Source organism: Coffea arabica, chromosome 2e (assembly GCF_036785885.1).
Source record: "Coffea arabica cultivar ET-39 chromosome 2e, Coffea Arabica ET-39 HiFi, whole genome shotgun sequence".
NCBI lineage: Eukaryota > Viridiplantae > Streptophyta > Magnoliopsida > Gentianales > Rubiaceae > Coffea > Coffea arabica.
The window spans coordinates 1,198,395-1,332,970 of NC_092313.1; the positions used below are offsets into that span (position 1 = coordinate 1,198,395).

The 134,576-nt window shown below is 37.3% G+C and overlaps 15 protein-coding genes across 39 annotated transcripts; 10 read left to right on the top strand and 5 right to left on the bottom strand.

Annotated features, from left to right (window-relative positions):
• The first annotated feature begins 459 nt into the window (after positions 1–459).
• Positions 460–13,278, top strand: LOC113729931 (uncharacterized). 6 transcript variants are annotated; one of them, XM_027254269.2, is made up of 14 exons: positions 463–806; positions 981–3,621; positions 4,785–4,912; positions 5,175–5,274; positions 5,346–5,478; positions 5,581–5,644; positions 5,936–6,593; positions 7,513–7,842; positions 9,101–9,889; positions 9,966–10,038; positions 10,113–10,198; positions 10,714–10,833; positions 12,257–12,387; positions 12,914–13,278. In XM_027254269.2, the coding sequence occupies exons 2-14, from the start codon at positions 1,027–1,029 to the stop codon at positions 12,957–12,959; spliced, it is 5,253 nt and encodes a 1,750-aa protein (XP_027110070.1). In that variant the 5' UTR covers positions 463–806; positions 981–1,026; the 3' UTR covers positions 12,960–13,278. The 6 variants fall into 6 exon arrangements, 5 of the variants coding, with proteins under 5 accessions (XP_027110073.1, XP_027110070.1, XP_027110065.1 ...); XM_027254264.2 differs by having other exon boundaries at positions 463–3,621; XM_072078007.1 differs by having other exon boundaries at positions 463–3,621; positions 12,257–12,327; positions 12,892–13,278.
• Positions 13,279–14,775: 1,497 nt separating this feature from the next.
• LOC113729932 (CLP protease regulatory subunit CLPX1, mitochondrial-like) lies at positions 14,776–22,795 on the top strand. Its single transcript, XM_072078008.1, has 15 exons — positions 14,776–15,677; positions 15,861–15,922; positions 16,215–16,315; positions 16,877–16,960; positions 17,255–17,301; positions 17,911–17,985; positions 18,073–18,150; positions 19,265–19,321; positions 20,322–20,392; positions 20,489–20,588; positions 20,933–21,037; positions 21,239–21,301; positions 21,487–21,609; positions 22,125–22,280; positions 22,374–22,795. The coding sequence occupies exons 1-15, from the start codon at positions 15,135–15,137 to the stop codon at positions 22,440–22,442; spliced, it is 1,734 nt and encodes a 577-aa protein (XP_071934109.1). The 5' UTR covers positions 14,776–15,134; the 3' UTR covers positions 22,443–22,795.
• A 1,863-nt stretch (positions 22,796–24,658) lies between these two features.
• On the top strand, positions 24,659–28,641 carry LOC113729933 (E3 ubiquitin-protein ligase SINAT5-like). The gene is made up of 3 exons (XM_027254274.2): positions 24,659–25,374; positions 27,095–27,481; positions 28,060–28,641. The coding sequence occupies exons 1-3, from the start codon at positions 25,129–25,131 to the stop codon at positions 28,420–28,422; spliced, it is 996 nt and encodes a 331-aa protein (XP_027110075.1). The 5' UTR covers positions 24,659–25,128; the 3' UTR covers positions 28,423–28,641.
• Positions 28,642–29,597: 956 nt separating this feature from the next.
• LOC113729934 (pentatricopeptide repeat-containing protein At3g49240, mitochondrial-like) lies at positions 29,598–32,023 on the bottom strand. The gene has a single exon (XM_027254276.2). It carries the CDS (start codon positions 31,840–31,842, stop codon positions 29,839–29,841), a length of 2,004 nt encoding a protein of 667 aa, XP_027110077.1. The 5' UTR covers positions 31,843–32,023; the 3' UTR covers positions 29,598–29,838.
• A 3,065-nt stretch (positions 32,024–35,088) lies between these two features.
• LOC140037162 (uncharacterized) lies at positions 35,089–36,576 on the bottom strand. The gene is made up of 2 exons (XM_072081356.1): positions 35,958–36,576; positions 35,089–35,864 (listed from the first exon to the last, which is right to left on the bottom strand). Exons 1-2 carry the CDS (start codon positions 36,201–36,203, stop codon positions 35,439–35,441), a joined length of 672 nt encoding a protein of 223 aa, XP_071937457.1. The 5' UTR covers positions 36,204–36,576; the 3' UTR covers positions 35,089–35,438.
• An 8,373-nt stretch (positions 36,577–44,949) lies between these two features.
• Positions 44,950–51,301, top strand: LOC113729935 (calcineurin B-like protein 7). 9 transcript variants are annotated; one of them, XM_027254281.2, is made up of 10 exons: positions 44,950–45,125; positions 48,086–48,133; positions 48,455–48,589; positions 48,829–48,911; positions 49,064–49,123; positions 49,290–49,452; positions 49,591–49,643; positions 50,031–50,111; positions 50,218–50,314; positions 50,746–51,301. In XM_027254281.2, the coding sequence occupies exons 3-9, from the start codon at positions 48,511–48,513 to the stop codon at positions 50,287–50,289; spliced, it is 591 nt and encodes a 196-aa protein (XP_027110082.1). In that variant the 5' UTR covers positions 44,950–45,125; positions 48,086–48,133; positions 48,455–48,510; the 3' UTR covers positions 50,290–50,314; positions 50,746–51,301. The 9 variants fall into 9 exon arrangements, with proteins under 9 accessions (XP_027110082.1, XP_027110080.1, XP_027110078.1 ...); XM_027254277.2 differs by having other exon boundaries at positions 44,963–45,125; positions 50,202–50,314; XM_072078014.1 differs by having other exon boundaries at positions 44,967–45,125; positions 49,344–49,452.
• A 3,462-nt stretch (positions 51,302–54,763) lies between these two features.
• LOC113729936 (uncharacterized) lies at positions 54,764–59,819 on the top strand. Of its 2 annotated transcripts, none has more exons than XM_027254282.2 (6): positions 54,764–54,967; positions 55,565–56,068; positions 56,797–56,988; positions 57,386–57,415; positions 57,519–58,628; positions 58,939–59,819. In XM_027254282.2, the coding sequence occupies exons 2-6, from the start codon at positions 55,625–55,627 to the stop codon at positions 59,488–59,490; spliced, it is 2,328 nt and encodes a 775-aa protein (XP_027110083.1). In that variant the 5' UTR covers positions 54,764–54,967; positions 55,565–55,624; the 3' UTR covers positions 59,491–59,819. The 2 variants fall into 2 exon arrangements, with proteins under 2 accessions (XP_027110083.1, XP_071934116.1); XM_072078015.1 differs by having other exon boundaries at positions 54,830–54,967; positions 55,530–56,068.
• A 2,907-nt stretch (positions 59,820–62,726) lies between these two features.
• LOC140036489 (phosphatidylinositol 4-kinase gamma 3-like) lies at positions 62,727–66,026 on the top strand. The gene is made up of 3 exons (XM_072078016.1): positions 62,727–63,216; positions 63,339–64,881; positions 65,438–66,026. Exons 2-3 carry the CDS (start codon positions 63,493–63,495, stop codon positions 65,831–65,833), a joined length of 1,785 nt encoding a protein of 594 aa, XP_071934117.1. The 5' UTR covers positions 62,727–63,216; positions 63,339–63,492; the 3' UTR covers positions 65,834–66,026.
• Positions 66,027–69,259: 3,233 nt separating this feature from the next.
• Positions 69,260–73,737, bottom strand: LOC113729938 (probable pectinesterase/pectinesterase inhibitor 34). Its single transcript, XM_027254286.2, has 3 exons — positions 72,419–73,737; positions 71,804–71,940; positions 69,260–70,381 (listed from the first exon to the last, which is right to left on the bottom strand). Exons 1-3 carry the CDS (start codon positions 73,447–73,449, stop codon positions 69,684–69,686), a joined length of 1,866 nt encoding a protein of 621 aa, XP_027110087.1. The 5' UTR covers positions 73,450–73,737; the 3' UTR covers positions 69,260–69,683.
• An 8,053-nt stretch (positions 73,738–81,790) lies between these two features.
• Positions 81,791–84,310, bottom strand: LOC113729939 (GDSL esterase/lipase At4g10955-like). 3 transcript variants are annotated; one of them, XM_027254288.2, is made up of 3 exons: positions 84,082–84,310; positions 83,356–83,469; positions 81,791–82,976 (listed from the first exon to the last, which is right to left on the bottom strand). In XM_027254288.2, exons 2-3 carry the CDS (start codon positions 83,415–83,417, stop codon positions 82,007–82,009), a joined length of 1,032 nt encoding a protein of 343 aa, XP_027110089.1. In that variant the 5' UTR covers positions 83,418–83,469; positions 84,082–84,310; the 3' UTR covers positions 81,791–82,006. The 3 variants fall into 3 exon arrangements, with proteins under 3 accessions (XP_027110089.1, XP_027110088.1, XP_071934118.1); XM_027254287.2 differs by having other exon boundaries at positions 83,356–83,472; XM_072078017.1 differs by having other exon boundaries at positions 83,356–84,310.
• Positions 84,311–87,811: 3,501 nt separating this feature from the next.
• Positions 87,812–91,553, top strand: LOC113724890 (protein BOBBER 1). The gene is made up of 6 exons (XM_027247769.2): positions 87,812–88,365; positions 89,803–89,975; positions 90,097–90,145; positions 90,340–90,506; positions 91,132–91,215; positions 91,301–91,553. Exons 1-6 carry the CDS (start codon positions 87,969–87,971, stop codon positions 91,337–91,339), a joined length of 909 nt encoding a protein of 302 aa, XP_027103570.2. The 5' UTR covers positions 87,812–87,968; the 3' UTR covers positions 91,340–91,553.
• An 8,604-nt stretch (positions 91,554–100,157) lies between these two features.
• Positions 100,158–104,130, top strand: LOC113724891 (uncharacterized). 3 transcript variants are annotated; one of them, XM_027247770.2, is made up of 4 exons: positions 100,158–100,692; positions 102,030–102,527; positions 103,320–103,469; positions 103,745–104,130. In XM_027247770.2, exons 1-4 carry the CDS (start codon positions 100,588–100,590, stop codon positions 103,889–103,891), a joined length of 900 nt encoding a protein of 299 aa, XP_027103571.2. In that variant the 5' UTR covers positions 100,158–100,587; the 3' UTR covers positions 103,892–104,130. The 3 variants fall into 3 exon arrangements, with proteins under 3 accessions (XP_027103571.2, XP_027103572.2, XP_071934119.1); XM_027247771.2 differs by having other exon boundaries at positions 100,164–100,692; positions 103,785–104,130; XM_072078018.1 differs by lacking the exon at positions 100,158–100,692 and adding an exon at positions 101,053–101,954.
• A 4,968-nt stretch (positions 104,131–109,098) lies between these two features.
• LOC113729940 (histone-lysine N-methyltransferase ATX4-like) lies at positions 109,099–118,871 on the top strand. Of its 2 annotated transcripts, none has more exons than XM_027254293.2 (23): positions 109,099–110,467; positions 110,607–110,662; positions 110,746–110,959; positions 111,181–111,306; positions 111,392–111,460; positions 111,614–111,682; positions 111,788–111,879; positions 111,968–112,051; positions 112,760–112,895; positions 113,218–113,323; positions 113,424–113,523; positions 113,762–113,886; positions 114,410–114,555; positions 114,831–114,935; positions 115,177–115,241; positions 115,527–115,734; positions 116,006–116,098; positions 116,177–116,233; positions 116,323–116,412; positions 117,060–117,146; positions 117,267–117,341; positions 117,624–117,724; positions 117,841–118,251. In XM_027254293.2, exons 1-23 carry the CDS (start codon positions 109,514–109,516, stop codon positions 117,929–117,931), a joined length of 3,249 nt encoding a protein of 1,082 aa, XP_027110094.2. In that variant the 5' UTR covers positions 109,099–109,513; the 3' UTR covers positions 117,932–118,251. The 2 variants fall into 2 exon arrangements, 1 of the variants encoding a protein (XP_027110094.2); XR_003458253.2 differs by lacking the exon at positions 117,841–118,251 and adding an exon at positions 118,642–118,871 and having other exon boundaries at positions 109,379–110,467; positions 117,624–117,840.
• On the top strand, positions 118,747–124,478 carry LOC113729941 (probable plastid-lipid-associated protein 14, chloroplastic). 4 transcript variants are annotated; one of them, XM_072078020.1, is made up of 13 exons: positions 118,747–119,822; positions 119,901–119,944; positions 120,079–120,157; positions 120,243–120,359; positions 120,707–120,889; positions 120,995–121,081; positions 121,543–121,643; positions 121,729–121,816; positions 121,908–121,988; positions 122,073–122,149; positions 122,619–122,712; positions 123,601–123,663; positions 123,757–124,478. In XM_072078020.1, the coding sequence occupies exons 1-13, from the start codon at positions 119,352–119,354 to the stop codon at positions 124,390–124,392; spliced, it is 2,121 nt and encodes a 706-aa protein (XP_071934121.1). In that variant the 5' UTR covers positions 118,747–119,351; the 3' UTR covers positions 124,393–124,478. The 4 variants fall into 4 exon arrangements, with proteins under 4 accessions (XP_071934121.1, XP_027110096.2, XP_027110097.2 ...); XM_027254295.2 differs by having other exon boundaries at positions 118,758–119,822; positions 122,577–122,712; positions 123,601–123,672; XM_027254296.2 differs by having other exon boundaries at positions 118,758–119,822; positions 122,577–122,712.
• A 98-nt stretch (positions 124,479–124,576) lies between these two features.
• LOC113729942 (splicing factor SF3a60 homolog) lies at positions 124,577–131,965 on the bottom strand. Of its 3 annotated transcripts, none has more exons than XM_027254297.2 (13): positions 131,520–131,965; positions 131,297–131,410; positions 130,639–130,743; positions 130,096–130,238; positions 129,310–129,406; positions 128,493–128,666; positions 127,997–128,068; positions 127,205–127,363; positions 126,968–127,045; positions 126,273–126,401; positions 125,481–125,627; positions 124,960–125,124; positions 124,577–124,852 (listed from the first exon to the last, which is right to left on the bottom strand). In XM_027254297.2, the coding sequence occupies exons 1-12, from the start codon at positions 131,691–131,693 to the stop codon at positions 124,978–124,980; spliced, it is 1,539 nt and encodes a 512-aa protein (XP_027110098.2). In that variant the 5' UTR covers positions 131,694–131,965; the 3' UTR covers positions 124,577–124,852; positions 124,960–124,977. The 3 variants fall into 3 exon arrangements, with proteins under 3 accessions (XP_027110098.2, XP_027110099.2, XP_071934122.1); XM_027254298.2 differs by having other exon boundaries at positions 124,577–124,816; positions 131,520–131,838; XM_072078021.1 differs by having other exon boundaries at positions 124,577–125,124; positions 131,520–131,916.
• Positions 131,966–134,576: the final 2,611 nt, after the last annotated feature.

A 134,576-nucleotide genomic window follows, 5' to 3' on the forward strand; every position in this document is an offset into this window, starting at 1 on the left:
AATTTTCAAAAACAAGAAAAAATTATTCGTACACATGATCAATAAGGGATTAAAATTTTTATTTTATGAAATGTGAGGGGCGAAAAATTTATTTTGTCAAATGCAAAAAATTTGATAAGGGATTAAATTTATTTTGTGAAATGTGATTTGATAATTTTGCCTATAAAAAATGATAACATGTATTTCAGTCAAAAATTAATCAGAAATTTAGATAGGGATCAAATTTAATCAATATAAATTTATAAAGGAAGTAAAATTATACTTTTAAAAGTAAGAGATGAAAAAAATTGTTTTACAAAATATGAAAAATATTTTCAACAATTTTCCCAAATATGGACGGATAGAGTAAATAAAGTACTTATAAAAGTTACCCGAGTACATCAACAGCCCTTCGTTTTTTTTCGTTTCGTTTGTTGGGGGAATGGGATAATAATTAATAAATTGTAAATGCTTCGAAATCGAAAGTGCGCGGGTTGCTTGCAAACCTTAAAACGAAATCTTTAGGGGCCCTCTGTATCCCCCTCTCATTCCCCGAATCCATAGTGCGTCTTTTTGGGTTTTGGCCAACAAAACCGGGCATACGAGACAACAAAACGACACCGCCGCCGTTTTCCGCTGCCTATACTACCACTACTAGTAAAAGCTTAGTGGTGTTTTTTTATATACTTTGCACTGCTGCTCTCCTCAGTCCTCCGCCTCTGCACAATCTGAATTCTACTGCATTTCGACAAATTTAGAGTTTTTATCATGGAGCAGCGATAGAGAAGTATTTCATGAGCCGTTGATTATCAAATTCGGAGAAGCAGGTAACTGAATTTCCTCATTTTCGTTTCTTCTTTTTTTTTTCGTCTTTCCGGTGGGTTCTTCTGAGGTTAGGGTTTGTCATCGTGGCTCACTTGGAAAAATAAAAACTTGGTGGCACTGATGGCATGGAGACGGCGGTGATGGGAAGTAATGTTGGTGATTGGGATGATGATCAGGTGTAAAAGGAAGAATTCAACTGGCTGGAGCTGTAAATTGAAGGCAATGACCGGGCGAAGTCTTTGTGCGAAGCACTATTCAGCCTATCTCCGGCTCCGCTCAAGGTCAAAGCCTTTGCTACCGCAGCCCCCGATTGTCGCCCCGAAAAATCAAGAAACAGGCACTGCTGCTGCTGAACCTGAAATTTCTGGTGTAATGGTTTTTCGCCCTGGAATTGAGAATGTAGGTGAAAAGAGGAAAATTGTAAGGCCACTGGGTTCCAAGGATAAGAAGAAACGTAAGAAGAAGCATCACAAGACCTCTGGGTTCCAAGGGCAGCAGCTCACAATGGATGCGACTGTTGAAGAAACTGTAGTTGATAATAGTATGACGGGGTCAAAAAAGAGAGGTAGGCCAAAAGGCTCGAAAAATAAGAAGAAACTTGATCTTGAGAAAGTTGGTGGTTTGGATGTTGAAGCCATAGCAACTAAGGGGCCGGTGGACGTGGGTGTTGGAGAGAATGTGAATAAAAGTAGCGGTATGGGGTCTAAGAAGATAGGGAGGCCAAAAGGTTCGAAAAACAAGAAGAAACTTACTTTTCAAAAAAATGGGGTTGTCTCGAATGTTGATAGTGGTGAAGTTGGATTAACCCGGGGAGTGCGGTTATCAACTGATTTTACTTGCAGTACTATAAATGTTGATGACTTTGTTGATGATAATAAGGAGCAGATTGGTGCAAGTGCCAAAATTGATGAGGTTGTAGATCAAGTTGGTGGTTTGGTTGTTGAAGCCATAGCAACTAAGGGGCAGGTGGACGTCGGTGTTGGAGAGAATGTGAATAAAAGTAGTGGTATGGGGTCCAAGAAGGTAGGGAGGCCAAAAGGTTCGAAAAACAAGAAGAAACTTACTTTTCAAAAAAATGGGGTTGTCTCGAATGTTGATAGTGGTGAAGTTGGATTAACCCGGGGAGTGCAGTTATCAACTGATTTTACTTGCAGTACTATAAATGTTGATGACTTTGTTTATGATAATAAGGAGCAGATTGGTGCAAGTGCCAAAATTGATGAGGTTGTAGGTCAAGTTCAGTTGGTTAATGGACGTGGCGAATCTGGAGATGGATTTTTCAAAAAGAAGGATGGTCGAGGGAGGCCAAAAGGATCCAAAAACAAGAAGAAACGCGGAGGGAGGCCAAAAGGATCCAAAAATACGAACGATTGTCCAGGGATGCCAATAGGATCCAAAAGCACCAAGAATCATCGAGGGAGGCCAAAGGGTATGAAAAACAAGGAGGAGGATGTAGCTGCTCAAGAAATTGAGGAGGTACCATTTTCGAGTGACGTTGGCTGCAATGGTGGAAATGAAGGTAGGCTCATTGAGGATAACAAACATGCAAGGTTCAAAAAGGTTCAAAAAACAAGAAGTGGTGAGGGGTCTAAGAAGATAGGGAGGCCAAAAGGTTCGAAAAACAAGAAGAAACTTACTTTTCAAAAGAATGGGGTTGTCTCGAATGTTGATAGTGGTGAAGTTGGATTAACCCAGGGAGTGCAGTTATCAACTGATTTTACTTGCAGCACTATAAATGTTGATAACTTTGTTGATGATAATAAGGAGCAGATTGGTGCAAGTGCCAAAATTGGTGAGGTTGTAGATCAAGTTCAGTTGGTTAATGGATGTGGCGAATCTGGAGATGGATTTTTCAAAAAGAAAGATGGTCGAGGGAGGCCAAAAGGATCCAAAAACAAGAAGAAACGCCAAGGGAGGCCAAAAGGATCCCAAAATACGAAGGATTGTCCAGGGATGCCAATAGGATCCAAAAGCACCAAGAATCGTCGAGGGAGGCCAAAGGGTATGAAAAACAAGGAGGAGGATGTAGCTGCTCAAGAAATTGAGGAGGTACCATTTTCGAGTGACGTTGGCTGCAATGGTGGAAATGAAGGTAGGCTGATTGAGGATAACAAGCACGCAACTGTTGCAATTGCTGAACTTGGAGGAGTGGTTGGTGAAGTTTCTTTAGGCAACGAATGTGCAGATTCTGTTCTAGCGAAGGATGGCCAGGGCCAGGGCGTAGTCAAGGCTTCAAAATTTAAGCAGAAAACTGTGGTGGCTGATGATGATCATGCAAGTCCTGTTGACGTTACTGAAACTAATGATGCTGTAGGAAATGATATTCCTATGTGGAGGGATGGGCGAGATCGGCTAAAGAGTTCCAAAAGTAAGAAAAGATCAGAACTTGGTGTAACAAAGCACATTGGCATGCTAAAAGGTTCAAAACATAAGAAGAAAATGTTACTTGTGACTATTGGAGAAGAGGCAACTGTGTGTCATAAGCTCACAGAGAAAAAAAATATCCTTGAAGCAGTAGAACATCAGAGTGAAAATGTGGGTGTTAGTGGAAAGATGAATGAAGTCAAATGGAAGAATGGGCGACGAAAGCATAAAGGATTTAAGAAAATACCACTTCCGCCTGATGCTGATGGTGTCTTCACTTGTACAGATGGTAAGGACAGAGATTTTGCTGGAAGCAAGGGGTCTGAGGAATTTTTTACATATGTTGGTGGGTTCCATGATAGGCCCAAGGAAAGACCAAGAAAATTCGTGAACAAATCTTTGAGATGTGCAATTATGGGACAAAAAAGTGTAATATCAGCATCCGGAATGGCAGTAAGTTCATTATCTTTTTGCCGATAGGTCTGCATTTAATTGCTTTGACTGTTGTTAACATGTATTTACATGATTTGGGAAGAATTTAGCAGTAAGTTGTCTGAACATGAAATACAATCATGAACTTAAGTAATCAATCCCAATTGTAGACAAAGTTTTGGTTTTAAAAACAAACTTTGAAAATTTTTTCTCCAGGGGGGCAGGGGGAGGGGGCAGGTGAAGGGGGGGAGGAGAGGGTGGCTGGGGAAGGGGGGAAGAGGAGGGTGGGGGGATGAGAGGAGGAAGAGGGAGGAGTAGGGGAAAGAGGGAGGAGGAGAGGAAAATAGGGAAAAAAGAGGGGGAGGGTGAGCCGGCACCAGCGACGTTGGGGGAGGTGGCAGCAGCAGGCTGAGGTGGAAGGGTAGTGGTAGAAGAGGAAGATGGTGTGTGTTTTTCATGTTTCGGGGTGCATATTTTAAAACTTTGGGGTGTTTCTTGAGGTTATTGTAGACAAAGTTATTAAAAAACTTGTGCAATGAAAACCCCATCCAAAAACACACTTCCAAACAGACCCAAAATATTGTCTAGCTATGCCAGTTTGGCTGACCTGAATTAATTAAGTGAAGAAGACAAAATGGGTACAAGACAAAGTACTTTGATCAGCAGGGGCGATTCAACATGGTGAACATGCATTTCTAGTCCACTAATGAAATTCATGTTCACTATGTTGAATCATCATTGCTGATCAAAGTACTAGAAATTCATTATTGGACTACAAGTTACAGACAGTCACTTGAAATTAGATAAAAGTAGAGAGTGAGAATGGACTAGTTACTGCCAATATGGACCTGTGGATTGAGTTCCATACTAGCTGTTGAATTGGGAGCAGCTGCAAACCTTGGTTTAATTAATGTGTTGGTCTGATGAAGAAGCGCCTCTCCTACTGCTCCTTTCATGTGAAAACTGATAGGATTTGGCCGTTACTTATAGATTTTGGGCTGTTAGTTGGTTTCTCGTCCTGTTTGTACTTAACACTCTCGATTTCTGCTAATAGGTAAATTCTGGATTGTTCTGTAAGTCTCATTTAAGATGTTCTGGATTGTTCTAGCTGCCAGACTTGTAGTTGTACTATAGGAACTTCTTTTGCTAATTTGAGTTTAATATATTGATGAACTGTATTGCAGGATGCCACCAGTTGCAAAGGTCAGCGAAGCTTAACGTGTCATCAGTGCAAAAGCAATGATAAAATTGGCATTGTCTTCTGTTCAAAGTGCAAAAAGAAACGCTACTGCTATGATTGCATTGGAAAGTGGTAAAATAACTTCCAAATTCTTCATTATTAAATCTAGGATGAAGCAATCCCTGTTTCTCAGGGTTTGAAATATTTTCTATGTCTAATATTGGAAAAAGAACATCTTATGAACCAACTAGTAGGCTAATTGCCCAAAAATACTCAGACATCTGAGAAACAAATTGGGTAATATTACTGCTAAATTTTTATTTTTTTGTCAATGTGTCAAATGGTGTAGTTAGTATTTTGGCTTAGTTATAATACATATTTTGACAATTAATAGGTATCCTGAGAGAACGAGAAAGGACGTTGAAGATTCATGCCCTTTTTGTTATGGTATTTGCAATTGCATGGCTTGTCTTCAAGCAAATGTTGCCACAAAGGTAATTATTATTATTTTTTTCTGTTTTCATTACCATATTAGGTGTCCTGAGTTGAAGTTTTATGTTACCAGGCTTGCCATAAAGAAACACATGAAAATGCCAGATTGGAAACGACTCTTTATCTTCTTGCCAACATCCTGCCTCTTCTCAGGAATATTCAAAGAGAGCAGAGGTCTGAGCTTGATTTTGAAGCAAGAATACTTGGTACTGGAAATTGATTTTGTGTCCTGAAATTTGTTTACCAACTGACTTCCAAAGACTATTCAGATTCCTAATAAATGTGAGTGTTCATTGATAATTGTATAGGTGCTCGATTGCCAGAAGAAGATATAACCAAATCAGTGCTTGAAGTAGATGACCGAGTCTACTGGTATACATGCTCTACACTTAATGTTGCTTATCTAAGATCTCTTTCTTTACGAGTCTATTTGTGCTCCTAAACCTCCAATAATGTTCGTTGTCAATCCATAGTGAGTGGTCATAGGTTTAATATAGGACGTCATGGCATCTTTCTACTAGAATATCCACTATCAATCTAGTAAGTACGTTAGGCTACCATCTATAGTTTATTTCTGGTAAAAAGCTTTGAGAATTTTTAGACAACATTTCTGTCTTCTTGATGCAATAAGTTTGTAACTATGCATGAAACCCTATTTAACAGTGACAACTGCAATACATCCATCGTCAATTTCCATAGAGGCTGCCCCAATCCTGGTTGTTCTTATGAGATATGTCTCAATTGTTGTCGGGAACTCAGAGATGGTGACAAATGGGCCTACAAAAAGGGCAGTGGACAGGCTGGTTTCCTTCAAGAGTTACCTGAATGGACAGTAAAACCTGATGGTAGCATACTGTGTCCTCCAAAAGAGCGAGGTGGTTGTGGTTCTGGACTTCTTGAATTAAGACAGATTTTTGACGCTAATGTTGTAGATGAACTGATTAGGAGTGCAGAGGAGATTACTTCAAAGTACCAATTACGAGATGTAGATTTTTCACAGGAATGTGCTTTGTGCTGTCCTACTTTTTCTGTATCGGATGGAAATAATCATTTGAAAAAAAGGCAGGCAGCATGCAGGACTAACAGTGATGATAATTTTCTTTACTGCCCTAATGCTGTTGATTTAGGAGACAGTGATTTTGAGCATTTCCAAATGCACTGGAGAAAAGGTGAACCTGTTATTGTTACAAATGTACTAGCAAAAGCCTCTGGCCTTAGTTGGGAGCCTATGGTGATGTGGAGGGCATTTAGAGGTGCAAGGGAAAAATTAAAAGAGAAATCTTTCTGTGTCAAGGCGATTGATTGCTTGGACTGGTGTGAGGTTAGTATCAAATTTATGTACTCTGAAACAAGGGACTTATGTTGGAAAATTCTTAGCAAGGAAATCTTTCATTTGTTCATGCACTTTTTCTTTTCTGCTGCTTCTCTGCAATTTATATTGTCTGTATATTTTACATATATGCCATTGCATGGACAACTTGCTTTTCACATTTTGTTTATCTGGTAGATTAATGGGTGCTTGAAATACTCTGCTAGATCATCTAGTCTTGTCATATCAGTTTTAGACAGACTGACTATTCAACGGGAGAAATTCCATTTTGGCTTTCTTAAGTATCACTCACAATTTTCCAGGCAGCCACCACTGCTTTCGTTTTTTCCTACTTTGTTGCATCTTTCGTGTTGATGGGAGCTTAAATATATCAAGGAATAGAACTGGTTGTGTACCCAAAGTTTTAACAGCAAACCTTGTCAATTATGGACTGTTTTGTCTAGGGGCATGTGTAGGAATCCATGAGAGAGAGAGAGAGAGAGAGAGAGATTATTTTTTCTTATGTTTTGTCTCCAATATCCACACTTTTTACTCTTGATTTCGTTCCAATTTTTTAGAAGGCTGAAGGGATCATTACATGATATCCAATTCCAACTTTTCTTTAATCTTTGGGAAACAATTTTTACTACATTTGTTTTCTTATGTCTCTCTGACTAGTCTTTTGTGGTTTGTGAAAAATCAGATCATATTCACTTTCATTATAAATTGAGCAGATCTCATACTTGTTTATTTGCTGACAAATAAAGTGCATTGCATGGTAATATTTGTTGAAGTTTTCTCTCTTACTTGATGGTTATTGTCATTTTTTGTTTTGTTTAGCATGACATCCTGGCAGTTGGGTCATAATTAGGTGAAAAATAAAGTTGTAAATTTAGTTTTGGTCCATTTGTAACTTTCCTTCATGGTACAGGTTGAGATAAATATCCACCAGTTCTTCAGGGGCTACCTAGAGGGACGCAGGCATTACAATGGGTGGCCAGAAATTCTGAAGTTGAAGGATTGGCCGCCTACAAATTCCTTTGAAGAATGCTTGCCCAGACATGGTGCTGAGTTTGTGGCTATGCTTCCCTTTAGTGAATACACCCATCCTAGATTTGCTTCCTTGAATCTTGCCACAAAGCTTCCGGATGGTGCTTCGAAGCCAGACTTAGGACCTAAAACTTACATTGCTTACGGATATCCTGAGGAGCTTGGTAGAGGCGATTCTGTCTCAAAACTTCATTGTGACATTTCTGATGCGGTATGCTCATTTTAAGATTTCCTGTATTATTAATTTTGAATCAGGTGTAGCTTTTTTTGGCACATTAATGGTTTCCATATCCCGTACTTCTAGAACCAGATTCTTCAGAAATCATAATTTTTCATACTTCACAATTTAATGTTTAGAAAATCAATACGCGGTAATAAGTTTTGCCTAGGAAATTGTTGATCCATCAGTTACAAGTATATATTAACTTTCTATTGTAGTAATAGCCCTAGACACTATTGCAAAAGCAGCTGAGAATTAAATTCCTCCTGAATTGTACTAAGTTGCTTGTACTCTAAATATGTGATAGCTGCAACAGTTTAAAACTGTATCCCATTCCTGTCCTTTTTCCGCGGGCCAGGAGGGGGTTTGATTTGTTTTTTCGGGGGTGGGGTTGTTCCATGGACCTATACGACGAGTCCAATTGATCTTAGGTTTATCCACCACAACAAAGTAATTCTGATTAGAAGTGAGTGATCGATGAAATTCCTAGACTAGTTGAGTTCCTTATCCCAGATATCATAATCTAAGCTCCTTATGCTACTCATCCTTTGCCTTCTTTTTCCTCTCTCCCTTCCTAAAATTCAAATTTCCATGTAGCAGTAAACATTGTAGTTTTTATCTGAATTGCCTAGGTAATCTAGATTATCTAGATTATGTTTTGACTGGGGCATTGGGCAGTGACCTTGCATAAACTGAGAGTAATTTTGTTGGGTTGCTGATGGAACCTTTCATTATTTCAGTATGAAGTTGAGCAATGATAAAACAGGCAACCTTTCAGAACATGATGAATGGTGTCAAAACCATTCCTAATAAATGCCGAAGTCATGAGTTTTCTTCCCTTGACATTTGTTTCATTAACCACTACCTGGAATAAGTTTGTGACTATCTAATAATTGTTGTCAACCTTTTGACTTTGAGAATTTTCAAAATTGCCTACCAACTCACCTAAGTTACCTAGTATATCATTTGCTAGTATTTGGTGTTTCTAGCAGACCTCTATCCGAGTAAGGCATGACTAATTTTCTGTTTCTGACTCTCATCAGCATTTATTGCTTAGTTTCTGTTCACTGCCATTTGCTAGGTTGCATTGGCTTTTTTCCACTAACATTTCTTTGGTTGCAATATCTGTTTCATATTTACCCATTCTTTGAGATTTGACTTTTTTTAATTGCTTGTTCAGCGAAATATCACCACTCTCATCTTTTAAATTATCCTTTTACACCATTTTACTTTCACGACTTTGGTTCAGGTAAATATATTGACACACACAACTGAGGTGAAAATTGCTCCTTGGCAATGTGAAATGATCAATAAGTTGCGGAAGGTATACGATGACGAGGATAAAAATCAGCTACATCAGGATATAGATGAGGGACAGGGCGCACCTGAAACAAAGCTAGTGCAGCAGCTGTTCAAGCCTGAAGTTCGGGACACTAAATGTGGTGATGTACAATGCAAAGGGCCCTCATCTAACTCGATGCTTTTGGGAACTGCAAAATCACATAATCCGCTGTTGATTCCCAAGTGTTCTACTGAAGTTCCAAACATGTTTAGAACTTCTGAGCAGGCTGAGGCATCAAGTAGAGTTCCACCTGTGGTGAATCAGAATAATGGCCTTGACCATCAGATGATAGAGGAAACCAGCTCCACACCAATTAATGGCTGTAATGAAACTAACTCTTTTTCTGGTCTTCTAGTTGGCATGACAAATGATATGGTAGTAAAGGATGTTAGAAGTACAGATTCCGCAAATTGGAAAACTGAAATCGGAGATGTTCCTAATAACAGATGCCTTGATGTTGTAGAGAATAATTCTATGCCCACTGGGCCAAACATGAGCATCAGTAACAAACTACTGACAAATGCAAGCGCACCTGTATCAGAAAACCATCCACTAAGAAACGAAAATGCCTCCATGGCTACACATGGGGGTGCTGTTTGGGATATCTTCCGTAGAGAGGATGTGCCTAAGTTGGCCAAGTACTTACAGAAGCACTGGAAAGAATTCCGACACATCAATAATGCTCCTGTGAACTCTGTGGGTACTGTTATATACTTTCTTTGATGACATTGTTGACCTGATATCTCTTGTGGCTTATTCTAGTTTCCTGTAGGTTGTTCATCCTATTCATGATCAGACATTTTATCTGAATGAGAGGCACAAAGAGCAATTGAAGCAGGAGTTCAGTAAGCATTTGTCTACGCTCTTTATTAATCTATTGAAACTGGTTGTGGTTGTTCACGGTGCTTTCTTTTTGAAGATATTGAACCATGGACATTTGAGCAATATGTTGGGGAGGCTGTTTTCATTCCTGCAGGGTGCCCACATCAAGTGAGAAATAGACAGGTGAAACATTGTTAATTGAAAGATGCTTTTGGTAAAACACACTAATTGTTTGGACACATCTGTTTAAATCCATTTTACAATTTTTTTGGCTTTCAGTTATAAGGTCATCAATATTATGTTACTTCTCTGTTTTGTGAGTGGTATATTCTGGAATGTATTGCACAAGACACTTGCAACAACTATACTTCTGATATTTTACTTTATAGCTGACTTTTGGCACAAATAATTGGGTTATATTCTAAAAATTTACTCCATCTTGATTGTTTTCACTATTTTAAGCTGGATTGGGTATTCATTGGTGCTGTATTAGGTTTGAGTTTTGTTCCTTTACAGGTGTTAGTTAGCAAATGACATCATATCAGTTGTCAGAGGAGATGATATCAAATATATCATTCTGCCTCCATCCAAAGCCACTTAATGTGGCATCATGGGTCTTGAAACGTGTTTAGATTTGTAATCATATTTTATCTAAATTAATCATGTTTGTGATATTTTCCTTCCTTGGTTCTTTTCAGTCTTGCATCAAAGTAGCTGTTGACTTTGTATCTCCTGAAAATGTTCAAGAATGCATGAAATTGGCTGAGGAGTTCCGGCTGCTACCTAAATCCCATAGATCTAAGCAAGATATCTTAGAGGTATATTGGTTATGATGTTTTTCACTGCATATTTATCATATTTTTCCTTCCTTGCATTATAATTGTTAAAAATATATGCATGGTTTTAAGACTGATAGAGTTGTATGTCATTTCAAATCCCATGCATCTATTTTCATGTTATTAGTCTTATTTTTAATCAACTAGGAGCAACCTAAGCTACCCATGGAAACATCGTCCATTGTTAACCTTGATATGCTACATTGATCTTCACCCTATGGTCGAACCTAAGGGTAAGCCAATGCCATAGCGGCAAGTTGACTCCAGTCTTATGTGGGAGCTCACATTTCAAAGTATGAGCTTGCCTTTGCGCTTGTAGGTTTGAAGCTGTGAATATATAACATTCCTAGACCCTGCAAAGCCAGGACTGTGTCCATTATTTACTGTATTAATCTACTGAATTTTTTTTTGTTTTGCTTTTTTATGTATAATCTACTGAATTCTCTGTTCTCTACTATAAAGTCGTAGCATAGGGCCACTAAAATGCTTCAGGTGATTCTAAATCCACAGTCGCTTGTATACATGTACAAGATATTTATTATCCTGTTAACATGTTTTTCCCCCAAACAGTCCAGGAGCCTCTCTGGGAGTTAAATTGTAACAGTGAACTTTGTTAATTTTTTTCTCAACGTAGGTCAAAATTCTTAAAAGTTTCCTTCGCATTAGTTTTTGTTGGCACTTTCCCAAATAAAATTTGGGCTACTTTTAAAGCTATCATAAATTATGAGTAACTTTCATTATTAGTTATACTTGATGAGTAAGAGAGTGCTTGTGCTAAGTTAATTTAGGTTAGAATACTTATTCATTTGCAAAATAAAGTGGATTGTATGCTACCTAAACTCATATTGCATTTTATACTCAAGGTCTATTGATGAAAAGTTGTTATCAACATAAAAATGCTGTCACGTAATTGAAGCTTCAAAATTAAAGAATAAGTTCATTGAACCTTCAGCAACACCTGTGGTATCCTATTTAATAAGTAATGAAGCTTGCATGCTTAAACTAGCTGTACCATCAAATAAGTAAATTTTTGCTTAGAACTATGACATAGAACATGCAGGAAAATTATCAATAAAACTTCATTCCATCTTTTAGTTATTCAGTGACAATGAGTTGTGGCTTTTGTAAGAGTGCAATAAAGAGCCAATATTTTGAAGACAGTGGTAGAAAGTATGAGCTTTTGTTGGTTTCATCTTGGAAACTTTCAAAAAAGTGTAGGAGTGCTAAAGTTGTCATTACTTATTCATGGCTGTTTGGGTCCTTTTGGCTGAGATGATATAGATTGTAAAGCAAATTCTGAAATATCAGAAGAGGAAGTCGGCAATTGGCGCATATGATGAATCATTTGGTTGAAACCTAAGTGAATACGTTCTGTTATTCTAACCTGAATTTTATATATTTACAGGTGAAGAAACTGGCTCTCCATGCTGCAAGGCTTGCTGTTGATGAAGCGAGAAATCTAATGATGAGTCTTCCGTATGATTCAACCCTGGTTTATTTTCCATCTGCTAGTTGCAAGTTGATATCCATTTTAGTGTGAGTAACATGTTTATGTGCATGGCAGAATGGTATTAAGCAATTAATACGTGGATGATATATCTGCTCAAAGAATTTTGTTTATGATGGGGAAACTTTTAGGTTTAAGTGGTATTCATAACATGTGATTAAGTAGAGGAGATGGTGAGCCGCTTGAGCTAGGTCTGCTGAACTTAAATCATAGTCATTAGTTATGCAACAGGTTATAATGGATGAGTGCATATTGGATCAACTTTACAATCAAAGTATTGTCAGTTCAAACTATCTTGCCAGTCAACAGAATACAGAAATTGATCAGATTATTTAGCTTTCCAGTAGAATCATCTAACCTAAAGGATTAGGCAGTGCTATCAGTTTACATGTTCAAATACAGTAATTCAGGTATTGACTGTAAGAGTCAGGAGCATCAATTATAATTTAGAAGATACAAAGAGATTTTTGTTCTCGTAATGCTTTTTATGTGGTTCATGCGGAATTTACCATGGTTGTTCATACTGTTGTTAGTTTTGCATCTTCTCTGTTGCAGCATTCATGAATCACAAGCTCGTCATTCAACTGACGGACCATGGTAAAATTCATAGCAGCCTGGTGTTGTAGATGGCTCAAGTTGACAAAGAGAAATTGGCCAATGCCTTGTAACTGTGAACTATGGAAGACTGCTGCGTGTTTTGGCTTTCTAAGTACTTAAATCTTTGATTGTCTTAGGATTCATGTTGGTAGACTTTCTAACCAATGCCTCTTGTTTTTGTTGCCGTTAGAAGAGATGATGTTGTACATCGTTTAGTTCAGTGACTTCTACATCGATCTAGGGGCGGGCAAAATTACTCACTAACCCGAAAATCTGCCGTATCCGATCCGTTTCGATCCAAAAAATAGCATCCTTGATATGTATTATTTGATCGGGTGGTATTCGCCAAGATGTGGGGCGGATTATGATCACATAATTAAAAATCCGCGGGTATTCGATCCGTCCCGCACAGATATATATATATATTTATTTATTTATTTATTTTTATACACATATTATAAAATAATATTTTTAGAGTTAAATAAGTAATTTCATTGAACAAATTGTATTACAAATATGAGCTATTATAGTTTATTTATAATATTTATTTGTAAAGGTCATGATCTTATGTTTTATAAAAAAGAGTTTAATTAATGTGAAACATATATTTAAAAAGAATGTACTACTTATTTTAAACTTTTATTGATTTTGAGTTCTTTTACATCTAGCTTCTCAGATTGGCTATCCAAGTTGGAAAATTCATGATGCTTGTACTACTTTTCTTTTTTGCCCTTTTGGGTAAAAAAAAATATTCGAAGAGATTTGATTTCGATCCTACTACTTATTAAGACATGCCTCCAAAAAATAAAAAAGATTTTCTTATAAATTATTCCCTAACACAATTCTTACATCTACTATATGTTAGAACATGCCTTCAAAGGATATAGAGATTTTCATATAAATTATTCACCAACACAGTTCTCGCATCGTAACAGACAGCAGATTGATCTGCTTTGGTCCTACCAAAAATCAACCTAAGCTTGTCATATAGTATCACTCCGTTAGTTGGCCCAGGGATTGTACGGTTCCCAAGGGGTACGACGACGTTTGCTTCGTCGGAAAGCAGAACCGACAAACTTCTAGTTGTTGATACTGCAGTTGTAGCCAAACGGTGTTCCCAAAATTTTTAGTTTATGCTGCAGTTGTTGCAAATTCTAATGTACGCGTCTCACATTCCTTCCTTAGTGTGAATTTTTGTAATTGATATTTTATTCCCTCTGCATTGTATTTTGGAGTAGATTAGATATTTTTTTTCATTTTGCCTCATTGTTCACAAGAAACCCCGACTCTTGCCAAATAAATTTTTTTCATCACTCACTTTTAAAATATTGACTTTATATCCCTCATAAAATCAAGTCAATTACATTTAATTTCCTTCCTTAATGTAATTTTAGTTGCAAATTGTAATTAATATTTTATTCCCTCAGCATTTTTGTTTTGGAGTAGATTTGATATTTTTCATTTAACCTATAATCATTTAAAATATAGTTAACGTCTCGTCAAATGAATTTTTTTATTTTTTACTTTTAAAATATTGACTTTATATCCTTCATAAAATCAAGTCAATCACATTTAATCTTAACTTAGATTTTTTATTAGTTTTTTATCATACATGATAATTTTTTGACGCAAAATGATCAAATATTATTTGTAGTTGAATAAACAACTCGACTCACGTGTTTTTTTCTCTCTATAATATATTTGTAGTTAAATGGATTACCTAGCTCACATTCATTTTTGTTTGATTTTATCAGGAATGTAAAATCAATATTTAAAAAAAATGAAAGACGAATTTTTTTGATTTTTCTCGGTTGTTCCTCCCCTGCATCTGCACTCGTCAATCCCTACACGCACGTAAACTCAAAAGTCTACAATCAAGCCACTATAATTTACCCCGGATTCTCTTAAATCTGTGTCTAAATTTTATCTTTCTATCCAGTCCTCCACCCCAACGACCGTTTCTTTATCATACCAATTTTTTTTTTTCAATTTTCTCTGAAAGTCCTAAAATCTTGAAATTTCAATCCCAAGATTCCAGTTCGTATCAGTTTTTCTCAAAAGAAAAAAAAAAAAAAGGCCATTTCTTAAGTTCCTATCTGAGCTCCAGAAGACCCTATTCTTCTCAATCCCGCTGAGCCTTTTAACTTGAATAATCCTTGATATCCGGGGAAATTCCCTCATGGCAGCTGCTCTAAGGTCAAAATCATCGAGAGAAGCAGCTTCCCTTGCGGGTTCTCAATTCAGATACTTTATACTCAGCTATATGCACGAGGGTCGTGTTAGTTCTTACCAATGGAATTCTAGAAGTAAATGGGACAATAATTTCTTCAGAAATCGTCGTTGTAATTTCAATTTTGTCCTCGCCCCATTCAAACCTTTTTCTCTTCGCGGTGATTTTGTGGATAAGGTTAATTCAAATGAGAAGAATCATTTGATTTCCAGTAAGGTTATTAATAATGAAAATAAAGTAGAAATATCGAGCTCTTATGGTGACCCTCCGGAGGTTTGGCAACCTCCGGGAGGAATTGTGGTTCGTCCTGGTGCGAAGTTTGTCCAGGCTGGTGAAGGGGAAGGCCCTGGAACAGTTTCTGGAGGTGGGTCCGGGTCGGGTTCCAAGGATGGTTGCTGGGGAGGTTCCAACTTGGGCCCTAATTTTCCGACCCCCAAGGAGATTTGTAAAGGACTTGATAAGTTTGTGATTGGGCAGGATCAAGCTAAAAAGGTTTCATCTTTCTTTTCCCTATATACCTGTACACTTCTTCTTCTCTTGGCTTTTGAGCTGTATTTCAAAATTTTTGTATTGGTAGCTCGCATTAGCAAATATAGTTGTTTGCTTTGTATTTTTGTGGCTTAATGCTTTGATAATTTGAAGCATAAGTCTAAAAAAATTCATGTTTGATCATAGGTTCTTTCTGTAGCAGTATATAACCACTACAAGAGAATCTACAATGATTCTTCCGAGAAGTGGTTAGTTCTCACCCTTCATTGTTGAATTGAATCTATTTCCTGCTCTTTACCACGTGACACACTATGTATATTAATGTTGTGTTGTAGAGTTCTGAGTCTAGTTTGTTTGTATGAAGCTGTAGTCTGTTACTGGATAAAGATCGAAGTGTTAATGAGCTACCTTTAGACTGGTGGTAGAGTAGTGTATGACTATTTGGGCTCTTGGAAAGTGTTTTATTCATCCTTTTTGTTAAGCTTGATATTGTTAATCTAGCTATAACTGGTTCTAACAACTAGTAACTTGGAAAGTTAGGCCGGCAGGTGATTCGGGTAGTAATAAAGTTGATACTGCAGATATTGAGTCAGTGGAACTTGAGAAAAGCAACATTCTCTTGATGGGGCCAACAGGTTCAGGTAATTTATGAACTGTTGATTCTCATCTATACTCTTTATTTTCTGCTGTAGACACCGGAAAAGGACTCTGTCTTAATGTTGTGAAGATTAAATAGAGTTTAAAAATGTAGGATAGGGATTTCAAGCTTTCTTCCAAATTACAACTTTTCAAGTATCTTCTTGAGATGTATATCCGAATCTGGTTTTATGCTGTAGTAAAGAGATATGAAACTTTTGCCTCTGTTTCAATGATAACATGTCTGAAATCTTGTAGACTGTTCATTGTAATAGTTGCAGATGACATTAATACAAATATGATCGTCAATAGTGAGAGTGCTTTAGTCATGCAATTTTCAATTGATATTTTATGTATCTTGAACATTATACATTATAAGCTTAGGATATTTTCTAATGTGCCTGACTAAAATTATCACATTGGAGACGTTCAACATTGTCGGTTGCTTGCTTCAATGTGTTCAAAATTAGGACCCAATGGAGCTTAATGAAAACTAAAACAAAACTTCATTTTTATCATTATTACTGTTTCACTTCTGTATCCTTTGGATGTCATTTCAAGGACAGGGAAGACATTACTTGCCAAGACCTTGGCACGTCTAGTGAATGTTCCCTTTGTAATTGCAGATGCTACCACGCTTACTCAGGCAAGTCTTATTATACGTTGTCGCTGTGAGGCGGTCAAGTTTCTTGTTTTGTTCTCACATATCAGGACATTGCACACTAGAGTGACATGTTGTGCTTTTGGATTCTCATCATTCTGCCACTAGTATCAATTTTTTCCCTTATTTTGGGAAATTTAAAGAACCATTATGTAGTAAAATTGATTCATTTACTGATTTTGGATCCTGAAAGGTTTATATCTATCATGGTAGAAAATGTTGACTTAAATTGGGCTTATACAATAAGATCCTCATCCGTCTATCATGCAATTATTGCAGGCAGGGTATGTAGGGGAAGATGTGGAGTCCATTTTATACAAGCTCCTCACGGTGCGCTTTGTGAAAACTATTTAACATGAATTGACTGAATTGCAATTACTGCTTTTTTCCTTAACTATTTTACATCTTTGTTCTTTACTTTTTAACTGTGGTTTGCCATCCTTGAACAAGTCCTTTGACGTCGTGTGCAGTATTATCTGGACATATGCAACATTACTTTTTATGCCTGTAGCTGTTGTGGTCTAAGAAATGATCTTCTTTATCAATTAAGTCATTTGGATTCATTATCATAATTGTATTTCGGTATTGTCTTGCTTTACAGCAAGCTGAGTTCCATGATCTGGAGTAGGTGCATTATAATTTGATGTCTGACTTTTATTTTTAGTGAAAAGCGTCTAAAACCTTGTATTTCAGGCTTCCCTCTTTAAGTATTCATTTCTTCTTCTTCTTCATCTTCTTTTTTCTTTTGGCAAAAAAAATTTTTGATTTCTAAAAGATCAAATTGATTGTGAAGTTTGTTATTATGGTCTATACTAATTTTGCCTCCAGGCTGTTGCATGCTTTAACTAAATACCAAGCTCAGATGATCCAATTTCTTGTAGGAATTGTATTGTTTTCTCTGATTATGGATCTCTGATCATTAGTGTCGCATCATTTCAGGTTGCTGACTATAATGTGGCAGCTGCACAGCAAGGCATAGTGTACATTGATGAAGTCGACAAGATCACTAAAAAGGTTTCCTTGAATGTTTAGTTGGAGCATGTGTATTAGTGTTATTCTTTAAATTGAAGTCTTACATATTCTGGACACTGTTGCTTGCAGGCTGAGAGCCTTAATATTAGTAGAGATGTGTCAGGTGAGGGAGTCCAGCAGGCATTGTTGAAGATGCTTGAAGGGACTGTAAGTGCTTTATTTCCTACTAGTTTGGGAATATAACATACATCAAAATGTTTTAGAATACAACTCCGCTGGCATACTGGAAACCACTTTAAGTGCCCCCCCCACAAAAAAAAAAAAATTCATGTTAGGTACTAATGTCTATGTTTTGTATTGACGACAACAACTATATAAAAAGTGAATTATCAATTCTTGTCTAGCTTAGAACATTAATGCAATGGTAACAATCATTGTTTTGTTGAGAGTGAGCTAGATTGGAGCCTGAGATGATTAAACATGCCTAAATATCAGCAGTTTTTAATCTTGAGGTTAGGGCCTATGGGCCTTATGCCTTGAAATTTATCTCAAATAATGAAATTTTTATGCCCTGCAACGAAAATGTTAACAGAAGATACAAAGTTAAAAAGCAGCCTTTTGCTTCAAAGGATGATTGAAAAACCAATTTGCACTACCTTTTAGATCACCTTTTAGATCACAGGGCTTCCTCATTCTAGCAGGATCCCTTGTAGATGGTAGGTAGCTTTTGGACAAATCATTCTTTCACCTTATTAGTCGGTGTTGTATCAATTGGTTATTGAACTTCATTTACCCCTTATAAAGCTTGGCATGCTATACGATCTTCATATTTACATAAAATGACTATTTGATTTGCATATGCATTACTGGCTGTAAGGATAGCCTTTTGTTTTCACATTTCATTGCTCCCAAATAAACATGAAAATCTATTCTATTTAATTTCTTAATGATACATGTTGAGCTAGTTATCTTTAATGGGCTGATTCAATTGGTAATGTTGCTTAATTACTGTCTGGCTGCTGAAGTATATGTATCTTTAATCCACAGCCATTATTTGAGCTACTGGTCTTTATTTACTAATTTTTATTGGTTTTATGTTTTGTTCAGACAATTTCATGGATTTTTCAAGAAATATCTTGCAAACTGTTTGTTTATATGTTTCTTTTTTCCTTCTCCTCCTCCTCTTCTTCTTCTTCTTCTTCTTTTCTCAAACTGATTGAGCCCTCACCAAAACAGATTTTATCGAATGGACTGTTTCATTTTTGCTGAAGTTTGACAGGTTAGTTTATTTTATTTTGATTATTTGAGGTTTTTGATACAGATTGTCAATGTGCCTGAGAAGGGAGCTCGCAAGCATCCTAGAGGAGATAATATTCAGGTAGAATTCCACTTATGTATTATATGAATACAAGTTTTATTGGATTTTGGGATTTGCTAATGGAAGAGAAGAGCTCAATTCCAGTGGTATAGACTTCAAATAGGAAAAATAATGGGTTTGTTTGGATTGTAAGTTATTTGAGATATTTTTACTGTAGCACTTTTTGTGATGTGATGTATGTGAGTAAGCAAATATATTTGGGGAAATAAAGGCCAATCCAAACAAACCCAATAACTAAATGAGGCAGCTGTTTGACTAGATACCATCATTTTTGGAGCTAACTCTTGGGCCTCCTTTTCTCTGTTGTCGATTCATAATAAAATATGTACTGTTGGTCAATAGTCATTTCTAATATTCTGGTGCCCTTTTCTAATTACTATGAGCTCAAGTTTTTCTGTTTCAGTAAATAATTGGGGGTGGGAGAAAGGAGGCTTTTAGGAACTGGCCTGTAATACTTTAACTCTTTCATGGTGACAGATGTGACTGGAAGAGAAATATTAAGAAAGACATCTGTTTATCTTACGAGAACTTAATGAATCTAACAATGATTTATTAATTCAGAATGGATACTAATACTAACATAGGTAGGTTTAGTGCATACTAAACCATACTAACATACTAATACTAACATAATATAATTGCACGAACCCTTCCATAGGTTGGTTTAGTGCATAAAACATTGTTTATGTATTCCTTTTTAGTCTTGTTTCACTTGGTAATTAGCCATCGTGTCAATATTTATTGTCCAACTAGGATGACAAAAAATGACTGGTCTTATATTATACTGGAGAGATGCTTCAGATGAAGAACAATATGATTTGTGCATGATTATTTAAAGAGAATAAAGTTCATGCTAACCAAGGAAAATACTAGATTATGTTGTCTCTAAAACAGTAGTTGAAGTATTCATACTAAATGCTTCTTTATGTCGACTAATGCTGGATGTGCTATAAAAGTTCTAGCATAATATGCTCAATAATGTCTTTCCTATTTGTTACAGATTGACACAAAGGATATTCTCTTTATATGCGGTGGGGCCTTTGTCGATTTGGACAAAACGATCTCAGAAAGGTATCCTATTTCAATAGCGTGAACACTCTCTCTCTCTGGGGGCAGGTCGTTGTACCTGTTTGTATATTCTTCTGCAGCTTCTCTGTAATGTTTCAGGCGCCAAGATTCTTCCATTGGTTTTGGAGCACCAGTACGGGCAAATATGAGAACTGGTGGTGTCACTACTGCTGCTGTGACTTCATCGCTATTAGAGACTGTAAGCTTAGTTTCCTTAGTAACAATACGACTCAAACTCTTGGGTGTGTACTCTGGCAAACATTTTACACTTGCGTAGATAATGTGCCTTTTGTTTTCCGTGTGTGTCTGATAAAATTGTAAACATTCACATGCATATTGGAAGTTTGTACTCATAGTCTTGTGTGATTTACTATGATAATGGATACTGTATGAATCTTTTGTTCATCAATTTCAGCTGTAAACTTGGATTGATGTTTTATGCTTATATACGTTAGCTGCATCCATCTAGTTGGTTAATAAACAAAGTTTCTTTAAACCTCGAAGACTTTAGTTGCCAATCAAATGGATTGTCATATTGTCCAGGTTGAGAGTAGTGATCTTATTGCGTACGGTTTGATACCCGAGTTTGTTGGACGATTCCCGATCCTTGTTAGCTTGTCAGCGCTTACTGAGAATCAACTTGTGCAGGTAATAGTTTGATTCGATTACTGACAATTCCATCAAGTCTTCTTTATCCCAATGTATCAGGAAAACAACATATATACCGACTTCCTGTAGACTTTTTTGCTAGCGGGGTCTATATTGTTTAAAAGATGAGTAATCTGGAAATTGCACCTTCAGTTGTTCAAAATTATAGTGTGTTGTTTTAACGTTAAAATCATTTTGTAGGTTCTCACAGAGCCAAGAAATGCATTAGGCAAGCAGTACAAAAAGATGTTCCAAATGAATGGGGTAAACTTCCCGTAGACCTTTTTGAACTGGCACATTGCAAAATTACCGCATCAATTGTGTTCTTCTCTTCTTTTCCTTCATCTGCTTGTTTTGAGTTCTTGTTGGTGGCAGACTGAGGTGTGGGGTTCTTCGAGGCATTCCATGTTTGTGTTTCTTGCATATAATCAATATCTGTCATTTTTCAGGTAAAGCTGCATTTCACTGAAGTTGCCTTGAGATTGATAGCTAGGAAAGCTATAACAAAAAATACAGGAGCTCGTGGTTTGCGTTCCTTATTGGAAAGTATTTTGATGGACTCAATGTATGAGGTACGGAGATGCTTGTGTCTTTGATTCATTTTGCAATATAAGAGTTTCCAGAAGCTTTTGCCTATAATTTGCTTTGAAGGTTTAGAAAAGTGCATTAAACATGAAAGTTGTTCCCTTGGGTGCATACAGATTTAAATTGTTGACACTCTTCTTATCTGCAACTATATTGGAGTGTCCTCTTGTCAGTAGTTAAGTGGCTTGTTAATGTAATGTCTTTATTAAAAGGAACTGTCAACTAATGCCAATTAGTTTTGATTTCATTCTTCTCCTCTCCTTTTCTTTGTATTTTTCTTTTTTCTTTTCTCTCTCTCTCTCTTTTGTTTTTTGGTTTTTTTGTTTGTTTTGGTTGGGGGGGGGGGGGGGGGGGGGGGGGGGAGGGGAGGGAGGTGGGTGGTGTTGGGATGCATAGTTTTGCTCTTCAGATTGTTTGCATTGTTTTTTTTTAACTCCTTTTCTGTTCAGGGAAGGAATGAGATGTCTTTCTTTCTTTCTTTCTTTTTTCCCATCTTTTGCAGATTCCTGATGTTAGAACCGGCAATGAAATTATAGATGCTGTAGTTGTCGATGGGGAGTCTGTTGGACACGAGGGGCGGGGATCTGGAGCTAAGATCCTTTACGGCAAAGGTGCATTGGACCGTTATATTTCCCAACTTAAGTTTAAGGATAGAGAGGTATGTGCATCTAGGAAGAACTTATCAACATAGTTGTCACAGATTTTAACTCTTCCCCGACCATTGAGACTCTGAGTTATTTTCTTGTTGCAGACAACAGCTGAGGGATCTGACGGAGAACCTGAAGTGGAACAGGAGCTTCCTTCTATTGCTGCTTTGTGAGCTTGAATTGAGATCCTCTTGAGGCCACAACCCATGTACAGTAAAATAAGTACATTATAAGATAATTTGTTGTGCAATCACGCTGCATTTGTTGTACCCACCTAGTGTTAGATCTACCCAATTCCAGTTCAATGCCTAACGCCTCTTTTAGCCTATGTCTCATCATCTAGTTCTAGTTCTAGTTCTAGTTCTATCATCATGGGGTTACTGATTTCAGGGTTCAGTCATAAAGATTATAGGATGGACGGTGAGGTGGTGAAATAACCGATCAATTTGGAACTCTCTGTATTATTATTATTATTATTATTATTATTATTATTTGGTGGTACGACCGATTTGGTCATCAGTAACAATTATGAGTCTGAATTTGATATAGCTGCAGTCTTGCTTACGAGTGCATATAGAGATTTGGTGATTCGCAATGAGCTGATTCTTATGTTCTCAATTCACTTTGTAAAATTTCTGAAAATGCCTTCTGCCCGTTGCGAGGCGGTGGAAGATAGATAGGCGATCTATGTCGGTTATATTTTCATTTTGCAGAAGAAATTGAGGGAATGGGAATCCAGCGGCCCACCTTTGACCTTACGTTATTTGTGCTACTTGTTGATAACCGTCGCGGCTTAATTATTTACCTTTGCGTGATCCTTTTTGGGCTGAAGTACTCTCCTCTTTTAAATTATTAAGCCTTATAAGCAAAGCATTCTGTCTTAAGGCAGCGGCATTTATTATTACTAGTTGGGTCGGGTGAGGAAAGGATGGAGAAAGGATTTATTAGGCTTGGGATTAAAGGAAAGCTAGAAATTTTGATTGATTATATCTACCTCAAGCACGACATAAGAAGATTGTGTCTATTGATTTATTCAGATTTGTAAACGTGCGAGTTGTAAGACTTGAGAAGCCATGATGTTAGATGCTATGACAGTACCTTCCCCCTTTATTTTTTTTTTTTTGGTGTCTATTGTCACCATTTACACCTACTTCTATTCTAACCTACGCTAAGGAATTTCTCTAACTTATACCAAGAGGGTCATCGTCATCATCTACGCTTATTCTTGCTCTAACATTATACTTAAAGGGTCACTATCAGACCATATCGGTACAAAAGGCATTCATATGAATTTAACGGTGGTCATATTAAATAGTAACTTTTCATATCATACCAGTACAAAAGGCATTCATATGAATTTAAGAGAAGTCATATTAAATAGTAATTTTTAATGAGAGGTCAAAATTTTCATCTCACAAAGACATATGATGGCCAACTATTCTAGAGATAGTTGGTTAGATGCTAAGACAGTCTAAGAGACTATAAAATATTACGGTCCGGTCTGGTTTTCAAAACATTGGTTGCAGGTCTCTACACTCTGGTGTGGTTTTGAGTTGACCGTGAAATTTGTAACCAGGCGTCTACGATTTCCGCATTCAGTCCACCAAAAAGTAATTAAAGCCAACTCATTTCTGGGAAAAAATGAGATTCCCAAAAGCAAAAATCATTTGCAGACCAAAGTCAAGAAACTCCACCAGTCCAAAGTACCAAATAGACGCTCCTCCTGTTTGACAATTGGATATACTCCGTGTATATATCTATATATATATATATAAAAAAGAAAAACACAGATCATGGTTCTACATCGATAAATTGACTCAAACATTTTCTACTTTCAGCCATTTCTACATGACGACGAACAACAATCTTCCTTTCCTACTATCTCCAGGAGAGTTTCTTTTTTTTTTTTTCCAAATCAACATCAAGATTTCCATTTCTTTGACTAGTATCAAATGATTGGATGGTAATAACTTCTAATAAGTAACGTTTTATTTGAACAAAGCGCAATATTCATTGGTCTGATTGAGACAATTCATTGATCCCATTTGAAGACAACGAGTCCTGCATAGCAACGCTGCTGTCTAGATTTTCCTGGCGAAAGAATTCATATTGTTGTTCACATTTGAAGCAAAGCTTCCATCACAACATCCGAGTTAAGAAAACGAATCATTAACATCAGAATATCATTGGCCTTTTCCCTTTTTCTTTCCTCTTTTTTCTTCTTTTTTTTTTTTTTGGGTTCTTTTGTGAATGGCCTACAATTGTAGTAGTATCTATTAAAAGAGGAGTAAAAAAATTTAAAAATAAAATAAAAATAAAAAGCGATGCATACAGCGTCAATGAAGCACAGGTAAGAAAAGAGAAACCACACTCATTTTCCACTGCCAACAACAAATGGATCTAATATTAAAACCAATGAAATAACTGACGTCCGTCGGATGAAAATCCAACTCCAATCGCTTTCGCGACTCAACGGCGATCCTTAACTCTCTCTCCTCACTGGAAACAGAAACTCGAGAGAAAGAGAAAGAAGAAAGGAACCTCTTTTTTCAGGGGAGAAAAAAGAAGCAGGTTCTGTTTGGCTCCTCAAACTCGATCCCAGCTTCTGCATCTCTTCTCTCCCTTCTTTATTTTAATCTAATGTTGTAGTTTTTCTTTTTCTTTCAATTTCTTTTGGGTTCTTCTTCTTATTTTCTAGGGAAGAAACGAAAGAAGTGAAGGAAAATTAAGGGGTAAAGAACCCAACGGAATTTGTCAATTGCCAGAAGTAGGGCAAAAGCATAAGAGAGAAAAAGATTTGATTTTTGAGACGAAGATTGGATTTTCGAAGCCGGGCTATTGGTATTTTTGGGAAAGGAAATGGAGATCGATAATATTGAGTGTGTCTCTTCATCAGATGGGGTTGAAGATGAAGAGATCCAATCTTCAGTTTCTTCGCATAATCCTAGCGTGATGCACCATCACCCCCATGCACCTCATCTCCATCAATACGCTTCCTCAAAGCCTCATTCTAATATAGTCCCGTCAGGAATTGCCCCTACAAGCGTTCATGAATTGCTGGAATGCCCCGTTTGCACCAATTCGATGTACCCTCCAATCCATCAGGTTTCTGCCTCTTTTTGCTTTTCTGGTTCAGTTCCTGTGTTTTTGGCTCTCATCTTTTCTTGGTTTATTTCGTCATGTGGGCTTGGGCTGGAACATGAGCTTTTTCCATTGGATACTTTTGGGATGGTATATGCGAGTGATTGTTGATGAATTAGATTTTGGTTCGATTTTGAAGAGAATGAGCGCTAGTCTGTTAATGCCTTTTTTTTGGGTGGTGGGGTGGTGGAGGTGTTGGGGATGCACTTGTTGGATGTTTGGATGATGACGAGATTGTTATTGGAGTGCCTTTTTCCCCCCTTTCTGACTCTTGGTTTTAAAATTGAATTGCATAAGGCCATATTAGTAATCAAGCTTTATCAACTAAGTTAATGTAAGAATTAATTGAATTTAGTGAAAACTTGTGGATTGTTTGGTTCCATCAGTGAACCTGTGAAACTTAACATATATACGTTATTAGTTAAAAGAGTATTAGATAGTTAAAAGTGGCACGAGATAGTGCTCCCTTGAAAAGAGGTGATAAGAGTTAAAAGCCATATATTTCCTTGGATAAGTTTGCACAGGGACAAAGAGAGGAAATTTTTGAACAATGTTAAGTTGATCATGCAGAATTGTGTATTAATGTGCAAAAACATACTCTTAACTAGTTATTCATTTGATTTAAGATTTCAGCTAGACAATTGTGTTATTGGGCTCGCAATAGATTTGCCTCCTCCAGTTTGTGCAATGATAGGTGCAGGAATGGGGTTTATGAATTAGTTTTGATTATAATAATTGTGAATCAAATGCCACCTGATTGGTCAATAACCATATAAGGCACATTCGCTTGTATCTGCTTTAATATCGATTAGCTCTGCACTATTTGGTGGCTGGCCTGATGCTATATAGTTTTAGAATCTGTCGACTAAGATAAATTGGTGATTGTTGAGGAACATCTCTGAGATTAGCTGTGACGATGTTTTTCGTATGCAGTCAGAAATGTACTGGTATTTATCTCAGAAAAATATATCTTTACTTCCACAAATAACTGTTGTGGGCTCATTGTCTTTAGAAATGGTGTATTTTGACAGATGCATCTACAGTTTCAGATTGTTGATTCTTTGTGTTAAGCGGGCACATAAAAAAGGCAGGACTACAGTTTTCTGTCTCTGTTTGTCAATGAGTAAGAAGTGTGGTAGTGTGGAAAGTTGGTTTTATTGTGGCATTCTTCTGTAAAATCTAATATAGATATGCAATTTAAACACAATAAGAGCAGCAAACATTCATTATTGTTACATTTAGCTATGTTCTTCTGTAAAAGCTAATATAGATATGCAATTTAAACGCAATAAGAGCAGCAAACATTCATTACCCTCCCCCCCCCCCCCAACCCCAACCAAACAAAAATGAAAAACATAAAGGAAATGGAAAAAAAAGAAAAGAAAAATGTGAGAGAAAGGCAGTGGCTTGAACATATAACTTTGGGGAAAAGAATCCTACAAGCGATCGCATTGTATTAGATCTATTCTTAAGAAGATTTAACTTTGACTATGATCGCGCTAAAAAAAAAAAGAGAACTTTGACTATGATCGCTGCATATTAAGGACCGTTTGAGGAGTACATACAGGCTCCAGCCAGCCATATAAATGATACTGAACTTTTGCCTGGTCTGTCAGTTGGGTGTACATTATACTTTCCCGTGATTTGGAATTTGGAAGCTTACTAAAGATTTACCTCTTTGCAGTGTCACAACGGACATACACTCTGTTCTACCTGTAAAACTAGGGTTCATAACAGATGTCCTACATGCAGACAAGAGCTTGGTGATATTCGGTGCTTAGCTTTAGAGAAGGTAGCTGAATCGCTTGAGCTGCCCTGCAAATATTACTCCTTGGGATGCCCAGAAATATTCCCATATTACAGCAAACTTAAACATGAGGCACTTTGTAACTTCAGACCCTACAATTGTCCATATGCTGGATCTGAGTGCTCAGTTACTGGGGATATTCCTTATCTCGTTGCCCATTTGAGAGATGACCACAAAGTGGACATGCACACAGGATGCACATTCAACCATCGTTATGTAAAGTCTAATCCTCGTGAAGTAGAGAATGCCACTTGGATGCTGACTGTAAGTATTCATTTCCTTTTTCCTGTGGAAGTTCCATGAAATTCAAGAGAATAACATGCTCTGCCATATTTTTTCCCCTTAAAAATTAGAACTTCTTAAAATGGGAGTTTTATAAGAGGATAATTGGCCAATTGGCCTTTGATATATTAATGAAGTTAATATAACTTCTTAAAGGGAAGATACTTTTTCATCACAACAGTTTGGGTGGATTTGTTGAAGCGGATATGCTAATTTAGTATAACTGACGGTATAAATATTTTTGGAAAATCCTATATTAAGCAACATACGACTTAAGCGACAGAAACAAACTAATGGATGACCCACCTCCTTGATTTTAGGAATTCTCATCTTTGTGTCTATCACTTAGGAATGTCGTGATTTACCATTGTTTTTTGTAGGTGGACTCAATTTTTTCAAGTGTCTGAAAAGATGATTTAGAATTCCTATATCAGGTTTCAGCTTCTATGATTCTGCTGCAACTTTTAGTTAGGGTAGCGATAAGGAAAGTCAACTATTTTGTTCCTACTGCTCTCCTGGAAAATATTGGATAAAGTGGGGTCTTCTGCTTGTGTTGTCAGGTCTTCCACTGTTTTGGTCAGTATTTCTGCCTTCATTTTGAAGCCTTCCAGCTTGGAATGGCCCCTGTATATATGGCTTTTCTCCGATTTATGGGTGATGAGAATGAAGCCCGCAATTACAGCTACAGCCTAGAAGTTGGCGCTAATGGCAGAAAGCTCATTTGGGAGGGTACGCCGCGGAGCATCCGAGATAGTCACCGCAAGGTCAGGGACAGTCATGATGGTCTTATTATCCAAAGGAACATGGCACTTTTCTTTTCTGGCGGGGACAGGAAGGAGCTGAAGCTTAGAGTTACAGGAAGAATATGGAAAGAACAACAAAACCCAGACGCTGGGGTGTGCATACCAAATCTCTGTAGCTGAATCTTCATTTTATTTCCCCCTATGGAGTGGTTTTTATTTATTTATTTTTTTTTCCTTGTGCATGTGTGTATGTGTGTAAGAAGCACTCCCTGCATGTGTTGTATTTAGTTAACAATTACTAAAAGTTGACGAGTCCTACATCTTCACAACTATTATATACACCTGAGGTTTGACTTCTATCAATTGTTAATAAGAGCCTTTTTTACCCTTGACTACTGATCTCTGTTCTTCCTTGAATTTTCTTCTACCATGAACAGGTTGGAACTGGATAGATAGATATTTTCTTCGTCCTTTTGTTGATAAGTGGATTCATATATGTCAGCGGACTACATGGACGTATCTAAGGTTTTGTCACTTCTAGTCCCCATTAAAAATCTGTGGAGATAACATTTATCACATTTAAGATCTGACTTTTGATGCCGCTTTCTCTAGTCAATTCTTCACATGCTTCCTCCTGGAGAATGATACTGAGCTATTCTTTATCTAGTTAATTCTTTCCCATTTCTACCTGAATAATGATACTGAGCTACTTTCTTGGCCTTTCGCTGCTTCAAATCGCACGTTCTGTAAATAGCGAACAGTTTTTTTGAATAAGCGCGGACTGAGGGGGAAAACGAATAATAGAAGAAAACCAGTTGGAGGGAAATTAGCAGATGTATGGCTTTTCTCTGTCTGAAGTGTTATGAATTTGTGAGGTCGTTAACCACCTTCAATATTTGGTTTCTCAAATTTCTGGAGGAATTGTAGCGTTCTCTTCAAGCCCCTAAAACCCCTTTTTCCTGATTATTACTTGACTATGTAGATTGGCAAGGGTACACCAGTGGATTTCTGTCGAAGTCTGAGATTTGCACGGGTTGGCAGTTTTATTTTATGTGCTTCACTGCATGAGTTTTGTGGAGATCGTCTTTTCTCCAAAGCAAAATATGCAAATAAAACAAACAGCTTCTTTTTCAAAGCCGGCCATTTGATCATACAAGTGAAAAAGGGTATTAAGGGTTGTCCATGTACTAAGCTGCAGAAGCAATACCCATTCAAAACAGTTGTTAAAAGGACTACTACTTACTTTAACATCGCCAAGTTTAGAACAAGTTTCCGGTAGACAAACAGAAATCGACTACAGGAAATGTCAATCATCATGTCAATGTCAAAGATAAGAAACAAATGAATGCTACTAGTAATGAAATTTCGGTTTTTCACCCAAGCAGCTCACATTCCACATGAATATTTTGTAACTGCAAGCAGATCCACCGTGTTATCTAGACAAAATGTAACACGTCCATTCCTCTTGCTACTAATTACAGATAAATTGATTGAAGGAGAAAATAACACTAGTATGTTAATGGTCTGGAGGTAGTATATTAAGGAAAGCCCCAACAATAGAAAATATTTTCCTAATTAAGACATTTAATTCAACATTCAAGCTGCTGCCTGCTCTGCAGCAACACTTTTAGTTTCTGCAGCCTCCAAGTTGGCACCTTCCCGTGATTCCTTTTCCACAGTACCATCGACAGAACTCAACTCTGGAGGAGTTTCTCCAACATTCTGATCTTGCATTGCTTTCAGCTGCCCACTAACACTATCTGGAGCAATCTCAATGCCAGTGGCTGACTCCTCTTTAGCCTGCTTGTTTCCGAACAATTTAGATGGTATTAGAGAAGAAACAGCTGCCCTTGCACTGGCCTTAGCTTTTGCAGCAGCTTCAGCCTCTCTAGCTGCTGCTTCAGCCTTCTCCCTTTCCACATCATCCTTAAGCTTAGTCAACTCCGTTTCTCTCCCTTCCTTTCCCAATGCCTCTCTCACAAACTCTTCCAACTCCGAGCTAAAATCAGTAGGGTCTTCCTTCAACATTTTACCGATTATTTCAAGCACCTCATCGTGCTTGCCAACCTCAAACAAGGCGTTCATGATGAATTTATAACTATCGTCATTCATCCTCAGCTTGCTGACCATCATCTCAAAGAATGACTTTGCATCATCAATCTTCCCAACTTTAACCAACCCATCCACCAACTTGTTATAAACCCCCAAGTTAGGCCTCAATTTCGACTCAACCATCGTCCTGTAGTACGCTGCAGCATCATCTGGCCTATTTTCTTCAAAACAAGTATCCATCAATGTAACAAATGTATACTCATCAGGGTTCACTCCCTTCTCCTTCATACCATTATACAACTCCTCCGCCTCAGCCAACATATTATTCTTACACAACTGGTCAATCAGATTGTTATAGGATAAAGTATCAGGCCAGCACCTCTTCTCACCCATACTATTGAAAACATCAACAGCCTCCTTAAACTTCCCATCTGCACAGTACCCATCCACAATTACGTTAAAGCTCCCCAAATTGACAGTCAACCTTTTGGGAGGATCATGCTCATTCAACATCCTATCAAACAACTTCAAAGCCTCATCAAACTTCCCATTCTTGCTCAAAGCATCCAAAACCGAATTAAAAGCCACCGCACTCATCTTAACATTGGAATCTTTGCCTACTGCCTTCTCATAACACTCCATAGCCTCGTTCTCCTTCCCCCTTAAAAAGTACCCCTTCATCAAGCTCCCATATATCACCCCATCAGAAACCGAACCTCCCAATTTCTCCTTCAATTCTTCATACACATTAAAAACCCCATCAGCATTGGAATCCCTGGCATGGCCAGACATCAAATAGCCGTATACGATGGGGTCCGGGTCCAATCCCTTGGATAGCATCTCATCTTTCAACTCCATAGCCCTTTCGAGCTTGTTGTTGTCGACAAGGCCTTTGACTAGGATTCTGTAGGTGGTAGGGGAGGGGTTAAAGGGGGCGTCATTGATTAGCTGCTTGTAGTGCTCCATGGCCGTGTCGGTCTTGCGGCAGTCCATGTAGACGGAGAAGAGGAGATTGTAGGTAACAATATTGGCTGCCACTCCGGCCTGGGTGATGAAGCGGTGGAGGGAGAGGAGATCAGCGTACCGGGCCTGGCGAAGCTGAGCGGCCATGACAGCATTGCAGGTGTATATGGTGGGTTTACAGTTGGAGTAGATGGAGTGGCGGGTGTAGAGCGCCGCTTCTTCGAGATCATTCTCGCGGATGAGCTTTAAAATGCGATTGTGGAGATTGAGACGGTTGCCGGAGAGTGCGGAGACGGGTTCGGGAAGTTTGGGGGCGTTAGGGTTTTGGTTGGCCGCAGGGGAGGAAGGGCGAGGGGGTTGTGGCGCTGGTGGTTGGTGGCGGAGGGAGGAGAGAGGGGGTTCAATTCGGAGGCGACGCTTGCGTTTGCGGCGGTCGGCGGCTGCTTCCTCCGGCGTAGCGAAGGAGAGGAAACGGAGGGAGAGAAATGAAGGTGGAGGCTTTGGGTAGTTATAATGGTAGTGGAGAGCAGCTCTGGAGGCTAGGGATTTAAGTTGGAGGAGAAATGAGGGCTTCGAGAGAGCCATAATTCTTTTCCTGTTTTTATCTTTTCAAATTTTTGGTCGGGGACGGGGAGAATTGGGTGGGGTGGTAGGGTTTCAACGGGGTTTTAGCAGAGAAGGATTTTAATAGCGGTATCGTATCATTTCAGTCGGAGAAGGAAGGAAGGAAGGAAGAAGCTAAGCTAAGCCCTCTGAAATGAAACGATGAGTAAGGTTTTTGACAATTTCTGGAGGCCTTGGGGCTCGAGTGTTGTGGGCCAAGCGGTCTATTACCAATTTGATGGGCTTTTAGCTGAGTTATTGGATATATATCCTTCGCTTACGGCCTCCATCAAAACATTCATTTAAACGCGTGCCATAACAAATAAGTGTTGCTTTATTTTGAAAGGGGGGTCTAAAATTGTTGAATAATCTCTTGCCTGTAGTTTGGTGATTCTAACATGTTTATTTGACGATTCGAACTCATGATCCCTTGATTATTTACAGGTGTAAACCGTCACAAACTCAATTGAATTGCATTTCATTCTCTAGGATATTTTCCACTTTCGTGTAGTCTAAGTATTGCTTGTCTGTTCGTGATATCATTTTGAACATTGAAATCTTCATTATATTTTGTGTCATTATTAGTACAAAAAGTCATTTTAAGGCAAATAAAGTAAACCCCATATAATGTTTACCCTTTGATTGAATTTTTTTTTTTTTTTTGTTGTTGTTGTTTTCATGTTATCTTCACTAACTCAAAACTCACAACAGTATAATTTTGTATCTCGAAATTTATGAAAGTTGTTTTGCGTCATTTTATTTATTATTATTATTTTTTTGGTGAGGAGGAGGGGAGGGGGGTGGTAAGTAATTTTAAGAGAAGAATTTTTTGCTTTTATATGCTCATGGTATACCTTATGGATGAATAAATATTCAGAAAAGGTAAACAACGTGAAATTTTGATTCACTACTTATGGTCACGTCAATGACGGAGAATCCCTGTTTATAATTTTTTTTTTTTTTTTAAGTAAAGCCGATTCTAACTTTTCTTTGCCGGGCCATAAAAAGAAATTGTAGTTCGACTTTATTGTACGATTAACGAAATAAACATCTATATGTCAACGTTTTTTCGAATAGCGAATAGAAATTACGGAACTTTCCCCTTTTACTACTGCGGCTACAACTGTAACATAAGCTTAGAAGTAAGATTTGGAAAGAAATCTATTTAATTAGACACACATGTGATGTGATTAGGGCTGTTCATAAATCGAGCCGCTCGCGATCGAGTTCGAGCTCTCGCGAGCGGCTCGAATACGAGCTCGACTCAAGTTCGAGCTCAAAAACATTATGCTCGTTGACTCGCGAGGGGCTCGCGAACTCGATTATATATCTATTTATTTATTTATTATTTTAATTGTAAGATTACATATATATCTCTAATATTTTATTTTTTGTTAAAAAATTATTATTTTATTTATTTTCAAAAAATAAAAATAATTATATATTTTTTTATTTTTTAAAGCTCGAACTTGACATTTTGAGCTCGTTGAGTTCGAGTTCGAGTTCGAGTTTTATAAAATTAACTGGAGACTCGGCTCGATTAGGCCAAAAGTCAACTCGACTCAGCTCGTTTGCATCCCTAGTGATGGGTGGTCGAAATTTATTTATCCAAGATGAAAAAGGGTAAGAATGGTTTTTTCTTTTTTCTGTCTCTATTGTCACCATCTAACACCTGCTCCTACTCCTAGTCATACTCTAATCCATACTAGAGGACTGACCCAACGGATCTACAGAGAATTGACAAGCATTGAACTACCATCGAACCATACGAATGTATTAAGTACCCATATGAATCTTAGAATTGACAACTTTTGATGTGAGATAAGGTTTGAACCAACATCACAAAACATGTGGTGATCAACTTCTCTAGAGGAAGTCAGTTAGATAAGAGTGGTAGTAATAGCGAAAAATGATGTTATAAGGTGTAAGAGTAAGATGCCTTGAATTCAAATCTTACATGTTGTTATTGACAAATTGATTACAATAAATTTCATCTTTTCATTTAATAAATACTAGTAAATTTTTTGATTTTTTTTTTAAAAAAAAAAAGAAAAGAAAAGAAAAGACGCTAGAGTAGACATCTGAATTAAGAACGTCTTAATATGCTTCTTTTTTTAAAAATAAAAAAAATCGCACCACGGTTTTAGCAATACTTCAGAGATGTTAGAGGCATCCCCGATCATAATGTACTACTATTACAATTACAATTGCATCATTCATCAACGGCTGCGGCTGAGGCTGAATCGGTGCCGGCCTAGACATCCAGTTCCATTTAGAGCTAGCTAGCAAAAGCATCCACTGTCGGTGCCGCCGCCGGCAGCAGAGCAGCATCCACTGTCTGTCCCTGCCCCCACAATCCATTTATTACCCGGTATCAGTCAAACAACCAGAAGTCTGTGTTGGTGAGCTGATGGTGGATTGATGGCTTCATGTTCATGTATTTGGCCACACTTCATCCATCATCACACCTTAAAATATCGGCTGTCCCGGCAAATACCTTTTACTTTCCTTGGATAAGATGTGATCAATTTATCAACCCCTGCAAAGTCCAAACAGCCTGTCCCACCCAGGCTACGCGAACCTTTCTTCTTTAGCTTTTCATCACGTTTTATTACTTCTGTTGTCACCCTTTTGTTCAGCCACTTTATTACCATGTTTTTTTTTAATAATTTATTTTATTTTCCTGAGGGTATTGTTATATTATACTAGTAGAAAAGAAAACAAAATACTTCTCCTAAACTCTTAAATGTAATAGTTTAGTGTTTGTTTTCTACAAGGTTCTCCTTGCTTGGGATTTTTCAGGTTCTATCTTGTGTAGATAAAGTAAATGCATTTGCCTGCGCAAGGGCACGCACTAGAATTCAATTTCTGAGCCAAATCCCAGTCCAAAGTTAGGACCTAGTTTTTTTTTTTGGTCAAAAAAGATAGGATCTAGTTACGAAGCAAGAAATAACCCTTATTTTTAAGAAGAATAATGACCGGTAATGTAATTAGAGGGATTAACAAAAAAATCACTTCTTGCTACCTCTCTTTCTTTTGAGTTTTTAATGGCTGACATATAATTTTTTATGAATTAATATTTTATACACTAACAGTGTATACACTTTTATCATTGAATGCATGATACATAATATAAAATTGAATATAAAATTTAAATTTTATACATGTATCGTACATCCAACTGTGATAGTGTATATAAGATTTACTCATTTCTTATTCTATATTTGCCTGCAAGATTTTGTACACACAAACACATTGGTTTTATAAACCAGTTGCTTCACCACAAGGGCTAACTGAGAAGCAATTCAAACAAAGATCAGCCGTGTAATATGATAATAGGGAAAATGGCCATTTTCGTCCCTAAACTTTTTTTGTCCGTCAATTTAGTCCCTAACTTTTATTTTTAGCCAATTTAATACATGAATTTAATTTTCGGATCCAATTAAGTCCTTCTACGGCGGCGCCGCCACCTAAAAGTAATTTAGCTCCTAATTTAACAATAAATAAGGGCATTTTGGGAACTTTGAATTATCTCCTCTCCACTGCCAACCTCCACCACCAACCACCCGCCTCCTCCTTCATGATCGGCGATTTTGGATATACCAACAACACCAGTAATCCACCGGCGGAGGGATTACTATGGCTCTGCAGCCTAAAATTTGAAAGATTGGAGAAGAAGCCAATGTTTCCCAGCAAGAACAGAGCAATAACAACCACGCAGTCAAAATTATCCACATCCACTGCTGCATTTTTCTTTTACCTCTGTTCCTAAATGACGGAGGGATAGATTTTGTCTTGCTTTGCTTCACCACAACTGATGGTTTTTGAGATCTTTTGGTAACGGTAGGAAAACAATACTTAACCTCAGATTCCTTTATTGTTCCAGGTACAATTTCAGATTTTGGAGTGTATTCCCCAATATCGTTTCCATCGGGAACTTCTGCTCCACCGGCCTTCTTTCTTTTCTTCTTCCTTTTCTTCTTCCTCAACCTGTTCTCCCTTTCCTAGACAAATCAAACGAACGTCATTGATGGAAAGCCAAGTGAAGAAAAGCACACTTACTCAGGCACATGAATTGGAAATTCAAAATTTCTTACCTTGTCTATGAGCTCGGTTTCTTTCTGTGCTCGTAATTCAGCCCTCATTTGCGCTTTCTCTGCGATCCTCTTTTTCCTCTCCAGTGCCTCCAGAGCCTTAGCTTTCTCCTCTAGTCGCCGTTGCTCCCTCAACTTGGCTGTTGCCTCTGCCTTCGTTAACTCTTCAGCCTTCCTTGAGATGCTCTGATTTTGTCTTATTGTGTCAGTGAGTTTGGAAGAGGGAATTCCTATTTCTACTCTAAACATGCATGCCTAAGGTGGCTAGGCTTCTATTTCAAACATGGGATTCCACTCTTGGAGACTTGAGGCTTTTGTGATTTTTACCGCCATGGAAGAACTTTGGTACTATAGTTGTTATGGTTGACAATTTGCAGAATGGGTGGGGCCCGCATTTTTCATTGTTTGGGCTTTTGAATAATTGGGTTGGTGAAATTATGGGATCGATGCAAATTTCGCAAGTGGAAGGTTGGTTTTCTTGGGGTAGTTGAGGCGGTGGTTGTGGCTGTGGTAGTGGTGAGAGGGGCAGCTGCTAGGGTGGCAGTGGTGGTGGTGGTTCATCTTCGTTGGTGGGGTCTTGAGATTGCAGGGGCCTCGCTGGGGTTGCCAAATTGTTGCCAAAGTGTGGATTACTGGTGTTGCTGACATTTCAAAATCGCCGATCGTGAAGGGGGAGGCGGGTGGTTGGTGGTGGAGGCTGGCAGTGCAGAGGAGATAATTCAAAATTACCAAAATATCCTTGTTTAATATTAAATTAGGAGTTAAATTATTTTTAGGTGGTGGCGCCGCCGTAGAAGGACTTAATTGGATCCGAAAATTAAATTCATGTATTAAATTGGCTAAAAATAAAAGTTAGGGACTAAATTGAAGAACAAAAAAAGTTTAGGGACGAAAATGGCCATTTTCCCTATGATAATATCCATACTCGCAGTATTATTATTATTATTTTTTTGTCTAGAATTGGTCAACGACGCTGTAGATGATGATCACATGTGGGTGCTCATGCGGATCAACTCGTCGGATCTCAGAACAGTATACGAGTATTAAATTCGAGACGTGGAGAAGGAGAATTGAACATGTCCAAATTTTAAATTTTAAATTTTAAATAATTGCTGCTCATTAATTTTACTACTAATAGATTTGTGCAAGTCAACGTAAATGAATACCATTTTTATATTTCTTATCAAGATCGGAGAAATTCAACCTTTCAGATCATAATATAATACAATCTGCATCGCATGAGCTTTGCTCAAACACTCAAAAGCCACGCTGCTAACCCACGGACGCTAGCGTGATGACATTTTGATTTTTACCACTCGTGTTTGGCGCACGTATCCTTTTTATTATTATTATTTTTGAAAAGTACCCCAATTGTTAGATGATGGTAGGACTCAACTGAAATGGATTTTCTACTTTGGAGACCTTAGATGAGATGTTTTTACTATGAGGGAGTTGATTGAGATTTTTTATGTGTTTTGGAGGACAAAAATAACACTCAGCGTTAGCATATTCCAATTTAATATACGAGATCTTCTAGTACAAATGGTTCAAAAATATATAGACTTTTAACTGTTTTTTTTTTTAACATTTATTGCAACAACAATTGGAAATTGTTAATATCCTTGTTTAAAAATAATAGAGTAAAAGTGTTTTGTTTCATTTCTAAAGAAAAAAAAAATGCCAGCATTACCAACCGATGCCTAAGTAGTACTGATTGGTAAATACATATTTGGATACAGACGTAAATTTATTCCACATGCCGATTCAGCAACATGTTACTTCTGGTAACCATTAGGGTTGGCTCAATAGTAAGAGGGAGAGTTCTTAAAGTTTTATCCATTTTTAGGTTCAGGGTTCAAATTCTGACGGAGATGCGAATGAGGTAGGAGGGTTAAAAAAAAATTCTAGCTCTAGAATCTAGATAGTATTACCCACCGATATTGTCTTTATTCCTTTTTTTTTTTGGGTAAAGAAAAAATTTAAGGTTGAGTGAATTTGAATTCAATTACATTTTTTTTATTTAAAAAAATTCAAGTTTGAGTGAACTCAAATTTGAGTATGGTCAAGAGTTAAGATATGTTTTTGAAATCATGCGACTATTTACATATCATCACTTATTATCTTTTGTAAAGAAGTGATTTTTATTGGATGTGGAGCAGACAACTTTTAACGGTCAAAATCGACCCAGCATACCTAAGGCAAATCTCAGCCGCCGACATGAATTTCATTAGATTGGTGCAGCCATTAATTTGGATTTCATTTGAAATTAATAATGAAATTCAAATCAACGATCAGAATCAGTCCGAGGTTTGGCTGGCAGATCTTGTAAAGTTGTGAGCCAGTTGCAAGGATCCACTTTGGTTCTTACAAATTGAGCAAGTTGTGTTGGCCGCCGCGGCTGTCTTGAGATATTTTTATTATAGTACTTTTTCTGATATGATGTATGTAAGATAAAAACGTAATTGGAAAATGTGTTGATGATGCAAGCAAATCAGTATGTGTAAATAAGGTACAAATAAAGTGAAATAATCTTCAATCCAAACACACAAGGATTTTAAAATAAATATGGAGAAAAAATTACAAGGAACTGTAAACAACTACAACGGAATTGTTTCCAATTTATTTGGATAAATTTAATTATTTAATATACCTAAAATTTATATATATTGGTTATACTAAAATTTACTAATTTATAAGTTGATTTGCATTGAAGCCTAATGATTAGTTCAATTATTTGCACTAAATTTGTCGTTTCTTGAATATATATGATCCTTGTATCATCATCTCGGGACATATTTGATAAGAGGGAAAAGTTAGCCAATAGTATTTAGGTTACTTATGTCTAGGCGGATAACATTTGGTTAGATCGTTTTAATCCAAATTTAGATCCATTATATTTAATTAGATATAGAGACCCTTGTGGATCTGAAAAAGTACATCTAAATATGTATTTTCATAAGTTTGGGTATTCTTGATTACTTTTTTGAACATACATTGAAGAACTAAAGTAAAAATATTTTAAAATATATATGGAGTTGAAAAAATAACATAAATACCATCTAATTTTTATTTTCAAATAATAAAATTAACATTTAATAAGTTGAATGCAATATTATAAATTCAAAGAAATAACTATGATCAACTACTTCTATTTATTTTCAAAACTTCATCTACATCTATAGAAGCATACAATAGATGAGCATGTTTTTTTTTGTTTTTGATAAAACATAAGTCAATATTATTAATAATAGAGATGAAAATCATCCAACACTATTTGCTTGACAAAATAATATGTACTAATGGCAGAAAATACATTGAACATGTCACAGATATATTTGATCTCAAAAATCATACAATTTAATATAGTTACAAAATATAAAAAATTATACTGTAAATTACAAATTATCAAATTTGACCAATTGAACGAACCACTACATAGATATCTATACATGTATATTCCCTTATATATTGTTATCTAACTGGTTCAAGTTCAAAACTGTTATTGAGATTTGACGAGAAGACCCAAGAAATTTTAGATTTAGCATATAGATCTGAAAAATTCTTAAATCTGAGAAAATAAATAACAAAAAAATAAAAACTAAACAAAACCCTCATCAGGATGGCTTGGGATAGAAGAAAACTCTCACTATGATACCTTAAGATAAACTTTATTAAATAAAAATAAGAATAAAGAGAAAGGGAGAACAAAGGAAGAGGAAAGGAGATATTGACTTAAAACCAATATTTTCTTCCTATGAAGGAAGAAAAGTTGAGAGCAGAGCGGAATGGAGAATGGCGCAGTTGTTCCTTCCTCTTTAGATTTGTTTTCTCAATGTGTTTAGTTAATAAATGATGGATGGGCAAAATTAGGTGGTGTTTGTTTTATATTAAGAGCATATCTTTCAATTTAATAGTCATAAAATCTTAATTTATTTGATCCAATAATTATAGAATATTAGACTGTATATATGTATGTATATGTGTATTAACGTATGCGTGTGTGTGTATAATTTATACACGAATCTGTGTATGATCTAGTTTACATCTGTATTTAGGTATGGATCGTAAAAACTTAGATTATACCAAACCCATGACTCTCTAATAGGGTATGAATTTGGATAGAATTTGAATTTGAGAAATTAAACCCAAAATTTATCCAAGTATATTGGGTCTAAATTGAATCTAGATAAGATTTGATTCATTGACATACCTACTTATATCCAAAATTAAAATTTTATTCTAACTGCCCCATTATTGCATCATTGATTATTCATTTTTCATACCAAATATAAATGTATTTCTACAACATGTAATGTGAAGCAAACTGAGTGAAACTTCGCACTATGTACTTTTACTAGAATAGTTTCTTTAACTACCCGTGATATTAATTTTTATCTATTATAAAAAAAAGGTTATAGTGGTTTTGCACTTGGTAACATAAAATTTTTAAAAATATGATAGGCATTTTAGGTGTAATTAAGGGTGTAAATAAACTGAACTCGATAGAATTACTCGTGAGCTTAAGTTCCTATTGACCGAGTTTAAATAGATCGAACAACTTGAAAAGCTCGAGTTTAAATCTAATACGTGAGTCCCAAAAATTCATCGAATATAAACAAGCTCAATTGCGCTTCAATATGTTGATCTTGATCCCTATATTTTGATGTTTACAAAACAATGGATAATACTAATATCTTTTCAAGAAATATTTTCAGTTATGAAGCAAATCAGATTCAAAGATCAAGTGCAAATGAAAGGGATAAAAGCTGCTGAAAGCTGTCGAACGCTTGGTTCGGACGTCTGAAGGAAATAAGACATTCCCCCTAACTCACTAATTTCAATCGGACGCAAGTATCGGACTTCCGATAGGATCGTTCAAATTTGACGAAATCTGTCCGACGCTTACAAAGACAATACCGGACGTCCGATAGAATTGAGATATTCCTTCTAACTCATTGTCTGCTTTCGGACGCAAGCACCGGACGTCCGATAGAATTGAAGAAGATTTTTCAAACTCACTGCCTACTGTCAGACGCAAGAAACCAGACTACCGGACGTCCGATACTCCAACGGCTAGTTGACTTTTCAGCTACTTTCTATCCGTTTGAAGCATTAATGAAGCACTTTCTTTGTCTCCTATAAATAGAGCATGATTAGAAATTTCAAATAATTTTTGCACACTGAAAATACAAAAGATTTAGAGTAGTTTTTAATTTTAGTGAGAAAACACTCTCCAAGAAAGATTTGTAGTCTTAGTGGTGTGAAATTCATTGTAAACTTTTCACTTGTGAGTAAATATTTCATGAGTATAATTCTGTGAGATTTGTCCTGAGGGATAGTAAAACTTTCTAATTTGACCGAGTGGAGTTCGGGGCAAGGAGGAGGTGAACCTTCATTTGTACACAAGAGTGATTGTAATTCATCAATTTAAAGAAGCTTGTTTGAATTAATTTACAAGCTCAAGAGGAGTTGGGTAGTTAATTGATTTGCAATTCTTTCCTTTTTATTTACTTATTATTACGTTTGTGATCTTTACATTGCTTATCTCTTCTACTTCTCTCAAGTGATTTTGTTCATTCATTAATTGATTCATTGTGTGATCACTTAGAAAAGATGGTAAATTTCATATTGAACAAAAAGTGCCCATGACTTAATTAGGATTTTAATCAACTTAATTCACCCCCTTTTAAGTTGTTTTCGATTCTTACACAATATATAAAATATTATATTCATTGATATAAAATATCTATCATGTCCTTTGTTTAAAAATATATAAAATATTAGTTTATATTACTTAAACTTGATTGGGGTCGACTAAACTCAATTGATTTGAATTGAGCTTGATGAAACTTGATTGAGTTGATTAAGTTGAATTAATTGAGCTTGATTATGCTCTATCTGATTGAACTCAGGAAAGAAAGGTAAAATAAGTTTGATTCAAATTGCAACTCAACTTTCAACAACTCAACAACCTAGAATTCAAGTTCAAGTTTTTTTAGTAGTGTACTATTTTGAACTTGATTTTATACAATTGCACATTTAAATGTAATAACATACAGTAATATGTTTTTACATTTTGATGCATTATTTTTGGCAACAAGTAACAATTAAGCTTGAGTACAAATTTCCATAAATATTAGTTACAATCTATTATCATAATTTTCTTCACTTGTTTATTAATTTTATAACAAGTGTTCCATAATTAAATATATAATTCGGAGCATTTTTTTGTACTTTCGATATTTAGCTATCCTACTTTTTTAAAAATGATATAGATAATCGAACACTGAATACCATATTGAACTATTTACTTGATGTTTAACAATTTTAATAATGCTTACTTAAATTTTTGTATCTGTATATATAGTTGGTAGTAGAAAAGATTTATGTATGTTTGAGGAGGCAAAATTAGTAAAAAAGTCATGAAGAGGCATCCTCATTTTTATAAAAGATTTCACGTAAAGTCAAATATTCATAAGGAACATTTCAAGAGGATATAAAACGATTCAAAAAATCCTGGTGGCAAGGTTTAATTTTACGAGAATATAAGCACTAATTTTTAATATTTTGAGGAACTATGAAAAATTTTCTGTAACCCTGGATTTATTTATGCTCCTTGGTCCTCCCATTTCACCCCATTGGTGCGTATTTATGCGGAGTATTGTGGACCACAAGACCACCAAGATTTGATAGCACCGCAGGCCGTCCAGCCATTCCCTTTCAGACTGACACAGCCGGTTGCCAATATATAGACTAGTTCATAGGGTCAACTACAAAAGACGCCTTAATTTCAGTGATTGTCTCGTTGTAGCTTCACGTTTTATCTCCCTATAAGGAGTTGATTCTGCACCATAGAATTGACGATGGTATATTGTAAACTGAAGAGCAAAGTCTGCTTGGGAACTGTTTCTGTAAAATGGGGCCAATATTTGACGGAGACGGATGCAAAAGTAAACTCTCCGAGTGCAGGTGCAGCTTTTGAGATTTCTTCCGGATTAGGTTTATAAAAGTCGAATTTCTAGACTTCTGTTTAGAAAAGGTCAAGAGTGCAGGTGCAGCTATATTTTGACAAAAAAAAAAAAAGAAAAAGAAAAAGTGCAAGTGCAGGTGCAGCTTTGGATTATTATCACTTTACCCCCTTAAACTATATCACTACTATCAATTTATCCACTAACGTTATCTTTTAGTCACTTCACCCTCATAAGTAATTCAACTCAACATGTTAAGAAATTTTGGACAAAAATACCCTTTTATTTTATAGCATTACTACATTGTTATTATCACTTTATTCGTTTAGATTATAGTGATACAATCACTTTAGTTTCTAACATTATTTTACAGGCATTTTACCTCATCGTCAATTTAACTAGTATGGTAAAAAAATTTTAAATATATTTACCCTTTTTATATATATAATTAAAAATAAAAAAGTTGGAATGATTATTCTTTCTTTTTTTTCAATTTAAAAGATCAAAAAAATAAAAATAAAAGAATTTTTTTTCAAATTTTTTTTTATACTTATTAATATTAGGAAAAAAAGAGAAAGGAAAGAAGGAGACAAAAAATTAGATTTTGCAAAGAAAGAAAATAAAAAAGTCTAACATTATCTTATTACTTTAAGGTTGTCGGGATTAGAATTGAAATTTGGTAATAAACAGAAAAGTGAAATAATTTTAATATTTAATTATTTCTTATTTGTAATTTTTAAAAAAAGAATTGAGCTCTCTCTCTCTCCCCCTCCCCTCTCTATCTCTCTATTTTTTTCAATATTAATAAGATTGTCAAGAAAAAAGGAATTAATACTTTGACTTTTTTTCTTGATACTAAAAAGGAGAAGAACCACTCTAAATTTTTTATTATTTTTATTATGCAAAGAGGAGGGTTTTTTTTCTAAAATTTTTTTAACTTGCTAAGTTGGTTTAATGGTAGGATAAATTGTCTAAAAAATAATTTTAGGGGGTAAATTGATAATGAGACTATAGTTTATGGGGGTAAAGTGATAATAATTTTAAGGGTTAAACATGTTTTTTCATTTTAATTAACAAACTCCGTTAAATTTGACCGTTAGTTTTGGGGGTAAAGTGACTAAAAAATAACGTTAAAGGGGAAATTGATAGTGGCACCAAATATTAAGGAGGTAAAATAATAATAATCATGCATCTTTTGGTTAATAATTAGGGATAATTGTAGAAACCTCCCTCGAGATTTTTAACAATTTCACTTAATGCCCTTAAGATTTTTAATGATACACTTACCTCCATTAGTCATAGAAAATGATCATAATAGCCTTAACATATTAATAATTTTCATCCAATTAAATAATCTACTCTTAATCTTGTTCATAGGAATGCATCACACAATTAGATATTTAATGAAAATAAAAATAAAGTTCACTCGTTGAATAGTCGATTATGTCCTAAACACAATTATAACATATTACAAATTAATTTTAGCTTTGCTTGGAGCATCTGGCGCTGAATAGAAGAAGATATAAGTTAGGTTTAAAAAGAATAGGACCGGTATTAGTACTCCAATTTTTTAGGGATAGGATGGTGTATTAATGTAGTAATTGAAATTTTTTAAATTTAATAGTGTTTTTTTTTCTAATTTCAATTGAGATTTTAGAATTTATGAATTGAGAGTTCAATTTGAGATGTCATAATATGAAATATTTAAAATAGTAGAGACGAGGGTTAAAAATGAATTTGAGATTTTATGTATGTTCCATAGTTTTTAAATAATTTTATAAGAAAGTAAAATGAACTTTACAATTTTGATAAGGGTATTTTGGGTTATTAATTTGAAATTTTGATCATGAAATAGTCTTTGTTACCAAAATGGTAAACTTATGGGAGGTAAGTGTAATTTTTTAAACCTTAAGAGAAGTAGGTGCAATTGTTTATGAAATGATCCCTAATAATTAATAAATCATCTGTAATGGTAACTTGTGTCCTCCTCCTGGCTCTGTATGCTACTGCTCTTTGTCAAATTGTTGGACGATGCATTTTTTTTTTTTTTAAATTTTTTGGTTGGTTCAGCATATACTGTAAAGTGTAAACAAGCCCCCACACAACTTGCTCCTACTCACAAAACATCAAACTAAGCAGCCTTCCCAAGGTCCTTTCTCTGCTCCCTGGGTTCGGTAGTTCCTGCTCCCTCCTCCAACTTCAGGTACGTTCTAATCTTTCATTTAGATAGTCTTCCTTTCTATACGCATATTGCATAGTTCCTCAATTACTTGTATTTTTTCTGGGTCCCTGATCTCTGGGATCTGAACGATTTTGAACTTCAATCTAAGTTGGGGCTTTTAATTCTTGAATGTCATTCGCCTCATCGGGGTTTCGAAATTTGAGTTCATCTCTACGTTTTCTTTGCATGTTCGGGCCCATTCATATATGTAATTCATGCCCATTAAGTCACTATGCAAGAGAAACAGGAGCAGTGAATTTAAGAGCTGACCGTCATGATGAATTCATGCCTAGGACTTTTTTCAATCTCAAAATTTTCACGCTCTCTCTCTTTCCCTCCCCACCCACCACAAAAAAACAAAAAAAAAACAGGAATCCAGTTCTTCTTTCTCTTACTCTTAGTGGACTTCTAAGACAGCATTTTTTGAGGCGAGAATGCTGCTCCCCTGGGATCAGTTGTTCCGATGGACGAGTTTTTCTTGAGGGGAACTGTTCTGACTAACTGAGAAATACGTAATCATCGGAAAGTGCATCAGTTAACTCGATTTTTTCAAGTCTTCTATTGCGTAGCAACTGGCAAGTTGTGATGCTTTATTTCTCATCGCTGGTTCCTTCCTACTCATTATATTTTACTCCATATCCGTAAGGAACAGATTTGCATACGTTTTTGGTTGATATTTTGGGAAATTCACCATGTTCATCCTTGAACTTTTTCACTAAAACTAATTTCATCCTTGATATTTTTTTTTACCATTGTAGTCCTTTAAGTTTTACTATTTACTATCCAGTCATATCCTTTTCGGTGGCACCATCCATTTCAATTTTTCCGACAAATATCAAGGGCAACATAGGAACCACAAGTCAACTCTCGTATAAAAATAAAAAAGATAAATAAAAATGTTCAACTATATGTTGGGGAGAAAAAACTAAAGCTTCATTATTGGTGACGTGTCTACTTATGTCATTCCCCTTCCGACTGATCTGATCTTTACTTCCGGCAGTAGATTTTCTGGAATTTCCCCACTCAATCACATCCAAGCACGCAGAAACTACGTACTCATACGGGTGCCATTTAAAACCAAAACAGCAAGAAATAAAGGAACATAAATTTTGATGGAAGATGTATATATTTTTCTTGCAAGTTGTTAGTCTTTGCCGGTGCGACGGCGGCAAAAACTAAAATAGAAGACGGCTCCCCATGTCATACAATACTTATTACATACACATAATCGCATTTCGTTATCAATTTTGCATTCTGGCATTTTTCACAAGCAGGTGGAGGGCATTTATTTACATATTCATCTTCTGAGCAATTGGGGTATAATCTACCCTAGGCCAGATGTTTCAATCCAATCAAAAGTTCAATCTTTCTCACATAATAGGATACTTATTTGATGACGGTCAGTGTTGATATGCTTTTCATCCTATTATCTGCATTTTTTTCTTTCAAATTTGTGTTCTGTTGTGTTTCGTTCCTTTTTCTTTCCTTTTTTTATTTTGAAAGGAGAAGCTCGGAGAGAATTTTAGTGAAATTAAAGTGATGGAGTTGGGTTGAAGTCCTTCTGCATTGGAATATCTCCACAACACTCCACAATTTTTAGAATCCAAAAGCAAAATGGCCTCCCTTCCATCTTTCTTGGTGTGTTGCATTTGAGCAGGGCCGTCGCTGCAGAAATGGGCGTAGATGCTCCTTCTACTGTAGCTGCTTCTAGTTTTGTGCGGTGATGGAGTGTCCTGATAGAAGAGTGCTTGATGTGCGGGAGATGGGTTTTGTTTTTTGCCAATTTTTATTTTGTGTCCCACTTTAATGAAAAATTGGTTGTTCTCGGGCAACGGATCTTCAGTAATATTCTCTGTGCTCTCATCTCATCTGTTATACTTTTTATTATATTACTATTTTTTCTTTATAAATATTATGTTTTATTTCTTTTGTTTTCTTAAGATCAAATAGCTATTAACTAAGTAACATACAAAATTTAAACAAACTCAAAAAATCAAAATGCATAAAAAATGACATTTTTTATAAATTTTTTGCTGTATTTTTCAATTTTCTATTATACATTGCTTTTTTGCTGTATTTTTTAATTTTCTGTTATATATTATTTTTTTGAGGTTGTTGCATATATTTTTTTACTCAAATAATAGTTATTGCATCTTAAGGAAACAAAATAGAAATAAAACATGATGTTTATGAATGAGAAATAATAATATAATAAAAAGTGAGATAGAGAATAATATAGAAAGTGGGTTTCTCCCCAGCTTACTTGAATGTTTTTATTTTTCTTTATTTTTTATATAGGATTTCTTATACTGCAGCATCTAACCTTTTCTTGGCCAAAATACCCTTGGCTTGTCGTCCTACAGAGATAAAATGTGATCATTCCACCGTAAAAGTCCTACATTGGCAAATATAATTCGAGGACTACATTGATTAAAAAAAACTATTAAGGACAAAATTGATTTTAATGAAAAAATTTAAGAACCAAATTGGTGAATGAACCCCCCCCCCCCAACCCAACCCCCTTTTTTAATGTACATAACACATCCCCTCCTCCACTTTATACTGTGTTTGATCTGTCAAGATTATGATCTTTTCCCTTGTGCCCTGTTTGCCGGATGTGAAATTACTTCTACCACTTTTTTGGGTCGGACTACTGTGCTCTCGGAATGAATTAAAATTCTATTGAGCTGGACCCCTGGAACTGTAGCATGCTTTAATTCATTCACCAAAAGGTCAACGAGAAGGTGCGGCTTGAATTGGAAAGTATACAAGTAAAATAGTGGCTATCGGCCTATTCCACGGTCGGACTTCAAAGTTTAGGCCTTTTATCATCTTTATTCTTTTTTTTAATATTGCATGTTTGGCTTATAAACCAATCCTCTGTGTGTGTGTGTGTGTGTATTTATTATTATTTTTTTAACCAATTGTTTTCAATTCGGTAGATGGTCAAATGACGGTTTATGACAGCCGAGCAGAAGAAAAGGCCTACTGTAAGAAACTACTACTAATTTGCATTTCCCTGTAGTCATAACTTTGGTTATCAATTTCTTTGATAGAATGTCTTTGAAAACAAGAAGGTGTATCAGTAGATTGTTCATTTGCAGTTGCTAATAAACGTTGAATGATCACCTCATCTAGATGCTTGAGCAATTCTGGAGAGTTTGAACACTCTTAACCTGCCCTCTCCTGCGTGTGCTGACTATGTTTATGTGATGAGATTGAACTCTTAAACTCTCGTTAAAGCTGAACGATTTGTTCATCTACTAATTTTAACAGCAGAGTTGCTTTACTTTTTCAATTCTTGTTTGCAGGATTATCTATAGAATGAAATATTTGTGTGAAGTAGACCTTAGAAGCTAGGATCTTGATGGGGTGCTTATACTCGAAAAACGCCAGGAATGTCCCTGGCTATGAGGAACCTACTGTACTTGCTGCTGAGACGCCTTGTAAGTGTGCATTTTTCTCATAATTTGCCTGGTTTCATACTTAGAAAAGTTGTGTTTTATGTCACTGTATAGCCTACTTTAGGCGTCTGATCACCTTATTTATAGGCTCTATTGAATTGTATTGCAAAATTGTGTAACGCTAATTTCAAGCTCCACTTAGTTGACCTTTTGATTATTTTCCTATCTCCATGAATGTTAATTCCAACACTTTTGATAATTGGCATACTATTCTCTTGCAGTTACAGTAGATGAAGTACAGGCATTATATGAGCTATTTAAGAAAATTAGCAGCTCCATAATTGATGACGGGCTTATCCACAAGGTAATCTCACCAGCTTACCTGTCAATTTACAACATATATCATTTGTTTCCGAATAATTTATCTTTGTCATATAAGATACTGAATTCATGATAGCAGTGAGGCTAGAATGTCTCCTTCTAATGAAATCCTTTTACATGGAATTTGATTATCAGGAAGAGTTTCAGCTTGCTCTGTTCAGGAACAGAAACAGGAGGAATTTATTTGCAGACAGGGTACGTATTTAGACTTCTGTTTTGGTAATTGCTGCTGAAATTGATGACAAATTATTGATGTCTTGGTTTTGTTGCACAATTTTGGCTGCTGCTATTACATTGGATGTGGTTCAACCATGCTGCTGCTTGGTGATGGGTTCTACATGTTGCTATAATATGTGTAAAGATAAATCTGCAATTAGTGGTATCCTTGCTGAATCTTTGGCACATTATCATGCAGGTATTTGATCTGTTTGATCTAAAACGCAATGGAGTAATTGAATTTGGTGAATTTGTCCGATCTCTGGGCGTGTTTCATCCAAATGCACCTATGGCTGACAAAATTGCATGTAATAACTAGTTTTGTCATATGCACAGTTACTCCAAGCAGCCTCAGCCTTCAGTTTTAGTTCATATTATGGTTCTGGCGTAAGATATTCATTGACTTGGCTCATTTATCTTGTGCAAAACTTTTTCTCTTTTGGCAGTTGCATTCAGGTTGTATGATCTAAGGCACACTGGTTATATTGAAAGAGAAGAGGTAACAGTAAACACCATTCATGACGCTGTACTTTCAAATTCCTATTCCCCTCTTCTCAGGGACAGATGTACTTGCTATGCTCAAATATCTCTGTAGATACATCAAAGCTTTACGTGGAAGTAAATCTTTCCACTGAGAATTATGTTCTCATATCTTTGTTTTATAAGCTGTATTACCGCCTTCACTACATCTGCCTAGGATAGTCATACATGCGTCACCCCATATTTCTGTGACAGCTTTCAACCAATTCTGTACACTATCCTTTCCAATCTCATGTCTTAATTAAGGTGACTGTAAGAAATAGCCTAATATAACTTTTGTCCCTCGAATGAAAATATGAAAGCAATTAATTTTTATGAGTCTTGTGCCTGTTGTTTTAACTGACAGTTAAAAGAGATGGTACTGGCTCTTCTGCACGAATCAGATCTCGTGCTTTCAGATGATGTTGTCGAAATGATCGTGGATAAGGTTAAAATTTCTGCTTGCTACATTGTCCACTTCCTATTGGGTCTCTTCATCATCAGATTCAAAAATTTCTTTAAACTTATCCTGCTGTAGACATTCAAAGATGCAGATACCAAAGGTGATGGAAGGATTGATCAAGAAGAGTGGAAGGAGTTTGTGTCGAGGTATCCATCCCTTATGAAGAACATGACACTTCCATATCTGAAGTAAGTGTTATGAGTGAATCAAATGCTTGTATTACATTCAAGCGATTGCTGATCATCTACAGTTTAACCATTCCCGTTCCATTCACAATTTCCTCCTTCAATTTTGCAATTTCTGCTGAAATCAATTTAACTTGGCTATGAAATTGTTCAGTCTGCTTCTGCAGCATGTGCCAGGAACAGTATGCTTGTTGAGACTTCAATGTTTTACATGTTGAGCAAGTAGTCCATATAACTGCTATACATTCGAACGTGCATAATATGATTGAGAATTCAAGGTTTTCAGGTGTTCTCTGTAGATTTTTCGAAAGAAACAAAACACTTTCACAAAAAGTAGCAAGTCCATTAAAATGAAAATAAGTAGAAATTGTCATACACTTTAGATAATTGAGTTTGTTGATTATTATAACTTCTAAGTTATTTGGTTTGATCAGGGATATCACGTTAGCATTTCCAAGCTTTGTTTTAAGCTCTGAAGTTGAAGATTCAGAAATGTTGGTTGAGGTTTAAAGAAAAACTGTTGCAAGGATGCAAGCTTTGCAACTATCGGATGCAAGAAGTTGTTCTAAGCAGCACAATATATAGTTTGTGCATTAGTTTCTAAGGATGGTGGTTTTTACCTCGAGTACAGCTTAATTATATAGAGAGAAGCTTTAGATGCTGCTAAACCATCTTGAAGTAGGCAACATCCCCGTAACAGAACCTTTTTCTTTCCTTTTTTTTCCCTTTAAGCCTAGAGCGAGGGGGAGGGGGGGAAAGAGAGCATGTACAGAAGAAACTCTGCCTTTCCAGGCTTTTGAGTAAAGAACTCCAGTCCATAATGGTCGGAGACACTGTGTTTTGTTCTCTGGTGCAAAATATACTGAGCGGCTTTAGGCGGCTGAAATCTTGCTCGGAGACCGTAAAATGTAAGCTTAGCTTTCTTGATGGTACCAGAATCCATGTTTAAATATTCACACTCCTATATGCATATACCATACTTACTGTGTACGAAGTCAAGGATGGGGAATTGGTGCTTCTAATTTTAGCTTGACATCAAAATGTAAAATAGCACATTTAATTCCAAAATGGGAATAATTCCGGATATTATTCCAGCAATCACACCTTATCTTTACTGAATTTAATATTTTTGTTTATGGCCACCCAAAAAAAAAAAAAAAAGAGAGTAGGAAAAGAAACGATAGTTTTGTGTCTTTGTTAACAAATCATCCAATGTACACTTGATGAAAAGTAATGTCCACAATAGGAAAAGTTTAAGTATTGATCCAACATGAGTATATGAATTTTGACCTTAAAGTTTGCTAGTTTTGATTTCTAGTTCATGCTCTTCTTCTTCTTACTTTGTGTTTTGATGATTATTGAATGCCATTCAACAAGACTCGAAATCGAAATAAATAAATACACCCTAGTACACTAGATAACTATGCTTTTGACTGCCAAGTTCCAATTTGTTTTACTCCATAGTCTATGCGTTTGAAACTTAAAATATACTACTATTCAATAATGGCAAAAGATAGAGAAAAAAATAAAATTAAACCTTTTAACAGCAAGCTCAATAGTAATAACTTCCTCTTAACCTACAATCAGCACAACATGACAAAGTGGGCATTTGGGCCATCGAGTTAACCCATCAAAAGGATAACTCAGACAGGTTTGGACGGGTCATAATTAGATCAACTTATTTATACCCACTTAAATAAATGAGTGTGGTCCGGATATATTCAATTACTCATTAATGAATCATTTAAAATTCTACTTTTTTTTGTATGTTATTTGACAAAAATAACAGTATTTTATTGTTGTTAGATTAGTAAAAAAATTAAATTTATTTGCTTAACACTAATTAAAAGTTGAGTTTAAATGTATAATTATTTTTAAATGACTATAAATTGGTAAATCAAGTCAGCTCACTAATTATTTTTAAATGCATCTAATTGGATATCTATTTAGACCTATTCAAAATTAATGGGCGAGTTATCGGTGGAAAAGTTAGGACGGGTTAACATAATTGGTTATGATCTACACCTCTAAATTATTGAGCAAGGACCCGTAAATCATCATTGGCTTTGGATTCAAGCCATGGGGGCAAACGGTATCACATTGCAATTCTGAGGGATTGAACTGGGGGAGCACTAAAACATTACTTACCGCACGAAACCCTGCTGAAACTGAGGGCTTTCTGTTTAATAGCAGGGGACTGGATGCGCTAAGCTGGGGTCCGGACTCAAGAGGCAAGTTCTCCACAAAATCAGCTTACGAAATGGAGTGTGAAATCGATATGGTGGAGAAGACAAAAGGGATGGAGCAAGATCTAGAAACAAAAAGGTCCCGGAAGATGATAGTGCCTATTGTGGATGGTTCGGCATGGGAAATTAGCAACGAATGGGGAAAAGCGGAGGCGCCATATAGCCAGGGATGAGAAATGTCCAGTTTACCAGAAAGAGTACGAGGATACGCTGCATGCAATCAGAGATTGTCCTTGGGTGGAACAACTATGGAAACACTATGTTAGGGAGAACAAATGGGAAATGTTCAAGAGCCTACCGCTGGTTAAATGGGTGGACTGAAATCTTAAAAAGGAAGAATATTGGAATGCATGGAGGAGTTTGTTTCTCTACCAGCTTAGCTAGTGGTTCATCACGCATGGACAACAAGGAATTGCTTTAATGCGATTGGAGGGGAGCAGAAACTGAGACTGCAACCAACTCGCTTCGAAAGGCAAAATTAGCCCATGATGAACTCACAAAAAGGGAACTGCAGCAGAAGTGTGGACTGGATATACATCAGTTGGGTTGGGAACCGCCACAACAGACTGGGTAAAGGTGAAAGTAAACGGAGCATCCGCCAACAATCCAGGAGTTGCGGGTGCAGGGGGATTAGTCAGAGACGAGACGGGAAATTGGAAAGGTGGTTTCTACTGTAATTTGGGCATTGCAAGCAACTCAGCAGCTGAATTATGGGCCATTATCCCTTGGTTGAAAGTTGAAACTAGCCTGGCAGAAGAGCGTTGTCGCTGAAAAAGACTCTGTAGCGAGCTTATCCCTGATAAATGACAGTGGGAAAGAGAGAGTCCTTATGCAAATCTAATCCACAGAGTAAGACAGAAACAGGGAATGCAAGTTGGATGATGCTTGGAGGGAGGGAAATAACCGTGCAGATGGTTTTCGGCTAAACTCAATCCAAGCAGAGATCCTCCAGGCTCGTCTATCCTTAAGGGACCCGAAACCTGCATGTTTGCAGATGTTGAAATTGGGTTGCATCCCCTCGTTTCGTCCCATTGTAACAAGGTCAATAGGCCTTCCAATGGACCCAAGAAAAAAAAAGAGAAAGGGTTGCTGCATCTACACTGATTCTAACGAACTCTGGTGGTGGAGTCGTCCAATTTGCATATGCATTTTCCCTCCATTCTCGAACAGGTGAAACTGTTGCACTATGGTCAAAATTCTGTAGCGTTTAAAAGTCACCCTCTATCCCCCACAATCAAGCCGATGCTATTATTTTGAAAAACAAAATTGAAGTTTTAAAAGTTTGTAGCTTTTAAAATCAACATAATTCCTGCATGTGTAAATATGTATGTATATATTATACCCTTTTGAGCGTCCTTTTCTCCCAATTCTTAGACATAAAATTTGAACCCCAAATCTATAGATATACCAACTCCCAAAGTAATTCCACTACTTCCTTTGAAAAAATTAACAATTCTACTTGAGTAGCCATCTGAAGGTTTACCGGGCCTTTACATTACATCTTGTAAAAAGTGTGGGTTAAGGGGTAATATTGGACACATAGTGGATCATATTGTAAAATGTTTTTTTGGTCCTTGGCATTTACAAATTGAGTTACTATAGTCAAGTAAAAATTCGACATAACAAATTGGATCATTAACATGTTATCCGATTTGGATCGACAACATATTTCCAATCATTATTTTTGGTCAAGAAAATGACGTAGAGAGTTAATATTTTGAGGAAGAAAAAAAAAAGAATAAACATTTTTTTATTATATTAAAAAAAAAAGATATGTATGCATTAAGATACACCTTCATATCCTTAATATGGAAAATAACGAACATATCAAAACCATACTTTTAACTTTGCTTCGTATTACTTTTTGGGGAGCAGTGTCCGCGGACATGGAATCCATACAGGATTAACTAAATCAATTTTGATCGTTCAAGTGGTGAATATGCACTTTTTCAAGAATGAGTAGATTAGAAATGATAATTTGCAGAAGTGAAGGACTATATGTGAAATATTTTCAAGTTAGTTTGATTTCACTTGTAGCCCCCTCAGGCTTTTTATCCCCCTAGAAGCCCTTGGCATTCGTCCCTTCCGTGACTGGCTGATTGTATGAACAGGGACATAAACTGATACAGAACCAAATATATATATATATATATATATTTGTTTATTTATCCGCTCCTTTCTTCACGTCGATTTCTAATTGCTCCACGTCAAAAAGTCGAACAATCTGAACTTTAGGTCCATTAGATTCTCCGATTTTGTCTTGAGTTCTCTGAGGTTATATTATGTAATAAGGAAGAAGAAGAGGGAAGAACACTGAATCAAACGGCTCACAGAAACGGAGATCTCATAGTTATTACTGTTCTTTTGCTGCTGACGGGGCCGATCAAAATCAAATCTTTCTCTGGTTCAGGTCTGATTCCAATCCCAATTCCACATTTAGGCTTTTTCTTATGGATGATAGATTGAACTAAAAGTTTATAGCCCTTATGGGCTCTTTACCCTTTTTGCTGATTGATTAAATTTACAGGCTAGTCAACAGTCGAAATATTTGCCTGCACTTACTGGATTATATCAGTCGTTATCGAACTTTCTATTTTTTTCCGAAACCTTATTGGCAGATACGGTGCCTTTTTCTCTTTTTTAGTCTGTTGTTTTTTTCCTCAACTAATAATTGCTCAATTGAGATGAGGAATCTTTTACGAGCTTTTCTTTTTTGTCAAAAGAAAATAAAGCCAAAAAATGGAGAATTTGAATTAATTTTAATAGCAAAGGTGTATGCCAAGTGGGAGAAATTGAATCTTGGCTAATGTTTTTAACTTTCACTAAATTACCCACTTGAATTTCTTTTTTTGGGTTTCCTCTTGTTTTATAGTCATGAACCAGATTAATTGTTTGACATTTTTAAATTGATTACTGATTAACTTTCCAATTCCTTTTGAACTAAAGCATGCCATTGACTTTGTTTTCTAAAGCTATAATGAAGCCATTGACTTTGGATGGCTTGCAGATTTGTCAGTTTGCACGGTTTGATGTGTAAACTGTTCAATTTTGGATCACTTAATTGCTAATGCAATCGACTGATGCAAATGAAAAGGAGAAGACTTTGAAACGTCGGAGATCACTTTCTTTCGACATGCCAGTAACTGATCCAGCTACGGTACAACCATTAGATGACTGCTTCGTTTTTCCTGTTGAAGAAATTGTCCAATACCCATTGCCAGGTTTTGGAGCTCCAACATTGGTTAGCTTCAGTCCTGATGATAGCTTGGTGGCATACTTATTTAGTCCTGATCAAAGTTTGAACAGAAATCTCTTTGTGTTTGATCTGAAAAGCCGCAAGCAAGAATTGTTTTTCAGTCCTCCAGATGGTGGACTTGATGAGAATAACTTATCTGCAGAAGAGAAGTTGAGGAGGGAGAGGTCAAGGGAACGTGGATTGGGGGTAACTCGCTATGAATGGGTGAAGACAAGCTCGAAAAAGAAGGCTGTTATGGTGCCATTACCTGTTGGGGTGTGTCTCCTTACCTCCATGTTATTTTCCTTTTGCATATATAAGACCATTCTCATGGGTGAATGCTGAAGCGAAAGCTACTCTTATTTATTTATTTTTGGAATGCTGAAGCAAAAGCTTCTCCTTTTTTATTTTTATTTTTTGGTTTTTCTTTTCTCCAGTGGTAGGATGTATCGTTTTGTCATTGAGGGACATGACGAGATTAACAAAGTTGCTCTGGAGTGCTCTTTCCAAATGCACAAAAATGTGTTCGAAAAGAACCCCTTTTCCAGTCTTTTTGGAACTATGCTGCCTTAAAATTTTCTGTTTTCTTTGCTCTTCTTGACCTGGAATTTTCTGTAGGAATAAGATGCCAAGGAAGTCTAACGATTTTAAGTCTTTTTAATAGCTATTCAGATTATTGACTTGCTAAAACTTGGGAACTATCATTTGCATGGCTGCGCTATATTTCCACTTGGTATAGTAAATAATGGGTTTGCTTGGACGCTGGTTTTTTTTCAAAAGTTTTTTTGCTTACATCATCAATATATTTTTCAATCACCTTTTTATCTTGCATACATCACATCAAAAAGTGCTACAGTATTTTTAAGAAATTATCCCAAAAAAGTGCTACAGTATTTGCTTGCATAAAAAAAATGCTTTCCAATGGTTCATTTATACAAGAATCCATTTCATCTACTGACATGGGCCTGTGCGCATCTAACCTACTTCTGTTTGATCCATCACAGATATATATCCAGGATTTTCATCTGCAGCCAGAGCTTAAGATTCCAAGTGTAGCATCTTCTCCAATTATCGATCCACACATCTCCCCAGATGGAACCATGCTTGCATATGTCAGAGATAGTGAGCTTCATGTGTTAAACCTTTTATACAACGATTCAAAGCAGTTGACATCCGGTGCTGATGGAATCAATCTAGTAAGCATAAAGTCCAATATTGTTGGTATACTTGAGATGGCCCCTATGATGATATATATGAAGTCTATAAATTAGAGAGATCATTTTGACCAATCATAGTGTACAAATAAGTGTATTTTAGCAGTGCAGGTTGCCCACCAATTGTGTTTGCAATTTATGACCTCTTGGAATCGTGTTTTCATCATTTGATCTTTTTGGCCAAATTTGGCTCTCATTTAAACTTGTTGGTCTATTCTAATGACAGTAATCTGCCAAGAACAACAATTAAGTGTTATGCCTTCAACGTTTTGTCTTATTACGCCTGTATTATGGTCCATTTCATGGACCTTTTTTGTTGGACTGAATTATGTTTAAGATGTATGAATATGATGATCATTTCTCGTTTGGGTTGTTTCAGATGCATGGTCTTGCAGAATATATAGCACAGGTGAGATAATTCATTCTCTCTCTTTAGATTTTCTGAGATTTTCAATAGTTTAGTGCCCATTATGGGAGAAGAAATAGGTTAATGCACATCTTTCTGATTCTAGGAGGAGATGGAACGAAAGAATGGTTACTGGTGGTCACTGGACAGCAAGTTCTTGGCATTTACACAGGTTGATTCATCTGAGATACCTCTTTTCAGAATCATGCACCAAGGTAAAAGTTCTGTTGGTTCAGACGCACAGGAGGACCATGCTTACCCTTTTGCTGGGGGGCCCAATGTCAAAGTGCGCCTTGGGGTGGTTTCTGTCATTGGAGGTCCTGTGGTGTGGATGGATCTTCTCTGTGGAGAAAAGGTCGAAGCTGATGGTGATGAGGAATATTTAGCAAGAGTAAACTGGATGCATGGAAATGTTCTTACTGCTCAGGTTTTGAGTAGATCGCATTCTAAGCTCAAAATCCTCAGGTTTGACATCAAAACAGGCTGTAGGAAAGTACTTGTGGAAGAAGAGCATGAGACATGGATCACTCTGCATGATTGCTTCACCCCTTTGGATAAAGGACTCAATAAATACCATGGGGGATTTATTTGGGCGAGTGAGAAAACAGGATTTAGACACCTGTATCTTCATGACTCAAATGGAGTTTGCTTGGGACCTATAACTCAAGGAGATTGGATGGTTGAGCAAGTTGCTGGAGTAAATGAGGCTGCTGGCCTCGTATACTTTACAGGAACTTTAGATGGCCCTTTAGAGTCTCATCTATATTGTGCTAAATTGTTTCCAGATGCAAGCTGTCCATTGGAGGCCCCATTGAGATTAACTCGAGAAAAGGGAAAACATATAGTTGTCCTTGACCATCAACTGCATAGTTTCATAGATATTCATGATTCACTGGATACACCTCCAAGAATATCTCTTTGCTCCCTACATGATGGCAGCTTAGTTATGCCTTTGTACGAGCAACCACTGAGCATTCCCAGGTTCAAAAAGCTCCAGATTGAGCCTCCACAGATAGTTCAGATACCAGCAAAAGATGGGACTGCTTTATATGGGGTGCTATACAAGCCTGATCCTTCAAGATTTGGACCACCACCATATAAAACTATGATTCAAGTCTATGGTGGTCCCAGCATACAGCTAGTCTGTGATTCCTGGGTGAACACTGTAGACATGAGGGCTCAGTACCTTAGAAGCAAAGGCATCCTAGTATGGAAGGTTAGCTGATATTTAGATGAGATCAAACTATTTATCTGATGAAGAATCATTTTCTTTGTTTCTATGCACCCCATTGTACTTTGCAAAAGTGTGCTACACTTGTAATCAGTGCACGATTTGTACCAAGTTTAGATGCCTTCTTAAATTTGTGGAATCTGCCCAAAGGTTGGGATTCCTACACAGAAGATATGTCACAAATAACTTATCTGTTTTCTAGTTTCTTGCCATGACATTGTAACATTCCCAGCTGTTTATTGTAGAAGATACAGGAACAGCTTAATTCTGATCTCGAGTCCTTTCCCTTTTTCAGATGGATAACAGAGGAACTGCTCGACGGGGACTCAAATTTGAAGGTGCACTGAAGTATAATTGTGGCCATATTGATGCTGAAGATCAATTAAGCGGAGCTGAATGGCTAATAAAAAATGGACTAGCTCACCAAGGCCATATCGGATTGTACGGATGGAGCTATGGCGGATACCTCTCAGCTATGTCTTTGGCAAGGTTTCCTGAATTATTTCGGTGTGCTGTTTCTGGTGCCCCAGTAACATCATGGGATCGGTATGATACATTTTACACTGAAAAGTACATGGGTTTGCCCGCTGAAAATCCGTCAGGTTATTTGTATAGCTCTGTGATGCAGCATGTGGAGAAAATCAAGGGGAAGTTGCTGCTCGTGCATGGTATGATTGATGAAAATGTGCATTTTAGGCACACTGCAAGGCTTGTAAATGCGTTGGTGGCTGCTGGTAAGCCTTATGAGTTGTTGATATTTCCTGACGAGCGGCACATGCCCCGCCGGCATAGGGACCGTATATATATGGAAGAGAGGATATGGGATTTCATTGAGAGGAATTTGTGATGAATGAGCCAGTTGTGATTCATTGTTCCAGTTGGTTCTGTCCCTCATCAGGTTGAGAAACTCTTGTAGTCTCAGTTTCATACTTTCATCTCTTCCCGTTCTTTTTCCATCCCCTTTTCGGGATTCTCTGGCAATAAAGGAAAAAAAGGCCTTTTTTTCTTCTTTTGATTCGCTGAACAATTTTAGCTGTGTCCAATACCCAGAACTTGTAATTGAGCTTTGTATTGGCTCCCATGTACCATACGTGCTCGTGTACAAAATTTACGAGTAAACTCTGCATTTGTTGAGAGACACCGGAATAACATTGCAGTTTATTCTTTTCTTTTGTATGATTGTTTTTCTTCTAATGTGTTTTGGCTAATGCCAATACATTGGCCTGGGGCATGTGGCTCACAGAACATTTCAGCAAATCAAATTCAGAGGCATAAATAAAATGTCGAACTAAGCACTGGTATTTGCACTGCTGGTTACAAATAGATTTGTGTACTAGTAGACAAATCACCTAATCAGACTTTGTACTTTGAAATACATGTGGATAGGTCTCCGGAAATTCAATGTCAATTAATATCTCGTCTGGCTAATTACTCTCCCCCATTTCTTTTAAAATAGTGGGAAAGATTGTACCATTCTTCTCGTGGAAAGATTGTACCATTCTTCTTGGCCAAGTTAAAACTCTAAGGGTGCGTTTGATAAAACTAAAAATTGAAATATGAAATCTGAAGTCATTAAATTATTAAATTGTAAGTATTAAATTTAATATATTTGAGTGTATATCACATTTAGTGATAAGTAAATAGTTTATCACTTAATTTTCGGAGCAAGTTTTGTCTAGGAAATTCAATGCTACTTAATTAATTCAGATGTTCAATTTTTGGTTATCAAACGGTCTGAATATGTTAGGATCTGAATCTATTAAATTTAAGTGCTGAATTGGGTTATCAAGTAGGGTTTAAAACTTAATGGGACAAATTTAGAAACCTCAAATTTTTGACAATTTCACTTAGCACCCCTAAAATTTTAAAAATTATGCATATCTTCCTTGTTCATTTAAAATGATAATGCTAACCTTAATATTCTAATAAAGCTCCCTTATTTGCACTTCTTATCCATAAGATGGGTTTCATATTCCCCTTTCCTCCCCCCCCCCCCCAAACCTTCTTATTCAATTTTTTTATATTTTAAATTAAGGGTAGAAATTGAGGCCCCAAAAACTAAAATTGATGCCCCCAATTGATTTTTGGTATTTTAAATTAAGGGTAGAGTTGAAATTTCACAGTTCTCCGTTAATAAAGAAGGTTTTCGTCCACTTCCTATATTAGTCCAAAATACAAAGAAGGCTATTTGGGTGTTTTTAAATAATAAGGGGGTTTCGTGACCTTTGATAAAATCACAAAAGAGTTTTCTGTATTTTATCATTTCTTTTATAATTGTCCCAAATTACTTTATAATGGTTTAGAAGAACAAATTAAACTTTTTAAAATAAGAGCATCTTAAGATATTCATTTAAGTTTTTATCCTATTTTAAGGTTTGATTATTAAAAGTATCAAATTAAGGGAGGTAAGTATAAATTTTAAAAATTTGAGAGAGATAAGTAAAATTGTTATAAACCACAAGGGGGATTTTTGAAATTATCCCAAACTTGATTGAGAAGCCTGGTAAGGGATCTTTGGGAAAAATAATTCTTACCGATGCCGGATGAAAGAGAATAGAAGAAGGACAGGCTTGCCGCCGGCACTAAAGGAAGGGGCGGATGCTGGGATCTACCAAATCTGAATTGCGCTTTGCCATAATAAAACTTTCCTTCTGTTCTTTAGACACATAACTGAGCGGAAACGTGCTTTCTGTTGCCTTTGTTCCCAATCAATGATACAGATGCTACTCCTCTTGGATCGAGGCTACAGTTGTGCAGTCATTCCAATTGCCAACTAAAAATGCAATTTCACTGCACCCAAGGAGTAATTCAAGTATTGCATTTTTCACATCAGGACATGTATTCCAAATGTATTAAGTTCGAGCTCTCCACTACTATTAAGTCCAATATAAATTCTACATCTTTTATTGATTCATCAAAGAAAGTTATGCAAAACAAGATCTAATGATGACGTTTATTTCATCTTCTTTGGTTATTTTTCTTTGTTCAACTTTAGGAAAGAAATTGTTCTTGTCTCATTTAAAATTAAAATAAAATCAAAGAGAGAAGGGTTAAAAAGGGGATAATATCAGAAACCTCCCTTGAAATTTCTCGTATTATCATTTGGCATCATTAAGGTTTTAAATATATCACTTACTTCCCTTATTTTTGTTATTTGTGAAATTCTTTTTTTTAACAATCTAAACTACCCTTCTACTTGTTAAATAAAAATACACTTAAATCATTTTGTTTATTTCAAGAAAACTATCATTTAAAAAAAATAATATCTAATAGTACTACCACATCATAATGCTATAGTCCATAAAAATATGTATTTAAAAAATAAAAAAGGTATTTGCGAAGAAATACACTTGATTAATTTAACTGTATATGTTCAAAATCGATTTCTTATAAACTTTATATTTTTTCCAACTTCTTCTTAATCATTGCCAAAACCTTTTAAATTATACTGATCATTATAAAAGTCAACCTAAAATAAACAAAGAAATGATACTACACTCTATCACAATTACAAAAAAGTTAAAAATAAACAAAATTTAATTTATTATAATTTACAAATAAAAAATCACATAATCATCCAAAAAATGAGTAAGACAAAAAATTGGAGGAAATAGAAAAAGAAAAAAGTGACATTTGTTTCTTTTTTATTTAATTTTGACCTCCATTTATTTGATATGTGAATTATATATTAATTGAGGGTTAGTATAGTCTTTTGCAATTATTAGGGGAGGTAAGTGATTATTTTTAAAATTTCAAGGGCGCAAAGTGATATTAGGATAAAGCTCAAGGGAGGTCTCTGATATTATCCCTTAAAGAAAACAAAAAAATAAAAAGAGGAAGAACTTTTTTTTTAATTATTTTTTAACCTCTTTTCAAATCTATGCAAAGTTCTAGAACATGGTAGTAAGGTCCCCCGATACTTGCGGTGAAAGTGCTTACGTGCCATCATTTCCGTGGGGCCTCCAGCAACACTATGGCTACATCCACCCAGCTGTGCTGGTTAATCCAAATTAGCCCCCAATGCAAATGGTAGTAAAAATTTTCACTCATTACACTCCCTGTCTGTGCCCCCGGTAAAAAAATCTCCTCCTGCAAAGTAAGTGCAGAGCAAGAAACGGGGGGAAAAAAAATCCTCTTGAACCAAAAAAAAAAAAAAATGCAGGAGGTGATCATGGATATTGGAGAAGAAAATATTATGGGTTTTGGATAGATCCTTTGATAATTTCCCTTCAATTTTAATTACAATTTGTTCTGCAATTTGCCACGCTCACCTTTGAACTTTCCTTTTGCCTCTTCCCGATAAGAAGTTCAAATTTTTTCCTGCCCTATTAGACATTGTTGAAGTCAAGATGTACCACGTTTAACTTCGGTTGGTTTTTCTTGTTTAGACCATAATTGGTACCCGGGAATCCTGAAAAGGCAAAAACTTTCTGCCTTCTTAGTGGAAAAAGCTTTTGCTTTTGGTGATGGTGTATCTTGCAGGTTGAGAATGTGTTGAAGGGCGGTGCAATTGAGTTTCAGGTCATAGCACCACAATATTACAAATCCTTGTGCTTTGTTTACTACTATCGATGTAAGGGTTCTGCCTCATTTCCTTGTACTCGGTCCCTTCAGGCTAAATTTTGGGTTCTTGATTTGTGAATATTCTTGGGTTCTTGGTTCTGACGTGATAAATTGTTGTTTGTGGATTGATAGGTTTCTGGAATTTTAGCGTGTTGTATGGTTTTGTCAAGTGGTTGACTAATTAGGCTGTTGAAGAACCAAACTTCGTGATTGTTGTGGTGGGCTCTTAAAAAATTGAGAACTTTACCGCTTGATATACAGGGGAGGATTATCTATTGGAGCTGCAATGTCGATTGCCAGTGTGGCTCTTACTCCTGTTTATGAAGATTATTGGAACTTTCCTGGTCATGTCTTGGGTAGAAATGGGGCTTTTTCAAATGAATCCATCGTAATTTTCCTTGCAATTGGAGGGTCTGTGATACCTATGCAGGTAATGGGGTCTGATTCTATTGCTTCTGTAAAGCTCAGGATACAGAACCGTAAGGGATTTTTTGTGAAGAATCAGAAACTTGTTTTTGATGGGAAAGAATTATCGCGGAATAATTCCCGTGTTCAGGACTATGGGGTCACTGATGGGAATGTGTTGCATTTGGTCCTTAGGCTATCAGATCTCCAGGCGATTACTGTTAGAACTGTTTGTGGGAAAGAGTTTGAGTTCCATGTTGGACGAAAGAGAAATGTGGGCTATGTGAAACAGCAGATTGCTAGAAGCGGGAATGAATTTCTCGATCTCAAGGATCAGGAGTTAGTATGTGATGGTGAGGAACTAGAAGATCAGAGGCTCATTGATGATATTTGTAAGACCAATGAAGCAGTAATACACTTGCTTGTCCGTAAGTCAGCAAAAGTTAGAGCTAAGCCTGTTGGAAAAGATTTTGAAGTCTCGATTGTTGCATCAGAAGTAGATAAGAGTAGGAGGGCTGACTCAGTAGATGAGAGAAGTTCTGAGGTGGAATCATTAGTTGAGAAACTTCCAGTTGCTGCCATAAGGCCTTTGGAGAAAGAATTCTTTTTGGAACCACTAGTAGTCAATCCAAATATTAGGCTATCATCTGTGATTAAGCAACTTGTTGATGCCACTTACCATGGACTGGAGAAGGGTAATCCACCGATTATGTCGTCTGAGGGGTCAGGGGGTGTTTATTTCATGCAAGATTCATCTGGTCAGAAGTATATTTCTGTATTTAAGCCAGTTGATGAGGAACCCATGGCTGTAAACAACCCTAGAGGGGTTCCCTTGTCCGTCAATGGTGAAGGGTTGAAAAAAGGGACACGAGTTGGTGAAGGGGCTGTAAGGGAAGTTGCAGCATACATCTTGGATCATCCAAAGGGTGGACAGTGCTCGTATCTTAAGAATGAGAAAGGCTTTGCTGGCGTTCCCCCAACTGTGATTGTCAAGTGTCAACATGAAGCATTCAATTATTCTGAGGGCTTTCACCCATCCTATAAGAATACTAAGGTTGGATCACTCCAATTGTTCATGGAGAACTGCGGCAGTTGTGAGGACATGGGGCCCCGTAATTATCCTGTGGATGAAGTACACAAGATTTGTGTTCTGGATATTAGGTTAGCAAATGCAGACAGGCATGCTGGCAACATCTTGGTTTGCAAAGATTCCGAAGAAGGTCGGATTAACCTCATTCCAATTGATCATGGCTACTGCTTGCCTGAAAATGTAAGCACATCGAACTTTCTACATGACGACTTGATTGAACTTATTGTAACCATTTGAAATTTTAAGAACACTAAAGGCAGGGGTTACATTGGGTGCCTTGGGAGTTAATTCACCTAGAAAGTGTCATGTTCTGTACTATCATGAGCATTTGAGGTTAATGATGGTGTCCCGATGCCTGTGTAAAACAAGTTAATTTGGAAATTAAATCCGAGGCTACATCCTGTTCCAAAACATATAAGTGTCAGATTTTGATGTTACACTCTGGTAACAAGTAGTTTCCTGAGAAAGGTGCCTAGTTTTTTTGTGCAGAGATACTTAAAGCGGGTAGCTTTAGGACAAAAGTTCATTTGAAAGAAGTCTAGTATATTTTGCATCGTACTTTTATGGGTACGGCAACGACCAATAGTGAGATTTCCATTCGTGAGGATTTTAGATTACCTTGATCATTGCCATTGTTTTGAGGTTTATTTCTTTCCCATCCTGTGTTTCTTCTTTCTGATTTGTTGTATTGTTCTTCCATTGGTTTGCTTTTTTTCTTCTTGTTTCCTTGCTGCAGTTCAAAGACTGCACCTTTGATTGGCTTAATTGGCCTCAAGCACGCCAACCGTTTTCGCCAGAGATAATTGCCTACATAAACTCGCTCGACGCTGAGAAAGATATTGAACTTTTGAGGCTGCATGGATGGGAACTTCCATTTGATTGCGCGCGCATCCTTCGCATCTCCACCATGCTCTTGAAAAAAGGTGCAGGGAGAGGGCTTAATGCATTTCAAATTGGAAACATCATGTGCAGGGAAACACTGAAGAAGAAATCGGTTATTGAGCAAATTGTCCGAGAAGCACAAGAAGCTGTGCTTCCTGGAATGAGCGATGCTGCATTCCTCGAGTCGGTGTCATTGATCATGGATCGTTACCTTGATGCCATGTCTGCAAGTAAATATGTAGGTAGGTAGAATGTACGTAGAATATTGTGACTGGTCGGATGGAGGATGGACGGCCAAGGATGTTGCTTAATCTCTATCCCTCCTGGGTAGTCCTACATCGCGACCCTATGACTTTGTTGCGCTTAACTCCGCTCTTTTGAGCATTATGACTGTTGAAACTGAGAATTGAAAGCATCGCTTTCCTCGTAAAAGTGTTACCTGATACCATGGTCTCGTCAAATCTCTGTTCTTTCTTCGTGTTTATCTCTAGTTTTGTTCTTTTGCGTTTTTCCCCTTGACGAGCTCTCTCTCTTCACACACAGACACCTGCATGTATGCGTCGGTATTGACGGAAAAGAGGAGGAAAGTCTACCGTTAGTTTCTCCTCAGGTGCCTTTGTTTTCTCTGATTCTGTGTCCTGAGAGGATTCTACCAATTTAGCTGGTATTTGTTGGTCACGAAGGAATCTAATTACCATGAAGGATAATCCCATTTGAATTTTCAAAAATTTTTGGGGCCTTTTTGAATGGATGTTCTATGAGTATTTGTTAACATATCTACATTTCAGTCAACCTATTTTATATATATATATATATATATATATATATAAGCATACTAATAATTATTTTTTTTTTATATGGCTCTGTTTGAATTCAAGAGTTTTTTAAATATTACTAAAATTTTAAAATTCGAGAATTTTTCAAAAATTAGTTTTTTAAATATTATTAAAAATTTTTAAAAATACTTTAAAAGGTATTTTAAAAAGTAGTTTAAATTTTTTTTAATATTTAAAAAATATTCTAAAAATTCTTCTACTCTTAAATATTTCAAAATATTTTCTAAAAATATCTTAAAATATACTATAAAAACTCCGTTATAGTAACATTTTTCAAAAACATTCTCAAAAACAGTTAATTCAATCGGATATATTTAATTAAGGAAAATTTGTTAAATTGGTCCCTAACATTTATCAAAAACACTTTTTTAGTCCCCAACATATAAAATCAACCAAAATTGTCTTTCACATTTAAATTGTGATCCAATTTGGTCCTAATGCTCTTTTTTACTCTTTTCTCCGGCTAAAAATAGCACGTCCTTCTCACGTGGTCATATTTTCAAGGGTAAAATTGGAAAACAAAAGCTTTACTCAACTAGCTAGTCCGTTACACTGTGTAGCAATTTGTGCACCGAGAGAGACAAACAGAGAGAGAGATTCATCAGCTAGCAGCAGAATCTTATCATCATCATGTCCCCAATTGTAATCAGCAATTCAATTCCTCTTTCAAAGTTGATAAGATTACTGCTATCATCATTATCATCATCGGCAATACCTACCCAATTTGAAATCTCCCAATCGATCCGTAATATCCCTCACATATGAAAACCTTTTCAGGATCAAAACAGCAATGGAAAAGGGAGATGGGCAGTGGCGTCAAGCAGAAGCAGCTACCCAAGTGGAAAATCCACTTTGAAAAATCCCCAAAGCAAAAAATCCAGCCTCCTCCGGAATTCGTCTGCCCCATCCCGGCTCCCTCATGGTTGACCCCGTTGTTGTCTCCTCCGGCCACTCCTTCGAGCGTAAGTGCATCAATGCCTGCGAGTCCCTCAACTTCAGGCCCACCCTCCCCGACAGCTTTGTACCCGATTTCTCCACCCTCATCCCTAACCTCGCTCTCAAGTCCGCTGTTCTCAGCTGGTACCATTTTACTCTCTTTACCCCTCCTCCCAAACCCTTCGATTTTTGCTCCGCTCATAACCTCATTTCGTACCTTGTTGCTCGCTTCCCGTTCCCAACAAAAGCCTAATCATCAGTTATCAAAGTTCTCTTCCCAAGAAACCGAGCTGACTCGGACGCCTAGTCAAGTTTCCGCCAGCTCCAAGGAATCTGTGACGGCCGCCACTGTCATCAACAGGCCCACCACTCCTCTACCTTTAACCACCCGCCCTTATTGTTGCTGCTCTTCTTCGTCCTCCTCAGATATTGAGTCCTTGTGTCACTCTAGCTCCCTCGAAGAAGACAAGTTCATGACCAAGCTCCGGAGCTCTTAAGTGTTCGAGCAAGAGGAGGCTCTGTTTTCCCTCCGGAAACTAACCCGGACCCAGGAGGAATCCCGAGTGAATCTCTACACTGCGTGTCTACTCTCGACTCTCCGGCCTCTGATCACCTTCAAATATGCTTCTGTTCAGGTGAACTCAGTCACCGTTGTGGTGAACCTGTCCTTAGAGAGTCGAAGCAAGATAAAGATCGTGAGGTCAGGGATCGTCCCCAGTGGATCTGGGATTTGTGTTTTCCAATTTTGCCTTTGAAAATATGACCACGTGAAAGGGGCGTGCTATTTTTAGCCGGAGAAAGGAGCAAAAACGAGCATTATGACCAAATTGGATCACAATTTAAATGTGAAGGACAATTTTGGCTGATTTTATATGTTAGGGACTAAAAAAGTATTTTTGATAAATGTTAGGGACCAATTTGACAAATTTTCCTTTAATTAATCCTCTTATATTTATATGATTTTTTAATTAATTTTATATTTTTAAAAATCTAACACTTGAAATACATTCTAATAGTGTTTATGGGACTCTCGTTAGATGGAATTTTTTTTTTTGGATACCTATTCTTTCTTCTGCGGATCTACGTCACTCTTAACAAAAATGAAAAAAAAAATTATTTCCTCCGTTACAACAAAGCCAAATGAGACTTCGCTTAAGCTCGGAGAGGAAAGAGCCTTTGTGAGAATGGATAATATTTTTAAATGCGCCTTTCATTTTGTAGCCCAAAATCACCATTAGCTTTGTGCAATAGTTCGAGTGGAAATAGCTGTTTCAAATCGGATCAGACAGACACAGACATGCGCAGTGTGAGCGCTTTTACCCATAAACCAAAATTGATTTGTGGTTTTATCACTCATTTTTCAACTGAAGTTGACGTAATTGTCGGATGAACCATGTCAAAAAAAAAAAAAAAAAGGTCGAGTTGGAGAGAGAAAACTTTTAATTTCAACCAGGACTTGCCCACCTGTAATTGGTTTTAAGCATTTACTTTTTGGGATCCAATGCCGCCGACACAGGCATCAGCATCAGCACTACTGTTTCTAAGTCAGCATCACCGTCCCGTCTCTTCTGTCTCTTGGAAGAGAGAACCTAAGGCATATTTATTACTCCCTCCCTTTTTTTATAACTGAAGTTTAAGATTTTGCACACTAATTAAGAAAAGTTTTTCAATGCTTAAATCTGTACACTACTTTCCTTTTGTACCCTCATTAATTGTCCAATTCACCCATATTTTCTCTCACTATAGTACTAAATGGTGCTATTTTACCAGGTCAAAAGCAATGCATGAGAGTGTATTAATACCAGAGAGATAAAAGGGTAAAATTGTGAAAAAGTAATTAATGCTGTATGGAGATAATAAAATGACAGATAAAAGTACACTAGAGCAAATTTCTTAAACGTCAGTTATAAGAAAAGGGCGGGAGTACTATATAGTAATATAATGTAATACAGCGGATTCAGTAGTAGCAGTCATGAAAATTACACAGCTGAATGAATGAATCCCCTTTTTGCTCTTGTAATCTTTTTGCATTTATTTTTTCACACACTTAGTGGGGTTTTGAGAATTACATTCAGTACCAGTATACAATAATAAGTAACATACAAATGATAAATAAATTTTGAACAGTTATTTTAATTAATTTAACCTAAAACCTATCCATCTTGAGCCATACGGAACTCGATTTACTTTATTAGTCATAACGGAAAAAAAAAAAAATAGTAGTAGAGTGGGTAGGGAACCGACCACATAAAATATATAGGAAGACGCCACAATCCTTCGATTCTTCCAATGATTGGAGTAAAAACGTACAGTAACTGGCATCCTCTTTTAAGTTGATAGGCCGGCCATAAAAGCAACACCGGTTGAGGGTAGCCACGACGATCCAAAGATGAACTGTGCAACTGTGAACTTGCTGGCCTCTGCCGGCGTGGTGATCACTCGATAGCCCGGCCACTTTACTCGCTGTCCAAGGGCTGCTCCCGGTCCGTAGTTCATGTACTCGCCATAGTACAGAGTGTCGAGAGCGAACGTTGCGTTCCATTCCAGAAATCCCCTCGGGTGAATATGGTCGCCCATGTAGGATAGCATGAACACCGTTCGCGAGTAGAGTTTCCATGGGCGGCCTAGGTACGTCTGGAAGCTGCCTTTTGATGCCTCAAGATCAGGCGTCGCCAGGATTCTGCATGCATGAACAGAAATCCCGGTGTTTTGATTAGGGTCTTTTCTGTTTTGGGCAGTGACGGTGTTTTTCTGGAGGTTCATCGGCTTGCGAGCATTTAGAGTGCAGTTCTGGAACACAACCGCGGCATTACCAAATATGAAGTCCACTGTCCCATAGACGTCGCATTCTCGGAAAAATTGACGCTGCGAGTGGACGTAGAGGGTGTCTTGGTAGCCGACGATGCTGCACCGGTAGACCACAGCATGATCGGCGCCCACTCGAAGAGCTACAGCCTGATGCTTACTTGGACCAGCCCAGTTCTCAAAGGTCATGTCTCTTGCAATAAAGCCAGCACCAGTAGCCGCTGTGCGCAGCAGCAGACAATATTAAAGATAGATAGAGTAACGAATAAATTTGCATTGCACTATAGAAAGAAAGTTGGAACTTCCTTGGAAGCAGGACAAGGAAGAGAGATGTAGTACTAGTACAGGGTGGAAAATAATTGGAATCTTTTACCAAAACTGAAGTACGTAGGTAGGACAAGAAGGTACTCTCTCACAAGAAGAGAGTACGCATAACTACTTGAATGTCTACACAATTCAATGATGCAAACACGCGTAAGTTGACGATTGATGTCCATAACTATCATACTGTTATAGTAACAGAGTATGGGATATGCCCCACAACTCCAATAATAATAATTATTGAGGCCACCAACTTATTTATGGTCACATCACTATCCTCATATTCTAGTGCCAGACAAGTGTGAAGTAATTCCAAGTAGACAACGTTGAAGATGGAAAAGAAGAGAAGCCAAAAACTCAAAAACTCTCCTCCTCCTCCTCCTCCTCCTCCACTTAACGTCTACTAATAAATAACACGAGACAAATGCACGCACAAGTAAACGAAGCAATACTTGCAACTAGTACGCGCCAATCAAATTTGACAGAAGTAAGATCATGCATATGTGTCCTGTTGTCATTTCTCATCATAGCTTCTTTTTTTTTTTGTGTGAGATTTCTCGTCATAGCTTTAAGAGCAATGGAATTTTAGAATTAAATGAGAGAGAGAGAGATAGAAAGCAGGATTCCTTACCCAATAATTATTACTGTTGTATCCTGTAATTCTATTATGTATATTTATATTACACGGAAATGTCCAAGACAAGGGTCAAGATGTTGACTACAAATCTTTCGTCGGGGGTGATTTTGTCATACAATAATGCATGAGCTAAGCTATAAACAAGCGTAAACGGTATCGGCCCGATTCTACGGGCAAAGAACGTGAGGTTTCCCGTTTGCAGCCACACAAACAAAAGTTAAAAAAGCGACCTTAAATTGAAAAAAAAAAAGAAAAAGAAAAAAGAAAAAGAGAGAGAGAGAGGACACGTGCATCGTTTCCTTCTTCTTCCATTTGGGACATTGGCCATGCCGCTGTGCCCGGGGTATCTGATGCCCCCTTTTTGTTTTCCGCCACCCACAAAAGTTTGATTCTAAGCTACTGCTACTAAATAAGCGCTTCAAATTTGTACCCCCACCACCAACACCAACACCAACACCAACACCAACACCAACACCAACACCCTCAATGTGTGTGTATATATATATATATATATGTGTATGTATATAATAATATAAAGCAAGCCAAAGACGCCTTTTACTACGTACTAATTACTACAGCTTATAAGAGAAAAAAAATATGAAAGAACACAAAACAAAAGGATGTTGGTTTAACGGGGAAGAAAACAAATGAGTTTAAAAAGGGAATAGAGCGGGTTTTTACATACCGAAAGACGCGGTGTGGAATGTGGTGACTTTATCGAAAATGCTCTTTCCGCCTGAAATCACCGTTTTGCCTTTTCCATCCCCTATGAACATCAAATTCGTCTTCTTCCTTCCAACTTTCAGATTATCCTCCTCGTACCTGAAAGATGACAATCCACCACCCCAAAAAAAAAAAAATTTTTCTCACAAACGTATACAATTAATATTAAATCTTGTCGGTGGTGGTGCCACAATTTCCCGCCACTCTTTGCAGCAAATGATGATTGAGCACAAAGTCAAGATGACAATCCACAACTTGGAAGACCAAAAGATGACTATCCACTACTGCCAGCGTGTAAATTGTTTTTTAAATGTTTTTTTACAATTTTTTTTTTTTTAAAAAAAGAGAGTAATAGAGCACTATTCAGCGTGTGACGGTGCCAGCAACAAATAGCCAATTGATGGCAACCATAGTCTTAATCACCAAAGAGAGAAAAAAAAAAGGCAGCAACTATAAAGTGGGTGAAAAGGTTACACTACTTACTGAAAAAAGAAAAAAAAAAAAAGAAAGAAAAGGGCATTTGTGAGAGTAGATCTCATCCCACGTGAAAGTGAAACTTGAAAGTGAACGAACTTACTTTCCTGCCTTGACGTAGATAATGATCCGGCGAGTGCTGTGCTCTGGCGCCTTCTTGATCGCCTCCCCCACTGTTTTCACCGTTCCGTTCCCGTCTTTCGACACTATTATATCCGCTTGAATCGACGTCGCCGGCACCTGCAACAACCTTCGGTCCTTCCTTGATAACCATTTCGGAAACTCCTCCTCCTCCTCCTGCTGTTTATAGTTACCACCATAACCTTCCTCATCATCGCCCATCAACCTCCGACGCTTGTTCCCTATCGGAATCCCTGAGAAATCATCACCGTCTCCCCCCGCCGCCGAGTATATCGCCAGGCAGTTGCTCACCAGTTCCGTCAGGTCCTTCAGCTTCTCCGACATCTGATCCTTCACGCTCCCTCCTCCGACTTCCCCAAAGCCCTCCGTGCACGTGTCCTGGTTGGTCAGAGCTGCGCTCAGCCACGTCAGCACGTCTTGTGTGGACCCCACGTAGGAGGATGAGGATGAGGATGAGGAGCCTGAGCCGTCACCTTCTCCTTCGGTTGAGGCGGGTGACATGGTGGTGAGGGAGCGGGCGAGCAGGTCCACGGAGTCCGCCAAGAGCTCCAGGCAGTCGTCGTAGGCGGAGCGGGAGCCCACGTCCATGGCCACGTAGCCGATGTCGGAGACGTCGTAGAGCGCCTTCCCCAAGCGCTGGAGCGTCATGTTGACGGTAATGTGGACGAGGTCCTTGTCGGAGGCGGTGAGCGCGCCGGGGAAGTCGAGGAGGGAGTCAACGCAGAGAGCCGGGTAGCGGGTTTTGCTGCAGGTGCGAGAGATGGCTCTGGAAGGCTTGCGGTGGAGGGCGGCATGGCTGGAGGCTTTGTTTCGGAGGGCGACAACCACCGCAGCCGAAATGGCTGAGGCCACGATGAGAATGGCGGCCAGTATGATGAGGGGCTTGAGTTTGCTTTTCCGGGGAGTGGAAGTGGTGGGTTGGTCCGACGGGTCGGGGAGCATTTGGCGGCTGGAGGAGCCTGCGGGCTCCGAAACGAGCCTGCCGTAGCCCATGCCTGCTTTTTGCTCGTATTATATTACTACTACAATTTTGGCTGCTGATTATATAAACACAATTATTAAGTCACTCACTCAAAGATGCAGAACTCGTGGACAGCAAAATGCAAATTATGCGATGGATTGGAGGCAAAATGAATGGAATGTATTCAAGTGGAAGGAAGAAAAGCAGCTATATATTAAGACTAGAGACTTGGAGAGGCGTGGGGGGAGATAACTGATAGTAAGAGGGTGGCAGGCTTTATATATTTTCCCGCATCCCAGTTTGGGCAGTTGAATATATTTTGTTAAGTAGCATACTAGTATTAATTATCGTAATCCCTATACATACTTATGCTGTTGGTAATAAACTAATAATAGTAGTTGGTATATGAGAGTTAGTGCGTGTTGTGAGTGTGTGTGTGCGAGAGAGAGAGAGAGTTTGGTGTAAGGTCGATGTCGAGGGGGGCATTAGCTGGCTTCTACTTCCTCCGCCACACTGCTGCCTTGCCCGCTCGCTTATTAGTTATTACACTGGAGAGTGGGCTGTGGATTGAGAAGGAAAGGAGAGGTCTGAGGGGGACGTGTTGTTATTGACTTGCTTGTTCTGTGCTGTTTTCTGCTTTCTTCAAAACTTTTTCATATTATTGACATGAGTTTGTTTGGATAAGAATTTATTTGGATGATTTATTTGATCCAGTTACTGTAGTACTTCTTGTGATGTGATGTATGTGAGATAAAAAGGTGATTGGAAATTGTGTGTATGATGCAAGCAAAACAAAATCTGAAATAAATCTTACAAATTTTCTTTGTCCAAACAAACCTGCTGTCTCTGCTGTTGTTTTCGTTTCCTTTGTTAGCAGGGAGTATGTATTATATTATTATTATTGTTATTATTTTACTGTCGCCCGAATGAAAAAAATACAGAAAGAAAGAGTAGTATGTAATGTCGGAAGGAAGAATGAATTGTTAACTAACGGTGGTTTATTCCTCTACCTTAACCCTTGACTCTCTTGGTCCCTCAACTTTAGGCCTGAGGTTTCATTCCTTTTTCTCACCGTCCCACCGAGAGAATAGAATATATTCTTTGTTACTGTAAAGTAAGCTATTTTAAAATACTCCTCTTCCCGTATTTTAAACTAGCCTTGTCCTTGCTGCCAATCCTAGCACAGGTAGATCGAAATTTCGTAACTTTAGCTCGCGTAGCGTTGTCACAAGGGTCGAAAAGGGCAAAAAAAAAAAAAAAAAAAAAAAATGGAGAAAGTGATGAATTATGGTGTCTACCCTTTTTAGTGCCAAACTAAGGTCTTGTTTGGCGGAGAAGGTGATGAATTATGCCTTTTTAGTGCCAAACTAAGGTGATGAATTATGGTGTCTACCTTTTTAAGTGAGTGCCAATCTAAGGTCTTGTTTGACAAGTAAGTTTTTTGCTATATTTGTCTGCTACAAGTTTTTTAATAAATTTAGCTACAATAACCTCAAAAAAATTTTCAAAGTTTTTAAACTATACACTTTAAAATATCAAAAAATTTACACATTTTTTAAAAAAAATTCTACAACTTCTAAAGTAAGTTATAATAAAATTTTAAACAAACATCCAAAAAACTCACTTGCCAAATAGGGCCTAAATTAGGGTGCATGTGCGGCTTAAATGTTGGAATCTGTAGGCAATCCAGTTCTATAAACTAGAGCTAATTGTTGGAATTTTGGACTAAACAAGAGGTTTGTTGCATTTAACAGAGGCGGGTTAGAGAAAATCAATTTTGGCTAGAATTTGTACACAGCTATCCATCGTTCTCAGACAAAGAGCAAATGAATTTCAAAATCTCGGGCCCAGTTTCACAATAGTCAAATTCTAGGAAATCGCATGCACTTCATCAAGTTATGCATTTGATTTTTCATCAGTTGGGGATGACAGAGAAAGGAAGAAACGGAATTAAGGAAGCAATATATACAAGCAAATCTCGGACTCCTTTATTCCTTTATAGCATGAAATTTGATTGATTTCCAACTGTAGTATATGGTTTACGAATGGGATTTGATTACTCTTATTCCAATTAAATGTACTTCACTTTGATACCAGGGATAATTTCAGAAACCTTTCCTGAAAAATATGATGATTGCGGTCACCTCCTTAAAGTTTAAGAAATTACACTTACCCCTTGGTATTGTCGAAGCATTATAATGGCATTTGCAAACTCTACAAAATGCTAAACGAACAATGAGTTTAAAAGAGCAAAATAGACACCCTTTCTTGCTAAAAGCTTCTTTATCCAAAAGCTCTAATATCATCTCATCTAGTATATTATATCGTATTCGTGCTCAATTCTACAAAGATTCAACCAACCAATAGTGATGGATTTGTAATTTACAAATTACTTAACCGAAAAAATATAGTCGAAACACCAAAATTGGGATGAATTCAAAATATAAATCAAATTTTTCTGACCTATCGCGTAGTGGTGATATTCGACTTCTTTTATTATTCAATAATACTTTTACAAATCAAATAGGAGCAATATAGAATATTTACTAGACATTTTCTACTTATATCACCAATTGTTACCGTAATATAATACTTTTTAGGAGAGGCTTCACAATTTTTCATGCCTCAAGAGAGGTGGCTTCAACGGTAAGGAACTTCATAGCATACTGACTTCTCCGTTTGGATTGTATTTTTCATGGAAAATTATTGTTGCGATTTGATGTATGTGAGGGAAAAAGGTAATAGGGAAATGTAATCACGGAAAACGATATAATTTTTCGGCAGAAAATAACAATCCAAACAGGGATGGTACCAGTTTGTTTGGATAGAGTATTATTTGAAATAATTACTCTAACATTTTTTTGTGATGTGATATATGTGAGATAAAAAATAATTAAAAATATAAAAGGGTGAGATGAAAAATATATTTATAGTACAAACAAAATATTATTCGAAAAAAAATGAGATATCAAAACCCTCTCTTTACTGGTTGACTGACTGACGTGTATTTAGTACTCACATGCAATTTCCATTGTATGCAAATTGGCAGATTGGATGGTTGGTTCGTTATTATTCATGTTACAGGCAGTGGATAACGGATGGATTCGGATTCCAAACAAGATTCCTCTCGTTCCCATGCTTTATTTTATCAACATATCTTTCCATTTCAACAATAAATTGCCTTTAATGATACTTCTGGTTGAGTTCTTATATTAAAGGCGACCTTACTTTATCATGCACTTCCAAACCATACAAATTTGCAATTTTCTCATCTTAGACCACCAAATAGTGAGTGCTGAATCGTGCTAGCGATGATTGTGCGTCATTTCTGCCATCCCACAATCAATTTCTCTAGAAAGTAAAAGAGGGTTTTTTTTTTTTTTTTCCATTTGTGTGTGTGATTCTGGGTTGGGGGGGGGGGGGGGGTTTGGGGGTGTGATCCACCCCTTATGCAGTTGTGACTTGTGAATATTACCATTTGTCCTTATATTATATCCTATCAAATGCTTTCAGAGTACTAATTCCTATCCAAACACACCCAAATGCTATCAAATGATCCAAACACACCCATTGCTATCAAATGCTCTTTACTTCTTTTTTTTAGTAGTAACATCAACATGCATATGAGCTGGGGCGACGTCAATGGGCACCGGAAGCGTAGCAGCCCCGTGAACTTCAAAAAACTTATTATTAATCTTCTACGAATTTTAATAAATCTTATGCATATTCTGATTCTCTGTTTTAATAGTTTTAAGTTCATATTACGAATTTGCCCTTCAATCTTGAGATCACCGTTTGTTGCTTCGTCTTTTAAAATTTTCAAAAATTTTATTTACAAAACAAATTTTCAATATTATTATAAACTATTTTGATATCTAGGGTAAGCTCTTGCCACTAAACTCGACAGTATGACTTGTTTTAAATAGAATATTATTGCGAACATTTGTACGGCGGGATAATTTTTTTTTTCTACTTTTTAGTTACAGTTGTATCTGCTGATTTAAATGAATGAAAGTATTGATGTTTTCCCTCAAAAAAAAAAAAAAAAAGATATGAAAATTTATAACAAAGTAAATTTGACAGCCCAAGTAAATCGCGTAAACTGCTGATGTTTGAAAATTTTTGATTATCATCTAAGATGGTCGCTAATAGCTAGTGATGGCTAGCTTTTGGAGTCTGGGCATTGCTCAAAATGATACGGGTATTAGTTATCCGCCTAATCATAGATCGCATTGAATAATTTGATTTTTATCCGAGAAAAAAAAAAGTTACCGGCCTTAATGCAAGTAGTCAAGTCAAGAATATCACATCCAAGGCGAAGTTTGGATAAATTGTAATCTACAAAACTTACTGTAAAGTTATTAACTGAGCTGGCGAATGCAGACTGAGAGAGAATTGCTGACAAACACAATTGTGATGACATTTAACAGCACATCGACTGTCCCCACTGCCACAAACTGGTCTACGCATGCATTATTAAGGTCCAAGGATGCTGCATTATTATTACTCCATTCAGTAGGTAATTCATATCCAACGCAAAGCTAAGCTTCTTTTCTTTTCTTTCCTATAGTGTAAATAGAAAGAATCGAAATTCCAACCTCTCACTTTCGTTCCCAATTCATCCCTACCACAAATGCAAAGCTTGATTAATGTCTCGTGAGACGGCTTTCAGATTCCTACTATTATTATATTTTGTAGCTGCATTCATGACTAAATCTAATACTCCCTCCGTCCCATTGATAGTGTTATACTTTCCTTTTTGGGCTGTCCCAAAATATTTGTCACTTGCTAAAAATAGTAAAGACTTATCATTCACTTTCACTCTTTTACCCTTTTTGGTCCCCACAATAATCAAGTTATGTGTGCCCTTTGAGCCCACTTGTTCAGTATTCATGTGTTTGAAAAGCCCATATGAATATGTGCGTGGAGTGAAAAACCATGAGAAACTTGGTTGAAACCTCAGCGTGCAAAGCACGCACAAGATATGTGCAAACAAAACAAAAGTTCTGGTCCTACCATCCAGAAGTTGTTTAGGCTTTAATTTGAATTGGCATAACCGATTGCATTTACACGAAGAGCTTGGGCGAGGGACAAAACGGTAAGCAACTCACCTATGCTGGAACTATTCATAAAAGGCACAGTTTTCTAAGTGCGACGAAATTTTTGGGACAGAGGGAGTATAACACTACAAAGAAACCCTTCCAGCATTTTATATTATCACCGGACGCTGGTTCAGCGTCTTACGTTCTCATAGTCACAGACATGCACCTACATTTGATTTAAGCGAAAGGGTCTGCATCTCTTAATCATGAGATGTCGGGTTCGAAATCCATCAGAATGAAAAAGACAATGTTGGGAGAGCTTTCTTCTGTAAGGACCCGATCCGACTCGAACAGGATTAGTCGTACACTGTAAAATGGATGCGAATACTTGTGAGTTATAAAAAAAAAAAAAAAACAATCACAGACATGCTATTGTATGTGTACAGCCCTTTCATGCCCATGATAATTACAGTATTGGCGATTACCTCTTCTGTATCCTAAGTTCTTCCTCGGCCCTCGTTAGAACCCTCAGTTTCATTATTGTACTGAAAATGAAAAAGGCAAAAAAGACTAAACATGAACTAGAAAACAAAATGGAAGAAATTAAGGCCAAGGCTTCTTTTTTTTTTTCCCCTTCCTTTTGTGGTTGTGGTAATTAGAACTGAGGTGGTCTATCGACTCTAAACAAACAAGTATGTGCACATCTCCACAGTTATGGTTATGGGGACACCAAAGAAACATAGCCCCAACCCAATCACATGGGTTGACTTGACCACAGCCTTTTGATTTTATATTCACAATCTATCGTACACATGAATCTCCTCCATTTGATTTGGGCCATTTGGCATTGAAGCGGTAGACAGATGAGCAGATGTAAAACCTATGGGGTCAGCTTAAGGAGGAAAACTTGGGTTCGATTAAAGGGAAAATTCAAAAGCGAAAATCTAACATGCCAACCAGCATGAATAAACTGGTCCTAATTTCACCTTCACTTTCCTTCTCATTCGTATTTGCCACATTTATACTATTGATGACGATACAAGCCCCTGAACTCACTTCCATTTTGGGAACATCATCTACTCTATATTAAGTTGGATTAAGAAGAATCATGTGTATTCCATTCACCACAATCCACAAATCATGTATAATTGACAACATGAAAAGGAAACCTAAAAGGGGGGGAAAAGGTGCTCTTTAGGGGTCCCAAATGAGTCATGATCACGAGTGAAGGAAGGAAGAAATCAACATCTAACGTAATAATAATTATGATTCCGGTGATTAACTGAAGCAATTAATCGCTTTTGACAAGCCAATGGACTTTGCTAAACAAGCCAGGCGTCGTTTTTTGATCAGTGACCCAGAATTTCTGTTGGATGGCGACTTGCCTCTCGTTTCTGTAAAGGGTGGGTAGCATGAAGAAAATGGAGCCTTTTCAGTTTCCACAATACAAAGCAATTATTCATTTATACTACTAGTCGATAGCTGTTACCGCACGCCTGAACGGTAAATCTTATATACATTGACAGTGTATATGTACTATCACGGTTGGATTCATGACACATATGCAAAATTTAAGTTTCAAATGCAAATTTGGATTATGTGTCGTGTATCCAATGATGAAAGTGTATACACTGTCGGTCGGTGTATAGAAAATTAATCCAAACAATATAACACAACACAACCACCATCATCGTTCTAAAGTGCTAATCAAGTTTTAGAGGACTTTGTTGATCTCCCGATCCCAATCCCGTTTATAGTAAAAATTTCCGCGAAATTAACGCGGTGAAAATAAAGAAGAGAAACACAACACAACCATCGTTATAAGTCGAATTGATTGCCCACATGCACAACGTCAAGAAGCTGCTGATAATCATCAGATAATAATAAAGCGAATACCGTCAAACAGGACCCCCTCAGGGCTTAGCCAGATGCCAGATGATGAATTTTTTTCAAAGAGACAAGCTTTGAAAAGTGAATGCCGTCCGCAGGACCCTTAGCCAGATGATGAATTTTGTTTAAAGAGACAATCTTAATGGGCCATAAAGATGCATGGCTAAATTGTAATCGTGATTCGTGATAGCATACGAATCAATTGATCGGACATACCATCCACCACCACCACATGGGATGGGAGGACGATTACGGATACACACACACACACACACTACTCAGTAGAGTAGTGTGTGTAAAGTGTAAACACCCTCAATAATAATAATGATGCAGCCAGCCAGGAAGAGATTTTGTTGGCACGAACGAAACTGGTGGAAAACATGAGAGGTTTGCGCCGGCAGTTGCAGGTGGGTGTTGTGTTAATACTTAATGCAGCGGTGGCTAAAATTTGGGATGGCTCCGCAGGTCGCGTTCGCGTCCCTACCATTCTAATTAATCACTAAAAAATGTGCCAATCTGCCAGACTGCAACGCATATCATAGCACATATGGTTGTTGATTCATCAATTTCGATTGAATTCGCCATCATCAAGGTGGGTGGTCCATGCAAAAATGTGTCTACTTCTATAATATGTATGTATATATATTCTATCCAGATTGAGCAGAGCCGGCAAAAGCAGCGCTGAATTAAAATCATTCTTGCCTCCTTGCTGGCACCTGATGCGGCCGAGTCAATTTTATGAAACTTCCGCATCTCTTTGGAGTACTTTCTAGTCCGGTTTGCTAAACAAAAGTACAGCAGATATACGATTTCGGGAGTCCATTCGGTACAAAAGTCTGGAAATGCCATCACCACTAACACAAATTTTGGTATTTATAACATAGTGAATGCACGTCCCTCGAGGTTGGTTCGAATGGTCTCGGAGCAATCTAGTTAGGTCATGAGATCGAGTGTTTGAATCACCTTTCTACCGCTTGTGTATCCTTAGGGGTAGACGCAGGGAAACTAGTCTGACAAAATTGAAATATTTCCTGTATTGAAAATAATAAATAAAAAAAAAACAGAGTGAGTGCACCCGGAACTCGGACCCTTCCATGCTTTTTTATTATCTTAGAAAAAAAAAAAAGAAGAAAAGGAATGATTCGGCCTGACTTCTTTGGGCTCGCGTAAAGAAATTCTTACGGCCTAAGTGCAACAAGTTGAATTGGTATTTAGATCCATCAAAAAATTAGGCCTGAATGATTTGGACTCACATTAGAAATTGACTCTTAACGATAAACGATTTCCACTGATGTATGATTTGAATGATAAAACCATAAATCAAATAAAATAACCACTCTATCACTCGACAAGCAAATACTCCAATTAAATAAATCTGATTGGCATTCTTCACCGTCCATGTTCCTTATTTGATCTTTCACTGTGCCCATGCTCATGCTGATAGTTCAAGAATGGATGATGTCGTTTGAATCAAGGGGGAAATCTTACAATTAATTCAAGGTACGAGTTTGGCCAGCCTAAGCGGACTGGGAAAACAATGAACAAATGAATTTTGGACAAACAAATCCCAAGATGAACGTGACAAAGCACACGCTAGTCTTTTGACTCGGGTTCCCCAAAAGGAGTTGTCTGTCGTTTCCTTCAAAATCAACAAATTTCATCTGTACTGATGCAGCTTGTACTCGAGATGAAGATCCGGGCTCCACCATTGGTGAATTCCATGAGCTTGCTTAAAATCCTGACAAGTGCAGAGATTAGTCGTTACATATGCAGAAGGAAGGAGATGACATGCTTCGCTCTTATTCCCCCTAGCAGTGGATATGATACTCGCAATGGAGTTCTGTGCTGCAATCCTTCCAATTTTGCCACCGGCAATTGTCATCATCTTCTCCCTGTGTGTAAAATACCCAATATATTCGGAGCAAATAGGATCCGATGGATTGACAAACAAGTACGGTATCCAAGCAGACAAAACACGAAATTCATCGTCCTGATGTGGCATTTGGCTGTTAAGCTTCACTGCAGCTGCAAGCCCAGCAGTGATGACACTCACTGCAATGCGGGCGCCATGCTTCAACTTCTCATTCTTTATCTTTTCGAGTGGAAGAGAAGCGAAAGGTGGATTGAACAGGTATGTTTCAAGATGATAACCCAACTTAACCATATTCCTTCCAACAAGTAACGCTATTGCTGAGCCCAAAGAGTGACCAGCTAACCAGATATTGGCACCTCCAGCTTTAGAAACAATGTTCTGAACAGCTTGCAACCCAAGGTGGAAACGGGAGCTGTGCTGAAGTTTGTTTTTCATGAACTGGAGATCCAACTTGAGATCCTGTGACCTGCTGCCTGGTTTAGTGATTGTGCCTCTGAAAGCAACGACGTATCTGGGAGGAGTTTGAGCCAAATAGTTGCAAGAGGAATGAGGTAGTCTCAGTTCGTAAATGGAGCCAAAGAACGACAGATCATCAGGATCCACAAGCACGTGGACTAGCTGGAAATTAAAGAATTCCCACCAAGGAGAAGCAAGAGCATTTGCGCTTTGCCGGTTCTCCTGCCGATCACGTTCAAGAATGTAGACGCCCTGAACCAAGCTAGCCGCAATGGACCTCCTATGATGGGCATTTGTCCTGCAAGACATCAAATTTTATTCTCAGGGACAATTGACTGCACAAAGAGCGGATAACAGAAGACTCTGAACTGATCCACCGTAGACAGAAAATCATTTCGTGAGTTGTACAACTCACAAAATTTTCTTGCTTCTGATCATGAGATATATAGAAGGCTATTAGTTGGCAGAAAAGCAGATCCTTGAATACTGACAACAACGCATCCTAATGGTTGATATTTGAAAGGTTAATCATCTTCCAAATGATTGCTGGTTCTTAAAGATCCTATTAGAACTATATCCAGTCCAGCCATAGAAAAGTTGCGCGCATCATTTGAGTTTGAACTCATAGGCAAACCTAACGAGTTAAACGAACAAATTATTAACAAGGATGGCCATACCAATCGATCACAGTTAACTTCAGTGGTCCTGAAAGACTAAAAATCTCCCTGTCAGAGGCCATTAGTTGAAACTGCCCCTTCCTTCTTTTCCTCCTGATATTCTGGGATATGACTCTGCTAAAATGTGAAAAAGGGGAAGAAGAAAAGAGAAAGAAAGTGAATATACCAGCTGCATAATTCAGAAAGGTTCGTATTACAGTCTTCTTGTCATGCTTCACAGGCTCTAGACAAATTATAAGTATCACGGGAAATTGAAATATGTTTTAAATACTTCACAGTCTTCACACAAAAATCTACTAAAATGCAATTTTTGAGGAAGTAGGAACTGAACAGAAACATGGAATGTTACATACTACTAGTGGGCAGTCGGAATTTTATTTGAATGAATTTCATTCGTCCACAAAATCCAACTTAAAAAACAGTAGTCTTATCTCCGCTAATATTAGGTCAGCTATAATAATCGCATCTGTTGGCCCTCTAGCACTTCATATGTCCCTTTTCCGTTTTCAAAGCTCCTCATATCATGTGTTCATAACAATCATCATTCCGCAGTTAAATTAAGAAATCAATAAACATCGTAGCAGAAATACAAAAGTAAACAGTAACAAGCACGTACCACGTAACATTAGAATCGATGGCGTAGCATTCGATAAAGTGATAAACGAAACAAAACCCTAATTAGTTTTAAAAACTTGAGAAAAAATATGTGAAGATCAATCCAATTACCACAGGTCAACTGAAAGCCTCTGCTTACAGTTGGTTGATTGACGCTGGCAAAGTCGTTTCCGAGGTGCATATAATACCTACAAACAACCAATGTAGGTAGGTTTTGTGTGGGAAAGAGAGATACTGATGAGCGATAGGTGCTTCAAGATATTTTCATGGAAGCCGGAAGGGAATTAGACACGGGGAAGAGCAGGAAGGAGAAGAAAGGTAGACAACAACACGAATGTCGCAGCGGTGCACAAGTTGGCGTTATATTTTAAGAGGACGATCAAAAGTCAATGCGTCTAACCAGCAACTCTCGAATTCGAATAGTTGGCACCAAAATAGTTTTAAATTTTTACGTAAGTTGACAGGTCAAATTTTCTTAACTCTATTTTAAAATTTAAGCAGATGCGTAGACATCCATTTGGATTACGCACATGTTAGATCGATAATGGTTCAATTTCCTCTGAATTATCCTTAGACATCCGTTTGGATTACGCACATGTTAGATCGATAATGGTTCAATTTCCTCCGAATTATCCTTAGACATCCGTTTGGATTACGCACATGTTAGATCGATAATGGTTCAATTTCCTCCGAATTATCCTTAGAGCTCTTCAGGTCCTCCCTCTCCTTAATATAAAGTAATGTATGTTTATCTTGTTTGACAAAAAAACAAAAAATCAAAGTCCAATGTAATACATCCATTTGATCCGATAATAGTACAGTTTTCTCCGAATTGTTTATGGACATTTCCGGCCCCCTTCCTTTTGCATAGGGGTAGTGTAAGTCTATCAATAAAAAATAAAATAAAATCAAAAGTCAATGCGTCTGCAGTTTGGGAAACTTGCAGAGGCGCAGCGGAAAGCGACCTTTCTGAGATCCATCCATCGGCCAAGTTGTACATTCTTTTATATTTCTACTCCTCCTCCGTCCATGATGGATCTATCCTCTTCTTTTCTTATTTCTTTTCTTTACTGCTGGATCCTATAATCGAAGTTTGGATTCTAGGCTGCAATTAATGGTAAGAATTAATTTAATTTAAAATTGGATGAATGAAATTGATCATAGGACATGGTTTTTAAAAAAATATCAAAATTTATTGAAATTTAGAGTGTTATTATCATTGTGTGTACAGTTATTGTATTGGTGTATACATTGTAGTATCATAAAATTGGGACGGACAATTGGAAAAAAGAAACTTGTTTTAAAAATATACGCAATTATCTACACATATTGAGATGTGAGGATTCGAAGTTAGTACCTGGAAGCTAAATGGCGGCCCTCAAAACCTCTACAATTTATTTTCTGATTTTAAGAATAAAGATGTGATTATTAATAAGAATATACGATTATATTTTTTTATAATAAAACATATTTCATTAACGGATTACTGGAAATCGTCCAGAACAATTGATATACATTGCTGTTCTAATGACCGATAACACATGCACTAAAACTGTAGATCTGTAATTTAACAAATACATAAGACCTGGGAAATTAAGAACAGATCTAAAAAGTACCATAAATTTTAAAATCATTCCATCGTAGAATAAATAGCTGCAGCCTACTCTGTGCATGTTGCAATCGTCAGATCTACTAATCAACAGTTGTAAGGTCCAATAAAGATGATGAGATCTGCCGAAATAGACCCAAATATGAAATAAATTCAGATAGGTCTATAGATATTTGTGTATGTTTGTTCCCTCATATCTACTATCAAACTGGTTCAATTTCAAAACTGATGCTGAGATCTGTTATGATATGTAATGCAACCAATAATGGTGTCCTGCTACAAAACATTACGAGATTACGGTGACTTTATTATCAAAGACCAAGTTTGGGAGCCGAATGAATTACCTATTATTCCTCGATAGCCACAATAAGGTTTGGTAGGAAAGAATGGGTCGAATATTATAAGGGTTAAAGTATAACTAAGAGTTTCAAGATTCGAATCCTTCCATTTGTGTTAAAAAAGAAACTAAAAAGTTCAGTGAATTGTTTCGATAGACATGATTCCAGCACTCCAAAATAAGTTTCACAGAATTTGGTATTTATTTTGTGAACTGGATTAAATGGCTAATATATCCACGTAATAATTTAAAGTTACAATACTGCCTTCTATATTGAAAACTTTAGATTGGTTTTTTATTTTATAATACCTTTAAATATATTATAAATTGATGCATGCATTATTAAGACCTATGAAGGAACATTCTTTTGGACTTTCCAAAAAGTAACGTATTCCAAAAATATATATATATATTTCCTATCTTACAAGTATTTTTTTTAAATTATAAATGTAAATAATCAAAAACTTCTCTTTCATAAATTTTATTTGTTAATTAGTGTACACTGAACATTCATTTTGTCTATTTCTTTTAATTTTTTGAACAATAGGAATCCAAAGAGGTTAATTAAAGTTAAATTATTCGTAAACGTGACTATGCATTTAAGTTGTAAAAAAGGAATCTAAACTATGGGTAATTGTATTAGTTTGAACAATATAAGAGAAAGAGATGAGTTTTTAAAATAAATTGTTAGCCGGTCAATATCAGCTAAGGCTCATATTGACAACGTAGCAAGTTTCTTTTAGTTTATCAAATAAATTGGAAAAGTAAACTATATAGGTCTAGAAGAAATAGGCAAACATTTTACCTATACTTAAAATAAAAAGCAGTTACTATTTAAAATTAATTTAATTTTCTTGATGTCGGGATGAAATAGGTTAGGTGATACGGGAAAGGGAAAAAATGTTGCTTGATACCAACTCATTTGATATGGATAAAGTTTTTTTTTTGGTATTAAAAAGCTAAGTGCAGTAAAAATATTTCGTCTAAAGATACAAAGAAGGTATGAAATGCTGCATTAATTGGCACCACGTAGTATTAATATAAATAAAAAATAAGGTAAATGAATTATTCAGAAATGATTTATAATAATATTTTAATTTTTGAATGATTTGATTTCTCTGATGTAAAAAAGTGAATAGAAAATATATCTATAATATAAAATCTTTTTTTTTTTCAGATAATCACTCATCCAAACAACCCCGTTTGCCATTAGAATTGAAAAATTTATTTAGAAGTCAACGTAATAAGACAATTGCTTTTTCTTTTCTTGTTTTTGGTTCGAAAAGGGGAAGGTTCAAATTAGGGCCGCAAAGGAAATCAAGCCGCGCGAGCGGCTGCTTGAGTCAAGTTCGAGTCGAGCTCGAGTCAAACTCGAACTCAGAATATTAAGCTCATTAGCTTGAGTATATATATATATATTATTTTTATTTAATAATAAAATTACGTACATCATATATATATTTTTTTATTTTTTATTTTCATAGTAAAATTACGTATATATCCTTAATATTTTATTATTTATAAAGAAAAATTATTATTTTATTTATTTTTTTAAAAAATAATTATTTTTTATTTTTTTCGAACTCGAGCTCGGCTCGACTTGATTCGAGTCGAGCTCGAGCTTGAAAATTGCCGGCTCGTCGAGCTCGAACTTGGTAAAATTCAGTCGAGACTCGGCTCGATTACCTCAAAACCCAACTCGACTCGGCTCGTTTGCAACCCTAGTTCAAATGTTATAACTGCATAAAGCAGATCCAATTAATACCGCTGGTGTTGGGTACTATTTACAGTCAGTTTTTTTTTTGTTTTTTTATATACAACAAAAGTCATATAGGAAAGCCGCAAATGTAGTGGAGGGCACGTCTTTAAATCTGAAACTTCTCGAGGACGTTTTTACAAATAAAGGTGTTCTGGAATTCTCGAATGGGTGGACTGTAGAGAGCGTTTTCTTTAACTCTTCAGCTGAGCCAAGTCATTCTCCGCTTAAAATCCAAAACCCACCGAAATCTCATAAACCCTAACATCAGCTTCAACAAATATTCAATCGATCAAATGGCGATACTCTCCGATTACGAAGAAGAAGATCAACAGAAGCCGATATCTTCTTCATCATCGGTAAAGCCTTTTAACGCCGTTCTTGATCCGTCAAATCCGTTGGGGTTTCTGGAGGCGGCGTTGGAGTTCTTGGCGAAGGAGTCCGATCTTTTCAAGAGCGATTCTTTGGTGAAAGATGTGAACGCGGTGGTGCGTCAGGTGAAGGATAAGGTGGAGGCCGAGGAGAGGAAGAGGAAAGAAAAGGCGGCTCCAGTTAATGGTAATGCTGAAAAGAAAATCAAGGAAGACATGCCTCAGGCGGTGGTTAAGGAAGAAGTCAAGGACGTGGAAGTGGAGAGTCAGATGATTAGCGAGGCCAAGGAGGACGCAAAAGATGATGACAAGGGAGCTCGAGGTATTTCTTTTTCTTTTTTTTTTTTTGGGGGTCATCATCTCTCCAGTTGAGATCTCTCGATAAACTGATTGGTCTAAAGTGCTATTCCTTCTGTGTAATTTTGGTTGCTTGTTAATATTGTATATAAAGTTTGATGCAGCCTTTGCTTGGTTTTCTTAACGTTTCCCTGTCGTGCATTTAGGTGTTTGTGGGGGTAGTGGAGCTTGAATGTGGAAACGAAAACTGATTACTGTTAATGTTTGCTGTTTTGGTGTAAAATTCAGCATTTTAGTGTTACAACTAGTTGCGCTGTTTGTGTTAGGGACTATTGTTTGAATTTGGATGAGAAAATGAATGCTGTGAGTGTTGTCCTTCTCGTGTAAAATTTTAGCACTATTTAAGTGTAACACCTAGTTGCACCTTTTTTTTTTTTTTACTTTTTAGAACTGCTTTGTCGTTTGTCTTTGTATTAGCCATAGAGAAAAATAAGTCATAATTTACAACAACTGCATGGTTTTTTTGCTTGTTGATTTTCATTCACTGAAACTTGTGAAATACTATTTTGGCAAGTTAACTGCTTCTTTTTTCTTTTTTTTTCTTTTTCAAAAGCAAAAGTCATATTTTCATTGATCAGGAAAAGAAAGTATGTACCCAGCATACGTTAGACAGTTGCCTAACCTACTTAAGCTGTATAAACTTTCTTAAGAGAAGTTTACTGATTGATTATGTTCAGATCAAGTCCTTATTTAGAAACGAACCAAACCAAGTTGTATTGTGACTAGGCCTGAATTTGAGTTTGATGCGATATAAGTTTTTGCCTGTTAACTCATTTCACCTATTATCTTTTGCCTGTAATTTATAGTTTTATGACTTGTAATTTACCAAATTCCTTTTGCCTCAAGAATATGTCAAATGGGAAATTGTTCAACCCTGAGTCACGAGTTTTCGGTTTGAATAAAACTGCATGCAGTTCCAATCTTAAATTTAGCTCAACCTACATTTACATTGATTTGAGCTTGTACTTGAGCTTGCTAATATCATACATGAATCAATCGTTAATGCTAAAATGTTCTCATTGGAGTCATAATTCACAGGGTTAAGTAAACTATCTTATTAGGTTCTGGCCTGTTCTATTGTTGTGTGTTATATTATTTTATCCTGTCTGTGGAATCGAACAGTTCTTTCTCTTTTTAGTAGTGAGGTTTAGGACTCGCGTAATCCTAGACTTCTTACCCATCTGTTCAGCCTTTTATTGGGAAATGTGTGCATTTTCTGGTTTTCCAGTCAAGTTCCGCTGTATGTTTGGTGAAGGGCTACTAGTTGTCTTTAGACTGTTCACACTGTTATGGGCCTGTAGTTGTTGGCTTGTGATTGTAACATACTTATTATCAGGATCATCCACAGTTATTATGCGTTATTGTTGACCACTTTTTTTCCCCCCACCCCAAAAAAAAGCAGCTCCCAACAAAGGCAATGGCCTTGATCTGGATAATTATTCTTGGACCCAGACACTCCAGGAGGTCAATGTAAATATTCCTGTCCCTCCAGGAACAAAATCAAGGTTCATTGCATGTGAGATAAAGAAGAACCATCTTAAATTTGGGCTGAAGGGTCAGCCTCCCATAATTGATGTACGTATATTTTGGTTACAAAAAGGTTTATTTTTGCTCCTTTTACGTTAAACTTGGAATGTTCCACCTTAATGCCAAGCACCTTTTAAAAGTATTGGGCTACCTCTACTGATCTTTGCAGGGTGAACTTTATCAGCCAATCAGGGTCGACGATTCCATTTGGAGCTTAGGTAAGTTTATGCGTGGTTATCATGTGTGTCTATCAATCTATAATCTTTGCTGTTCGTAGTGGGTATCAGTATCTTATGAATAGAGAAATTGTCTTCAAACAGAAATTGTTCTATGATGCAAACAGAAATTGTCTTCATCTATTAGGTTAAATGAGTTTCATGCATTAACTACATGTTAATTTGACTTTTTGCAGAGGATCAGAGATTTGTCTCTATATGCCTAAGCAAACAGAACCAGATGGAGTGGTGGAAGTGTCTGGTGAAAGGGAGCCCTGAAGTTGATACTCAGAAAGTGGAGCCTGAGAATAGCAAATTATCAGACTTGGACCCAGAAACACGATCAACTGTGGAGAAGATGATGGTTGGTTTTTGACAATCTGATATATTTGTTGTTATCCCATTATAAGCTATGCGTATCAACGACAGAATGTGTGTTTAGACAAAAATCTGCTGCTGATACTAGGCTGTTAAGTTTGTGTACCTGAAAAATTTTCTGATTCATAGTTGAAATGACACCCAGATAGGATCTGAAACCTTGTAACTTGGCCTAAGCTGTTCATGAAATTAAACTTATTTTCTCCTTAACACTAGTGCAAGAAATATCTGGGTCTGATTTTACATTCAGTTTAGGGAAGCAAAATATGTGTATATTATCTATAATTGACTTTGGAAATTGGAGAAAAAGTAAAGACTCTAGAACTTAGGCAGACAAAGCGATGCAAGGGGATGTCTACATGTGACTGTGCCGCATGGGCTGCAGACCTCTTGATTGAATCAGATTAGTGGAATAAATGTGGGCCAGTTGGGAGTGATATCATGAGATGGATGGTTGCCATGCAACGCCTGATCTAGCGGCACTCATTCCTGGCTACTCTATCTCTGGGGAGCCTTTATCTGATAATCCCCCCCCCCCCTCTTTCTTCCTTTTTCACTCCAGGATTTGTCCAGTTACTGATTATTGTAATTACTTATTTTGCATGGCACAGTTTGACCAGAGACAGAAGTCCATGGGCCTTCCTACAAGTGATGAGATGCAGAAACAGGAGATACTGAAGAAATTTATGGCTGAGGTAAAATACTTAGAACTTTGCATGTCTGGTAACTTTAGTGAAATTATTGTTTTACTGACATCAGTATGTATTTGCATTTGTGCAGCATCCAGAAATGGACTTCTCTAGAGCAAAGATATCATAAGTTTGTAAGCCTGAACCCCCTCTTGCAAATATTTTTGGTGGTAAAAGCAGTTATATGATGCTTCTCTTTTGTGGGCTGCGTGTAGCTATGGTTTGGGCTGACACCTGGATGTATTGTGTCCTTGACATGGCTGTTCAATTTCATTGTCAACTAAAATGTAACACAGTGCCTTTTTAAGTACATTAATTTTATGTAGTACGGCAAGCTATGTTGATGTGTTTTGTCTGATGGATGTATGCGGAAGTTCGTGAATCACTGAGACACATGATGCACTGTGAATGGGTAATTCGAGTCACCTCTTGAAGGGACTCCCTGCCGCATTCCATTTAAGCTGTGGATTTCTGACCGTGGGGTTGTACGGAACTGGTATCATGAGAGAAGTCCGCCCGGAGTTGACTGCAACCTTTGAATCAGCTAGTATTGTATTAACTTAAAAAAGCGGAGTAATATTGGTGATTGGGTAGTGGGTACAAAGGCAACAGGATCTCTTTCTTTTCTTTTTTTTTGGTTTGAGGAAAGCCAACGACATTTTGAGGAGAACCATTGTAGAAGTATTAAGCTGAAAAATTGAAAAGGGAATTGTGCGTCTATTCTTGGAGTGGAGTGGAGGTAGAAATCTGTAAAGAAGCAAGAAGCAAGCCAGGACAAGCCATGTTTCACTTCAAGCAGTCCGTGACCCGATGATGTTACCACAACTCCCATCCGGTGGGCGGGAAACAGGGAAATAGGAGAGGTGAAGGCCACCTGTGTCACCCTCACATGCTCCTTTCAACGAAAAGGCAACGGAGTAGCGGACAACCAACATTGTCCGATATCCCACTCGCTGATGGTTGAAAGGGAATGTACATTTTTTTTTTCCCATAAAACTACGATAGCACTTCAGAATGTGCGTGCGGCGGTGAACTTCTTGAGTCGTGCATCAGCAGGGGTCCCCGGGACGCTTCTCGACGAGGAAGACGACCCAGGTCACCTCAATCGATTCTTTTCATTGTTGCCACGTGTCATCCTATTAACCACACGCATATTTTACGGCAAATCTGAAAACAAAAAGAAATAGATGGAAAAAATTACTTCATCAATGATGGTAATGGAGAAAGGTATAAACACAATTGGAATTTTCGTACGATTATGCATTGATTTGTTGTACATTGTACGTGGGTACAATAATGCATACTTGCATTTGTTTGCTATACGTAATTTTGTCCTTGTGCATCAACTCAATAGTAATTGAAGACAACCACAATTCAATCGTAAATGCACAACACGTAGCAACTGGACCAATTGTACTGTCTCCTTCAGTTGAGTTGTTTCAGTTTGACAGCCCGAAGTTAACAAAAGGACGGAACGGCTTCCCAGTTCCGGTGGCTGTCCGCTGGTTTTATTCTTGCGGCGAGACACTTTCTGGCCCATTAGGCTTGAATAATTGAAACAGACAAGTTACTTTCCTAGTCTCAAACAATTAATAATTCAGAAAACGACCCAAAACTTCATGAAAATAAAGAAATATGAGGAAAGCGACTCGTAATTGAGTGCATGGAATTATCATTAACACGATGAACCTAACATGTGATACACCTACCCATCTTGTTTTCGCACATCAATTCTGATGCGGGGAAAATGAATTCAACAGTATAATCATATTTAGCAGCAGTGCTCAGCATTAATTATGGATACTAGAGTTCACTAATATATTATTACTGCTTAACGTTGATGGAAACCCGCAAAAAATATATATATATAAAAAAGCGCGTACATTTCCCGCAGTCATTCTATCAAACGGAAGTCAAAACTCACTGAAGTTGAGTTCGATTTTAGTTTCGGAAATCTGTAGCACCAATCAATTTCACTTGCGTTTCAAAATTGACTCGCTTCTGGATTGAGGGAAGCAGACGATGAGTCAAAGGAACGCGATGATGCAAATACAGTTCCGCTTTATTAATACTGAGAAAATAGCAACCTATCTGAGACGAGACAGATTAAAAAAAAAAGAGTAAATTTTACGTACACTATCATCATTAAATTTATGATATATGTGTAAAAGTTGAATTTTAGATTCAAATTTTACATATTTATCATTCATTCAACGCTGACAGCGTGTACATTATCAGTGTAGTAAAAATTAATTTAAAAACATTGGTAAGATTTAAAATGCATAGTATTAGTAAGCACGGCACAAGGGGATATCATAATAGCGGCCAATTGGGCATCAATGAATCGAAAACAAGCTGACATGTGGGCAGGCATGGTCCTTCCTTGCACAAAAAAAGGTCGAACGTAAAATCCAAATTGTACACTCACAAAAACACGCAGCCACGGTGCAAAATGGGCAATCGACGTGCCACCACCCATGGCTATGGTCTAGGGACAGTGTATGTATTTCTTGCTTTCCCTTTCCTCTTGTGGAAAGAATCTAAATAATTCCGATTCCATCTCCACACCAGCGCCCAAGTGGCCAAATACCTCCTACGTGGCAATGCCACTTATTCATACCTTTCCCTTCTTTCTGAACCTAAATTTTTTTTTTTTTTGGGCCCTTCCTTGGGAAATTTTGTTGTAAATGTCCCTTTAATTAATTAATTAATTAATGTAATATATAAGTTGGCAGTACAAACAATTGCGGCAGTACAGCGTACGCGCAGCTCATTCAGATCAGGCGTTACACAGCAGGAAAAAGACAAGGCAGAAAAGACAAAAGAGGAAGGGGCATTTTGATAATTTTGAAATCAACTTGAAAGCGACATGTCGGTACTGGAAGCATTCGAAGCGAGCAAATTGCGAAAAGGTCTCAGGCTGTTCACTGAACACGCAAACAATTCTTTTTGTTTTTTTTTTAATATAAAAAATACAAACAATTGATCTTTGCTTTGAAAAGAGGCCGAAGGATGACGATGATCTTTCTTCTCGCTCGAAAACCATTCGTTCATCATGATGGGAATTTGATAATTTGCACTTTTATTTCAGCCTCTAAAACTCCAATTCACTCAATAAATAATAATATGCTTTTAAAAATATTGCAGGATGTGTGAATTAGTTGGGTAGCAGTACAAGCTTCTAGAATAAAACGATGATGCTAAGGAGGGTTGTTGGGGACGACACATGACGCTTTGCCCTCCTCCCTCTCCCGGTGGTGGCGCGGCCCTACATGTCCAGTAGCATCCTGGTTGAGTAGCTTTTCTGTTGGAGCACGATCGAACGCGCACTGCACGCAATGACATGAGAAGCTCCACACTTCCACCTCCACTTTATTCCAAACTTACATGCATCTCTCTCTCTCTCTCTCTCTCTCTATATATATATATATATATATATAGGTTTTATTTGCTAGAACAACAACACACCCCACACACACACACACACACGCAACACCCAACCCCCCCCCCCCCCCCCAAAAAAAACAAAAAAAAAGAAGAAAAGGTTCTAAGTATCGTGTTGGGAAAGAATTTCCCCTCGTTTTGTTTTGGCTCTCCTCCCTCATTTGTTGATAACTGGAGTTGGCAAAAAGTCTCAAGAGCCAACGGGCATCCATACCCAAATATAATATGGACCCAAGGAATGGGGTATGTAAAATATGATGGAATTGTGTCTAATTTGAAATATACTCGGTAATACTCATTCAAAATATGCATCTAACTGGAATTTATTTGGGACTTCCACGGGCCTTTCTTTCTCTGAAGAGTCAAGAACATTAAATTGATTTTCCTAAAAGTCAAAAACCACCTAACAATTTTGAGACACTTGATTAGCAAGGTTTGTTAGTCCCAAATTAAACTTCCAAAGGCAAGTTTACTTTCAAAAAATCTCATGAAATTTAGTCCTCCAAAACTGAATTTAGAAAGACAAAGTTCAATTAATAGGAGGTTTTACTCATGATTTTTTCACAGTACAAAGAATCAGAACTGGTCAACTTCATCGTCTACTACTGCCGTAGAAAACATCGGCAGCATTATTTTTATCTCACATTCATCATATTATAAAAAAATGCTACAATAATTATTTACTCTATCCAAACAAATACTTATTAATAATGTGATGCAAATTGTGCAGTAATACAAAACAAAAATCAAATTGCACCGGACAATGATTCAGCCAGGCCGTAAAGGGGGGCTGTCAACTGTCAAGCACGCGCCCTTGTTGTCCCGAATAAAGCAGTCGCTCTCACGCATTTGTCAGCTTCAGGTTATAACTGATGCCGCGCTTTGTGCTGTTGTACCCTCTCCTCCTCTTTTATCTTTACTTTTGCTTTTGCTCTCACAAAGAACAAAAAGATCAATCTATTTCGGGTCCATACAAAGACAACATTTCCAGGTCCCATAATAATTCCAATCAAACTCCAATAACCATTTACTCTTCCGTTGAGAACGACAACAGTCCACTATACTACAATCCTCTCCAGCTGTTTTCCCTTTCCTTTTTCTTTTTCTATCTGCTGGCCAAAAAAAGACGCCGTCTCTTTCAAATCTGCAATCCTGCTTTACCCATGCCCTGCAATCTGCGTCACTATACGCACGGCCCCCCCAATCTCTACTTGATGAAGCTGTTCAACTGCAACATATATAGACCTGATCAAATGGGCAATGATCGATCAAGAAGCAATAATGGACCTCATCTGTTACTGTTGCTCGGAGATGTTTGACCCTTCCCTTCTCGAACCGAAAAGTATGTAGTAATTAGTACATATACAACTAGACTTCCATCATCACAAGTTCGAACGCGCCCTTTTGTGTGTCTATATATACATATAATCTATACATATATATACACACACTGATTGCATTCCAAAAGTGGGGTTGCATGCATAGTATAATCTATGTAGTATTTATTTTATTTAAACACAAATATACGAACATTTGAAAATCAGAAGTTGAACCGTAATTTAGATTATATATATATATGTCATATATTTTTCTTTAAGATTTTCCTTTCCTAAAATATCAACGAGATCACCTACATTTTGAGCTGTGGCTCATAAGTCGGAGAGTATCCCAATTTTATTAGATTAATCTTCTGATGCCTGTACATTCTGCCCTCCCTTCAAAAATAAATGAGCGATAAAGAGGTGATTCGAACACACGATCTCGAAATCTAACTAGACTGTCCCGAAATCATTCGAGCCAACCTCAAGGAGCATTCCGCTTTAACTTAAGAGGCATATAATTGTAATTGACAAATATGGGATGGCAAATCTCGTATCACGCATGCACGTAGCCAGTTCGATAGTGCTATAGTAGTAGTATGTTTTTCCTGCACTTGTTCGGCTGCTTAGTGGAGTTGGGTGCCAAATGCTGTAGATAGGACACAAGGAAATTTCGACACGACGAACCGTATAAAGTGTTCATCTACAGATGATGAGTAGGTAGATCTGAAGCTGGTTGTAACGCTGAAAAGTACTTATTTCGTTTTTTTTTTTTCCTAATGTGGGAATTTAAGGTTTGTAAAAATACCCATCTCCCGTCGTGGAGCCATTCCAAAGTGCACATTTTTAGCTCCCGACATTTATTTCGTAGACCAAAAGTGGGCATATACTCCACCCTTCAAGTCTCTTCTTGTCTATTGGAGGAGCTTTTAATCATGTTTGAAATTCCTTCCGCCTTTTCCCCGCACTTTACAGCCGATCCCGATGCCCCCTCCGCCAGTCTCCATATTCTTCACCATTCATTCATTCTTCACACTCTGATTTCGTCATACTACTGTCTTCTACTTCCGTATCTGGAATCCCTCGGTGGGTTTTTACTATTTAAGGATATTAATTGTGTGTTTTTTCACTTCTTTCTTTTTGGCATGGAGGAGAAATTTGACACTTTTTTATTATTCGCATGTTGCCTGCAAATTCTGTGTTTTGCTCTGTGTTAGAGTGCTTTCTTTAATTAAAAGTTAAAACCAACAAATAGAGAGTGAATAGGAGTGCATGGGGCTCTTTTGTTATGCTCGGAAAACGACAAAAGTGTGGTTGATGCAGGCAGCAAGCAAGCACCATGCTACTGCTAAACTTTGAACCATTCACATTTTCAAGGTACGTGCATTTTCTTCCTTCTTTTCATGGTACGTGGTGTGTAAAACTGTAAAATGCAAATGCTACTACGCAAGGATTCTACACGTTTGAGCATGAACATGTTTTCATCCAGCTGGAGCACAGCATCTCTATCCCTGTCTTAATTTCATTGGTAATACTCCCTCCGTCCCACTTTAATAGTATTATTTTTCTTTTTTATCTGGTCCAAATTGCAGTCCATTTTTCAATTGAGAAATGTAGTTGTCTTTTAATTTCTCTAAAATATCCTTATTTAATGTAAGTTGTTATTACTATAAACTATCTTATTTAATATAGATTGTTAGATTTAATACATTTAGATACATTTAATACATTTAGATTTTTCAAAACATATATATTGATATATGAAAAGCCAACTTTAATTAACATAAGGGTATTCTAGGAAAATTATTTTTTCAACAAAATTAACTACTTTTTCTTAAACTTGGTGAAAAAAAAAACTAGAACTATCAAAATGGGACGAAGGGGGTAATAATAATAATAATATAAAACTGTATAATTTTATTCTTTGAATTTCTTTTTTCTTTTTCTTTTCACTTTTAAGAATAATAAATGAGTGCTGTGCAATGATTGCATCCTCCATGACGTAACTCCTCAGTAACATTTTTTTGATTTTTTTTGGGTGTTCGAGTTGTTTCCTTATTTCCTATTTTTTTCTCTTTTCTTGGGCGACAGCGGGAGCTTGATTGATTGGTTATTTGACTGACGCAAAAAAACAGCGAACTCAGTTCATCATATGTACAGGGTAGCTAGCTACTTCCCCCGCCACCGCCACCGCCACCGCCACGCTCTTATATTATAGTAGTATATGTAATGTAATTAATGCTTGGTTAAAACTGCTGACCACTCTGTTTTTTATGCGTAGTTACACGAAATTTGTTGTGAAGAGTAACCCTAACAAACTCTTGGTTGATGAAGAAGATAGCTGGCTTGGGCGTAAATTCACCTGGACCAATTCTTATTTAACAGTTTATACGTGTGATTATGAACCTGAACTCCTCAGGGTTGTATTTAGTTTCGGTCGGGCAACTTCGCATAATTTGATTCATTTGTAGTTCGATGTTCATTGCAAGAATTAAGTTGAAACTTCATGTTGTGCTGGGCTTTAGAGCCCCGGCTGAACAGATTACGGTGGTTTGCTTCCGCATCCACAGAGGTGTGCGGCTTCTTTCCCTTGAGAAGCCGCGGTTCAATGTCAGAAATATATTTGTCCGTACAAGTTGGTTCAATCGCTTTATCGTAAAAAATTTATTCAACCTTTTCTCTGTTGTCAGTGTGAGATCTGTATTGATGGACCAACAAATATCAAAGTTTGCACTTGCACATGACTGAGACAAGCCTCTTAAAGGAAAAAACAATCACAAAGAAATAATAATGCACGTATGACACCTTAGTTTGGTGCATTAATCTGTGCATGTACATTAACCCCTAGAAAATTAATGCAAAATCCCAACACATACTATAATATTGAGCATGATAGGAGTGATGGGGTCGCTGCATATAGTAAACCGATGTTGATGTCCCTCTAGCTTTTGCAACAGTGCCCCATCTTTTCATCTATTTTTCATTCTTATATAGAATCGAATACAAAGACAAAGTTCTAATAATGACAAATGGTTGTAGGGCTCATTTGTGAAGTTTGGTCACATTTACTTAAAAGTCCATTCCATCCTCCTTGTTTACTTGAGGAAACCACAGACCACACCCCCATTAATCTCCTCAATTAGGTCAAGTGTCAGATTATTTTATCAATTTTTTAATTTAATCCCTCGGGTCGGGTTAGATTGACACACCACAATGACCTTGACAAGTTTCTAACTTTTTGTTTTTTCAATTTAAATGATCTTGACAACCTTCTAGCCCTTAATTTAAGCAAAACCTTTTCATGCTACTCTGTCATCCGATATTATTACATCAAGATCATATTACATCACTAAGGAAACGAAATGTACCTTAGGTATATATGCATTCATAAACTGTTGAATGCATCCTAAGCCTTATGAAATCTACATACCGTACACATTTAAGTACTAATGGCAAGTTCATCAATGCTAATGATGCAAGTCATTGCTGTGTTTAAAAATTAAGGTGTTGAACTATATTGGAGGGCATGTAATGTATGCCCTCATTTTTCGAAATAGGTGTCCTTTATTCGATATTCAAATAAAAGGGAATCTTTTTGTTTTGGTTCGGTTTAAATTCATACACATTCAAACTAATCCCTATTTGATAACTCAAGTTAGTACTTAAATTTAATAGATTTAGACTTTAATATTTTCCAGACGTGTTTGATAACCAAAAGTATAATATTTTAATTAATTAAGTGACTCTAAATTGTTTAGACAAAACTTACTCAAAACAATAAGTGATAGGGTTCGATTTTATCAAACACGCCCTCGTTATGCCTCCCAATAGTTGCATCAATCATGCTACAATTTTCACTAAGACCTATAACATGTGAATTTAGAAGCACCCCATTTCTATTACTTGCTACATGTAGATAATGTACAAAACCAAATCTAGGGCTTTGTTTGAATTGCTTCTTTTCTACAATTTTTTTTTGAATTTATTGAGAATATTCTCATAATACATATTTTAACTACTTTCTTTTTTTCTTAATTTTACATATACATCTAAAAAATGTATTATAGCGTTAATGACTAAAAAAAAACTCTTCAAAAAATACAACCTATAGGAGTTCTAAGTATATAAGAAGGATAATCCCTATTTAGCATCGTCCCAAAATATTAGACATTTTTGAAGTGAGAGGTCTGAATATAGTTCGCTATCCTCACTTACGCCCGCTTTCCCCCTGTCACTTGGCCCATCCCTCCCCTAGAACATAAGAAGAAAATAAGAAGAAAAGAAAATAAAGGGATGGAGGGTGGAGCCATATGCGAAGTACCTGATTAAATTCTCTCACCTAATGAAGACCCCAAGAACCAACCAAAAGGAGATTCTTTTTCAGGCCCTCACTTTCTCTGTCTTCATTACGGCTGTCTCTCTCTGCAGCAGCTGCTCTCCTTTGCACTGCTCTGTTTTTTACTCTTGCTCGTTTGACATCTATAAGAAGGGCCTCTTCCCCCATTAGTGCTCTCCTCTATCAAAATTATGCATATCGGACAGGGAGACACAAAAGTTGTGATAGCAGACCACTAATTTTTCTCAACAATCTACAAAGAGGTGGGAAAGCAAACAAATGTACGCAGAGACTGGGATGATGTTCCCTTACTGTCAGAGCTACCCTCAAGAAGTTCAGCAGCTTCCAGACTTCTATTTTGCTCAGAAACCCAATGTTTTAGCGGTATCCATTTCTGCCCTTTCCTTGGCTTCTTGGTTTACTGAATTTACATTTTTTCTTGCTTATTAAACTTTGGTTCTGGGTTGAAATGGGGCTCTATACCGCTTGCCTTTCTAGCCCCTTTATCCATGGCTTCTTATTTATGTAAATGAGGTAAAATTAAGCTCTTTCTGGGTTTTTTTTTGGCAATTTAAACAATGATTTTTATTTATTTTCACAATATTCTGTTTATTTGGTGCAAAATTTTGTTTTAGTTACTTTCGCGACATCGTTTACCTGGCGCAAAATTTGGGGGTTTTTTGGGTTGGGTTGGGGGGGGGGGAGGGGACGAGGTGTGCAAAAACCCAATCTTGGTTAACACAGTTTTTGCCTGTCAGTCGATTAAAATGTCCAATTGTATCATCTGGGACTTGTGAGTGACCAAGTAAGTTGATGGGATGCTTGAACTCGTTGAAGAAAGGCTTAAAAATTGGATTCTTTCAGTTCGAAAGAATTGCTTATTTTGTATTCTTTTAGAAACGGTGGTGGAGTAATAGAAAGTACATATATAGAAAGAGTTTAAGTCCTCTTTTGTGTGCTGGATCTGTAAATATGGAAGAAAAGGAATGCAATGTATCACAATCAGAAGTTCCGTGCTCCATACTCCTCTCCCTTTTCTTCCCCTTAAAAAGACCTTATTGGCCACTGTTTCACTCCCCGTCGGCTTCTCTTTCTTAACTATTTTCAACTATTCTGATGCCTCCTTGTTGTTCAGGATTTACTTTTAACCGCACTTTATATAAACGAAAAGAAGCAAAAGTTGGAGAAAAAGCAAAAGCTAAAAGCTACCCCTTTTCATTATTTTTCCAGTGTCTTTAGTTATTTATCTTTGTTCCTTTGGAAAAGTCACACTGAACTTATTACTTGCTGAGCGTTGGAAGATTTTGTACTTCATACACCTTTTGAGTGCTTGGAGGCTGAGATTCTTTTTTCATTTTAGGGTGTTGAAGTCAACTACATGGCATTTGCTTGTTGAGAGAAAGATCTAGGAGAATAATAACATCAACTCAGTTCTCTTTTAAATAGGCAACTGACAGCAACAAGGAGTTATAGACGCTCGTATTCTCTGCAGTTTTGTATTAATTAGTTTTACAGGTCTAGTAACCAATATTTGGTCATAAGCTGGCTGGTAGTTGCCACCATAGCTTTTCCTTCAAAAAATGGTATTATCTATCGAGCAGTCGACATCTCCAAAATACCTGTCCAGCACAGGGTTGATACAAACGGTTTCTCCAATGATCTTGGTACTTCTTGCTTCCCATATGTCTCTCCTGAATTTCTGATTATGAATTCTGATGCAGGGTAACCTGATTCAGTCATCCTCGATCTCAGAGTATGACCTTGGGGCAGAAGGCGATCTATTTAAGGCTCCAGAACCCATAATTGAAGAGCCAGTTATGGGCCTTGATCCAGTGGCAGCTGCAATTTCAATGATCTCTTGTGGTGGAGATGTTATTGCTTCTCAAGACCTCAAGGTGTCGGATATTGAATCATCAATAGATAATGGACAACTTCTCAGTGAGGTTTTTTACGAGTGCAAGAAGGACATTTTAGCAAAAGAAGCTACAGAAGCAACATTCTCTGAAGTTCTGGATGTCAAAGTTCCTGCAGAAAAGTTGATTGCAGGCGGAGATTTTCTTTCTCAAGGATCATTCCAGAAAAGTGTTAGTTCAGGGTGTCTAAGCTCAATGCAATGGATTCATGGTGCTCCAATGAGGCCTAATTTCCTTGATTTTCCTGGATTGGACCTGGGGGCTGTCTATGGTATGCGAAGAGCATACAGTGAAGGAGACATAAAGGTCAAGTTTAATTACTCTTTTCCATAGTGTCTTCCTTCCAGTATTGATCATATCAAAATTTCCCCGATATTCAATCCAGTTGGAGTGAGTGAGGATGTCTAGGATGTTCTTCTTGGCAAAGAAGGTAAATAAGGTCGTCCACACTTCGAAATGGGATGGGAACATAATCTTAACGTAATGAATCAAGTAGGGCATTAGAAGCATAATTTGCACGCATAGCAATTTAATTGTCCTGGCATTGGTTATTTAAGACTGGCTGATTCAAGACCTTCATCTATTAGTCTTGCGTTGTTATTATTGCTGTTTTATAGTTATTTGATTCCTGCTGGCCAAGTGAGGGTGCTTTACTCAAGCAGTAACTGCATCAATGGCCTCATTTTTTATTTTGCTCATATAGTACCTGGAGGCTGATTCGTTCAACATATGGTCTGTAATTTACATTTTGAAATTTTGGCTGCTGTTAACCCTACATTAATTCCTTGACCACCACAGCCATACTCTTTGCCCTTCATCTTTGACACAAATGTGTATAAGAAATCACCAGACCTGTGCTATTTAGAAGCAAATTTGTGTGTTGGACCTGGTATGGCTGGCTAAAATGGTACTTGTCTAGATTATCCGGTCCACCTAGAAATGGCACTAATGAAACTACTCCACTTGAATTCTGCTTATGATTGCTCCCCACGCATGCATTGCTTCCATGGTGTAGTCTACAAACTGAGAAATGTTTAGATGTTTCTCGCCTTTTCAGCAGGATGGGGCTGGGTCATTGATACTGAGTTTTTATGACAGACTCTTGGTAATGGCAGCATAAACCTATTCCATTCTCCAGCGGGACAACAACCACCAATCATTACCAGTTGCACATCTGAAGATCGCCAGGAAAAGCTCTCTAGATACAGGAATAAGAGGACAAAGAGGAACTTTGGGAGAAAAATAAAGGTAAGTTGCAAATAAATTTGACTGTTGTATTCCAATTAATGTCTGTGCTACTACTAGCAATTGACTTGGATGGGTATCATCAGCTGCAAAGCGTTCAAATCAGATGCGTCTTCTGCTATACGCCTTCTTTTGGATTGTATTTGTCAGGGGGGAGGAAAAAAACTTGGATGTCATCCGCAGTTTTGAGGCCTAGTTTAGGCATTTTCAATTCATCCTAATCCGTCTTTGAAAAGTTTGACATTTGAGTTTCCTCCATCACACTATGTCTTGTACAGATAATTAATGTGGAGTGCGCTCATGATTTTTGTACTCCAGTACGCTTGCAGGAAAGCTTTGGCAGACAGTCAGCCAAGGATCCGTGGAAGATTTGCAAAAACGGAAGAAACAGATTCTTCCAAGAAGCAATAGCTGTTAATACATGACAAACTAAGAAAAAAGTGTAGAAAGGTAGCAGTTTAGTAGTTAGAGACCTGATGAAGCTATGAGGAGATTCGTTGTAATATTTTAGTAGCTGGTGTTAGATAATGTATGGGGAAGCAGGAACAGTTGGATCCTAAAATGTTTGTAAACTGAGGTGATCTCTTCCGAAGGTGAAATATCCTATTGAAGCTGTATATAGAGTTTGTTGAATAAAAAATCAATAAAGTTATTTATAAATCAACGGTCCTTCTTTTAAAGCTGTGCGAGCTTTTCCCTCCTTATTGGAAAGCCTTTTCGGAAGAGTGTCCGTATTTCTGCTACGCCCTCTGGAAAAGTTTGAGGCTTGGATTCTTTTGACTGCAGGAGGTTGGGTTACTTTTTTACGGAATTTTTATTTTGTGTGGTCCGGTCGTGTAGGAGATTATGAATTCTTTTTTACGTTTCTCTGATTAAAAAAAAAAATGCACCAGTAATTTTTCCTTGGAAAATTTCCCCCCTTCTTTTGGGTACAGAAGAGAGCCAAAGGCTCTAAAACATTTGTCACTGGTCTGGACGTGGTTGCATCATTGATAGGGCTGCAAACAAATCGATACATTCGTGAGCCGATCGCGAGTGGGTCGGGTCGAGTACGACTCGGCTCAATCTCGGTCAATATCGAACTCGAGTTGAGTTCAAATTAATCAAATCAATCTCGAATTTAAAAATATTAAACTCGTAAACTCACGAGCTCGATTTTATATATATATATATATATATATGCATATTTTTATTTTTTATTTTAATAATAAAATTACTTATATATTTTAAATATTTTATTAAGAAAAATTATTATTTTATTTATTTTTAAAAATAAAATAAAATAATTATTTTATTTTATTTTTTAAGTTCGAGCTTGATATTTGAACTCGTCGAGCTTGAGCTCGAGTTTCGTAAAATTAAATTGAGATTCGACTCGATTAGATTAAAATTCGATTCGACTCGTTTACACTCGTACTAATTGATTTAAGACTATTGCAGGTGCTCCACAAGTCGAATTCCAATTAGTCTCGAATACTCAGTGCTCAAAGCAAAAAAAAAAAAAAGGGTTGGAACCCTTTTTGTAAAATGTTTTGCTCCTCTTTGTCCTCCTCGATGGCATTGGCAATTTGGCATCCCACCTCAAGGTTCAAATTTTCAAGCCCGATGTTGGTTTACGAGTCTCTAAGTCACCAAGGAAGATTCGTTCCCGGATAACTAAAGTGAATTTCCGTTGGGAGTTGCATTACAAAACATATACGGAAAAATGTAACTATCTTAAATTGGCTTAAGAGACAACAAAAAATTACCATGGTAAATGTGTGTGGATATCAAAGTTGGGTATGTGAATACTATCACTTTCCAAAATATTTAGCCCCCTAGACATGGCACTACATTTACTTGTTCCAAAAAAGATGTTAGCAGTTGTGTTTGGATTGCATTTTTCATGATTTTTCATGGAAAAATTACTGTAGCGATTTGATGTATGTGAGGAAAAAAGGTAATTGGAAAATGTGATAACGGAAAACGACGTAATTTTCCGACGAAAAATCACAATCCAAACAAAGCATACCATTTAGCCGGGCTACTAGGACTTGGGTCTCTCTCTTGGGCGGGACATCAAGTACATGTATCTTTACCGATTAACCAATTTCTAAACGCTGGAGTATTTTCTCTCTCTCTCTTTTTTTTTAGGTGCAAAGACTCGAACTTAAGACCTATCACTCTTCCTTCCCCTTGTCACTCTTCCTTCCTCTTAGCACCTCAAACCTATCAATTACATTCCTTCCCCTTATACTATCCAACCTATCACTCTCCCTAAAAATTTCTAGTTAATCTTTTTCTTATCTAAATTTTTTCATTTTTTTAAAAAATTTTAAGTTAACGGTACCATTCATATTCAAAAATAAACCATTAAAATGCAAGATTGACTAGATAATAATTCTTCTACCAAGAACCAGTCTACAGTCATGAATGAGTCTGTTTAAACAGTGAATTAGTAACATAAATTTATTTGCTTACATCATTAATATATTTTTCAATCACTTTCTTATCTCATATAAATTACATTAAAAAAGCAGTATAATATTTTTTTCAAAAAATTATCTCAAATAATCCATTATCCAAATAAATAATAAGGGGTCTGTTTGGATTTAGACTTTTCTCTAAATACAAATTTTCACCTAAATGCTACAACAACACACCCCAAAAACACTCCAAATATCTCACGAGTACACTTAACAAAAAAAAAAAAAAAAAAAAATCCTACCACCTCTTTCTTATTCTACCCACCACAATCGCGATCGCGGCCACCGCCCCCCTCGCCTCCTCTCTCATTACTCACCATTGCCCCTTCCTCCTCTCTCCTTCATGTTTAAAGAGCCTCCCCTCTATAGTTCTGTTTAAAGAGTCTGTGTCTAATGTCTATACTAGTTGTTACCTCCTCAGGGATGCAAAGCATAATAAATTCAACCCGTCGACTCTTTCTTCACAGTAATCTTTCTTAGTGCCAGGCTGCTTGGTTGTTGGGTTGTGTCTCTCACCCCTCAGCCTCAGCCTCAGCCTCAGGCAGGCCTCACTTCCTCACCATAACTGCAACTGGGTATTCCGGAAACTTTTACTACGACCTTGCAGTACAGTACTACTAAGTAGGAGTACCACGTTGCTACTAAGCCAGCCACCCATTAGTAGAAGAAAATGGAACACTTAAATTATCCCACAACATCTGCTTTCTGCATTAGTCTGAAGGCTGCTGCACAAATCTCCCGTTCAAAAGCAGTCGAAAATTCCCAAAAAAATAAAAAATAAAAATAAGTACAACCCTCCAAAATCCTTTTACTGCCGATCTATCTGTAACCACCGCATCCCGGAATACATCTACCAAGTACGGCTTCGTTCTACGGCTTACCTTTCTTCTCGTACTCCTTTTAGAGGCTTCAGCCCAGAATCAGTTCTTTTGCTCAGTCATTTCTCTCTGCAACCAAGAGGAATTTAGTCCAGCACTGACAAAGGACAAGCCACGGAAGAAGAAGCAGTTTCGCCCAGTCCCGGCTCAATTATGAAAAGCCAGAGTCATCAGATATTACTACTATCATCCTCTGCGACAAAAAAAAAAAAATTTTTTTCCAAAAAATTAATAATAAAATGCAAGGATGGATTAAGCAAAGAGACAGAATCCCCTACTATATTTCTGAGTCCTGGCCAAATCTACATGACAACTGGCCATTCGTCAGATGTACAGTTCAGCATTCAAGAACAAGAACCAAAGACCCCAACTTTAGCCACCATTCAATTTGGGGGCTGCTGCTTGCTTTGTGTCATCCACGGATTTTATTATCTGCAAGTTACCTCACCTGACCTCTGTAGAAATCATCCTCCACAGTACAAATCGAAATTACTCCCTCAAAATCCAAAAAAAAAAAAAAAAAAAAAATCCCTTCTCGACAAATTACGTAATTATTCATCCTGGTCAATAGCCACTTAATCTCATGCACTATTAAAACTCGTACTCAAGTGACTCAAACCACAGAAAACTCCGGTCAAAAGCGGAAGAGCCGTCCGGGTGGTGGCCCCTCCTCTTTCTTCAATACATCATCTCTTTATTTATTTCTAGTGCAGCATAAATCTTGGCTGTTACCGTAGTAGACCGCCACCATGGCCAATTTACCAGCCCACTGACGACTAAGGAGGCTCTGCCGAATCGAACCATTTCCGCCCCATTAGACAAAATCAGAGCTTCTCCGGAAAAAAAAAAATACTAATAAATTATTAATTGTAACGCTACAGAGATTTATCCAAAGCACCTCCGATGCTGCTCCAAAATCGAAACCCAGCCAAAGCTCGTATTCTAGACCAACGAAAGGAGACCATCCACGAGAAAACAAAATCGAAGGAAAAAAAGAGGGGGGCGGGGGGTAATTCAACATCAAATATTTTTGCTCCGTTCATTTGCGAGCAGCAGTATCAAAAAGATTGATGATTTTACCTCGCCTTGGTCGTCCAATAATGGAAGCTAGTAGTCTGGTGGCTGGCAACTTGGCACCATTTCTTTCTCAGACCGGCAGACACCAACTCCGGCATCCCATCCTATGCTTGAAGACAGATAGATAGGTGCCCAAACCCTTCGGCCCCAAAGAAAAAGACTGAAGAATACTCGAATCCATCGTACCATAGAGCCGTGCCTCTTTCCAACATGAATGAAAATGGTCGAAATAATTACTCCATGTTCTTGGCTACTGGCACCCAACAGGCGGCTCTAATCCTCGTACAGAACTCGAATTATTCAACATAGAAAGCTAAAAACTCAAGACTCGCTAAAAAAAAAAAAAAAAAAAAACCCAAACGACCGATAGGATGAGTTTCTCGACAAAATTCGACGAGGGATCCATCCAACCATAATGGATTATCCAATCTACCCGACTCCATAATCAATCGATTCATGTCCTATTTCTTGTACGAATAAAAAGTTCATCAATTAAATCTCAAGAAACTAGAGAAGCCAAAGTTGTTTATCACCATAAAGGAGAAAAGTTAAAACCCAAACAAAAAAAAAAAAAAAGAGAGAGAAAGAGAAGCGGGAAAAATAAAAATAAAAAAGAGGTATCGTTAAAAAAGAATTTGTAAAAAAAAAATAAGCATCCAAATATCTATCTTCCATTAACGACCATTCTCCAACATCCTCGGAACATGCTCTCGAGCAAACCAAAGCCATCCTCTGCAAAAACCGAAAATAAACACAACCAAACTCACCACCATGTCTAACGTTAATCCCAAGCCATGTTTGCCACTGCACCAGAATTTGGTCTCAATCCCACCCCAACGTGGCACTTCAGTCGCAACATACCACAATTTTTGTCAGACTAATACTACTATAAATGAGCTCATCAGCCGGTCAGCCCCTCCCTCTCTCTTCAGCACCAACTCCAGGCCCAAATCCGTCATCCTCATTCCTCACGCATATTCTTTTCTTTTCTTTTTCTGTTTTTTTTTTCCCTTTTTCAATCTCCCGCACCCGCAGCAGACTCATAGTAGGTACATTAACATACACAAAATCTATCTCTATATATATATATATATCACCCCTTGCTCTCACGAGAAAATCTTTCCAAAAAGAAAAGGAAAATTAAAATATTGCATCATTATTTCAATTCGAGTATACGAAGGCTACCTACACTTCATTCGCGACAATTTATACATAGTATTTGTGTTTTTTTCGGTCTCTCCTTCTCTCACATGAGTAGTTGCTTGTTGTAGAGAGAGAGAGAGAGAGAGAGAAAGAAAGAAAGAAAGCTGCGCGGAACAGAGATCCCCTATTCAGACACACCAAACCTCTCTGCAATTGCGACGTCTCCCTCTATTCTTCTATTAATTCGAAGCCGATATTTTCACCCAGTTTCGATTCTTTAATTCGATTGCTCGTATTATTCTATTTGCTATTTTTTTCCCGAGGGAAATAATTCAGTGTTTCTCGCTTGCGAGCCAAGTTTCTCTGCTATATCTATATACATATTCGAGTATTTAGGGTTCGAAGTATGGAAAATTAGGGCATCCGAGGATAGATTGGGAGTTGGAATTGGGGCCTGAACTGGTAATTGAGGTAATTGAGGAAGATGATAATCAAGAGGAACTTGAAATCGGTAATGCCGACTTTGAAACGCTGCCGAGTCGCTGACTCGGGCGCAGAGGACGACGAAAGTTCTGGGAATCGGAAGAAACGGAAACCTAATAACGGCTACTATCCTCTGCATCTTCTCCGTGACGTTGCCGCAGGTGTAATTCCTTTCAGTGGATATGGTATCCAGAGTATTCTAGCACAAGGGGGCGTCGCCGGAGTTGCTGCTGCGCCCACGGCCGCTTCCTGGTGTAATGGAGGTTCGTTATGCCCGGCTGAGGCGGAGTCAAAATTGAAGGGTATTGACAGCGGCGATAGAATAGTGCAGGAGGCTCCTCGCCCGCCCTTGGTGAGGACTTCAAGAGGGCGAGTTCAGGTTCTACCTTCTCGATTTAATGACTCAGTTCTTGATAATTGGCGGAAAGAGAAGAGTAAAACTAGTGCGAAGGAATCGGCATTGGATCCTGAATTCAATCCCTATAAAGAAAGAGCCAATCTCAAAAATTCCAAGCTTCGTGGAGATACTAAGGATAAGGTTAACTACCGATGTCGTGAGGTTCCTCCATATCTGGGGGATGAAACGGAAGAATTGGGGTCTCAAAGGTCCAAGAGATACGGTGTTAGGAAGTATTCTAGCTCGCGGAGTACATTAACTTCTTTGCATGAGCAACAAGCAGAGATCGAGGAGGATGGAGAATTAGAAGAGTGTATATATTTGAGTGGCATTAATGAATACGTTAAGGAGGAGGTGGAAAAGAAACGCAGGATATATGGTCCCAATGACTTTGTTTCAGGTGATATAGTTTGGGCCATATCCGGGAGGCGTTGTCCTGCCTGGCCAGCTATTGTCCTTGATACGGACACACAAACTCCTCAACAAGTTCTGAATTTCCGTGTTGCTGGTGCAATTTGCGTGATGTTTTTTGGTTATTCTGGTAATGGGACGCAAAGGGTAAGTTTATGCTTGTTATCTTATCTACCATATTTAGTGTGCTGAGTTTTTGCTCTTGGGCACTTGTATGTGTGTGTGGTAAGTACATGCTCTTGCTAAGATCTTTGTATTTATGGACATTGAATATGTTGATGAGCAGGATTATGCATGGGTTAAACGAGGGATGATATTTCCTTTTGTAGACTATGTAGATAGGTACGTGCTTCTTGCATTTGCTGATTCCAGTCGCCAACTAATTTTTTCATGCCATAATTGTGGTGGGATTTTTGTTGGTTTAGTTTTCAGGGACAGACAGAGTTGAATGATGGAAAGCCCAGTGATCTGCGTACTGCCATAGAGGAGGCATTTCTGGCTGAAAATGGATTTAACGAGATGTTGATGGTTGAAATCAACGCAGCAGCGGGCAATTTAGAATATCTCCAGTCTCTGACGAGAGGGGTATATGAGGCATCTGATTCAAACCAGGATCAGGAGTGTAATTCATTGAATAAGGCGAGTCCTATTTTAGTTACAATGTCACAGTAATTTCTGGATGGATGGGGAACAGTTGGTCTCAACAATAAAATATTGATGCCTTCAGCATTAAACTCTCAAAATTTACCATTTTTCCAGCACTTCAAAGCCAATTCAGCTTCTATTTGCCTTCATAGCAATGGTTTGATACAGCTAAATACTGCTCCTTCTAATTCTTAATCTTTACTTCCCTTGCGCAGGAGCGGCTCAGAAAGAAAGGGATAGAATCCTGTGAGGCCTGTGGCTTGAGTATGTCTCCTAAAATGCCAAAGAAACTGAATGATTCAAATCTTGGAAGCAGTCGTCTGTGTCCTTCTTGCGCTCGGGTTGGTTAAATGCATTTGCCTACAGGTTTACAAAATTATAATTTGGTATTCTGTCTTTTCATGTGTTTTTGTTTCCACATGGCAGTTAAAGAAAATGAAGCATTACTGTGCCATATGCAAGAAGATTTGGAATCAGTCAGATAGCGGTACTTGGGTAAGACAATCAAACTATATCCACATTGTTCCAATTCCTTTCACTCACACGCACACAGAACATCTATAAATCATGCCTTTATATACTTTGTTTTCTTCCTTTTCTTTTTCTTTTCTCTCTTATATCACAATTTATAATTCCTTGACCAATTAGGTACGTTGTGATGGCTGTAAAGTTTGGGTGCATGCCGAGTGTGACAAAATTTCAAACAGTAGTTATAAGGTCATCTCTTCATTCACTATCTCTAAATTTGCCTCTATTCGAACAAATTGGCAATTCTATCTGGTTCTCAATGAGAATTTAACATGTTTGTTATACTGTTTCTAGGATCTGGGAACCACCGAATATTATTGTCCTGAATGCAAAGCAAGGTTTAATTTTGAATTATCTGATTCCGAAAATCTGGTCTCTAAAACCAAGTAAGTCTGTGTTGTCTATCATTTGTATGTTTATGCATTCTGTAGTTTGGTCTCTGAACATCAAATGGGGATGTTGTTCTTGACTCAGACATAACAAGAAGAATGGTCTGCCTGATAAAGTCAATGTTGTCTGCTCTGGGGTGGAAGGCATCTATTTTCCTAGCCTTCACTTGTAAGTATTTGTTGTGATCTCAAATTTATTTTGCTGGCAGTGGTTGTCGCCTTTCGATGCCTAGTTATTTCATACATGGAAAGTCGAATGTAAGTAATTTTATTAGAGCAGAAATCATAATGAAAATGTCTATCTGACTTGTCAGAAATGCATTTTTTTTCCTGGATGGTGTTGCAATATCATCAGATTTTGTTCAGATGTTTTCCAGTTTTATTTTTCCTCTTTCGTTCTACCTTTTAAAGTCTGCTACTAAACATGGTTTCAAGTATTATTTTCTCCATCCAAGGGAGTTTGAATGATTATAGGGTATTGCACCATACAATTGTATGGTCCCTCCCTCTGTTTAAATTGATTTTCTTGCTCCGTTTTGTTGATGATTATGCGTAGATGTGATCATAAAGAACTATTTTTGTTGTAAGTTAAATTGGATATTAATGAGGCTCTCGCATGCTTTATATGTTGTAACTTATGACAGAGAAAGAAAGATGAGGAAGAAAGCAAGATGATAGAAAAAAGATTCAATGTGCTTGTATTGTACAAAAACCTCTAAATTTTTTAGTTGTTGAATGAAACTAACTACTGAAAGCAATAATGCGAAGCACTCAGTTACTGATTTCTTAGATATTTCAGAGCAGTCAGTGTGATATCTCTGATTTCTGTAAATTTTTATGATCTGAACTTTGTCAACTTTTTTGATCTACATTGTAGAGTTGTTTGCAAGTGTGGCTCTTGTGGAACTGAGAAGCAGGCACTAAGTGAGTGGGAACGACATACAGGTTGCAAAACTAAAAACTGGAAGACTAGCATCAGGGTCAAAGGGTCCATGATACCACTCGAGCAATGGGTTTGTATCTTATTGAATGCCTTAAATGTCATTTATGCTCTATGCTTTACTTGAAGATCAAGTGTGCCAGTCTAGTTCAAGCGCATTATTTCACTTCTTACATTTCATCGGTTTATTTAGGAACTTATGTTCTGCTTCTTTGATGTTAATGCACTATTGGGTTCTGTTTTAATGAACCTGAATCATCTCATCCGAAATGTGTATACATATATTTTCGTTTAAATCATCAATGTAAAATAAGCTGATACTCCCAGTGATTGATGATTGTTCATTCATATTATCTCTCCAATGAATTTCTAACAGGATCCATTTGGTTTTGCAGATGCTGAAGGTAGCTGAGTATCATTCACGCAATGTGGTTCCTGGAAAATCTCTTAAACGTCCTTCCATTAAAGTCAGGAGACAGAAATTGCTTGCTTTTCTTCAAGGTATTTCCTTTCCTAAGTAGTTAGTGTTATTCTTTGATGGAACGATTGACTTTGTTAAAATGAGGGGGTAGGATTTGACTTGTATTTGTAATCTAAACAGAGAAATATGAACCTGTTTATGCGAAGTGGACGACAGAAAGGTGTGCAGTATGCCGATGGGTTGAAGATTGGGATTACAACAAAATCATCATATGCAACAGGTGAGTGTTAAGGTAGAGCTTCAGTTACTGAGGGCTAAATAGTCATATCATTTCTTCTTCTTTATTTTTGCGTCCTGTGATTTGTTTGCATATATTTCTCCAAGAAGTTTGTGGGATTAAGCTAAGAAAGTTTAATGAGAAAAGTAGTGCTGATATGTGTATATAACTAATATTGCTTTGTATGAGCAAATAAAAGATGTTAGAAAGGTGTTGTTGATGTTCTTATGGTTTCTACCAGATGTCAAATAGCTGTTCATCAAGAATGCTATGGTGCAAGAAATGTTCAGGATTTCACTTCATGGGTCTGTAGATCCTGCGAGACACCTGATGTTGAGCGGGACTGCTGCCTCTGCCCTGTCAAAGGCATGAACTCTCCTTAAATTCTTATCTCCAGAGTTATTGTGGTTTTTGAATTCTGGTATCGGGGAAAATATGTTTTTATACACTTGTTTTGTTTTATTACACATTGGATGAGCTAGTAAGCCGTAAAAGATCTTCTGCTAAAAAATTGAGGTGTCAAGAAGATTTTTATTTCCCTTTAAATGGTTAACCAAAATTTCCAGATCTCTGACAAATATTTTATCCATTAGGAGTTGTTAGTCATTGCTAGCATCGTTACCTCATTCTCTTTGTCAAATGAACGCATGTTAGTACTGGTGAATCATGCCTCATTGTGCAGAATGTGTTGAGTTGTCCTTTCTACTCAACTTTGATTTTACAGAGACTTGCATAGGGTGAAGCATGTTTTGGAGTATCAAAAGTATGTGCTATCATGGGAATAGGCTAACTGTCAGTAAAAGTGCTTATAATGGATCACTGGGGACTCTGTTGAATTATTGATATGAACTTTTATTTCTCTTAACTCATAACTGCTTGGAAAATGTAGGTGGTGCTATGAAGCCTACTGATATTCCGCCTCTATGGGTTCATATTACATGTGCTTGGTTTCAACCGGAAGTTTGTTTTGCAAGTGATGAAAAGATGGAACCTGCCATTGGCATCCTTAGGATTCCTTCAAATTCTTTTGTCAAGGTAGAATAATATTTTGCTTAAATTTTGCAGAAGAACACATCTAGTTTCTGCTTGACATTCAAATTTAAAAATTCAACCATTCTACTTTAGTTGATGAACTCTGACATTGTTAACTAGGGCTAGGTTTTTTAGAGGGACTAAGTTCTTTTATTTGTTGGTATGTTGCACCAATGAAGCCTTGCTTTTTGCTTATATATGTCATAGTATTATCTGATTCAGTCACACGAAGCTTTTACTGTGAGCACTAGAACTGGTATTGATTTTTTACCTTCCAGATCTGTGTAGTTTGCAAGCAAATTCATGGCTCCTGTACACAATGTTCCAAGTGTTCCACTTATTACCATGCAACATGTGCATCAAGGGCTGGCTATCGCATGGAGGTGAGGTTATTTGTACCAATTGTTGTTAGAGCTTTGTCATATACTACTCTTTTATGGGTTTTAGTACCAAATAAGATAAATTAGTGTGAAATGTGTATTAAGAAAGTTCAAAAGGTTGAACATGATAATCAATCTGATTTTTAAGCATTTAGATTAAAAGTTCTAATAGATTGTGCTCTTTTTTTTTTTTTCTTGTTATCAAGTACCAAGGCTATAAAGTCTTTATTTTCTAAACTTGCAGTTGCATTGCTTGGAGAAAAATGGGAAACAGATCACCAAAATGGTTTCCTATTGCGCTTACCACAGGTACTGTTCTGGAGGCTGTGCAAGTCTTAAAAAGGAAGAGGGGTAAAGGGTCTTCCTGCATTACATTTTTCTCATCTGAGGCATCCTTGGCATATCAAGCATCATTCTGAAAGCAGTAATGGGAGGGGATGTTTAGCACAGTTGGATGGGTTGACCGGTGTCTTTGTCAAATTAATTAGAATCTCATGGGTGAATTGTAAATGCGAGGGGAATGGAAGGATGGATGGGGGGTGGATAATGTGATTTTTCTGTTATTTAGCCTCATGGCTATACATTTTGGTACAGGGCTCCAAATCCAGATAATGTTTTGATTATTCAGACTCCTAAAGGTACTTACTCTACAAAAGGTCTTCTCCAGAACAAGAAGAATACCTGTTCTAGGTTAATTTCATCAAACAGATTGAAACTTGAGGAAGCCCCAAGTACGGAGGTTACTGATGTTGAGCCTCTCTCTGCTGCAAGATGCCGGATTTACAAGAGATTGAATAATAAGGTACTTAAAACATTCAAATCACAGAGATGAAATCATTTTTCTGTCGTTTGTTGTTTTTCTGAAACCTTGAAATGACAGACCTTTCTGATGAGTAAATCATGTGTTATAGTGTTTCTATAAATCATTTAATGATGCCATTCCTGTCAGGATACATGGTTTTCACTTACAATGTGCTATGCTATTGTTATCTTGTACAATTGTTTTAATGGTTGAACAATTGCAGATTTGTAACTTGGCTAATCTTTGACCTTCTTGATCTCTGCTTTGCCAGGGCCAGAGAACGAGCGAAGAGGCTGTTTTCCACAGAGTAATGGGACCTTGCCATCACTCTCTAAATGCAATACAGAGCCTGAATATCATCAAAGTGAGCTTCTTATCATTGTTTTGCACATAGGAATCTAGAGTTTATACTTAAATGCTTAATTCTTTCTCCGTCTTTCAGGAAACAGAAGAGCCTAAGACCTTTTCTACTTTCCGCGAACGTCTTCGCCATTTACAGGCAATTTTTTTTTTTGGATTTCTTACTCAAGTGGTTATGAGTGGCTCGATTCAAGTTCTCACATTATGATAGCTAATTTACTACTGTAGAGAACGGAAATGGAACGTGTTTGTTTTGGTAGATCTGGAATCCATGGATGGGGCCTCTTTGCTCGTAGGAATATCCTAGAAGGAGAAATGGTATGTGTTTTAAACATCATAGAAAGTTGGCATTGACAAAGTTGAGCTCAGCTTTGTTCTTATTTTCATGAAGGATCTCTATTTGGCACACATTGGAATAATGTGGATATGTGGATGCTTCTTGGGTAATCTGTAACTTGTCTGATGATTATCTAGAATGGCATCGATATGAAACGAAGCTATAACAGTGATTGTTAATAACTGCATAGCAGTATGGTTCTGAGAGTACATGTCACCAGAGTTTGTGCTTATTCTGAACTATAAAAAGAAGAGTTCAGGCTAATGAAACTTGTTACGGACATTTAATGAATGAGTGTCTAGGAAACATCTGCTTTTGCAATTGATCTCCGCATGTTTAACTCCTTTGAGTTGGTTTCAACTTATTTCACTGGTCAACACAATTTTGTAGTCATGTCGAGAATTTATTGTGTTTCGTTCACTCATTTGGTCTAAGCTTATTACTTCTTCATTGACATATCATATTTCGGTCCTTTGATGATTTTACAGAAGCCCATCCTTCTTGCTTTAGACTTGCTTCATAAATTCCATTATGTGGAGGACCTTCTTTTGACATGATTTGGTAGTTGTATTTCCCGTATATACTATGTTTTAGTTGCTAAAAACGATATGTGCTGTGTTGCCCCCAGGTTCTTGAGTATCGCGGAGAGCAGGTCAGGCGCAGTATTGCAGATCTGAGGGAGGCCCAGTATCGCAATAAGGGCAAAGACTGCTATGTACGCGAATCTACCATTGGCTTACACTGCTATGTTTTCCATTTTTTTGAATATCTTTGGTAAAACCCTTGTAGTCAACCCTCTCAAACTTAAAAACTGTTGTGACACTCTCTCATGCAGCTTTTTAAGATCAGTGAAGAAGTCGTAGTAGACGCCACGGATAAGGGAAACATTGCTCGGTTAATTAACCATTCAGTGAGTACATTTGGACTTTTTCATATATACGGTGCAATGAAGAAGAAAAAAAAAAAAGATTAAGAAAATGCAGAAAGGGTTTATACGGTGAAACTGGTAGGGATTAAATGGAAGGGAAAAACAAGAGAATATGAAATACGTGAACATGGTTTAATTAGATTGAAATGGTATAAGAGTAGATTTACCTTGGCTGGGAGGGATCTTATCTGTCTCTTGATTAGCAGTTATTATAGCTGATTAGCGCTTAGTCATTTTGGTTTGCTTGGTGTTGGGTGGGAACAGTGCATGCCGAACTGCTATGCAAGGATCATGAGCGTAGGTGATGACGAGAGCCGGATAGTGCTTATTGCCAAGACAAATGTCGCTGCTGGTGATGAATTAACGTAAACTCTCTCCTCTCTCTCTCTCTCTCTCTCTCTCTCTGCGCTTGATACATTGTAGAGAGGAGAAGAAGCAGACTGACCAGCTATGAATTCTTTCTTTGGCCACATTGTTGCAGGTACGATTACTTGTTCGATCCTGACGAGTGCGATGAATTCAGAGTCCCTTGTCTGTGTAAAGCTCCAAATTGTCGAAAGTTCATGAATTAGTTTTGTAGTAGACACAAAAGTTACAGGCATTATATTGTTTCTCCGCAAAGGAGCTCTAACCATTGGTTTCTCTCCTATCGGACCTCACAGCTGGATCACTAATTTTTATTTTATTTTTTTTTCTTTCCGGTCGAAAAGGGGAATATGTATTTTCTTATTCCTTTTCGCTTTTTGTCTTTTCACTTTTGGTAGTCTCTCCAAAGTGTAATAATTGCTCTGACTTCCTTAAAATAGTAGGTTAAGCCGGGCAGCTTTGTATAGCTTGGATAATACTTACAATATCTAATGCTTTTGTTTAAATCCCAAATCAATTAACTTTACTTTGGTATTATTAGACTAATTATACCAGTTGGAGATAGTCATATAGTCTATTATTTTGGCAACTCAACTGCTTCTTCTTGCTATGTTATGTTTGTCCCTCTTCAATTTCTTGATATATATATATATATGTTGTGTAGAATTTTTTTTGTTTTTCTCTCACCCTGTGTTTTGCTTAAACTTAAAGAGAAGAAAGAAAATGGAAGAAATAGAATTGGGAAAGATGTGTGGTTATTTTGATTCCATGTGGCTGTGTACTGTAGAATATTATATTATACATTATTGTTGTTCCAGACTTCTCACTTATTAAAAAATAAATAAAATCACTTTCCTTTTCTCCAATTAAAGAAAAATTAAAAGCACTTAGAATTTTCAAAATTCTCAAAATTCAGGGGGCTGGTTTTCGTTGGATGGATAGGGGGAGGAGTTGTTGGGCATTGGGATTGGACCCCCCTGACAGACAGTAGAAGAGTAATACTCCTAGTCAAGAAGAGAGGAGGGAGGGGTGTGGGCGTTGGGAGGAGACCCGTGCGTAGACGCAGCAAATCCTCCTCCACCACGCTACTCTCACGCGTCACGCTTCCCTTGCCCGCCTTCTCTATCCGGCTATCCCTATAATACAGGAATGAATAAGGATTACGACTCAGCAACAAGACAGGACTACAGAATCATTCATTCGAGTCAGAGAGTTGCAACAACCTCCCTCCAACTTCTCGCCTCGCTCATACTCATATTTCACGCGCGCGCACTACTACAGTCTACAGGTAGAGGTGCAGGTGAAAAAGACGACTTTGTAGTTTGGATGGATGGATCATTTGATGATGGCAAGTGAATCCGTTTAAAACATGTGAAGAAGTGTATGTTGCGGCTAATCCAATCCGCTTTGGAATTTTTGGTGTCCGTTCATGGACATATGCAGCAGCAGCAGCAGTATTGCTAGCTAGCACATCGACACCGGCACTGGCTACTGCACCCATCCATCCAAGCTTCATTTATTTTTATTTCCTTATACTGCAGTTAGTAGCAAGCGATTATTCAACCAAAACCTCTCTCCCCCCCCCCTGTGGCTCTTCTGTTGGTGGATGATGAATAGACGACACAGATGATGGAGTTGATTGGAATTTGTTGCTCAAGTCTGAGTCCGGAATGTGCTGTTGAATTACTACCCTCCCGCTTCAGCTTCATCAATTCGTCCCCAACACCTAGCCACCACCGCCGTCGTCATCATCATCATCATCTTTTCAGGCGGCCTCCCATCCACGCTACAACTTACCACTCCTTCCGTAATCCTCCTCCTACTAGTGCTACCACTTCTTCTACTTGTTATTCGCCCCGGCGGCGGAGCAGCAGATCAAAATTTGCCTGTTGTTCTTCGCTGCCTAGACCACAACCTCCTGCTGCTGCTGCCGCCGCCGCCGCCGCCTCGGAATTCCAGGGGGACAGCGGCAGTGCTTCTAGTAGTCCCGATGATTCCTCCGTTGCTGCTGCGGAGGACGATTTTAGTCACGTCATCAAGTTCAACATGTCCGACTTCAACATCTCTGACCGCGTCAGCGTTGGCCTTACCAGCCGGGTACCCACTCCCCTACCCCGGTCCTCCTCCACTCCTCTTTTCTCTCAATTACCTAATATTTTCCCTTCATACATTCAGGCGGACGAGGTTATCTTCGAAGCTACCGTCAAGGATGTTAATAAGTAAGTTGATTTTCAGCTACCACCCGCCACCTTGTAAAGCAATAAATTGAGGAGGTTTCCATTTTTATTTGTTTGTATTATTTTCTTTTGGACTTGTTGTTTTAGGTTTTAATATACATTTTGTACATTTGCAGTCCATTATATAACACCAAAGTTGTGCTTCGGAGGCTCACAAGTGCTCAGGCTAAGCGCAGAGGACGGAGAGCCATAGAGGTTGCTTGATTCTTGAAAACCGCTCCAATTTCATTTTACGCTTTGTTAGGCGCTAGTCTTTAATTTTTCTGCAATCTGATTTTAGGTGTTGAGGAGATTGGCTCGTCGTAGATTAATGTACCATTCTTACTCGATGCAAGTTTATGGATATGTCTCTTCATCTTCCACTGGTGACACTGGCGCATTTACGCTAGTCCATGGGGTAGGTTGCTTTTTGTTGAGCAATTGTGTTTTTATAAACCTGCACTGCTGTGGAACTAAGAATGCTGCAATCAAGTTATTTAGTGTTCTCAGTTTAACCCCCCTTTGGATTGAAAATTTGTGGAGCTCATTCAAAATATGAAGTAAGTTGTTATACAATGAGTATGTTTTTCTGCTAACGATTGTATCTCCCATGTCCTTCTAAAGGAGACCAGATGCAGTTTTAATGTGCAGACTGAATGCTGTCATGCTCTTAATGACATGATCTTTTAGATGCTTTTGACTCAACTGTAAGCCTCTGTGTCTGACTTTGTAACAATATTCACTCTTGGTCTTTTCCTTTTTCAGTATCATGGCAGTTTTTCTTTGAGACATTGGCTCCAACAATCTGACTGGTTTCCCACTTTGGAAGCTACTCTTGCTCTAGATGAGGATTCTGCAAGAAAAGTGGGTGACGATACTATTGGTGGGCCTGCCGTTTCTCGACAATTGCGACTTATTCGGGTTTTGATGAGGGATCTTTTGATTGGGGTGCGTTATTTGTGCAATTTTTGTATTATCCACAATCACAGTTCAGTTTGTGTTGCTTACTCCATTTCTATGTTAATAAGTGCTTTTATTGCATTCCCACCTCAGGTCAATTACTTGCACAGCCATGGACTTGCCCATACAGAGTTGAGACTGGAAAATTTGCATATTAGCCCTGTGGATAAACATATCAAAGTGAGATTATGCTCTTTTCCTCGTTATACTGGTAAAGAAGCTAAGAGCTTTAGTACTGTATTTCGACTTTTACTGACGTTTATGAGATTTTAGTTAGCATGTCTGTGCACTTGCACCTCTTCGGACAAGGACTTTGGCAAGATAATTATTTAGTATTGCTGAACTCTGGACTGAAAATGTGAAAACATCCAGTTCTCTTCTAAGCTTATGTAGACTACTTGGTTCGCTGTAACCACGTAAACATTCGTGTCTTATATATGTGCATATACATAATTGTGCATTCCTCGAAAGAATACCCTTAGATATGGACATACATATCTATATTGAAAGCCACCACGAAAGCCACCACGGTTGTCATGTTCTTAAAAATCACCCAATTCACAAAGCATGTTTTCAAGCATTTTCTTCTATATCTTAGTAACCTCCTGAAATTATATATAGCCCAATTTTATTTTTCTTAGGTGGGGATACTGGGAAATGCTGCTGATCTTTATGAGAGCTGTTCGGAGACATTAAATAGCAAAATCGATCGGCGAGAGATGATGATTGCATTTGACATGAGGTAAAACAGCTCTGATGCCTTTTGTCATTTTTTGTCAGCACAAGCATTTTCATGGATTTGCTTTTAATTTATCGGGATTTTTTAGGTGTGTCGGGTACATTATGGCTAAAATGGTGCTGACGGAACTCATGGATTCATCGGTATTTATGAAGTTTAAAGCATTCCTCACCAAGGTACGAAAGGCTTTCATGGTAAAAACTCTTTAGACAATGAATTTCTTTTTTTTTACTTTCATTCTTAGTGATAAATTCCCATTCCATGTAGGGAAATGATTCCTCCTGCTTGCGTGAGTTCCTATTGCCTACTATCTATAGGAATTCCTCATCTGGAAATACTGGAATCCAAGTTAGTTCAATCCCTTCTCCAAAGTCGCTGCACTTCTGCTCTTTTGCACCCTGAGAACAACGTGCTAAAATATCTTTCTTGCAGATACTTGATAGAAATTGGGGTGCAGGTTGGAACTTACTATCACTTCTCCTAGCAACCAAACCTTCACAGAGAATAAGGTAGGCTAGCTTATAGAATCTCCAACGTTTTCATATTGATGTTAGTTGTGAGGGAAGAAGCTGTAAAAATAATTATTGGGATCTTATAGCTCGCATCTTGCTTTGCCACGGGGACATCAAATGCTTTTCTCATCCAGCTTTACCGCTGCTGTGATCTCTGTGGAGGACAGATATATATAGGATATCATGGAATAGAATTGATTTTCGAAGTAGGATACAAGACTATGACCAGCAGCATTTCATATTTTCTGCTATACTTATTTTGTCAGTAGTTTGAATGGGGATTCAATACCATCACTAATAGCCATTCCATTCGCTCTAATCTAATTTTTCTAATTAGTAAATGATTATCAGTAATCCCCTTGCCTAGGAGTTGAACATTTTTCATGCCATCTCATGGTACTGTTCATTATATACTGTACAACAGTTGCTTAAAAGCCTTGAGACATCCTTTCTTATGTGGACCAAGATGGAGGATAGACCCGTCAATGGACATTATCAAATGGAACCTCGGTTCAACTGCAGTTCGAATAACAGAGGAGTACATTTATAACCAGCAGCAGGTCTGTAATATTTGTTCCTCTGTGACTCATCTTAATCTGTCTTTGTCAGCTGTAATCTTAAAGTTTCTTCATCTCTGAAAACGTGGTTAATATATGTCTTTATCTTTTAATCAAATCATGATTAGATCCTTTTAGAAATTGTGTAAATGGAGAATCTGAGTCTTGATCTGCAAATCATGATGACTGATTATTTTGGAAACCCACTTTATACCCTTAAAAACACACACCTGGATCTATATATGTTGCACAAAGATTTGCTTCATTGTACTTTCTCAAATTATGATTTGAGTTGCATTGTTATTACATCGGCTCAAGGAATTGCCACATAAAACAGTTTCAGAAATTTCTTACCAGCCATTTCAGCTTATTTTTTATTGCAACGTGATTGTTGGAAACTGCTATCAGTATAGCAGTCAAACCAACCCAATTGTCACACTTTGTACATTCTTTTTTTTTTTTTTACACTTTTTACTTTCCAATATTTACTGTAACAAATAAATGAGTAAAGTATATTTGTTTCTTCTAGGGGGATGGAGCTTTTGTTTTTAAATTGAGGAAAACAAGAGGTCTTCTTTGACTTTTGAATAGAAATACATTTGTTTGAATATCAAATTATTTTAAATAATACTTCGCTTGCATTATAATCACATTTCCTAATTCATCTTTTTATTTTACATGCATCACATCATAAAAAGTATTACAATAATTATTTCAAATAATACTTTATCCAAACAGTTTTCTGCCAAGGACATTCACCTGCCGGGAGTAAAATATTGTCAGCAGACAAGTGCTCTCCAATATTGTTGATAGTCTTACCTTGTGCATGTTGGGCAGGTACGACTTTAAATTTGAATTTTACTGAGAAGTTGCGTCTTTTTTGTGTTCCAGCGGAGAAGGCTTGCCCATTTTATCGAATTAATGGAGATGTTGAATCTGCATTCAAAGCCAAGGGTAACTTGTGTCCGTCATCTTCTTACCATTGCAATATTGAATATCTCTATTGCTGTCATACTAATTACTGATGCAATTTCTGTCAAATCGCAGCATTGGTTGGAATTACTTCCTGGAAAATGGCGATTTTTGTACTCCACTGGTCGGCACATTGGCTTGACCCTTCGTCAGCCTCCTAGTCGTGTTCTTATTGGCGATGTCCGCCTTACAGTGTCTAAAGCTTCAATACCAAACGCAAACTTCTCAGTTGTCTCTGATGTTGAATTTACTGTTATCGTTGGCCGTGATTGGCCACATAACAAGGTTGGAGTGAGTGGAAAACTGCAAGTGGAGTCCCTCTTTAGATTAAAATCTGGGAGAAGGATATACTTGGATGCGGAAGACTCTCCAAAAAGATTTCCATCATTAACAGGGAGTGCTGAGGGTTCGGTTCTGAAAATTTTATCCAGTAAAAAGTGGAAGAAGATCATTCCGATAAAGGAATTTCCTTCCAGCCTTCCAGTTGTAAAGCTTGTGTCTGGTGATATTGGGCTGACAATGATGCTAAATGGCCCGTTGGGAAGTGATGTTGAAAAGGCACAGCAGGTAATACATGAACTGCGCACACAAATTCCGCCTGAAATATTTGATCTTTCAAAAATTGTTTGTGGAACATACGTGGATTCTAGGTTGCTTATTCTCAGGAGTGTCAATGGGTCGGCCTTGCTCTTTACAAGGTCGTGTAAATGATGAAATTCACCATTAGGCCACATGTAAATGTAAATATAGTTGTATTTTGTTTAATTGTGTTAAAAACTTTTCTCTTTCCTCCGTAATGCAGCAATCTTCCCATTGTTTCGAGTCGTAGGAGACCCGATCAACTGACTCGCACATCGAACCAAACAAATAAGCCAAATCTCAAAGTGCTATGCCGGGCTCGTAAACAGAGAGATGAATTTTAATGATATAGTTGCTCCAATGGAATTGCGACAAGCCTACTAACAATAGTGAACCACAAAGATAACTTGGCATAATAGGCCCACAAGACTCTCGGCATCCTTTTTTGACGAGCTATGCTTCTTGTTCATGTACCGATAGCACCTGCAACGCAATTTCCTCGAAGAGCTTTCTGGAGACCTAAGCATTCCGTCCCCGCAATCTTGTAGATACAAGCCTTTGATAAGAATGGCAATGGAGACACCAAAGCACCCTTCAGTTGAAAGTGATGGACCATGTGATGATCAAAATAAAAAGCATCCACAGTTCAACAAATCTACATCTACATCTGAAAAAGGATCCAAGGAATTCAACTAAAACCTGGAAGAATTATGTTATCTAAATAAGACCCTGGCGTTGCAGATCGGTGTATGTCTTTTTGTTGTAGATGTTACCCTCTTGATCTTCATATTCTTCTTCAAGATCAGGGCGCCACTTGTTCAATCCCTGCCTTTGCTGGATTCTCTCCCAAAGTTGCTTAGCTTCCTACACGCCCAACAATTGAAAAAAAAAATGAGCTACAGACCAGAACACGAGTACCACACAGCAGAGAAAGCAAAAACCCCTTGTATACACAAACAAGCTATAAATTATGGCACCAATCTATAGTCTACATTTCGCCCTTCAGTCTGAATACATATCCGGAAAAGATGAAAGACGCAAAGGATTTGTCCCTTTTTTTTTTTGGGGGTTGGGGGGTGGTGTTGTGTGGGGGTGGAGAGATGCGGATAGGTACAGATGGTTACTAAAGATGCAACCACTCACACTCCCAGACTTTTATTTCCTTTTTTTGTTTCCATGTTACTATGAGATGACAATAAAGAAAAAATTAAGGCACTGACCTCAATTGATGTGATCTCATTGAAATTTTTTGTATTTGGAATACCAAGGCATCTCATTCCATGCTGATGCCTCCATTCCTTGAAATGCCGTTCATATGCTCTGCGACCCCAGTAGCTGTAATTCCCACAAATCTCACATTTGAATTCCTGACAAAGGATTCAGAAGATGCAATTAGAACTTATCACACAAGTATTAACAACTGACTAATAGATCTGGCACAGGCACATTATGTAGACATTGTTGTGTTGTAACTACCTTAGCAAGGTAATGCTGTCTCTTGTAAAATATGATGTGCAAAGTTAAGCCCATTAAGGAGTCCATTCGAGGAAAAAGCCAATTCTTTCCAGTTCATGCTTTAAGACTCTGTTTCCTTTGTTTTACTTTTCCCTTAAGAAAAGATTTACACTTACAGTTGGCATTGTTTTTGACTCAGAAAAAAGAATGCACACTGCAGAATTGTACATATTCACCATATATAACACATCAGAGCTATTTAAACTTCGTATAGTTCTAATATTTTCAAACTCATCTTAAGGACCTCAAAATAAAATGGACAAGGCCACAAATAGCAAAAGAGAAGGAAACAACTCATGGTAAATACAAAATGTAAGAAATATGACACCTCAAAATGCGACCAACTTCTGATTAAAATATTTAACATTTGCTTGATATGTCTCGTATGTAATAACCATTTAAGGACCCTGTAACAGGGGATGTTCCCCCCTTGATTGGTTTCATTAATACGATGATCATTAGAAAAAAAAACATTTACCAAACTTCAGAGAAATCACCTGACCAAGCCCGTGAAGTTTATACAACCAGTATGGTATAGGTTTCCCATCCCAACCCATGGGCAGCTTGAGTGGATTATAAATCTGCTGTTCCTCGTCATCACTTTCAGATTCTGCTTGTACCTCCTCCTGTTTAAAAAGTTCAAAACAAGTTAACTTTTAATTCAATAGGAAACAACTAAAAAAACAGTAAATGGATACTAAGACTAAATTACTTGACCAAAATTAGGAATTGCAACTCAAAACAGCAATTCAACAGAAAACATAGAGAGGGAAAGCATCCCTACATGACACTTAACCCTTTGAAAGGGGAACCAGCTAATGGTATTTAGAAAGAACTGAAAAACAATGCTGAAAGTACACAACATACCACAAAAGAATAAGAAGTTCAAAAACCTAAGAGGAAAGGCAACTTGAGAGCAAGAAAGTCACATCATGTCAAGTTTTAATCATATAGAATAAAACCCCATGCACTATTCACATTGTAGTTGGAACTGATAATAGCAATCCACATGAGTTTATAGTAGATCTAAGGCACTCATCGTCCAACCAAATTAAGAAGATTCGACACAATGCCCTAGTTAGCAAAACTAAAAGCGACTGATAACATCTCCGTCAAACAGAACAATGGTATCCAGATCCTAAAGTTTACTTTTGAAGGGCATAAGGGGTTGAAGCAAGAATATATGCATTACCTCTTCACGTTCTGCTTCCATTTCCTCGTATGTCAAAGCCTGCTTTTTCACTACATTTTCTTTTGTCCGTACAATATTCTGCACAAGTTCAAAAAGGTATTACTAGTACTAGTAATTAAAATACTATTCCAGTCAAGTTAGAAAAATGATGTACTAGCAAGTCAACAGCTTAATCACAAATAATACACAAAATAAGAGATGACGTGCTCTTTACTCAAAGAAGCAATTAAAACATACTTCATCCAACAAGTCACAGAGCTTGCTCACTTTGGCTTCCATCAGCGCAATCTCTTTGGCATCTTTACCTGACAGTGGAGTTGAAAGAACACCATTCAGATCTGATTGATGAAAAGCTTTGGCAAAATTTTTCCTGTCCAACTCTTCAAGAGGCTTATCCTGCAACATGAAGATGTAAGAAAACAACTTTAGCAATCAAAACTGAGATAAGAGGACAAAATAATATGCAACTATTTGTATCTTAAAGCAAGGCCAGTTTCTCTCCTCTATGACATTTGTGAAATAGCAGTATACTCTGACTTTTTTTCTGAAATAGAAAGTTAATAGGAAACCTCTCCTTACTGAAAGAGCTAATACACAGAGACAAAATTCTAGAACTTTTATCTCCTCTTTTCCTTTTGTTTGACCTTCTCTTTCTAGTCAGTGACTGCAAGAATTTCTAAGTGCAGGCATAGCTTTAATGTCAAGCAAAATAGTGGACCTTGAAATTTTAATAGCGATGAACATTTCTGAGACTCGACATGTCACTTCTAAAACTAAGCTTCTTAAGCATTTGACATAGAGAAAACAATATTTATCACTTTCAATAAGGAAGGTTATATAATCATGTGCCTTGCACCAAAACAACAAGCCTTTGACAAGCGCAAACCAAATACATAGCATAAGACACAGCAGATTAGCCCATGACAGCAGGAATGAAAACAAAAATGAAGTGGGGGCATTCGCCATGCTATCATATTCCATTATTCTTAAAAATAGAACTCTATAAGGAGAAATTCACAGCACGCTCACCTTGGTAAGGAAAAGCCTCTTTGCGCGCTCCTCAACTGTACCTCCTGTCTTCAGACCCAGTGCAGCCAAGGCCTACAGTGAGATAATATCGCTATCAGTTGGACTTGATATACATGTATACAAATCATATCCAGTTATAAAAGCAGAAACAAAGGATTTTTTTGGGGTTGCGGGGAAGAGGAAGTGGGAAGGGGAATACAAGTTTGAATTTTGATAGTCCACTGGAGAATCACAATAACATTCACTTTGCATGTAATGACCTTCATGGGATACTCAAACCATATTATGCTTGTCAAAAGCAAATTGAAAAAGACTACCCGCCACCCAATTAACCCTGCCAATTAACCATGCATGACATTTCATATCAAAACATAAATGCTTTAGTTTTCAAAACCAGGTTCTAATCCATCATTAACATTAATGTAAGAAAGAAAATCAGATAATCCAATCAAAGCATTAAAAACCATATAAAAGTCATCCAGCTATCTTCTCATACCTTCTTTAACTTCTCAGGTCCCACTTCGCTGTCTCTGATCAACTCTTCAACTGTACTATATTTCCCAAGATCAATCACAGGATGCTCGTCTGAAGCGTGTCCATTTTCTTGACTCTCATTCTCCCATCCTTCTACATTGCCACTTGTCCATTGCTCTTCAAATTCTGTAGTAACCTATGAGAAACTAAAAACTTCAGGAAACAGAAGATATGGAAAATTGCAATAAGATAGAGGGCAATCAACTTTCATCTCTAACTGGAAGTCAACAAAGCCTAATCTCAAGTGACTGAACACTCTAAGGTGTAATAAACATATGATTCTAATTAAACACGCACAACAATACCACCCGGAAAAAAAAACTCATTCAGATATTGCCACTCATCACCAACTTGAACCCCTAACCTTTGTGTGATGCTTCTTGGACTGCCTTGATGATGCATTGAATTGCATTGCATAGGAAACATCATGTTTAGTACCTAGAACAAAGCTCTCAGCTGTAGTAAGACTAATCCTCCTCCATGTTTTATTAATCATGTGTGCATTGTAAGCCAGCTCTTTAATGCTTTAGACGAACTGTGTATTGTAACTTGCACACATCTACTAGAATATAGTCCATCTCAACTGTGAAATACTAATGCCCTTATCAATCAAAAATCTCACTTAAATAATTAGTGGGTAGCCAAGGAGATAAGGGGTCAGAAATATGGTGAATACAAATCTCATGCCAATGTTAAATCCACGATCTCATAACAACCTTCTCAATCCAAAAGAGTTACAGATTCCCAAATATGTGTTATGTGAGGGGAAGAAAGCATACCTTCGAGAATATTCTGCCAAGATCTTGCAAAGGTTCCGTTCGCTCAAAAAAATACACAAGGTACTCTAATAGTTTCTGCAAATATTCCATGTATTGCCTGTGCACGAGGTCAAGACATATTAACCAGATTACAGATTTACACAAAGCAAAACATAGGCAAGGGATGTAAGTAAAAATCACACATAAGACCCCTAGCCAAAAGAATGTGGCCCATAAAACAACCAAGAAAAGGTTGTCATCCTAAAGCTACTCTAATAAGGTTGCCAAAGAAATTGACGACCTTTGCCAAATAAACAAGGGCAGAGTAAGTTCCAAACCATGTGCACTGTCAGATTAAACACCACAATGTCCTAATTACTAAACCAGAAGAGGTACCCTTTCTGTATTAATCCCAGAATACCCAGAAAATATAATTAGGAACCATAACATTGACCCATTTATTTTTCCTTGGCACAATGTCTAAGCCTCAAAAACCACTTTTGATGCTACATCTTAAAAGTTTATGTTAGCTGGTATTGCACCAAAATATAATTTAGTTTCGTCAGAAAATTAGTTATTGTATAGAGTGTAAAATGATGATTAAAAGCATGTTACAAGAGAGGACCTCTCACCCCAACAAGGGTAAGAGAGTGAGTTTGCTGTTTCGCTACCATTCAATTCATGTTCCTGTATTCCAGTATTCAGAGAAATATATCATGTCAAAAATCACAGGGGACCTCAACTAGAATTGATAAGTTAAACAACAACAGATACAGAAGTAAAACAAATGAAATACAAGCGCTGTACCTCATAAACTTGAGCTTCTGAGGAATCTTATGTGGCTGTGAAAAAACATCAAGATAAGCAGTGTATTCAATTCTCTCTCCAAATTTAGAGTTAAGATAATCATTGTACAACTCGTGCAAATCAAGGTATCGTCCCGAAGCTTCCTGGAAAACATAACAGGCATTTACTCAATAAATGGCAAACATAAAAAAGAATCGTCATACATTTCATTTTCAGTAATTCCTATCACTAAGCACTCCACTTATATAAACAACATCTATTTGAATAGTGTTCAACAATAATTTCATGTTTCTGGAACCAATGGAAAGCCTGGCAACTACAAGGCTGAAAAATATATACATACTAAGTCTGCTTTTTGAAATTCCTTAGAAGACCGCGCTATAATACTAGAAAAGGTTTGCAGCTATAGGCATGTTCCCCGTTAAATGAAAACCTTAATTATCCAGGGATTTAAACACTCTGATTATATGCTCTACGAGAGGTGCCCAATTCTTCTTCCCCTCCACACACCCTCAAGAAAGAAAGAATAGAAGAACAACTTACCTCCCCGCTAAACTCAATTTGAGGCTCTTCTCTGAGAATCTGTTCATACTCATCATTGGCATCTATAACACGGGCAGCAGGATGCCGTCTATGGTATTCGCGAATCTGCATAGATAAGAGACATAGACTTCAGAGTCAAGACCACTTACAAAACTATAATTGAGGTTTAGGACTGTCCCAAACTAAACGTAGTCTCGGTGCTTTAATATCATCAAAACAACAAATTCTGTTATGATGCTTACATCGCTGACCTCCTAGGTTAAAATGGAATATAGAGGCTCAAAGCCGCTACAGTTGAAGGATCTCCATGAAAAACGTGTAATACTAAATCCACAGCCATATCTTCATCAAATGTAAAGCGACGCGTTTTTCTTTAAGTATCGCTTGTTAAAATGGCAAGAGAACAACGTCTCCACAGGATCTAAAACACTAATGTAACAACTTTTCCATTGATTATAAAAACAAAGAATCTCTGGATTTCTCGACACTAAATTGTCTCATGGTTCAAACAATTCTCTTATAAGGTAAATGCAATCGTCTTCAGGCAGTTGTTAATGTTAAATTTAATCCGTTACCAAAAACTTGTATACATTAATCGTGGCACATAAGGTTTTCAGTGAGAGAATCTAAAGGGAGAAAAAACGCTAAAGAGTTTTACCTCTTTTAATCTATCATAGAATGCACTGAAAACGTTAGTCCCAGTCGCAGTCTGGCCACCAAGCGCCGCAATCTCATCCTTCCTCGCATTGTCTTTATCTTCATAAATCTCAACCTATTACAAAAACCGCCGAGCACGAACAAACTCATTCAATTTCTCCAAAATAAATTTTACGAAATTGCGGTGAATTTGCTTGAAGTAAAAGGAGGTTTAGAGAAATTACAAGTTTGTTATTGGTTTCAGTAATTTGTTCGATCATATTGCGAACGCGGTGGCTCTGGTAAAGGCGGTCCCTGGCGGTAGGCGGTTCCGTCTGGAGATCCTTGACGATAAGCCTTTCTAACCGTTCCACCTCCTCGTGCGATGCACGCGTCACCTCCAACAAGGTCGATGACATTCTTGTGTTGTCCTCTGTTCTTTAAGGTGCTAATTCGGCAAACTAGGGTTTTGCAGATGCTGTCAGAAGAATGGAAAAAATGGCTGAATGCCTAAGAAATCGTTGGATGCGGCGTCGTTGAGTTAAGAGCAGTAATAAGGACACAGTTGCACGATGTCGATGATCAAATATCTACTCTCTTCTCACTACGTCCTACTAATAATACCTAGTTGCTCTGGCGGTCACCAGTGTTTCTGACAGTTGAAAACTTTTCCATAGAACCGCGTCGACCTTGTTTGGCAGCCAAATTGTTTGCCAAGTTTGTCTGCTACAAGTTTTTTAAAAACTTTAGTTACAATAATCTCAAAAAACTTTTCAAAATTTTTAAACTATATATTTTAAAATATTCAAAAAAAAATACACTTCAAAAATTTTTTAACAAACTTCTACAGTAAGTTACAATAAAGTTCTAAACAAACACCCAAAAAATTCACTTGCCAAACGAGTTACAAAACCAAACGAGTTACAAAAAAAAAACTTACCGGATCATAAATTGTAAAAATATTTCAAATGAGTTTTTTAAAAATAAGTAATTAACCAACTCTTTGTTATTTGTTTGATTTGAATGCTGAGCAACTAATGGTTGAATCCTCAAACAATAAGCCTGTTTGGAATCGAGTTTTTTGGCCAAGTTTTTTAGCTACTAGTTTTTTAACAACTTTACCTACAGGAATCCAAAAAAACTTATCAAATTTTTTAACCTACACATTTCAAAATATCTAATACACAAAAAACTTCCTCTTTTCTTCTTCTTTCTCCCCCACCCCTATCCACCACACCTTCATCGCCGGCCACCACTCCACCGCCAACCACCACCACCTCCACCGCTGTTTCCGGCTCCGGCCTACCCCTTTTTTTTTTCCTTCTCCCTCTCTCTCTCCCTCCCTCTTCCCCTCCCGCTTCCTTAGCTGCGATCTGGTCGAACGACCGGATTGGGCAAAAAATGGAGGGGGAAGGGGAGGGGAGTAGGAAAGGAAAGGAGAATGGGAGAGGCAGATGGAGAAGAGTGGGAGAGAAAAAGCAAAAAAAAAAAATTTGTAGATGTCATGGCTGCTGGTTCTCTGCTTTGGAAAGGGGATGGTGAAAGGGAGTAGAGGGGGAGAGGGGAGCAGGGAGGAAGAAGAGGGAAGGAGAAAAGGAAAAAAAAATTAGGGAGAGGGGCTGCTGGTTCGTCTGGTACCGCGAGGGAAGAGGGAGAGGGAAGGAAGGAAGAAGAAGAGAGGAAAGAAAAGAAAAATGAAAGAAAGAAAGAACAAGAAAAAGAAAGAAAAGAAAAAAAATGGTAGGGCCATGGCTGCTGGGAACTGGGAAGGCAGAGGTAACGGGGGAGGGAGAAGGAAGATAAAGAAGAGAGAAAAGAAAAAAAAATGAAAGAAAGAAAAAAAAAATTTTCACCTTACAAAAAAGTTTTTCATCTTACAATAACTTCTACAAAAATTTTTCAAAAACTTCTACAGTGCACTACAGTAAAATTTTAGACAAACTTCCAAAAAACTCAGGTTCCAAACAGGCCGACATTGTTTCTTTTTTCTGCTTATCTAATAAAACTCAATGAATATAATCCTTTTGGCATACGAGTAAAATAGAATTATGATATATTAGCTTGCTTTATTTGTAAAGATATGCCTCACAAAGCTTATGCTCCACTAAACTTTGTAAATATAATTTGTTTCAATTGACTCAATTAGGTTCTATCCATTTTTATCAATTGTAAATGTTTTCAGGGGTCAATTGTAATTAAACAACAATTTGTTAAAGTAATATACCGAAGTGAAAAATATACTTATTCAAAGATATTTGACATAATATATATACTAGTGCTCAATGCACACCCGATGTATGCGCAATCAACAAATACATAATATGTTTGGTCATATATTCTAAACAAAATTTTTATTACTTAAGCAAACTTTAATCTTTTAAATATTTTTCATAAAATAATTTTATATTGGTAGTTATAATGTTTAGGGGTAATCATGTTCAAAACATATAGTTAAATAGTTAAAAGTAAAAATAGTCATGAGTAATTATAGATAGTTAAAGTAAAAAATAGTTTTATAGGGGGGGAAAAGAAAATTCATAAAGCCATGGTAAATGTTAATCCCAATGTTAATTTCAAATCCCTTTCTCGGCTTTATATATAGTATAGGTACTCTATATAAAGAAAAAAACTTTGGGTTTTGTGTAAACAAATTTTTGTTAATTTTAATTTTTTCATTTTTATCATTACAAAAATTAAATTTTGCCTCCACAACAATCAATTTTTTATCTAACTACCAAAGCACACATTGCCAATATAATTACCCATAAACATTGTAACTACTAACATAACTATAGTTTTAAAGGAAAGAAATCTTTAAAAAATCATATATTCATGTAACAATGAAAATTTTATGTAAAATAAATTCATACAAAACTAATTTAATTTAAATCGCAAACATACTAAGTGTGCCCTTAACACTAATAAGTAATAACAACAAAGTTAGCATCATTCAACTTTCTAATTAGGGGTGTGCATTCGGTGCAAATTCGGTAATTCGGTTATTTGAATTCGATTTTTTCAGTTATTTCATTTGTAAAACTCTAAACCGCTTTCAATTTTGAATTGAAAATAATCGAATTCATTCAGTTACCGAATTGAATTCGAAAACGGTTATAACCGAATTGGATAGTAATTTTCACATAATTAAATGGGACTCACTTGTGTAGTTGTATATACATTTAGTCACTTATAATTTACTAATGATGTATTGCATTACACTTACATTTATTTTTTTAATATAGTTTAAATGTTTAATTTGCAAATAACTTGATTGCTTTCGACGGTGAATGCTAATACACTAA

Bases quoted from the DNA above. Each gene is read 5' to 3' on its own strand.
- LOC113729931 (XM_027254264.2), top strand. From the start codon at position 955: ATGTTGGTGATTGGGATGATGATCAGGTGTAAAAGGAAGAATTCAACT. The intron at 5,275-5,345 runs GTAATTATTATT...TTATGTTACCAG, and splicing joins AAGCAAATGTTGCCACAAAG to GCTTGCCATAAAGAAACACA. The intron at 5,479-5,580 runs GTACTGGAAATT...ATAATTGTATAG, and splicing joins TTTTGAAGCAAGAATACTTG to GTGCTCGATTGCCAGAAGAA.
- LOC113729932 (XM_072078008.1), top strand. From the start codon at position 15,135: ATGGCAGCTGCTCTAAGGTCAAAATCATCGAGAGAAGCAGCTTCCCTT. The intron at 15,678-15,860 runs GTTTCATCTTTC...GTTTGATCATAG, and splicing joins GGCAGGATCAAGCTAAAAAG to GTTCTTTCTGTAGCAGTATA. The intron at 20,393-20,488 runs GTATCCTATTTC...GTAATGTTTCAG, and splicing joins GACAAAACGATCTCAGAAAG to GCGCCAAGATTCTTCCATTG.
- LOC113729933 (XM_027254274.2), top strand. From the start codon at position 25,129: ATGGAGATCGATAATATTGAGTGTGTCTCTTCATCAGATGGGGTTGAA. The intron at 25,375-27,094 runs GTTTCTGCCTCT...ACCTCTTTGCAG, and splicing joins TGTACCCTCCAATCCATCAG to TGTCACAACGGACATACACT. The intron at 27,482-28,059 runs GTAAGTATTCAT...TTGTGTTGTCAG, and splicing joins ATGCCACTTGGATGCTGACT to GTCTTCCACTGTTTTGGTCA.
- LOC113729934 (XM_027254276.2), bottom strand. From the start codon at position 31,842: ATGGCTCTCTCGAAGCCCTCATTTCTCCTCCAACTTAAATCCCTAGCC.
- LOC140037162 (XM_072081356.1), bottom strand. From the start codon at position 36,203: ATGTTTAGAGTAGAAATAGGAATTCCCTCTTCCAAACTCACTGACACA. The intron at 35,865-35,957 runs GTAAGAAATTTT...TGATTTGTCTAG, and splicing joins AAACCGAGCTCATAGACAAG to GAAAGGGAGAACAGGTTGAG.
- LOC113729935 (XM_027254279.2), top strand. From the start codon at position 48,511: ATGGGGTGCTTATACTCGAAAAACGCCAGGAATGTCCCTGGCTATGAG. The intron at 48,912-49,063 runs GTAATCTCACCA...TTTGATTATCAG, and splicing joins ATGACGGGCTTATCCACAAG to GAAGAGTTTCAGCTTGCTCT. The intron at 50,315-50,745 runs GTAAGTGTTATG...TGGTTTGATCAG, and splicing joins ATGACACTTCCATATCTGAA to GGATATCACGTTAGCATTTC.
- LOC113729936 (XM_027254282.2), top strand. From the start codon at position 55,625: ATGCAATCGACTGATGCAAATGAAAAGGAGAAGACTTTGAAACGTCGG. The intron at 56,989-57,385 runs GTAAGCATAAAG...GGGTTGTTTCAG, and splicing joins GTGCTGATGGAATCAATCTA to ATGCATGGTCTTGCAGAATA. The intron at 58,629-58,938 runs GTTAGCTGATAT...TCCCTTTTTCAG, and splicing joins AAGGCATCCTAGTATGGAAG to ATGGATAACAGAGGAACTGC.
- LOC140036489 (XM_072078016.1), top strand. From the start codon at position 63,493: ATGTCGATTGCCAGTGTGGCTCTTACTCCTGTTTATGAAGATTATTGG. The intron at 64,882-65,437 runs GTAAGCACATCG...TCCTTGCTGCAG, and splicing joins GCTACTGCTTGCCTGAAAAT to TTCAAAGACTGCACCTTTGA.
- LOC113729938 (XM_027254286.2), bottom strand. From the start codon at position 73,449: ATGGGCTACGGCAGGCTCGTTTCGGAGCCCGCAGGCTCCTCCAGCCGC. The intron at 71,941-72,418 runs GTAAGTTCGTTC...GTCATCTTTCAG, and splicing joins ATCTACGTCAAGGCAGGAAA to GTACGAGGAGGATAATCTGA. The intron at 70,382-71,803 runs GTATGTAAAAAC...TGCTGCGCACAG, and splicing joins ATTCCACACCGCGTCTTTCG to CGGCTACTGGTGCTGGCTTT.
- LOC113729939 (XM_027254288.2), bottom strand. From the start codon at position 83,417: ATGGCCTCTGACAGGGAGATTTTTAGTCTTTCAGGACCACTGAAGTTA. The intron at 82,977-83,355 runs GTATGGCCATCC...GATGTCTTGCAG, and splicing joins AAGTTAACTGTGATCGATTG to GACAAATGCCCATCATAGGA.
- LOC113724890 (XM_027247769.2), top strand. From the start codon at position 87,969: ATGGCGATACTCTCCGATTACGAAGAAGAAGATCAACAGAAGCCGATA. The intron at 88,366-89,802 runs GTATTTCTTTTT...AAAAAAAAGCAG, and splicing joins TGATGACAAGGGAGCTCGAG to CTCCCAACAAAGGCAATGGC. The intron at 91,216-91,300 runs GTAAAATACTTA...GCATTTGTGCAG, and splicing joins TGAAGAAATTTATGGCTGAG to CATCCAGAAATGGACTTCTC.
- LOC113724891 (XM_027247770.2), top strand. From the start codon at position 100,588: ATGTACGCAGAGACTGGGATGATGTTCCCTTACTGTCAGAGCTACCCT. The intron at 100,693-102,029 runs GTATCCATTTCT...ATTCTGATGCAG, and splicing joins AGAAACCCAATGTTTTAGCG to GGTAACCTGATTCAGTCATC. The intron at 102,528-103,319 runs GTCAAGTTTAAT...TTTTTATGACAG, and splicing joins ACAGTGAAGGAGACATAAAG to ACTCTTGGTAATGGCAGCAT.
- LOC113729940 (XM_027254293.2), top strand. From the start codon at position 109,514: ATGATAATCAAGAGGAACTTGAAATCGGTAATGCCGACTTTGAAACGC. The intron at 112,052-112,759 runs GTAAGTATTTGT...TCTACATTGTAG, and splicing joins TATTTTCCTAGCCTTCACTT to AGTTGTTTGCAAGTGTGGCT. The intron at 113,324-113,423 runs GTATTTCCTTTC...TAATCTAAACAG, and splicing joins ATTGCTTGCTTTTCTTCAAG to AGAAATATGAACCTGTTTAT.
- LOC113729941 (XM_027254295.2), top strand. From the start codon at position 119,352: ATGATGGAGTTGATTGGAATTTGTTGCTCAAGTCTGAGTCCGGAATGT. The intron at 120,890-120,994 runs GTGCGTTATTTG...TTCCCACCTCAG, and splicing joins TGAGGGATCTTTTGATTGGG to GTCAATTACTTGCACAGCCA. The intron at 121,989-122,072 runs GTTAGTTCAATC...TCTTTCTTGCAG, and splicing joins CTGGAAATACTGGAATCCAA to ATACTTGATAGAAATTGGGG.
- LOC113729942 (XM_027254297.2), bottom strand. From the start codon at position 131,693: ATGTCATCGACCTTGTTGGAGGTGACGCGTGCATCGCACGAGGAGGTG. The intron at 130,239-130,638 runs GTAAGTTGTTCT...TATGTTTTCCAG, and splicing joins AAATTGAGTTTAGCGGGGAG to GAAGCTTCGGGACGATACCT. The intron at 127,364-127,996 runs GTGAGCGTGCTG...TTCATGTTGCAG, and splicing joins AGAGGCTTTTCCTTACCAAG to GATAAGCCTCTTGAAGAGTT.